Below are 118,996 nucleotides of genomic sequence, written 5' to 3'. Positions count from 1 at the left end.
AAATTTAGAAATAGGTCTGGGGCCGGGCATGATGGCGCATGCTTATAATCCCAGGATTTGGGAGGCAGAGACCAGAGGATCACAGTTTGTGGACAGCCTCAGCTACTTAGCGAGGCCCTTAGCAACTCAGTGAGAACCTGTTTCAAAAAATATAAAGGCTGGCCGGGCGTGGTGGCGCACGCTTGTAATCCCCGCGCTTGGGAGGCAGAGACAGGAGGATCGCGCAGGTTCGAAGCCAGCTGCGCCTACTGGCTTAGGAGACCCTGTTTCCAAATAAAAAATGTAAAAATAGGTCTGGGATAGGTCTGGGAGTGTAGCCCAGAGGTAGAAGGGCTTCCAGGAACCCCAGTACCACACACACACAAAAAATTATATATATATGCTAAAAAATAGGACCGGGGGTGTAACTCGGAGGTAGAATCCCCCTGAGTTCCATCCCAGTACCTAAAAAATAAAAATATGTCTGGCTGTGTAGCCCAGAGGCAGAAGGCCCCTGGATTTAATCCCCAGCACCACAAAAAAAAGAAAAAAGAAAAACCCCTAATGGCACCCTAACCTCTCCAGTCAGCAGCCACTATCATATGAACTGGCTTAGTACGAAGTCCAACCACCTGTCACCAAAAAAGCCCAGGGTAGAAAGCCAATGAAAGTGCTCACCTTGGCAAGCGCGTCCTCTAAGGCTCTGGTCACATCCTGTGCCAGGGCCACTGGGCAGCAGAGACGCAGATCATTGAAAGCGACCAGAATATTGTTGAGGAAGCAGGCGAGGGGCGGGCAGTCCAGGAGCACCATGGGCGGCTGTAGCGTGCCCGGCTGAGTGGCAGGCACGGCAGCAGCTGTATTACTGCTGCCCAGGACCGCGGGGGCCGAGATGAGAGTGTACGAGTTCATTTCATCCTGGAATTTCTCCACTGCTTCCTGAAGTGCTTTCTGGAAGGTGCTGATGGCCACCCGCTGGAAAACAGGAGCCAACTGGCCCCGGAAATCAGCCCCTACCCGGCTGAAGGAAAGCCCGAAGTACATGCACTGGCCCAGCAGAGAGTCCAGGCGGCTGCCTATCCCGCGGTAAAGGTCGGTCTCCAGCACCTGCAGGAACTGGGAGACTTTCTGCAGTACCCAGCCATGGAAGATGGCACCCTCATTCACAGTGTGCTCGCCTGTGGCAGGGGGCAGCAGGGGGTCCTCATCTGAGAAGATGGCACGGTACTGGGTGATGATATCAAAGAGGTGGACCCGGCAGGCCTCGATGGTTTTTGTGATGTGGAAATAGGGATCATCATTAGGGATGGCAGTCAGGATGGAGCGGAGCCAAGCATCTCGGGCCTGAAGAAACTTCACCCTCAGCTCGGCCTCAGTGAAGACATCCATGCGCCGCAGGTAGCCAATGACACGGAGGCAGGCGGGCAGCTGGATGTTGGTCCTCAGTTGCTGGATCAGCTGGCTCAGCATCAGCTGCATGGATTGGCGCACCTCCCTCACGATGCCCTGACAACACAGGAGTGGGTCACAGCACCCTGGGAAGACGCAGCGGAACCCGCTACGCTAACCCTGAGCACTGCAGACCACCATTCCCACACTGCAGATTTCTAAAGCTGACGTGTGCAATGAAGATCCTGCATACTTCTTGTTTAAAGTTCTTACAACTTGCTGGGCTTGTAATCCCAGCTTTCAGGAGCGACTGGAGGATCGTGGTTTGCAGACAGCCTCGGCTATGTAGCAAGGCCCTTCAAAACTCAGTAAACCCTGTTTCAAAAAGAGACTAAAAAACTAGGGCTGGGGGTGTAGCTCAGAGGTAGAAGGCCCCTGGGTTCCATCCCCAGTACCGCAAAAAAAAAAAAAAATCTTAAAATTTCCCATTAAAACTTTCCATTGCAAGCTGGACATGGTAGCGCACACTTGTAATCCCAGTACTTGGGAGGCTGAGACAGGAGGATCTGGGTTCATGGGCAGCCTCAGCTATTTAGTAAGGCCCTCTGCTACTTAGTGAGACCCTGTTTCAAACTAAAGAATTAAAAGGGCTGGGAAAGTCAGGCGTGGTGGCGCACACTTGTAATCCCAGCATTTGGGAGGCTTGAGACAGGAGAATCACGGTTTGCAGACAGCCTCAGCTACTTAGTGAGGCCCTTTGCAACTCAGTGAGACCCTGTTTCAAAATAATGAATAAAAAATAGGGCTGGGTGTAGCTCGGAGGTCGAATGCTCCTGGGTTCAATCTCCAGGAGCGCGAGCGCGCGCGCGCACACACACACACACACACACACACACACCCCAAAAAAAAGAACTTCCCACTGCAATCAATAAAATTCCAACTATCTCAGAGCCTCCAGGCCCTGCCTGGTTCTCAAGCTCTAACTGCTTCCTGATGCCCCACCTCTGCTCAGCACAGCCAGGAAACGGGCCATCTCTGATCCCGGAACACTCCGATCTTCCCACTTGAGGCCTCTACTTGTCCTTCCTACTTTTGCTTTCTCCCCAAATCTCGTGGCTGCTCTTTCTCATCAGTTAGGTCTCGGCTAAATGTTACCTCACTGGAAAGAGTACTGGTGGCCGCTGTCACCCACCCTTGCCTCCCTCTTCCCCATTCCCTGGCTTATTTTCTTCAGACACTTCCCACTGTCTGAAATGATCGTGCTATTTATTTGTCAACGATCGCACCTCCACTAGAACGTAAGAGAGCCTCAGCCTAACTGCTCTGCTCAGTCACATGCCAGCAGCTAGGATCGGTGCCTGGCACAAGCTGGACACATATCTTTGAATGGCTGGACCCATGTTTCCTATCAAGCCTGCTTGGCTGGTAGACACTGATGTGCACTATCTAACCACTGAGTCACAACCACAGAATGAATGATTCCAAGAAAGCCAGCACGAGTGACCTGAGTACGCGGGTACCTGGATGACGGGGATGGAGGAGTACTTCCTTTCCAGTCGGCGTACGTAGGCTGCAAGTTCCAGGGCTTCCTCGTAATAGCTATTCCGAACACAGGTGTCCATGAGCTGAGGAATCTCCAGAATTTCCAGGATTTCTGTGTGCCGGTTTAGAGTCAGGGTGTTCATCCGGCGGTTGGAGCTGATCTCTTCAGCTTCCTTCACAAAGGTCCTAGAAACGAGGACAGTGCAGATCCCTTACTGCTCTGTACCACACTTTAGCCAGTGACCAAGCACTTACTGTGATCTGCCGGGCTGGATGCCTTACCTGATTTAATACTCACACCAAGCCGGGCGTGGTGGCACACACTTGTAATCCCAGCCTTTGGGAGGCTGAGACAGGGCCTCAAGCTGAGGCCCTTTGTAACTCAGTGAGACCCTGTTTCAAAATAAAGAATAAAAAATAGGGCTAGGGGTAGGTCGGAGGTAAAATGCCCCTGGGTTCCATTGCCAGTACTGAAAAAAAAACCTCACACCAAACCACTTGACAGATGTGTGTGTGTGTGTGTGTGTGTGTGTGTGTGTGTGTTTTTGCAGTGAGTGGTACTGGGAATTGAACCAGGGGCATTCTACCTCCAAGCTACATCTCGAGTCCTATTTATTTTGAAACAGGATCTTAGGTTCAAGGCTAACTGGGGCAATTTAGTAATGCCCCAGGGCTTCACTAAATTTTTGAGACTGGCCTTGAACCTATAATTCTCCTCTATCAGCCTCTCTAAAATAGGTATTACAGACATTTGCCACCTAGCCTGGCTTCTTGTGGGATTTCTTTTATTTTTATTCTTATTTTTTGCAGTACTGGGGTTGGAATGCAGGAGCGTTCTACCTCTGAGCTACACCCCCAGCCCTATTTTTTACTCTTTATTTTGAAAAAGGATCTCACTGAGTTGCAAAGGGCCTCAATAAGTAGTAGCTGAGGCTGTCCTTGAACTGCAATCCTCCTATCTCACCCTCCCTAATGCTGGGATTACAAGTGTGTGCCGCCATGCCCAGCTATTGTGTGTGTGTGTGTATGTGTACTGGGGATAAAACTCAGGGGTATTCTACCTCTGAGATCAACTCCAGTCCTATTAAAAACAAACAAAAAAGTTTCACTAAGTTGCTACGGGCTTTTACTAAGTTACTGAGGCTGGTCATAAACCTGCGATCCTCCTGTCTCAGCCTCTTCCCAAGTAATGGGATTGTAGGCATGCACCACCATGCCCAGCTTAAGGGAATTTTTTTTGTTTTTTCAGTACTGGGGATTGAACCCAGGGGAATTTTATCTCTCTTCTACACTCCAACATTATGTATTTTTTGTTTTGAAACAGGGAAACGGTCTAAGTTGTGGAGGGCCTCACAAAGTACCTGAGGCTGGCCTTGAACCTGTGATCCTCCTGTCTCAGCCCCCATCCCCCAAGTACTAGGATTACAGGAGTGCCTCACCATGCCTGGGCTATTGAGAAAAAATTTTTCCCCCCTGAGTACTTGGAATAGAACCCAGGGGCATTCAGCAGCATTCTATCTCCAAGCTATACCCCACACACACCCTATTTCCCATTCTTTTTTTTTTTTTTTGGTGTGTGTGTGTGTATGTGTGTGTGTGTGTGTATGTGTGTGTGTGTGTGTGTGTGTGTGTGTGTGTGTGGTGCTGGTGATGGAACCAGGGGCATTCTACCTCTGAGTTACACCCCTACCCCTATTTTTTTTTTTTATTCCTTATTTTCAATTAAGGTCTCATTAGGTTGCAGAGGGTATCACTAAGTAACTGTGGCTGGCCACAAACCTGTGATCCTCTTGTCTCAGCCTCCCACATACTGGGATTACAAGCATGTGCCACCATACCCTGCTTGGTTTTGAATGGCATTACTAAATTGCCCCAGTTAGCCTCGAACCTATGATCCTTCTGTCTCAGCCTCCTAAGTACTGGGATTATAAGCAACTACCACCATGCTTGGCTAATTACTTTATTTTTTGTACCAGTATTGAATCCAGGGGCAATCTACCTCTGAGATACACCTCACACCGTGTGTGTGTGTGTGTGTGTGTGTAATGGAGATGGAACTCAGGAGCATTCTACCTCGGAGCTACACCCCCCAGCCCTATTTCTTATTCTTTATTTTGAAACAGGGTCTCACTGGGATTATAAGCAACTACTACCATGCTTGGCTAATTATTTTTTGTACCAGTATTGAATCCAGGGGCAATCTACCTCTGAGATACACCTCACGCCTTCTTTGTGTGTGTGTGTGTGTGTGTGTGTGTGTGTGTGTGTGTGTGTGTGTGTAATGGGGATGGAACCGAGGAGCATTCTACCTCGGAGCTACACCCCCAGCCCTATTTCTTATTCTTTATTTTGAAACAGGGTCTCACTGAGTTGCAAAGAGCCTCACTAAATTGCTGCAGCTGTCCACGAACCGCCATACTTTGTTCTCAGCCTCCAGAATGCTGGGATTACAAGCCTGCACCATCATGCCCGGCTAAACCCTTTTTATTTATTTATTTATTTATTTATTTATTTATTTAGAGGTACCAGGGATGGAACCCAGAGGCTTTCTACCTCTGGGCTATACCCCCAGACCTGTTTTATATTATTTGGACACAAGGTCTCACTAAGTTGCTGAGAACCTCACTAAGTAGCTGAGGGTGGCTTTGAACCTGTGCAATTCTCCTGTCTCAGCCTCCCAAGCGCTGGGATTACAAGCGTGTGCCACCACACCTGGCTTATTTTTATTTTGAAACAGGGTCTCATTAGGTTGTTGCTTGCTAAAATGCTGAGGCTGGACTCAAATCTGTGATCCTCCTGTCCCAGCCTCCCAAGTACTGAGATTACAGGTTATGTACCCAGCTAGTTATGATTTTCATAATAAAGCACAAACTAGCCAAAAGTCACAGTTCTACACCAAGTCCCGTCAGATTTTAATCTCCTTAGTTACTTGGTCAACCTTTGTCCCCACCAGTCTACCTTCTCTGTTTCTTGCCTATAGCAATTACAGAGACCTGCAATCTCTCATCTATTTTGAGGCACAGAAGGTAACAAAAGTTGCTGTCAGGAGAAAAACTTGAATCATGAAAAGCACGAGAAAAATTTGAATCATGAAAAGCTGGACTGCAGAAGGAGGGATACTGGACTGAGGATCTAGATACAATATGGCTCAAAATGGAAGGACTTCTGATCATCTTTAGTGTCCCCAAATAGGAGGATTTCCTTGTCAGCTTCCTAGCAATGAGCAGATGACCTCCGATCCAAGCTGTTGTGTGTATATAATTACATAAACGAACACATCTATTAAGCTGACAGTTATAGTGTATGTCAGATCCAGTGATAAATACTTCGCAGGGGTCCATTTTATCTAGTACTCACAACTCTGACTTGAAAACGTTCTAGCTGTGTTCTTGGAGATCTCCCTAACCTCTGGGTCTCGACTGCCGCACTTGTAAAATGAGAATCACAGTACCTACCTCGAAGGCGGTTTGTGCGGTTTAAACACTAATACAGTGCTCAGCGGAGAGCCTGGCACATGGTGTGTGCACTGGGTGTTAACTATTTCTACCAGCCTAGTTGTCAGCTCTTACAGCTAAGAGCCCCGGGACGCCGCACCTGCAGCTCTGCTGGAAGCTGGGCAAGCGGTCGAGCAGGCGGCCCAGGGACGCCTCCACGTCGCCGAAGAGGCGGTGGATACGCTCCGTGCACTCGGCGCCGCGGATGAAGGTCTTGTAGTTGGCGAAGGCCAAGTCGCGCGTCTGCTGCAGCAGCTGCGCCCGCTCCTCGGCCAGGCGCTCGGGCTCGCGCCGCAGCCGCTCCAGCCCGGAGCCGCTCAATTCCCGGAGGTAGCGGCCCACGTCGGGCCGCTCCCGCCACTGGGCCTCGGGGAAGCGGTCGCGGAATAGCGACGCCAGGAGCCCTTCATCCTCCACCTCCCCGAGAGCCGCCGCCGTGGCAGTGGCAGTGGCCGAGGCCGAGGACGTGGCTGAGGAGGGGACAGCAGCCGCCGCCACCGCCATCTTTCCGACCGAAGCGCCGCTTCCCCTACGAACCACAGAGGGCGCTGGCCCCGCTCCTACGACCGGAAGCAACGGAGGCGCACTTCCTGTCTCTATGGTTGCTTCGGAGGACCTGCAGGCGGGGGCTAGAGAGGCCGGATAGGCCGTTGCCAGGGAACAGCTGGTGTCCGGCTTCCGCTTCCGGTTAGTGGAGCACGTGGTTCCGGTGCTCCAGCCCAGAGGGAAAATGCGGCCTTTGACTGAAGAGGAGACCCGAGTGATGTTTGAGAAGATCGCAAAATAGTAGGAGCAGGAGGGCGGGCGCGGGGACGTGTGTGTGGTGGGCCCTGGGTGGCGTGGGGACGCGGTGCCGGGACGCTTCCGTTCTGGGCGGCTTCCAGTCCCCTTTTTACCCTCAGCATCGGGGAGAATCTTCAGCTGCTGGTGGACAGGCCCGACGGCACCTACTGTTTCAGGCTGCATAACGACCGGGTGTACTACGTGAGGTGAGGCCGGGCCGGCCGAACGTGCGGGTCTGGGTGGAGGCCGGGTCCCCGCAGCCTCCTTCACTCGAAACCTTCCTCCCCATGACCCCCCTCAGCGAGAAGATCTTAAAGCTGGCCGCCAATATCTCCGGGGACAAGCTGGTGTCGCTGGGGACCTGCTTCGGAAAATTCACCAAGACCCACAAGTTCCGGTTGCACGTTACAGCTCTGGATTACCTCGCTCCCTATGCCAAGGTTTGTGGGTTTGCTTTCCATTTTGCCACCGGGGATGGTCAAAAATGAGGGCCACGTCAGAGGGCATATAATTGGGCAGCTTCTTTTCCATAGAGTCCTGAACAGTGCTTGGTTTAGTGCCAGTACGTGGAGATGTTCGTAGGTGTCCTTGTTCGGATGGGGTTAGGGATCTGACAGAGGGCCTTGCAACTGCTTAGCGTTGTTATCTCCAGCAAAGTGCAGACCCAATTCAAGGTTAGAAATCAGATGAGTGACCCCCGGGTGGGATGGTTTACACCCGTGACCCCAGTACTTGAGATGGGAGGATTACAGGTTTGAGGACAGCCGGAGCAAGTACTAAGACTTTCAGCAACCCAGAAAGACCCTGTTTCAAAACAAAAACTAAAATTGGACTGGAGATTGCAGTTTTGAGGTATAATGCCCGAGTCCAATCCCCGTTAACACTCAAACACACAAAGAGAGTTGGGGGAGAGGGAGAGGGGAGAAAAGGGAAGGCAGATAAATTGCTGTGATGAGGCTGAGACAGAAGGATTGCAGCATCAGGGCCAGCCTCAGCAACTTGTGAGGCTCTTTGCAACTCAGTGAGACCCTGTTTCAAGATAAAGAATAAAAAATAAAAAAATATAGGACTGGGGGTGTAGCTCAGAGGTAGAATGTCTCTGGGTTCAATCCCTGGGCGGGGGGGGGGGGGGGGGGCTGTCTATGGGAGGTTTTTTGTACTGGAGGTTGAACCCAGGAGCACTCTACCTCTGAGCTATACCCCAGCCCTATTTTATTTTTTATTTTGAAACAGTTGCTAAGACTATCCTCAAACTTTCTCATGTCCTGTCTAAGACCCCCAAATATTGGGATTATAGGCATGCACCACCACACCCAGCTGGGAGAAATTCTTTGTAGAGCTGAGGAAACTTCATGCCAGCTCTGTTCATGGAATGAACAATTTGAGAGAAACTTGCATCACCCCCTCCCCTTAAATTCTTTCTAAGCCGGGCGTGGTGGCGCACCCTTGAAATCCTAACGCTTGGGAGGCTGAGACAGGAGGATCCCACAGGTTCAAAGCCACCCTCAGATACTCAGTGAGGCTCTCAGCAACTTAGTGAGACCCTGTTTCCAAATAAATTATAAAATAGGTCTGGGAGTATAGCCCGGAGGTAGAAAAGCCCCTGGGTTCCACCCCCAGTACCACACACACACACACAAAAAAATTCTTTCTAGAAATTAATTACAGAGCCAGGCATGATGGTGCACACTTACAATCCCAGTATTTCAGAGGCAAAGACAAGAAGATCACAGGTTTGTGACCAGCCTCAGCCAGCTTAGTGAGGCCCTCTGCAACTTAGTAAGATCCTGTTTCAAAATAAAAAGTAAGCCAGATGTGGTGGCGCACGCTTGTAATCCCAGTGCTTGGGAGGCTAAGACAGGAGTAATGCAGGTTCAAAGCCTGCCATCCCCAACGTGGTGAGGCCCTGTTTCCAAATAAGAAATAAAATTGGGCTGGGGATTTAGCTCAGAGGTAAAATGCCCCTGTGTTCAACTCCCAGCACCCCCCAAAAAAAAAAAAAAATCACAGAACCAGTAGCTAACTCATCTGCAACATTCCCCCCTTTCCTACAGTATAAAGTATGGGTAAAGCCTGGAGCAGAGCAGTCCTTCCTGTATGGAAATCATGTTTTGAAATCTGGTCTCGGTCGAATCACTGAAAACACTTCTCAGTACCAGGGAGTGGTGGTATACTCCATGGCAGACATCCCTTTGGTGAGTAGAAGTACTAACTGTTACAAGAAGCAAGTGCCATCTATTCTATTTATTTATTTTGTGGGTCTGGGGATGGAACCCAGGGACATTCAACCTTCCGAGCTATACCCCTTCTACTTATTTTTTTTATTCTTTATTTTGAAACAAAGCCGGGCGTGGTGGTGCACACTTGTAGTCCCAGCATTCGGGAGGCTGAGACCAGAGGATCGCCGTACGCGGACAGCCTCAGCTACTTAGGCCCTCTGCAACTCAGTGTGACCCTGTTTCAAAATAAAGAATAAAAAAGAAGGCAGGGGGTGTAACTCGGAGGTCAAATGCCCCTGGGTTCCATCCCCAAACCCGCAAAAAAAGAAAATTATTTTGAAACAGGGTCTCACTAAGTAAAGAATAAAAATAGGGCTGGGGGTGTATCTCAGAGGTACAATGCCCCTGGGTTCCATCCTCAGTACCCCGCCAAAAAATAAATGAATGAGTAAATGAATAAATAAATGGGCAAAAGACAAGAACTGTGGTTTTCATCTTTGTGAATCATGTCTGTTCTTTTAAATCCCAGGGTTTTGGAGTGGCAGCAAAGTCTACACAAGAGTGCAGGAAAGTTGACCCCATGGCGATTGTGGTGTTCCATCAGGCGGACATTGGGGAATACGTACGACACGAAGAGACGCTGACTTAAAGGGACGTCATCGCCAGGACTCGGCCCGTGGAAGGGCCTCGCTTCCATCCTGTCCGCAGACGCCGTGCCCTGCTGGATTTTGTCAGCACTCTGGGACCTCTCCAGGCCTTGCCGGCTTTAACGTTCTCTCTGACGAATGCAGGCTGGATCTTACGATACAGAAACAGCTCGAGAATGGAATTTCAGACCCGTGTATTTGTAACTAAATAGAATATTCTTATATTTGGGTCATCCTCATATTTTGATCAGAGGGCTTCTTGTTCTAAGTAACAAGTTCTAAATCCTTGGGACTGAGGACAAGAGTAGCTTATTGTTATCTGTGATAACACTTTGTTTTCCAGACTCATGGTAACACAGTGAACCTGTTCTGCTGTTTATTAATATCATGAAAGATATGCTATTTAAGTGGATAGACCAGCCGGGTATGGGGCACACGCCTGTAATCCCAGAACTCGGGAGGCTGAGGCCTAGGAGGATCACAGGTTTAAGGCCAGCCTCAGCAACTCAGACCCTGTTTCAAACTAAAAAATAAGAACTAGGGGTGTCGCTCAGAGGTACAATACCCCTAGGTCCAATCCCCAGTATCTCATACACAAGAAAAATTGTGGGCCATGTCTGAGATTGTACGAATGAATTTAGCTAAGATATTGGGGGCAGTTTATTCTGCCATTTGTCTATACAGTAACACTGTATGGTGTGGAAGAAAAACTTGGTTTCAAACCCCAATCCTGCCACCTACTAGCTATGTGGCCTTGAATGAGTCAGCCAGCATTTAGTTTTAATAAGCTTAATTTTCAAACCCACAAAACTAAAAAATAGCTATAACCATCAGCCTAAAAGTGGTTTTTAGAATTAGAGATCACGATTGTAAAGCATGTAGCCCGGTGCCTGGCAAGCGACGGGTTTTAGTAAATGGTTATAATTGCATGACTGTAAGCCCAGAGCTTGGAGGCTGACAGGAGGAGCATTTATATTATGTCTTTCTACTACAGAGCATAGGGTCTTATGAGTGTCCTTTGATTGTGTGTTTGTTTGTTTGTTTAACATGCTATATTTTGAGTCTTTCTTGGATTGGATGATGCCAGGCTCAATTTTTTTATTTTTACAACTTTAATTTCATAAAACTTTTTGTGGGGGGTTACTGGGGATGGAACCTAGAGGCATTCTATCTTTGAGCCACACACCCCCCAGCCCTATTTTTTATTCTTTATTTTGAAATAGGGTCTCACTGAGTCGCAAAGGGCCTCACTAAGTAGTGGATTGACTCCCCCAGATCTATTTTATATTTTGTTTGAAACAGTGTCTCACCAAATAGCTAAGGCTGGCTTCAAACTTGCATGATCCTCCTGTCTCAGCCTCTCATGTACGGGGAATACAAGCGTGTGCCACCACACCAGGCATCATAAAACTTTTTTTTTTTTTTTTTTTGTGAGTATGGGGATGAAACCCAGGGGCATTTAACCTCTGAGCTACACCCCTTGCCCTATTTTTTATTCTTTAAGTTGAAACCGGGTCTCACTGAGTTGCAGAGGGCCTCACTAAGTAGCTGAGACTGTCCACGAACCGCAATCCTCCGGTCTCAGCCTCCCGAATGCTAGGATTACAAGCGTGTGCCACCACGCCTGGCTAAAACATTTTTTAATGAACCTTTACTAACCTGGAAAAACTAAGCAAAAGTCACTAATTCAGCCCCTTGATCTTTACCCATACATTCCAAAATTATTTGTAGAATTATAAAAATATAGCCTGGTGTGATGGCACAAGCCTGTAATCCCAATACGTGAGAGGCTGAGACTGGAGGATCATAGGTTTGAGGTCATCCTCAGCCAGTATTGAAACTCATCAACCTAGCAAGACCCTGTTTCAAAATAAATAAAATTACCTGGGGGTGTAGCACGAAGGTAGAATGCCTCTGGGTTCAATCCCCGGTACCACACACACAAAAGAATTATAAAAGTATGCTGAGCATGGTGTGTAATCCCGATCATAGGTTAAAGGCCAACCTCAGCAATGAAGTGAAACTCATTATTGTAGCAAAACCTGGTCTCAAAATAGAAAGCTGAGGGTGTAGCTTGGTGGTGGCCTACCCCTGGGTCCAGTCCCCCATACTACCAAAAAAAAAAAAAAAAATAGAACCGGGCGTGGTGGCACACCGGGAGGCCAAGACAGAAGGATTGCTGTTCATGGCCAGCCTCAGCTACTTGGGCCCTCCTCAACTCAGACTTGTTTAAAAATAAAGAATAAAAAATTGGGCAGGGGGTGTAGCTCGGAGGTTAAATGCCTCTGGGTTCCATCCTTAGACCTGCAAAAAAAAAAAAAAAAAAATAGGGCTGGGGAAGCTGGGCGTGGTGATTCATGCTTGTAATCCCAGCTTTCGGGAGGCTGAGACGAGGATCACGATTCGTGGCCAGCCTCAGCTAACTAGGCCCTCCACAATTTAGTGAGACCCTGTTTCAAGATAAAGAATAAAAAGTAGGGCAGGTGGTGTAGCTTGGAGGTCGAATGCCCCTGGGTTCCATCCCCAGACCTGGGGGGGGGGGGAATAGGGCTAGGAGTGTAGCTCAGAGGTCGAATGCCCCTGGGTTCCATCCCCAGACCTGCAAAATAAGTAGGAGAGCTGGGCTCTTGCTCTGAATATCTCCTACTCACACTTGCTTTCTCCTCTTCAGATGGCCCATGTCCTCCCTTGAATGAGTATCCCTCACTTCTTGAATAAACCTGTCTTTGTCTCTGGAAAAAATATATATAGAATAGTGGGGCACAGTGTTGTCCACTTATAATTTCAGTACTTGGGAGGCTGATACAGGATGATTGCAGGTTCTATGCTGGCCTCAGCAATCTAGCAAGACCCTGTTTAAAAAGGTCCCCCCTGCCCCCCGCTGGGCATGGTGGCTCATGCTTGTAATCTCAGCTTTAGGGAGGTTGAGACCAGAGGATCACAGTTCACGGACAGCTTCAGCTACTCAGTGAGACCCTGTTTCAAAATAAAGAATAAAAAAAATAGGGCTGGGGGTGTCACTCAGAGGTAGAATGCTTCTGGGTTCCATCCCCAGTACCACAAAAAACTAAGTAAATAAAAATAGGGCTGTGGGTATAACTTGGAGGTAGAATGCTTCTGGGTTCCATCCCCAGTACCACAAAAAAAAAAAAAAAAAAAAAAAATTTTTTAAGGGGCCTGGGGATATTCTTTCCAAAAGTAGAATACCCCTGGGTTTGATTCTCAGTATTGTGAAAAGAAAAAAAAAAAATTTAAGATGCCTTCATAGCAAAAAGATTAAGCTAACCTGTATTACTGTATTATAATTTTTTTTTTTTTTTTTTTTGCAGTACTGGGTATGGAACCCAGAGGCATTCTACTTCCAAACTACACCCCAGCCCTATTTTTTTTTTTTTATTCTGTATTTTGAAACCATCTCACTGAGTTGCAAAGGGCCTCACTAAGAAGCTGAGATTGTCTTCAAACCATACTCCTGTGTCAGCCTCCTCAATGTTGAGATTATACGCATGGGCCACTACACCCAATTACCTGTACTATAATCTTAAGTAAACATACTGCTTATTTTTAATTCCAAAGATAACATCTCTAAAAATAAAACTCTTCAATTTCAGTGTTCTATGGCTGCGGTTCCTCTGTGGGCAAATGTGATTGTCCTGTCTTTCTTGACTCCTCCCTTCTCGGATTTTCTGCTCACAACTAAGTAGAACATGAAGGATAGGGACTGCTCTATGATAAGCATTTTTTTTTTTTTTTTTTTTAGCATTTAATACTTATTAAAAGCCTGACGTGGTGGTGCACACCTGTAATCCCAGCATTTGGGAGGCTGAGACCGGAAGATCATGGTTCGTGGACAGCCTCAGCTACTTAGTGAGACCCTCTGCAATTTAGTGAGACCGTTTCAAAATAAAGAATAAAAAATAGGGCAGGCGGTGTAGCTTGGAGGTTGAATGCCCCTGGATTCCATCCCCGGAACCCCCCCACACACACACACAGAAAAAAAACTATTATAGAAAGAGCTAACTTAAGAACTTTTACATTTTAATTTTATTGCCATTTAGCTTTTGTTGATGAGTACAAATGACTAACAGACTAAATTGATTTTTTTTTTTCCCTTAACTTTACCAAGCTGATTTGGACAAAGTTTTGACAAAGTTGCTTCTGAAGAAAAGCTGGACCCGGGCGTGGTGGCGCACGCTTGTCATCCCAGCATTCGGGAGGCTGAGACCGGAGGATTGCGGTTCGCGGACAGCCTCAGCTCTTAGTGAGGCCCTCTGCAACTCAGTGAGACCCGGCTTCAAAATAAAGAAGAAAAAATAGGGCAGGGGGTGTAGCTCGGAGATCGAATGCCCCTGGGCTCCATCCCCAGACCTGCCAAAAAAAAGAAAAAGAAAAGCTGGATGCTCTGGTCAGCTTAGCATCTTGGCTTCTTCGAGTCAGTAGTTGTTGGGACATTGAAGAGACGCTTCAAGAAATACAGCTGCAGAATCCCAGAAAGAACAATAACAAGGCTCTGGGCTGTGGACCACCAGTTGACATAGGTATAGTTTGATTGAAGAAGAAAGAAGTCGGCCATCTTCCTCATCCGGGCAAAATTATAAAATCGCCACATGTGGAAGACGTTGTTCTGTACCTTTCGTGTGCTCACCTGTGGGAGAAAAAATGAAGGGATCTACCCCGATCTAGGCTCGTGGTGCCGCCAGCGCTGACCTAAGTCACTGGGAAGGGAAAGAATGTACCATGTCATTTTAAGGTACTCTGTATTTATTCAGCTGTGCTAATACTCAAGCCAGCATTTTCTTTCTTTTTTCTTTTTTTATTTTATTTTTTTTGGTGGTACTGGGGGTGGAACCCAGGGGCTTTCTACCTCTGGGCTACACTCCCAGACCTATTTTATATTTTATTTGGAAACAGGGTCTCACTAAGTTGTTGACAGCCTCACTAAGTAGCCGAGGCTGACTTCAAACCTGTGCGATCCTCCTGTCTCAGCCTCCCAAGCGCGGGGATTACAAGCGTGTGCCATCACGCCCAGCTTCTTTATTTTTAAGTTTGCTTTTTATTTTTTTGTTTGTTTGTTTTAGTACTGTGGGTGGAACCCAGGGGCTTTTCTACCTCCATGCTATACTCCTAGACCTATTTTATACTTTATTTGGAAACAGGGTCTCACTAAGTTGTTGAGAGCCTCACTCAGTAGCTGAGGCTGGCTTTGAACCTGTGTGATCCTCCTGTCTCAGCCTCCCAAGTGCTTACGATTACAAGTATGTGCCACCACACCCAGCATTTTTTTTTTTTTTTTTGCATCCTGGAGACTGAACCCTAGGCGCATTCTACCTCAATCTACACCCCAGCACGCACGCGCGCGCGCTCTCTCTCTCTCTCTCTCTCTCTCTCTCTCTCTCTCTCTATATATATATATATATATATATATATATTTTTTTTTTTTTTTTTTTTTTTTTTTTTTTTGGTGCTAGGGATAGAACCCAAGGACATTCTACCTCCCATCTACACCCTCAGCCCTATTTCTTCTTTCCTATTCTTTATTTTGAATCACGTGCTCACTGAGTTGCAAAGGGCCTAAGTAGTAGCTAAGGCTGCTCATGAACCATGATCCTCTTGTCTCAGCCTCCCAAATGCTGGGATTAAAAGCATGTGCCACCAATCCTGGCTCCAATCTATTTTTTATTCTTTATATTTTGAAACAGGATCTCACAAAGTAGCTGAGGTTGGCCGCGAACCTGTGATCTTCCTGTCTCTGCCTCCCTTAGTACTGGGACTACAAGTGTGCACCACACCTGGCTTAAGCAAGCATTTTCTAGGTTGATAGTATCACTAAGCTAAACCCCTACCCCCATTATACCATTTATTTATTTATTTTGTGGTATTGGGGATGGAATCCAGGGCATTCTACCTCCAAGATACACCTCCAGACCTATATTTTATTCTTTTTTTATTTTTTTGGTACTGGTTATTGAACCCAGGGGAATTCACCTCTGAGCTATCCCCCAGTCCTATTTTTATTCTTTATTTTGAAACAGTCTCACTGAGTTGCAAAGGGCCTCAATAATTAATAGCTGTCTTCAAACTGTCTTCAAACTGTGATCCTCCTGTCTCAGCCTCCCAAATACTGGAAATACAAAAGTATGCCACTCTGCCAGGCCCATAGTACTATTACACTTGATAAATACTTGTTTTGCTGTACGTGAGAGTTGATCTGGCTGAGCGTGTTGGCACATACCTGTCATCCCAGAACACTGGAGGCTGAGAAAGGAAAGTCATAGGTTCAAGGCTTCAGCGAGCAACCTAGTGAAACCCTGATTAAAAACAGGACTATGAGGGGCGGGCGTGGTGGCGCACGCTTGTGATCCCCGCGCTTGGGAGGCTGAGACAGGAGGATCGCACAGGTTTGAAGCCAGCCTCAGCTACTTAGTGAGGCTCTCAACAACTTAGTGAGACCCTGTTTCCAAATAAAATATAAAATAGGTCTGGGAGTGTAGCCCAGAGGTAGAAAGCCTCTGGGTTCCACCCCCAGTGCCACCAAAAAAAAAAAAAAAAAAATAGGACTATGAGCCAGGCATGGTGGCGCACGCTTGTAATCCCAGCATTTGGGAGGCTGAGACTGAGGATCGTGGTTCACAGACAGCCTCAACTACTTAGTGAGACCTCTGCAACTCAGTGAGACCCTGTTTAAAAATAAAGAATAGAAGCCGGGCGTGGTGGTACACACTTGTAATCCCCACACTTGGGAGGCAGAGACAGGAGGATCGCGCCGGTTCTAAGCCAGCAGCGCTGGCTTAAGAGACCCTCTTTCCAAATTAAAAAAATATATAAAATAGGTCTGGGAGTGTAGCCCTAAGGTAGAAGGGTTTCCAGGAACCCCAGTACCACCAAAAAATAATAAAATAAAGAATAGAGCTGGACTTGGTGATGCATGCTTTTTTTTTTTTTTTTTTTCTTTTTTTTCTGGTGGTACTGGGGGTGGAACCCAGAGGCTTTCTACTTCCGGACTATACTCCCAGACCCATTTTATATTTTATTTGGAAACAGGGTCTCACTAAGTTGTTGAGAGCCTCACTAAGTAGCTGAGGCTGGCTTCGAACCTGCATGGTCCTCCTGTCTCAGACTCCCAAGCACGGGGATTACAAGTGTGCACCACCACACCCGGCTTTGACACATGCTTTTAATCCCAGCATTTAGGAGGCTGAGACCAGAGGATTATGGTTCACAGATAGCCTCAGCTACTCAGTGAGGCACTTTGCAACTTAGTGAGACTCTATTTTGTAATAAAGAATAAAAAATAAGGCAGGGAGTGTGGCTCAGAAGTCGAATGCCCTGGGTTCCATCCCCAGACCTGCAAAAAATGAATGAATGAATGAATGAATAAAAGAATAAATAATAAAGCCGGGTGTTGTGGCACACGCTTGTAATCCCAGCGCTTGGGAGGCTGAGATCAGAGGATCACACAAATTCAAAGCCAGCCTCAGCTACTTGGTGAGGCTCTCAGCAACTTAGTGAGACCCTGTTTCCAAATAAAATATAAAATAGGTCTGGGATATAGCTCGGAGGTAGAAAGCCCCTGGGTTCTACCCCCAGTACCACAAAAAAAAAAAAAAAAAAAGAAAGAAAGAATAGGGCAGGGGTTGTAGCTTGGTGGTAGAATGCCCGAGTTTCATTCTCAGTACCACAAAAGAAGAAACAAAAAGGACTATGGCTAGGCATCATGGCGCAAACTTGTAATCCCAGTACTTGGGAGGTAGAGACAGAAGAACCATGCAGGTTCGAAGCCTGCCTCAGCAACTTAGTGAGGCCCTGTTGCCAAATAAAATATAACATAGGCTTGGGAGTATAGCCCAGAGGTAGAAGGCCTCTAGGTTCCATCCTCAGTACCACAAAAAAAAAAAAAAAAGGACTGTGATCAGATGTGGTGGTGCATGCTTGTAATCCGAGCTACCACCCCCAGTTCTATATTTTAGTCTTTTTTTTTTTTTAATTTGCAGTACTAGGGATGGAACTAAGGAGCATTCTACATCCAAGTGACACCTCCAGCCCTATTTTTTATTCTTTATTTTGTAACAGGGTCTCATCATGTTGCAAAGGGCCTCACTAAGTAGCAGAGGCCGTCTGAACTGCGATCCTCCTGTCTCAGCCTCCCAAATGCCGGGATTACAAGTGTGCACCACCATGCCCAGTTTACCTTTTTTTTGTGTGGTACCAGGGATGAACCCAGGGGCATTCTACCTCCAAGCTAAGCCCCCAGTCCTATTTATTATTATTATTATTATTATTATTAATTATCGTTATTATTGGGGTTTTATGCGGCACTGGGGATGGAACCCAGGGGCATTCTACCTCTGAGCTATACCCTCAGCCCTATTTTTTATTCTTTATTTTGAAACAGGGTCTCACTGAGTTGCAGATGGCCTCACTAAGTAGCTGAGGCTGTTCGCGAACTGCAATCCTTCTGTCTCAACCTTCCGAATGCTGGGATTACAAGCGTGCAACACCACGCCCGGCTTTTTTTATTCTTTTTGGAACAGGGTCTCACTGAGTTGCGGAGGGCCTCACTAAGTACCTGAGGCAGGCCATGAACCACAATCTTCTGGTCTCAGCCTCCCAAATGCTGGGATTACAAGTGTGTGCCGTCATGCTTGGCCTTTGGCTATAGTTTTAAGTTTCTTTGACTGGGGATGTGACTTAGTGTCTTCCTAGCATGCGCAAGGCCTGGGCTCAATCCCCCCACTTCCCCCACACGTGCATAAAAACCAGGGCCTCTCACATGCTAGGCAAGCACCATACCACTCAGCTACACCCCCAGCCTAGAAGGGTTTCTTTAATAATGAAAAATCAAGCCAGGCCTGGTGGTGCAAGCTTGCAATCCCAGCATTTGAGAGGCTGAGGCAGGAAGATCACAGTTCGTGGACAGCCTCAGCTACTTAGGCCCTTTGCAACTCAGTGAAGCCTTGTTACAAAATAAAAAAAATAGGGCTGGGGGTGTAGCTTGGAGGTAGAATGGCCCTGGGTTCCATCCCCACTACCACGAAAGAAAGAAAGAAAGAAAGAAAGAAAGAAAGAAAGAAAGAAAGAAAGGAGGGAGGGAGGGAGGGAGGGAGGGAGGGAGACCAGTGCTTTATCCAGAGCTCGCTTTCCACTGGAGCTCTAGCTTTCGAAAGCTTTAGCCCTCTATTGCCTTCTAGATCATCTCTACTGCCCGCGGATCCTTTATTAATGAGCCACATCATAAATACCTTAGGTGTCGCAGGAAATACTGTCATTTGGAATTACCAAACTGCCATTGCAGGACAAACCAGCCATGGACGTTGTGTAATTGTTAAACGCCCTTGGCGTTTTCAAGTAAAACTTCCATTTCTAAGGCAGGCAGTGAGCTTTTGTGCACCAAGGAGACCTTGAAAAGTAAAAATACCAGGCGCACTGGGACATGCCTGACAGCTCAACTACATGGGAGGCCAAAGTTGAGGCAGCCTTGCAGCTTAGCGGACACCACAGTGTGTGTGTGTGTGTGTGTGTGTGTGTGTGTGTGTGTGTGTGTGTGTACACGTGCACATGTGAGAGAGAGATACCAGGGATGGAACCCAGGTGCATTCTACCTCTAAGCTACATTCTCAGTCCTATTTTATTTTGTGATCTTGGGGATGGAATCCAGGTGCCTCTACCTTCGGGCTACACCTCGAGACCTATTTTCTATTTTATTTGGAAACAGGGTCTCACTAAGTAGCTGAGGCTGGCTTCGAACCTGTGCGATCCTCCTGTCTCAGCCTCCCAAGCGCAGGGATTATAAGGGTGCGCCACCACACCCTGCAACTTCAATTTTTTTTTTTTTTTTTTTTTTTGTGGTACTGGGGGTGGAACCCAGGGGCTTTCTACCTCCGGGCTATAACCCCAGACCTATTTTATATTTTATTTGGAAACAGGGTCTCACTAAGTTGCTGAGAGCCTCACTAAGTAGCCGAGGCTGGCTTCGAACCTGCGTGATCCTCCTGTCTTGGCCTCCCAAGCGGGGGGATTACAAGCGTGCGCCACCACACCTGGCAACTTTAAATTTTTGAAAAGGAGTAGGGCATGGTGGTCAAGCCTGTCATCCCAGTATTTGGAAGACTGAGACAGAAGGATTGCAGGTTTAAGGCCTGCTTCAGCAACTGAATGAGGCCCTCAACAACTCAAGAGATCCTGTTTGGTAGCAAAAGCATAAGAAGATTGGAGGCACCCAGGCGTGGTGGCAGAAGCCTGTAATCCTAGTACTTTGGAGGCTGAGAAAGGAGTATCACAAGTCTGATGGCAGCCTCAGCAAGTAGTGAGACCCATCAACCTAGTGAGATTTTGTTTAAAAAATAAAAATAAGCTGGGCGTGGTGGCACACGTTTGTAATCCTTGCTTTCGGGAGGCTGAGACAGGAGGATCACGGTTCGCAGACAGCCTCAGCTACTTAGTGAGGCCCTCCACAACTTAGTGAGACCCTGTTTCAAAATAAAGAATAAAAAAATAGGGCAGGGGGTGGAGCTCAGAGGTCAAAAGCCCCTGGGTTCTGTACCAGTATTGGGAAGAGGATTCAAAACGTATTAATGTACCAGTATTGGGAAAGATTTTCAATTTTCAAAATATGTATTTGGTAGTAAAAAAAAAAAAAAAAAAAGCCAGGAGCTTCAAGAAAAGGGCTGCGGATTCCTAGGCACCAAGGGTAATTAGTGAGAGAATAGAAGGAGCCCAAAAGCCTAGAGTCTTTTTTTTTTTTTTTTGGTGGTACTGGGGTTCCTGGAAGCCCTTCTTCCTCCGGGCTACACTCCCAGACCTATTTTATATTTTTGAAACAGGGTCTCTTATGCCAGCACGGCTGGCTTCGAACCTGCGCGATCCTCCTGTCTCCGCCTCCCAAGCACAGGGATTACAAGCGTGCGCCACCACGCCCGGCAGCCTAGAGTCTTTTTATATTTCTAGGAGAAGCCAACTTCCTCAAGGATGTGGAGGAATCCCAGACTCCCTCCAAATAAGCAACTTAACACATTTTGGAGTGTAAAAAGGCATGGGGGTCTGTGCCAGAGACAGAGCTGGTCTATCAAAAGACCTGCCCTCCTGCCCTGGAGAAAGGGCGGATCTAGCTGACTCAGAAGGCTGGTTATAAAAATACTCTGTGTCCAGGAATCTTCGGTGACTTCGTTTTGGTTCATCCCACTATGTCACTCTGTGGCGTAGTGCATTAAGCTCTAACCTCTTTCTAAGGGTGTCATAACACTTACAACCGTAATAGAATTGTCAGTGACTTTATTTCGGGTCATGCCCCTATACTATCCCAGGAATAGTATAAGGCTGTAAACTTTTTCCTATATTTCTATCTTTATAATAATAAACTCATTTAAGTTTTTGGCAAGAATTCGGACTAGTGTATATTGATCCTGGTTCAGAATAAGAACCCGCAGCTACGGGAAGTTTCTGGGAGCCTAACAGAGGTCCCCGGGAACAGTTCCCCCAAACTATAACAGGTTCCATCCTCAGACCCGCAAAATAAATAAATAAACAAATAAATAAATTAATTAAATAAAATAGGTCTGGAGGTCAGAGGTAGAATGTCCCCGGGTTTAATCTCCAGTACCAAACGCAGTAAAAAAGAGGGATAACTGGGGGTATAGCCCAAAGGTAGAATGCTGCAGGGTTAAATCTCCTTTACTACATACACACAAGAAAAACCAGTTCCCATGAATATTTCTCCCACAAATACTTCATTACCTCAATTGCATCCAGAGTATCATTCAGCTGTTTTCTTTGATTCTCTTTGTGGTCCATCTCATGCCCTTCATAGAAGACTCCAAAGTTGAGGTACACTTGCACTGAACCAAATCGATTTTGCTGGTTTGTTAGACAAAGCTGATAAAAACCTGTTGGAATTCCATTTTTTTTTTCTTCTGGTGGTACTGGGATTGGTATCCAGGGACATTCTATCTCTGAGCTACATCTCAAGCCCTATTTTTATTATTTATTTATTTATTTATTGTGCGGGTCTGGGGATGGAACCCAGGGGCATTAGACCTCTGAGCTACACCTCCTGCCCTATTTTTCATTCTTCTTTTTTTTTTTTTTTTTTTGGTGGTACTGGGGTTCCTGGAAGCCCTTCTACCTCCGGGCTACACTCCCAGACCTATTTTTACATTTTTATTTGGAAACAGGGTCTCCTAAGCCAGCGCGCATGGCTGGCTTCGAACCTGAGTGATCCTTCTGTCTCTGTCTCCCAAGCGTGGGGATTACAAGCGTGCGCCACCACGCCTGGCTTATTCTTTATTTTGAAACTGGGTCTCACTGAGTTGCAGAGGGCCTCACCAAGTAGCTGAGGCTGTCCGTGAACCGGATCCTCCGGTCTCAGCCCCCCGAATGCTGGGATTACAAGGGTGCGCCACCAAGCCCAGCTCAAGCCCTATTTTTTATTCCCTATCTTGAACAGGATCTCACTAAATTTCAGAGGGCCTCACTAAGTAGCTGGGGCTGGCCACGAACCCGAGACGCTATCTCAGCCTCCCAAGTAGTGGGGTTACAAGCATGCACCACCATACCAGCTGGGAATGCCTTTCAAAGTTCTTTGCTGTAAGAGGTCTCTAGAAACACTGGATTTTGGTGTTGTTTTCTTTTTGGTTTTTTTTTTGGGGGGGTTAGTGGTACTGGGGTTCCTGGAAACCCTTCTACCTCCGGGCTACACTCCCAGACCTATTTTTATACTTTTTAATTTGGAAACAGGGTCTCTTAAACCAGCAAGGCTGGCTTCGCACCTGAGCGATCCTCCTGTCTCTGCCTCCCAAGCGCGGGGATTACAAGCGTGCGCCACCACGCCCGGCTGGATTTTGGTGTTGAAGGCCAAATTTTCTTCCTACCATTTCGCCATCTCTAGGTACTTCCTCTTTATTTTCTGTTTCATTGAACCCAGTGGTTATAAAAGGTAGCCATGGGGATAAAAACATACCTGACTCTTGGGTAGAGAAGTTAATCTGGCCCCGGACATCCTGGGAGGTGCCGAGGTGGGAGCCCTGGGGCGTGTGTGCAGTGGCTGTGACCTGCCGTTCACGTGACATGCCGACTGTCCGCTGAACCTGCCAAGACAGAAAGAAGAGAGGAGAGGCCCCGCTATGTTAGCAAGAAGCCATTCAGGTGGTAAGATGGACATCCCACATAGCCGGGCATGGTGGCACACACCTGTAATCCCAGTACTTAGGAGGCCGAGACAGGAGGATCACAGGTTTGAGTTAGCCATAGCAACTTAACCCTGTTTCAAAAGAAAAATTAAAAAGCCGGACATGGTGGTGAATGTCCGTAATCCCAGCATTCGGGAGGCTGAGACAGGAGAATCGTGGTTCGCAGACAGCCTCAGCTCCTTAGGGAGGGCCTTTGCAAGTTTGTGAGACCCTGTTTCAAAATAAAGAATAAAAAATTAGGGCTGGGAAGCCGAGCGTGGTGGCGTACACTTGTAACCCCAGCATTTGGAAGGGTGAGACAAGAGGATTGCAGTTTACGGACAGCCCTCAGCTACATAGTGAGGCCCTTTGCAACTCAGAGAGACCCTGTTTCAAAATCAAGAATAAAAATAGGGCTGGGGTGTAGCTCAGAGTAGAATGCCCCTAGGTTCCATCCCCACTACCGCAAACAGATTAAAAATTTTAAATTAAAATTAAAATAGGAGCTGGGCATGGTGGCACACACGTGTAATCCCAGCAGTTGGGAGGCTGAGACATGAGGATCGTGGTTCACAGCCAGCCTCAGCTACTTAGTGAGGCCCTATGCAACTCAGAGAGACCCTGTTTCAAAGTAAAGATTAAAAATAGGGCTGGGAGTGTAACTCAGAGTAGAATGACTCTGGGTTCCATCCCCAGTACCGCAAAAAAAAAAAAAAAAAAAAAAAAAAAAATTTAAAATAGGGCTGGGGTGTAGCTCAGAATTATAATGTTCCTGGGTTCAATCTCTAGAAACCCATAGTACTGTAGGACAAATAAATATTCCAAACGCCAACAGCTCCTGCTAAGGAAGCCACACCTCTACCACAAGGCTGGTGTGGCTGGGATGATGGCTAGAATTCTGCCTGTAGTTCTCCTGAACTTGCTTGGTCAGTGAGCCCCCTGGTGGGCATTTGCTGCTTGGCAGCTCACAGCCCATACCTATGGCAGACACTCCATGGTGAGCTCACTAGTAGGTACTGTTCAGAGATTAAACAAAGAAAAAAAAAAAAAAAGCTCTGGCCAGGCATAGTGGCACAGGCTTGTAATCCCAGCATTTGGGAGGCTGAGACAGGAGGATTGTGGTTCAAGGACAGCCTCAACTACATAGTGAGGCCCTTTGCAACTCAGCGAGACCCTGTTTCAAAATAAAGAATAAAAAAGAAGGCTGGAGGTGTACCTTGGAGGTAGAAAGCCCTGGGTTCCATCCCCAGTACCGCAAAAAAAAAAAAAAAAAAAAAAAAATATATATATATATATATATATATATATATATAATAAAAATAATTTTTACTGGGAATTAAATTCAGAGGCATTCACCCTCCAAGTTGTACCTCCAGCCTGATTTATTTATTTATTTTTTGCAGGTCTGGGGATGGAACCCAGAGGCATTGCTCCGAGCTAAACCCCCTGCTCTAATTTTTTTTTTGTGTGTGTGTGTGGTACTGGGGTGGAACCCAGGGGCTTTTCTACCTCCAGGCTACACTCCCAGACCTATTTTATATTTTTTTATTTGGAAACTGGGTCTCTTAAGCCAGGGAAGCTGGCTTCGAACCTGCATGATCCTCTTGTCTCCGCCTCCCAAACGCGGGGATTACAAGCATGCGCCACCACACCTGGCTAAAAATCATTTTTTTAAGTTAGAGTGGAATGAAGTAAAATCAACCTAGTCTGTTACTATGTAAACAAATATTGGAAAGTTTAAAAGGTTTTTAAGATAAGCAACAAAGGAAAGAAACAGCCTTGCTGGACGTGTTGGCACATGTATATAAAACTCAGGTATTTAGAAGACTAAGACGGATCAGTGTCCAGGACTGCCTCAGCAACGTAGTGAAACCCTGAAATAAAAGAATAAAAATTGCTGGGCATGGTGGCACACTTGGGAGGCTGAGACAGAAGGATTGCAAAGGATCGAAGCCAGCCTCTGGCCAGGTGTGGTAGCGCATGGTTGTAATCCCAGTACTTGGGAGGCTGAGACAGGAGGATCACACAGGTTCGAAGCCAGCTTCAGCTACTTAGTGAGGCTCTCAGCAACCTAGTGAGACCCTGTTTACAAATAAAATATAAGTCTGGGAGTGTAGCCTGGAGGTAAAAAGCCCCTGGGTTCCATCCCTAGTACCACACACACACACACACACACACACACAAACTCAGTCTCTGACTTTATTAGTTTTTGTGGTACTAGGGATTGAAGCCAGGGGGATTCAAACCAAGGACATTCTATCTTTGAGCTACACCCCCAGCCCTATTATTTATTCTTTATTTTGAAACAGTGTCTCACTAAGAGGGCTTCACTAAGTAGCTGAGGCTGCCCAAGAACGTGTGATCCTCCTGTCTCAGCCTCCCAAGTACAGGGATTACAAGTGTGCGTCAACTTGCCCGGCAGTCTCTAACTTTACTGCTGAATTCACCATCCTTTGCAGTGTGGTATAAGACCACAGTATGTGAGGAAGTACTTGATCCATGGACATATTACCAGAACACATTTCCTTTGCTAAAAGAAATACGTTTAAGCCAGACGTGGTGGCTCACGTTTGTAATCCCCGCGCTTGGGAGGCTGAGACAGGAGGATCGCACAGGTTCGAAGGCAACCTCAGCAATTTAGTGAGACCCTGTTTCCAAATAAAGTATAAAATAGATCTGGGAGTATATCCCGGAGGTAGAAAAGCCCCTGGGTTCCACCCCCAGCACCACACATACACACAAAAAAGAATAATAAATAACTATAAAAAATAAAAGAAATGGTTTATCTGGATGCATAAAGAAACCTTTCCAGCCATTCTCCAATCTGCCAGAATTACCTATGAAGACAGTTGAGTAGATGCTACTCCTCGACCTCATTAACTAGAGCAGCTTTTTTTTAAATGTTTGGGCCAGTCTCCAAAGCTCATGTGATTTTTTCTTTCATCTTTGTCAAATGTATCCATGTTTTATTTTATTTATTTATTTATTTATTTATTTATTTATTTATGGTGGTACTGGGGTTCCTGGAAGCCCTTCTATCTCCGGGCTACTCTCCCAGACCTATTTTTACATTTTTTATTTGGAAACAGGGTCTCCTAAGCCAGCGCGCGTGGCTGGCTTCGAACCTGCGCGATCCTCCTGTCTCTGCCTCCCAAGCGCGGGGATTACAAGCATGCGCCACCACGCCCGGCCATGTTTTATTTTTTATTTATTTATTTTTTTGGTGGTACTGGGGGTGGAACCCAGAGGCTTTTTTCCTCCGGGCTATACTTCCAGGCCTATTTTATAATTTATTTGAAAACAGGGTCTCACTAAGTTGCTGAGAGCCTCACTAAGTAGCTGAGGCTGGCTTTTGAACCTGTGCGATCCTCCTGTCTCAGCCTCCCAATCACGGGGGTTATAAGCGTGCGCCACCACGCCCGGCTCTGTATCCATGTTTTAAAAAAATATTTTAGGCCAGGCGTGGTGGCACACGCTTGTAATCCCAGCATTTGGGAGGCTGAGACAGAAGGATCAAGGTTTGCAGACAGCCTCAGCTACCTCTTAGGCCCTTTGCAACTCAGTGAGACCCTGTTTCAAAATAAAGACTAAAAAATAGGGCTGGGGTGTAGCTCTGAGGTATTTGGAATGTCATCCCCAGTACTGCAAAAATAAATAAGTAAATAAAAAGGTTGGGCATAGTGGTGGCACACACCTGTAATCTCAGAACTTGGGAGGCTGAGACAGGAGGATCACAGGTTTGAGGCCAGTATCAATAACATAGCAAGATCCTTATCAACTTAGCAACTCAGTGAGACCCTGTTTCAAAAAATCAAATAGGACTGGGGGTGTAGCTCAGAGGTAGAATGCCCCTCGGTTCAGTTCCCAGTACCATAAAAATAAATATTTACAAAATTAAGCTGCACCCTCTTTCCTCTGATCCCTACCTCAGATTAATGTGCTGGTGACCTCTCCAGGAAGAGGTATATCATGTTTGTCCCAGGGCTCTGAGCGTTTCTATAGCCACTGGCTGGAGGGACTAAGCCATATGTTTCGGCTCTCCTTGGTGATTCCTTGGCTTGGTCTCACCAAGAGTTTCCAACTCACTGCAGGAATCACAGCATACTAGACAAACTTTGAGTCTAAACCTGACTTACAAAAGGAGGAAAAATCCCCAGCACGACCAGAGGAACCCACTTACCTCGTAACTGAAAAAGAAGTATCCATTCTGGTGGGCAAACTGCCAAAAGCATTCTGTGTCTCCTGGAGCGATCATGATGGCAAAATCGTGCCGGTCCGCTCCAGGCAAGAGTGGCGGCGCCTCTGAGCTGCTGAGGGCTTCTGTCTGCTGGCTCCAAACTGAAGTTGCGAGGTTCAGAGCTGCCAGCACAGCCCCGAGGAAGAGACGTGACATGATGCTTCCCGGCTCCCCTCTCCGCAGGTGCACTGCATGGAGCCTGCGGAACCGGGCTGTGCAGGCAGCCCCGAGGCTAATCATTAACTCAAGTTAAACAGGCCGGTTTCTTTCTTTCTTTCTTTCTTTCTTTCTTTCTTTCTTTCTTTCTTTCTTTCTTTCTTTTCTTTTCTTTCTCTTTCTTCCTTTCCTTCCTTCCTTCCTTCCCTCCCTCCCTCCCTCCCTTCTCCCTTCCTTCCTTTTGCGGGCCTGGGGATGGAACCCAGGGGCATTTGACCTCCGAGCTACACCCCCTGCCTTGTTTTTTATGCCTTTTTTTTTTTTTTTTTGTGGTCCTGTGGGTGGAACCCAGAGGCTTTCTACCTCCGGGCTATACTCCCAGACCTTTTTTATATTTTATTTGGAAACAGGGTCTCGGTAAGTTGCTGAGAGCCTCACTAAGTAGCTGAGGCTGGCTTCGAACCCGTGCGATCCTTCTGTCTCAGCCTCCCAAGCGCGGGGATTACAAGCGTGCGCCACTATGCCTGGTTTATATTTTTTTAACGGTACTGAGGATGAAACCCAGGGGCATTCTACCTCCGGGATACACCCCCAGCCCTATTTATTTTTTATTCTTTATTTTGAATAAGGGTCTCACTGAGTTGTGGAGGTCCTAAGTAGCTGAAGCTGGCTGCAAATTGCGATCCTCCTGTCTCAGTCTCCCAAATGCTGGGATTACAAGCATGTGCCACCACGCCCGACTCCTATTTTTTATTCTTGATTTTATAATAGGGTGTCAAAATCAAGCAGAAGTACTACTGTTTCAATGGAGGACGGCGAGGAGGAAGTGGTAGATCCCCTCCACTGAGTCTGCTAACTCAACCTGACACATTCACCTGGTGCTACCCACGACCCCCTTCCAGAGGATACTGTTCCAGCTCTCCAGCTTCTCTTTTGTTCATGACTTCCTCAGCACCCGCAGCAGGGATCAAAGCCATCTCAAACCCATGTCATCCTTCGGAAACCCATGTCATCCTTCCAGGTTCTAAGTCATCCATGGCTTCAGATGCCATGGACTGCATGGCAAGGAGAGCCAGGAAGTTCCCAGGGTCTGATTTTACTCCGTCTCCGCCCTGGGAGGGAGGTACCGTGTCAGAGGCCACCGATGTTCAGGTCCCAGCGGCTGGCTTGGTCTCGTGGGCAGGGCTGGTGCTCATGGGGGCTCACTGCCAACCTCTAGGGTAGTGTTCCTAGGCTCTCAGCCTCCGCGTCCTGACAGCACTATTCCAGCTGGTCTCTGACACCAGTGCAGTAGTGTCTTCTATCAGGAACCTTAACTGGGAGTGTCACAGGTAATAGAGAACACACTGTCTTTCCTTTGCTCACTCAAAGTGAGGAAGAAACCAGGTGTGGTGGCGCACGCTTGTAATCCCAGTACTTGGGAGGCTGAGACAGGAGGATCGCAGGTTTGCAGCCACCCTTAGCTACTTAGTAAGACCCTGTTTCAAAATAAAGAATAAAAATAGAGCCGGGCGTGGTGGTGCACGCTTGTAATCCCAGCGCTTGGGAGACTGAGACAGGAGGATCGCGCAGGTTCAAAGCCAGCCTCAGCTACTTAGTGAGGCTCTCAGCAACTTAGTGAGACCCTGTTTCCAAAAAAAAAAAAAAAAAAAAAAAAAAATTAGGGCAGGGGGTGTAGCTGGGAGGTCAAATGTCCCTGGGTTCCATCCCCAGACCCGCTAAATAAATAAATAAATAAATAAATAATAGGACTGAGCATGTAGTTTGGATGCAGAACACCCCTGGGTCCACTTTCCAGCGCCACAGTAAACAAGCAAACAATAAAAAGTATGTTGGATAAAGAAATGGGCAAATTAAGAGGAAACTTCCACATTGTCCAACGGCTTCCAATGACGGACAGAACATAAAAGTGCACTCGACCCGGCGTTTTGTACTTGCACTGGTTCTGGGACCGAGTGCAGCGGTGCTCTACCACTGATCTATGCCCTCAGCCCTATTTATATTTTGAGACAAGGTCTTGCTAAGCTGCTGAAACTGACCTCCAAGTTGTGATTCTCCCACCTCACCGTCCTGAGTCGCTGTGTTTACAAGCATTTACCAGCATGGCTGGCTGACTTTTTTTGGTGTTCCTGGGGTTTGAATCCAGGCGCATGCTACCTCTGAGCCACACCCCTAACCTTATCTGTATTTTGAAGCGGTTGTGCAGGATCCCACTACGTTGCTGGCCTTGAACCTGCAATCCTCCTGTCTTAGCCTCTCAGGTACTGGGATTGCAGGCGTGCAGCACAGCTGGCTCCAGACAGCAGCCTCCTGACCAATACAGTTCAGCCAGGTTTGTTCAAAATAGTTGGGCATGGTGGTGAATGCCTGTAATCCTAGTACTTGGGAGGCTGAGGCAGGAGGATTGCAAGTTCAAGGCTAGCCTCAACAACTTAACAAAACCCTATTAAAAAAAAAAAAAAAAAGTCCAGGGGTGCAGCTTGGCAGTAGAATGGCCTTGGGCTCAATCCCCAGCACCACAGTCTGCCCAACACTTTGCTACCTGCATCTGTGAACACATGCTGAACAGCACTGAACAGCTCTTGAGAGAAGCAAGACTTTAATGAAGAGAGCTACAAGTATGGACAATAATTAATCCTCATTTTAAAAAAAGATTACAGAAAACACTTTACTGAAATTTTCTGCTAAAAAGACAGTCCTTCAGGGTGTCTGAGAGGCAGCAAGCACAACACAGTACAAAAGGGAAGGGATGGAGTTCCAGCGCAGGGCTCTGGCACAGCACGGTCGGGGCGGGCTCGGCTTTGTCAGTCGGGAGGACTTTCTAAGCGTTAAGTCCAGCACTAGGAAGGAAATGAGAAGGGAGACGGGGGACAGGGAGGCTAAGCATATCTACAATCACCGTTTCACCGAGAGAACACACTGTTTGAAGCACGAGAAGCGGAGACGAGCCTGGCCCCGGCCGCGCACGAGGGCGGGCGGCGGCGGCTGCAGCTCGAGGCGGCTCCGCGCTGTCCACTCGGCTCGCGCGATGGCGGCGGCGGCCCCACGGGGCCCACCGTTCCCTGGAAGGCTGAGACCACTGGGCGCAGGGCTAAGCGGGCCACTAACGGGAAACACGACTGTGTCCGGCGCCGTCACCGCTGCCGAGGGCGTGGAGCGGCTCCCTCCGCTTCTCGGTCTCAGCTCCAGGATCCTGGGCAGTGGCGCAGTGGCGCTGGGGCCTCCCCACACCGGGGGGGGGGGGGGGGGGGGGGCCCAAGGTCTCATCGCAGCCCCGCTTCGGAAAGACAGACCATCGGGGACCATCTTGGGAGGCGTGCTCCGGCGTCCCGCGAGTGGGGCCGCTTCAGTTCATGCCAAGTTTTTTCATGGTCCGCCAGCGATCTTTAATCATCACAGCTGTTCGGTTAACAAATGGGTAATTTTTTGAAATGGCGGCCCAGTTTCCTTCCCCGTACTTCTGCACTCCAGCCTTGACCCACTCACTTTCTTCTACTGTCCATTTCTGGAAGGAAATAAAAAAGACTTATCAACACCCGCCCCACTCACATGTTGTCCAAAATAGCACTGAGCTAGAGGAGGGCGCGGGCTCAGCAGAGTCGCCTGGCCTGCGGGAGGCACGCACGGGCTCCACCCCTGACAATGCGCTGAACCTAAGGCGGGCGGCAAGGGCAGTGCCAGCAGGCTGTGGATCCAGACACTGGGTAATTTTCTTTTCTTTTTTTACGGGTCTGGGGATGGAGCCCAGGGGCATTTGACCTCCGAGCCACACCCCCTGCCCCATTTTTTATTCTTTATTTTGAAACCGGGTCTCACTGAGTTGCAAGAGGCCTCACTAAGTAGCTGAGGCTGTCTGCGAACTGTGATCCTCCAGGTCTCAGCCTCCCGAATGCTGGGATTACAAGCATGCGCCACCACGCCCAGCTCACTGGGTAATTTTCAATGGCCATCCATTTCTGTTTTTCGTACTGGGGATGGAACCCAGGGATGTTCTACCTCTAAGCTATATCCTCAGTCCTATTTTATTTTTGTGGTGTGGGGGAATTCAGCCCCAAAACATTCTACCTCTGAGCTATACCCCAGCCCTATTTTACTTTACTTGCAGTATTAGGGATTGAACCCAGGGGCATTCTACCTCTGAGCTACACCCCCCAGCCTATTTTTTCTTCTTTATTTTGAAAAAGGGTCTTACTAAATTGTGGAGGCCTCACTACGTAGCTGAGGCTGTCCGCGAATATGCGATCCTCCTGTCTCAGCCTCTCAATGTTATTGTTTGTGTGTGTGTGTGTGTGTGTTGCTGGGGATTAAACCAGCCCTAATAGCCGGGCGTGGTGGCGCACGCTTGTAATCCCCGCGCTTGGGAGGCTGAGGCAGGAGGATCGCACAGGTTCGAAGCCAGCCTCAGCTACTTAGTGAGGCTCTCAGCAACTTAGTGAGACCCTATTTCTAAATAAAATATAAAAAAAGGTCTGGAGTATAACCTGGAGGTAGAAAGCCTCTGTGTTCCACCCCCAGTACCACCAAAAAAAAAAAAAAAAAAAAAAAAAAAAGTAAACCAGCCCTATTTTTTAAACACTCAGCCTTATTTATTTTTTGGTGGTACTGGTGGTGGAACCCAGAGGCTTTATACTTCCAGGTTATACTCCCAGACCCATTTTATATTTTATTTGGAAACAGGGTCTCACTAAGTTGCTGAAGCCTAAGTAGCTGAGGCTGGCTTCGAACCTAGGTGATCCTCCTGTCTCAGCCTCCCAAGCACGGGGATTACAAGTGTGCGCCACCATGCCCGGGTTTCTTTTCTTTTCTTTCTTTTTTTTTTGGGGGGGGGCGGGGTCTGGGGATGGAACCCAGGGGCATTCTACCTATGAGCTACACCCCCTGCCCTATTTCTTTATTCTTTATTTTGAAACCGGGTCTCACTGAGTTGCAGAGGGCCTCACTAAGTAGCTGAGGCTGTCCATGAACCATGATCCTCTGATCTCAGCCTCCCAAATGCTGGGATTACAAGCGTGTGCCACCATGCCCGGCTCACCCAGGTTTCTGTTTTACTTTTATTTGGAAACATGGTCTAAGTTGTTTAGGCTGGCCTCATACCCGCCATCCCCTGTATTGGCCTCCCAAGCCTGAAGATTACAGTTGTGTGCCACCATTCCCAGCTCTCCATTTATGAATTACCTCAAAAAACACTTTTACCGAGTGCAGGGGAAAACTATGCCACTGAGGAGGAAACATTTTTACCTCTGTCCTAATTACAAAACTCATATGAAAAGAGAGAATTTAAATTACCTGTTTTTTGCCTAGACTGATTGTACTGTCTTCACCTGGTCCTGTTAGAAAACATAAAAAGTAGGCTTAGAGTTCACCTCTCTTGACATAGACCACAAGAAAGCACAGGATGTCCCCAAAGAAAAAACTTGACCCGAATTTCACAAACTTAAGAGCTAGACATCACTAAAGGGCAATTGTTGTCCTTTGCAAACACTGTTCATTTTAATCCATAGCACTTTCTGTGAAAATCAAGTGCTTTACAAATAGGCTTTTTTTTTTGTGTGTGTATGTGGTGCTGGGGACTGAAACTAGGGGCATTCTGCCTCCGAGCTACACCTCCAGTCCGTTTTTTTTTTTTTTTGTGTGTGTGTGTGTGTGTGTGGTACTGGGGTTCCTGGAAACCCTTCTCCGGGCTACACTCCCAGACCTATTTTTTTATTTGAAAACAGGGTCTCTTAAGCCAGCGAGGGGCTTCGAACCTGCGCGATCCTCCTGTCTCCGCGATCCTCCTGTCTCCGCCTCCTGGTGTTCCGTTTTTTTTTTTTTTTAAACAGGGTCTCCCTAAGTTGCGGAGAGCAAGTAGCTGAGGCTGGCCACAACCCTGGATCCTCTGTCTCAGCCTCCCAAGTACTGGGATTACAAGCGTGCGCCACCACGCCCGGCTACAAACAGGCCTTTAATAAGGACTAGTAAATGGTGGATCCAGGCCTTTTAGTGAAATCATCATTTTCAAAAATTACTGAGAAATATAAGTGATACCTTCATATTTATGTGTTTTATGTCCAGAGTATTTGTATAATTTTTTTCCTCACTGCTTTGAAATAGCAGAGTTTTACTGCATTATGCCAGAATTTTCAAATCCTTGATTATTTTTTTTGAGGCGGGAGTACTAGGGACTGAACCAGGGGCAGTCTACCTCTGAGTAATACTCCTAGACCATGGAACCCAGGGGAACTCTATCTCGCAGCTATAACAATAGCTCTACTTATTTGTGTGTGTGTGGGTCTGGGGATGGAACCCAGGGGCATTCTGCTTCTGAGCTCCACTCCCTGCCCTATTTTTTATTCTTTATTTTGAAAAAGGGTCTCACTAAATTGCAGAGGACCTCACTAAGTAGCTGAGGCTGTCTGCAAACCTCGATCCTCCTGTCTCAGCCTCCCAAATGCTGGATTACAAGTGTGTGACATACACCGGCTCCCAGCCCTATTTTTTTTTTTTTTTTTTTTGCGGGTTTGGGAATGGAACCCAGGCGCTTTTTACCTCTGAGCTACACCCCCTGCCTGGGATTACAAGCATGTGCCACCATGCCCCAACTTCTTATTTTTAAATTCTTTATTCTAAAACAGGGTCTCACTAAGTTGCAGAGGACCTCACTAAGTAGCTGAGGCTGTCCACGAACCATGATCCTCTGGTCTCAGCCTCCCAAATCCTGGGATTACAAGCGTGCGCCACCACGCCACGGTTTCTTATTTTCTAATTCTTTATTCTGAAACAGGGTCTCACTGAGTTACAAAGGGCCTCACTAAGTAGCTGAGGCTGGCCAAGAAATTGTGTTCTGTCTCAGCCTCCCAAGTACTGGAAGTACTGGGATTATAGGTATGCAACATCAGGCCACACACCCAGCCCTATTTTTATGTTTTTGATTTTTGCAGTACTGGGGATGGAACCCAGGGGTATTCTACCTCCAAGCAACACCCCCAGCCCTATTTTTTATTCTTTATTTGGAAACAGGGTCTCACTGAGTTGCTGAGGGCCTCACTAAATAGCTGAGGCTGTCCGCGAACCACGATCCTCCAGTCTCAGCCTCCTGAATGCTGGGATTATAAGTGTGTGCCTCCATGCCTAGCTTTATTCTTCTTCTTCTTCTTTTTTTTTTTTTTTGCGGGTCTGGAAATGGAACCCAGAGGCATTTGACCTCTGAGCTATACCCCCTGCCCTATTTTGTATTCTTTATTTTGAAAAAGAGTCTCACTAAGTTGCAGAGGGCCTCTCACTAAGTAGCTGAGGCTGTCCGCGAACCAGGATCCTCTGGTCTCAGCCTCCCGAATGCTGGGATTACAAACGTGCGCCACCACACCCGGCTTTTTATTCTTCTTTTTGAAACAGGGTCTCACTAAACTGCAGAGGGCCTCACTAAATAGCTGAGGCTGGTCACAAACCTGTAATCTCCCCATTTCAGCCTCCCAAGTACTGAAATTAAAAGAATGTGTCACATGCCTGGCTTAAGGATTTATTAAAAGAAAACCAGGAATTTTCTTTAAACAAAGTGTGCTTTGAAGTCTCCATTGTTTATGAGAAAGAAGGTAAAACTTTATTTAATATATGAATTAAACCAGGCGTGGTGGTGCATGCTTGTAATCCAGGTACTTGGGAGGCTGGGACGAGAGGATTGCAGGTTCACGGCCTGTCTCAGCCAGTTAAGTGAGGCTCTCTGCATCTGAGTGAGACCCTGTTTAAAAAAAAAAAAAAAAGAATAAAAAAATAGGGCTGTTGGTGTAGCTCAGAGGTAGAGTGATCCTAGGTTCAATCCCCAGTACCGCCCCCCCCCCAAAAAAAGAAAAAGAATTAAAGTGAGGCCAGGAAGCCTGGTGTAGTGGTACACACCTACAGTCCCAGTACTTGGGAGGCTGAGACAGGAGGACTGCAGGTTTGCTGTCAGCCTCAGGTACACAGTGAAGTTCTCCACTACTTACTGAGACCCTGTTTCAAAATAATGAATAAAAAATAGATCTGGGGGTATAGCTCAGGTAGAACCCCTTGGTTTCTTTTTTCTTTTTTTTTGGTGGTACTGGGGGGAGGAACCCAGAGGCTTTCTACCTCCAGGGTATACTTCCAGACCTATTTTATATTTTATTTGGAAAGAGGGTCTCACTAAGTTGCTGAAAGCCTCACTAAGTAGCTGAGGCTGGCTTCGAACCTGCGTGATCCTCCTGTCTCAGCCTCCCAAGCGCGGGGATTACAAGCGTGCGTGCGCTACCACGCCTGGCTAGAACACCCTGGTTTCAATCCCAGATACTATAATACAAAAGAGAAAGTCAGTCGGGTGTGGTGGCACACGCTTGTAATCCCCGCGCTTGGGAGGCGGAGACAGGAGGAACGTGTAGGTTCGAAGTCAGCCTTGCTGGCTTAAGAGACCCTGTTTCCAAATAAAAAAATATAAAAATAGGTCTGGGAGTATAGCCCAGTGGTAAAAGGGTTTCCAGGAACGCCAGTACCACCAAAAAAAAAAAAAAAAAAAAAAGAGAGAGAGAAAGCGAGGCGAGGCAGGAACTTAAGCTGTTCCAGCCTGGAGACAGCGGCTTCTGGAACGGTGCGAAGCCGGCCGCGCTCCTGCACTCCGCGAGCATCAGGATGGCCGAGAGAACATGCTGCTTACCCTGAACTTGGAAGAGCTCGTCCTCTTCCGCCCAGGTCTCTTTTTCTTCAACCCCATTCGAGCTGCTCCACTTGCCTTTGGACAGTCTGGGGAAAGCAAGGAGGAAGCGTGAGGCCGACGCGCACGCCGCCTTGCCTGCCCCGGCTCCTGCACGGCCGTCTACACAGGGCAGGAATCTCCACATGAACGTCCCCCTGGCTGCAGGAGCATCCCTGGACCACGCCGAGCACACCGCCAGGCCCCACGACTCTGCCATGTTCCTGGGTTTGGTTGGCTGGCCTTGACTCTTTTTGTGTGTGGCACTAGGGATCAAACCCAGAGGCTTCTACCTCTAAGCTGTGGTCTCAGACCTTTACATATTTTGTTTGAGACAGGGTCTCACTAGGTTGCTAAGAGTCTAGCTAAGTTGAAGCTGGTCTCAAACCTGCGCTCCTCCCGTCTCAGCCTCTCAAGTACTAGGATTACAGATATGCGCGCCATCACGCCTGGCCAGGCTTGAACTCTTGTATAGGTCCCAGTGTTCTTCTATCCCAGAAGCTGCAACTCCGACCGCTTTGATAGACACATTGTACTCCCATCTCTGGGCTGACTTCCTTTCCCCTCTCCATTCCTCTGCTCAAGCCCAAGGTGCCTTGCACCAGTACTCTACCAGACGACCTCAAATTACCATATCCCTCTTCCTGTCCAAGATGGAGTGGTCTTACCGAGGGCCTCACTGCAGCATGGCAGCCTGCTCTGCTGGAGCTCTGCATGTTTCTGTCTCCTACCTCCCTGCCCAGTTAATTCTTAGGCATCTTTCTCTCTTTTTTTTGCTGGTACTGGGGATGGAACCCTTCTACCTCTGGGCTTTGTCTAAACCTCTGCGGAGCAGACTCAGCAATCCTGCCCTTGAACTTCCAGGGCCACTCATTCGTATTTCAGGGATCACTGGATTACCTTTTCGTTGTTGTCGGGTTTTTTCCCCCAGTACTGAGGGTTGAGCAGAGGGGCAACCTCCGAACTATATCCCTAGCCCTATTTTTATTCTTTATTTTTGAAACAGGGTCTAAGTTGCAGAGGGCCTCACTAAGCAGCTCAGGCTGGCCATGAACCTGCAATCCTCCTGTCTCAGCCTCCCAAGAACTGGGATTATAAGCACAAACCACACCTGGTTTTGGACCTACTTTCTTTCTTTTTTTTTTTTTGTGCAGTACTGGGGATGGAACCACCCACAGGCATTCTACCTCCGAGCTACATCCCCAGCCCTATTTTTTATTCTTTATTTTGAAACAGGGTCTCAATGAGTTGCAGAGGCCTCACTAAGTAGTAGCTGAGGTTGTCCTCGAATTTCAATCCTTCAGTCTAAGCCTCTCCAATTGTGAGATTACAGGCATGCGCCACCACGCCGGCTTTTGGACCTCCTTTCTTATACTGGGCCAGACAGTTATTTTCATCTCATAGTAAGAGCACTGTGATCAGCCACAGAACATCTGTAAGCAATGGCTATGCTATGCTCGACTAAAACTATTCACAGGGCTGGGCATGGTGGCCACGCTTGTGATCCCAGCATTCGGGAGGCTGAGACCGAAGGATCACAGTTCGCGGACAGTCTCAGCTACTTAGTGAGGCCCTCTGCAACTTAGTAAGACCATGCTTCAAAATAAAGAATATAAGCCAGGCGTGGTGGCGCACGCCTGTAATCCCCGTGCTTGGGAGGCTGAGACAGGAGGATCGCGTAGGTTTGAAGCCAGTTGCACTGGTTTAAGAGACCCTGTTTCCAAATAAAAAAGTTTAAGCCGGGCGTGGTGGCACACGTTTGTAATCCCCAAACTTGGGAGGCTGAGACAGGAGGATTGCATAGGTTTGAAGCCAGCCTCAGCTACTTAGTGAGGCTCTCAGCAACTTAGTGAGAACCTGTTTCCAAATAAAATATAAAAAAGGTCTGGGAGTATAGCCCGGAGGTAGGAAGCCTCTGGGTTCCACCCCCAGTACCACCAAAAAAAATAAAAATAAAAATAAAAATAAAAATAAATAAAAAAGTATAAAAAATAGATCTGGGAGTATAGCCCGGAGGTAGAAGGGTAGAAGGGCTTCCACCAAAAAAAAAAAAGAATACAAAATAGGGCAGGGGGTGTAGCTTGGAGGTAAAACCCCCTGGGTTCCATCCCCAAACCCACAAAAAAATAAAATAAAATAAAATAAAATAAAATAAAAAGACTAAAAACTAGGGCTAGGGGAATACCTTGGAGGTACACGGCCCCTGTGTTCCGTCCTTGGTACTAAAAAAAAAAAAAAAAAAAAAAAAAAAAAATACATATCTATAATCCCGGTATTTGGGAGGGTGCAACAAAAGGATCACAGGTTCATGGCCATCCTCCACCACCTGTTTCAAAATAAAAAACTAATGGGGCTATGGCTGGGCCTATAATCCCAATACTAGGAAGCTGAGATGGAGGATCACAGGTTCAAGGCCAGCTTCATCAGCTTAGTGAGGCTCTCAGCAACCTAGCAAGATCCTGATTCCAAATAAAAAATAAAATAGGGCTGGGGGACATAGGCTGGAGGTAGACTGCCACTGGGTTCAATCTCTGGTACCCAAAATAAATACAAATAAAAATGAGTTGGGGCAGGGCGTGGTGGCACACGCTTGTAATCCCTGCGCTTGTGAGGCTGAGACAGGAGGATCGCACAGGTTCGAAGCCAGCCTCGGCTACTTAGTGAGACCCTGTTTCCAAATAAAAAAATATAAAAATAGGTCTGGGAGTATAGCCCAGAGGTAAAAAGCCTCTGGGTTCCACCCCTAGTACCACGAAAAAAAATAAATATAAAAATGAGTTGGGGTTATAGCTTGGAGGTAGAATGCATGTCTTTAATTAGGTTCAACCTCTAGTAAAAAAAAAAAAAAAACAAGTGTGGTGTAGCTCAGTAGTAAAGAACCCCTGGGTTCGTTCAATCCCCAGGACCACAAAAAATATAGTAATTAAAATTGCTGGGTGTGGTGGCACATGCTTCCAATCCCAGTACGTGGGAGACTGAGACAGAAAGATTCAGGTTCTTGGCCAGCCTGAGCAACTTAGTGAGACCGTGTTCCAAAATAAAAATATAAAATAGGCCTGGAGGTATAGCTCAGAGGTAGAACACCCTTGGGCTCAATCCCCAGTATTAAAAAAAAAACTATCAACAAAAAAAAGTAGCAAGTAAATTTACCTAATCAAAGGCCAGTTTGCCTGTGCGCACATGCACGCGCAGGTTCTCTCTTGATAAATTGTTAAAATTGGCTTAACATTTATCCTCCCCAGTTTACCAAAAACTGAGATTACAGATGTGCACCACATCTGGTTCAACCCCTGCTTTAGAATACCCACCATGCAGGGCGTGGTGGTGTACGCTCGCAATCCTAGTACTTGGGAGGCTAAGACAGGAGGATTACAGGTTCCAGGACAGTCTCATCAAGTAATGAGACTCTCATCGACCTAGTGAGATTGTTTCCAAATAAAAATAAAATAGCTGGAGGTGTGGACTGGAGGTAGAATGACTCTGGGTTCAATCCTCAGTGCCCCCAAAATATTAAGAGTACACATCATACTTTATACCTCTGACATGAAAGAGGAACACGTGCCTGAAACCTTCACAAATCCTCCATTTACAAACCCCTATACTCCTACACTCGCTCCAGTTTCCTCTTCTATTCCTGGGGGCAATACCTACACACCACACGACTTCTGTGAGAAACACAAGAATCTTATACCAAATGAGAGCAGAGCCAGGCCTGGTGGTGAAGGCCTGTAATCCCAGTACTTGGAAGGCTGAGATAAGAGAACTGCAGGTTTGAGGCCAGCCTGGGCAACTTAGTGAGTCTTTATCTCAAGATAAGAAATAAAGAGGGCTGGAGGAGCTGAGTGGCAGAGCACTTGTGGGTTCAATTCCCAGTACCACCAACAAAACACCTAAAAAGGAGTGTACATATGTGTGTGTATGCAGAGCTGTCGTCTGAGATGGGCGCCTGCCAGCCAGTGCCTCACTTCCAGTGCAATCGGTGCAAATGTGTGACTGAGCACAAATCACGAATCGGGAGCTGCAGCTCTCTGGGCACCTGGGGCAACACAGCCAGGGCAAGAGCCCGCCCACAACTCAGAGCAGTGGTAGAGACGGCAGTGCTGTGGGGGCCAGCAAGGCAGATCACTTCCGACAGGAGTGACCAGGGAAGAGCTCATGGCGGAGCTAGTGTTGAGAGAGGCAAGCCGGGCGTGGTGGCGCACGCTTGTAATCCCAGCATTTAGGAGGCTGAGACAGGAGGATTGCGGTTCGAAGCCAGCCTCAGCTATTTAGTGAGGCTCTTTGTAACTCAGTGAGACCCTATTTCAAAATAAAGAATAAAAAATAGGGCTGGGTGTGTAGCTCGGACATAGAAAGCCCCTGGGTTCCATCCCCGAGGCAGCATGGTGTATGTGGCAAACTGAACCCGAGCATTTGCGTCAAGACTGACCTCACTTAAAAAAAACCCAGGCAGCCAGGCGTGGTGGTACATGTCAGTGATCCCAGGACTTGGGATGCTGAGAAAGGAGGATTGTGTGTTTGAGGCCAGCCTTGGCAAGCAAGACCCTGTTACAAAAATAAAGTAAAATAGGACTAGGGGTGTAGCTTGGTGGTACAATGGCCTCCGAGTTCAATTGCCAGTACCAAAAAAACAAAACAAATTCCCCAAAACCACTCCCTAAGTCCATCTTTACCACTTTGAGCTCTGTAACTTCAAGCATCAAGCAAGCTCAAAATTTTTCTGAGCCTTCCTCGTCTAGCCAAAAGGGCTAATATTACCTCACAGAGTGAGGACTATAGATTCAGTAAGAAAAAGCACGCCAACAACAGCAGCGTCTCTTCCCTGCGCAGATGAATGGGACTCTAACAAGCAATGACAGAGGGACACAGTCACTGCGGGGAATGACAGGAAGCAAAGGACGGCAACGGAATCAAGCAGGAATGGTTCAGAGAGAAGCAGGAGCTGGCCTGCAGGCTGGATCCAAAACAGGGCCCAGATGGCAGCAAACACCAGGTCAGGAGTCATGATGGGCAGCAGAGTTAAAGTATGACAACCACTGCCCCACAGTACCTAGCAGGAAGTGGCAGACTGGCAAGTATTTACCAAATGTGCCAAGTTTCAAATGCTCATATAAGGTGCAAAATTGCAAGTATTCAATTATCTCCTTTAAGGATCCAAGTATAAGGTGGCCCAATCTAAATGTCTTTTTTTTTGTGGGGGGGTGATACTGGGGATAGAACCCTTCTACCTCCGGGCTACACTCCCAGACCTGTTTATATATTTTTTTATTTGGAAACAGGGTCTCTTAAGCCAGCAAGGCTGGCTTTCGAACCTGCAAGATCCTCCTGTCTCCGCCTCCCAAGCGCAGGGATTGTAAGTGTGCGCCACCACGCCCGGCTAAACGTCTTTTAACAAACAAGACTAATTTGTGGTAGGGAGGCCACTCAGATGTTTGCTAACAACGGCAGAAGTGGTGCTGGAAGGCGCAGAGAATGCCACCCTCACTCTCACCCTAGGGAGCGCTGGGCTGCCTATGGCTGGAGCTTCACGGCGGGCAGGGACTGCTACCTCGTCACTCCCCACTTCCGAGTCACATCCTAGCAGTCTGAGCAAGGCTTGGTGGCGAATAACTTAGTTGAAAGTTACTCCATTCATGGAAATAATACCAGGCCCAACCAGCCCCAAAACTGCCACAAAGGTCTTCATACTTGGGATTCTTCTCCTCCGAGCGGTGCTGGCTGGGAGCGGCGGGCCGGGCTGGCGCCACAGGGATGTTCTCCCGGGAGGAGTTGAGGCTTGAGTTGGGCTCAGCGCTCTGGCTGTCCTCCTCCTGAACCAATCTGCTGATGGTCATGCGTTTGCTCCTGGGCTGGAGTTCCGAGCTGCCCTCGCCCACAGCAGGAGCTGAGCCTTCGCTTTCATCTTTGCGGGATCTCTTGGTTTTGAGGGCTGGTGATGGTGGGGATGTTGGGTTAGGAAGTACCAGATCTTTCTGGTCCAGTTTTGAGAAGGCTGCCTCTGAGTCCTCTGTATCCGACAGAGCCTTGAAAGCTGCCTTCAGAGTCGTAATTCCAAAGGCGGTTGTAGTATTCCTCAGCTGCCTGCAAATAAACATGTGAAGGTCAGCTGCACTGTTAACGCTCCTTCAAATGGGCAATGCTTTCTGAATAAACCCAGGAGTGTTCTACCTCTGAGCCCCAGCCCAAGCCCTACTTTTATTTCTTCCTTAGTACTGGGGATGAAACCCAGGGGCATTCTACCTTATTATTATCTTTTTAAATTTTTTTTTTTTTTTTTTTTTGCAAGTCTGGGGATGGAACCCAGGGGAATTCGAACTCTGAGCTATACTCCCTGCCCTATTTTTTATTCTTTATTTTGAAACAGGGTCTCACTAAGTTGCGGAGGGCCTCACTAAGTAGCTGAGGCTGTCTGTGAACTGCAGTCCTCCCGGATGCTGGGATTACAAGCATGTGCCACAACACCTGGCTTCCTAGCCCTATTTTTTTGTTGTTGTTTGATGATACTGGAGTGGAACCCAGGGGCTTTTCTACCTCTGGGCTACACTATACTATTTTATACCAACCTATTTTATACTTTATTTGGAAACAGGGTCTCACTAAGTTGCTGAGAGCCTCACTAAGTAGCTGAGGCTGGCTTTGAACCTGTGCGATCCTCCTGTCTCAGCCTCCCAAGCGCTGGGATTACAAGCATGCACCACCACACCCGGCTTCCTAGCCCTATTTTTATTCTTTATTTTGAAACAGGGGCTCACTGAGTTGCAAAGGGCCTCACGAAGTAGCTGAGGCTGTCTGCCAACCGCAATCCTCCTGTCTCAGTCTCCCAAATACTGGGATTATAAGCATGTACCACCATGCATAGCCCCAGCCCTATTTTTACTTTGAAACAGGGTCTAAGTTGTAGAGGCACTCCTTAAGTTGCTGAGGCTGCCCTGAACCAATGAGCCTCCTGTCTCAGCCTCCCAAGTACTATGTGCACCACCACACCTAGCTTAAGAACAGGATCTTGAGACTTCTCAGAAGAAGTGTGCTACACAGTCTTGGAACAATGACAGACTATCTACTGCAAAAAGTTAATCTAGGATTTTTTTTGGCAGGTCTGGGGATGGAACCCAGGGGCATTCTACCTCCAAGCTACACCCCCTGCCCTATTTTGTATTCTTCTTGAGACTTCTCAGAAGAAGTGTGCTACACAGTCTTGGAACAATGACAGACTATCTACTGCAAAAAGTTAATCTAGGATTTTTTTTTGGCAGGTCTGGGGATGGAACCCAGGGGCATTCTACCTCCAAGCTACACCCCCTGCCCTATTTTGTATTCTTTATTTTGAAACTGGGTCTCACTGAGTTGCAGAGGGCCTTACTAAGTAGCTGAGGCTGTCCGTGAACCATGATCCTCCAGGTCTCAGCCTCCTGCATGCTGGGATTACAAACGTGTATCACCACGCCCGGCTTCATCTAGGATTTGAAAAAGGTTGTGAATAAAGTAAAAACTAAGCCGGGAGTGGTGGCACACGCTTGTAATCTCAGCATGCGGGAGGCTGAGACCAGAGGATCATGATTCGCGGACAGCCTCAGCTATTTGGTGCGGCCCTTTGCAACTTAGTGAGAACCTGTTTCAAAATAAAAAATAAAAAATAGACTCCCTAATATGTGAAAGCTAAGGAGGAACTCTAGATGAAAAAGGAAATCCTATAGAGGAGCAAACAAGGCAACCTAAATGAGGGAATGGGGGGAGGGGGTAAGAAGGAAATTCTCTAAAACACACAATGTACTTAAACATATCGAAGTTAACCAGTAAGCCAAGCAAGGGAAGGAGGAATGGGGAGGGAATGGGGTGGGAATTGGGTAGGGGCTAAATGGGTAATGTGCACATGTATGTCCACACAAGTTTTTTTACCCCAATATGATGTATGAATATAATGCACCCCCCCAAAAAAAAAATAGAGCCGGGCATGGTGGCGCACGCTTGTAATCCCAGCATTTGGGAGGCTGAGACTGGAGGATTGAGGTTCGTGGACAGCCTCAGCTACTTAGTGAGGCCCTCCGCAACTCAGTGAGACCCGGTTTCAAAATAAAGAATTAGCTGGGCATGGTGGCGCACGCTTGTAATCCCTGTGCTTGGGAGGCAGAGACAGGAGGATCGTGCAGTTTCGAAGCCAGCCTCAGCTGGCTTAAGAGACCCTGTTTCCAAACAAAATATATATATATAAAAAAATAGGTCTGGGAGTATAGCCCGGAGGTAGAAGGCCCCTAGGTTTCATTTCCTGTACCACCAAAACCAAAACAAAACAAACAAAAGAACAACAACAAAAAAAAAAAAAGAAAAAACAAACAAACAAAAAAACTTGGGAGAGCCAGGCGTCGTCGTGCATGCTTTTGATTCCAGCATTTGGAAGGCCAAGACAGGAGGATCATGATTCTCGGACAGTCTCAGCTACTTAGGGAGGCCTCTGCAACTCTGTGTGATGTTATTTCCTCAAAAGACAAATAGGGCTAGGGGTGAAACTTGGGAGGTAGAGTGCCTTTGGGTTCCATTCCCAGTACCACACACACACACACACAAACACACACACAATAAATAAATAAATGGGGCATCTTAGCCAGGTACAGTGGTACCTGCTTGTAATGCCAGTAATTGGAAGGCAGAAACAGAAGGGTCACAGGTTAAGGCCAGAACATGCTAAGGTAGCAAGACCCAGTTTAAACATTAAAAAAAAAAATGTTATTTTTTGGTGGTACTAGGTTTGGAACCCAGGAGCATTTTACCTCTAAGCTACAGCCCCAGCCCTATTTTTTATTCTTTATTTTGAAACAGGGTCTTACTGAGTTGTGGAAGGCCTCACTAAGTAGCTGAGGCTGGCTGTGAACCACAATCCTCAAGTCTCAGCCTCCCAGGTGTTGGGATTACAAGCATGCGCCACCATGCCTGGCTTAGTATACATCTTAAAAGGAAAAATAAATAAATAAAAGCCAGGCGTGGTGGCTCACACTTGTAATCCCAGCATTTGGGAGGATCATGGTTCACGGACAGCCTCAGCTACCTAGTGAGGCCCTCTGCAACTTAGTGAGTCCTGTTTCAAAATAAAGAATAAAAAATAGGGCAGGAAATGTAACTTGGAGGTTAAATGCCCCTGGGTTCCATCCCCAGACCCGCAAAAAAAAAAAAAGAAACAAAAACAAAAACAAAATAAAAAGCCAAAACAAACATCTCACACATGTCCTTCTAGGCTGCTATGGGTTGGATATGGTTCTAGCACCAGGGTGGAGCCCCTGTGATTGAATGCTGATAGTCTTCTAAGAAAGAAGAGAGAGAAGATGAGGACACACTTCCCAGTTTCTAGCCATGTGATGCCCTGCACCATCTTAGGATAAAATCCATCACCGGATGTGGGAGCTCGAACCTCCAGAACTATGAGATACATGAATCTCTTTTCTTTATAAAGTCACCCAGCCTCAGGCATTTAGTTAGAGCAACACAAAAACCACTAACCACTAATACACAGATCCTGGAAGTATATAAATTTGTGATCTCTGCTTCAGCTGTTGGATTTCAACTCTCATATCTAAACAGTGCTTCCTGAATTTAAGTATGAGGGATTAGGAATACACATAAGAAGACAGCAAAGCAGGAAAGGTAGAGGCAGGACTGTGGAGGAAGAGCCAGTCGGGAACTTCTGGGTGCAATCCCTTGACATCCATCTTCATGCATTTTTCTAGAGTGTACTCTTCCTCCCAGAGTGCCAGGTGCAGGGGGCAGTCAAGTCACCAAGGGCAGCTGGCGGCTCTCGCCATCTTTCCCCGTTGCAGGGGCGCCCTCGCTCACCTCTCAGGCTCCCTCAGCGGCTTGTCCACAGGCTCTGGGGCTGGCTGTTTACTTGCCTTCACTGTGCTTGGTGCAGCAGACTCAGATCTCAAAGCCTTTTTGGCCATCTGGGAAAGAAAGGATGTCGTCAGGAAAAGAAAGCCACAGCGTGTCACAAACTTTTTTGTTACTGGGGAGTGGTGCTATCCTGCTGACATTGCAAGAACTCTTTAATCCAGCTGCTGACTCCCAAGAAGTCATGTACAGAAGGGGTCACGCAGAGAAGTCAAATTTCTTTCAAACTTCGGATAAGTAATAAATGTTTACACTAATGATTACCAGTACATAAGTTTTGTTGTTCTTTTTGGGGATTTTCTTGGTACTGGGGATTGAACCTAGGGGATTTTACCTCCAAGCTATACCCCTAAACCTATTTCCTATTCTATATTTTAAAATAAGGTCTCACTAAGTTGTAGAAAACCTCACCAAGTAGCTGAGGCTGGCCACAAACCCAGATCCTCCTGTCTCAGCCTCCAAAGTACTGGGATTACAAGCATGTACCACCATGCTTGGCTCTCAGCCCTATTTTAGTGTGTGTGTGTGTGTGTGTGTGTGTGTGTGTGTGTGTGTGTAAGCCAGGGGCTTTTCTACCTCTGGGCTATCCTCAGACCTATTTTATACTTTTATTTCGAAACAGGGTCTCACTAAGTTGCTGAGAGCCTCACTAAGTAGCTGAGGCTGGCTTCGAACCTGTCTCAGCCTCCCAAGCACTGGATTACAAGCGTGGGCCACCACGCCCGGCCCAGCCCTATTTTTTTTAACATCTTATTTGGGAACAAGGTCTCACTAAGTTGCTAAGACCCTTGCTAAATTGTCAAGGCTGGCTTTGAAATTGTGATCCTCCTGTTTCAACCTTCCCAGGACTGGATCACAAGCACACACTACCATACCCAGACTAGGGGCATTCTACCTCTGAGCTGTGCCCTCAATCATTCTATTTTGCACCAAGGTCTCCACACTTCTCCATAAACTAAGGTCAAATTTAAAAACCAGTACTTGGAGACTGAGACAGGAGGACTGCAGGTTTGTGAACAGCCTCAGCAATGGAGTGAGACTACAAATAGTTGGGGTGCACCTCAGGAAGTAGAATGCCCCTGGGTCTTCAGTACCACACACAAAAAAGTGAATTTTCTACTTTAAACACAACACCTTAGCTGGGCGTGGTGGTGCACGCTTGTTATCCCAGCATTTGGGAGGCTGAGACAGGAGGATCCAGGTTTGTGGCCAGCCTCAACTACTTAGTGAGGCCCTTTCCAACTCAGTGAGACCCTGTTTCAAAATAAAGAATAAAAAACAGGGCTGGATGTGCAGCTTGGAGGTAGAATGCCCCCGGGTTCTATCTCCGGTACTGCAAAAATAAATAAATAAAACCAGTTTAATTGTAGGTAAAGGAAGTTACAATAGGAGATAAGGAAGACATGATGTATCCATTTGTCTGTCAGTACTTCTACTTTGGTAAATTAGAGGCAATTAATAAAGAAAAATAATGCACACAATTCAATGTCTTTTTTTTTTTTTTTTTTTTTTGTGGTGCTGGGGATTGAACCCAGGGGCATTCTACCTCTGGGCTACATCCCTAGCCCTACTTTTATTCTTTATTTTGAAACAAATTGTAAGTTGCAGAGGGCCTCACTAAGTAGGGATTACAAGCATACATCACCACACCCGGCCAATTCAGTGTCTTTTCTACACCTTACTATTTTCTACTTTTTCATTTCTGTGTGTGTGTGTGTGTGTGTGTGTGTGTGTGTGTGTGTGTACGCGCATGTGTGTAACTCAGATTGAACCTATATGCCCAGACCTATTTTTATACTTTATTTGGAAACAAGTCTCACTAAGTTGCTGAGAGCCCCACTAAGTAGCTGAGGCTGGCTTCGAACCAGTGTGACCCTCTTGTCTCAGCCTCCCAAGTGCTGGGATTACAGGCATGTGCCACCACGCCTGGCCATTTTTTAATTTTGTACCAGCATCTTGCTAAGTTGCCAAGGGTCTCAGTTGCGGAGGCTGTCCTTGAACCTGTGATCTTCCTATCACAGCTTCCCAAGTAATAGAACTACAGGCATGCGCCACCATGCCTGGCTCTCTCTTTGGTAGTACTGAACTCAGGGACTCTCTTAACACTGAGCTACACCCCAACCCTTTTTATATATTATTATTATTATTATTATTATTATTATTATTTATTTATTTATTTTTTTGGTGATACTGGGGTTCCTGGAAGCCCTTCTACCTCCGGGCTACACTCCCAGACCTATTTTTACATTTGTATTTGGAAACAGGGTCTCCTAAGCCAGCGCGTGGGGCTGGCTTCGAACCTGCGCGATCCTCCTGTCTCTGCCTCCCAAGCGCGGGGATTACAAGCGTGCGCCACCACGCCCGGCTATATATTATTTTGAGACAGGGTTTTACTAATTTGACCTCAGCCTCCAGATCATGCTGGAATGATTACAGGAGTGCACTAGGGCACCAAGCTCACTTGTACTTTCCCAATTCCCTGCACGTCCTGCAGAGCACAAGGCGGTTTACGGGAAGAGAAGAAGTGAAGGCACACCGTGAGGAGGTAGGGCTCTGCGTCATCCAGGTGGCTCTCCAGGAAGCGCAGCATCTTCTGCTGGAAGGTCTCGTAGGAAAAGTTCTGGATAACAGGGTGGGCCACGTTCTTTTCTCGGATTATGTTCAAGAGGTCATTTCTCAACTTCTACACAAGGGACCGATGTTTGCAACGTGAGAGAGGAAAAGGAGAATACCAGCAACAATTCAACTGTGAGCTAAGATACAACCTGTCAACGCTGTCAATGAAAGTCACCCAGGCACATATAGGAAAGGAGCAAAAAATGTTTTAGCCACAGTGGGTTACTATGCAACTGTAGGGAAAAAAGTGACAAGGAAGCTCCTTAAGGCCAGGTACAGTGACACATGCCTGTAATCCCGGGACTTGGGAAGCTGAGACAAAAGGACCACAGGTCCGAGATCAGCCATGCCAACTTAGTGAGACGCTGTTTTCAAAATAAAAAATAAAGATGTGGTGGCACATGCCTGTCATTCCAGTACTTGGGAGGCTGAGACAGGAGGACCACAGGTTCCAGGACCGCCTCAGCAAGTAATGAGACCATCATCAACCTAGTTAGACTCTGTTTCAAAATAAAAATAACCTGGAGCCGGGCATGGCGGTGCACACTTGTAATCCAGTACTTGGGAGGACTGTGGGTTCACAGTCAGCCTGGCTCTCTGCAACTTAGTGAGACCGTTTCAAAACTAAAGAATAAAAAATAAGGGGGATGTAACTCAACGGTAAAATGCCCCTGGGGTTCAATCCCCAGTACAGCAAAATAAATAAATAAATAAGCAAGCAAGCAAGCAAGCTGGGTGTGGTGGCCCATACCTATAATCCCAGTCCTTGGAAGGCTGAGACAGGAGGATGGCACAGGTTCGAAGCCAGCCTCAGCTACTTAGTGAGACTCTCAACAACTTAGTGAGACCCTGTTTCCAAATAAAATATAAAATAGGTCTGGGAATTATAGCCCGGAGGTTGAAAGTTTTTAGGTTCCACCTCCAGTACCACCACCAAAAAAAAAAAATCCTCTAAGCAGAGACAGGAGGATCATGCAGGTTCAAAGCCAGCCTCGCTGGCTTAAGAGACTGTTTCCAAATAAAATATAAAATAGGTCTGGGAGTATAGCCCGGAGGTAAAAGGGTTCCACCCTCAGTACCACCAAAAAATAAAAAATAAAAAATAAAAATAAAAAATAAAAATAAAAAAATAAATAAAATAATGTTGGGGGTATAGCTTAGAGGCAAAACACCCTTGGATTCAATCCCTAGTTACACACACACACACAAAAAAAAAAAAAAAAAAAAAAAAATAGGCTGAGGATATAGGCCCTGGGCCTGAGTTTAATATCCCAGTACCATAAAAATAAATACATAAAATAAAAATTAAAGACATAAAATCAAAAGGGCTGAGAGTATAGCTCAGAGGTAGAATGCCCAAATTCAATCCCCAGTACCAAAAAAGAAAAGAAGTTAAGAAGTTCTTTCTGTGCTAGTAAAGAATTCCAACATATTATTAAGTGAAAAAAGCAAATAAAAAAGCGTTGCACTGGGCGTGGTGGCGCACACTTGTAATCCCAGAAGTTGGAAGGCTGAGACAGGAGGATTGCGCAGGTTCGAAGCCAGCCTCAGAATAGTGAGGCCCTTTGCAACTCAGTGAGACCCTATTTCAAAATAACGAATAAAAAATAAGGTTGGGGGTGTAGCTTGGAAGTAGAATGCCCTTGGGTTCAATCCCCAGTACCAAAAAAAAAAAAAAAAAAAAAAAAAAAAGAGAGAGAAAAAGAAAAAGTCATATATAAATGAGAATAGGCAAAATAGATATATGTGTACATATGTACATGCACATACAAACTTGCTCACATATGTATATTTTTAAGGATAAAGAAATAAGACTGTGCCAGGCATGATGGCAACTGACTATAATCCGAATACTTGGGAGGCTGAGACAGGAGGATCACAGTTCAAGGCTAGCCTCAGCAACTTAATGAGAGTCATGGCAAGCTAAGAACCTGTTTCTAAACAAAAAATAATTTGAAAAAAGGGGGGAAAAAAAAGAGAGAGAAAGAGAAAGAAAAAGGGCTAAGTCCCAGGGTTCAAATCTCAGTAACACCACCACTACAACAGCAATAACAACAACAAAAAAAAAGAGAGAAAAATTATAAAAAATAAAATTTAAATTTATAAAAAAAAAAAGAAAAACAAGCTGGGTGTGGTGACACACGCTTGTAATCCCAGCATTTGACAGGCTGAGACAGGAGTATCACGGTTCGCAGACAGCCTTAGCTACTTAGTGAGGCCTTTTGCAACTCTGTGAGAGCCTGTTTCAAAATAAAGATTAAAGAACAGGGCTGGGTAGCCGGGCGTGGTGGTGCACGCTTGTAATTCCAGCGCTTGGGAGGCTGAGACAGGAGGATCGCACAGGTTCGAAGCCAGCCTCAGCTACTTAGTGAGGCTCTCAGCAACTTAGTGAGACCCTGTTTCCAAATAAAATGCAAAATAGGTCTGGGAGTATAGCCTAGAGGTAGAAAGCCTCTGGGTTCCACCCCCAGTACCACAAAAAAAAAAAAAAAAAAAAGAACAGGGCTGGGTGTGTAACTTGGAGGTAGAATGCCCCTGGGTTCCATCCTCACAGCTTTTAAACACCAGGATGTGTTAAATTCTCACCAAGTCAGGCGTGGTGGCATATGCCTTTAATCCCAGTATTTGAGAGAATGAGACAGAAGGATCACAGGTTCGAGGCTAGCCTCAGGTACTTTGTGAGACCCTGCTTCAAAATAAAGGATAAAGAATAGGGCTTGGGAGTGTACCTCTCAGAGGTAGAATGCTGCTGGAGTCAAACCTCAGTACCGAGGGGGGAAAAAAAAAGTCCTCACCAAAGCAGTCTCCTTCATTCTGTAGGGTTAGCATTTATGGAAGGTCAGCAATGGCGGAAGAGAGCCACCCGTGGTGGCGCACGCTTATAATCCCAGCATTCGAGAGGCTGAGACAGGAGGATCGCAGTTTGAGGACACCTCAGCTACTTAGTGAGGCTCTTTCCAACTCAGTGACACCCTGTTTCAAATTAAAGAATAAAAAATAGGGCAGGGGGTGTAGCTCGGAGGTAGAATGCTCCTGGGTTCCATCCCCAGTACCGCAAAAAAAAAAAAAAAAAAAAAGAGAGAGAGAGAAATAATACAAGACTTGTCAGTTCAATGCCTGGTGCTGATCAATTAAACTGACAGAGTTCTGCCATAAATCAGGCAGAAATCAGAAAAGTAAATGAATTAGATATATTTTTCTAATGAAAAATAAATGCTAAAAAGCCAAGCCGGGCGTGGTGACGCACGCTTGTAATCCCAGCATTCGGGAGGCTGAGACCGAAGGATCCTGGTTCGCGGACAGTCTCAGTTACTTAGTGAGGCCCTCTGCAACTCAGTGAGACCCGGTTTCAAAATAAATAAAAAATAGGACAGGGGATGTAGCTCAGAGGCCGAATGCCTCCTGGGTTCCATCCCCAGACCCGGAAAAAAAAAAAAAAAAAAAAAAAAAAAAAAAAAAAAAAAAAAAAAAAAAAAAAGCCAATTTCAGAGGCTGAAGTTATTTTGGATACAAAGACGATACGCTAAGGCCGGCGCACACTACGGGGAAATGTCCAGTAATATCCCTAAGAAAGAGTCAGTTCCCTGCTGTTGCATAAGAAGCAATGAGATGAATTTAAGCCATGAGAGCAAAAATATATTAATTTACCTGAGTAGTTGGGTCCTTGGACATATGTTTTTTCAAAATTTTTGAAGCCTTTTCAAATTCTTTGTTTTTGATACAAATAATAACAGCCTACAAAAAGGGGGAAAATGTTTTTTTTTTACTTTGCAATGACAGGAGTTATCAGAATATCACATATCATAAATAGTAAAGCTGACTACATACCCAAGAAAATTTTCAGATTCTATCAAATTCCTGTACTTAAAAATCAAGCTATTATTCAATCATTGTGACTACCATAAACTGTCTCTTTTGGCTTGTAAGGTATCTATCAGCTTTTGATGTTATATGGCTTCTTTTCTTTGAAGTCCTAGGGATAGAACCCAGGGTATTCTACCTTTGAACTACATCCTAAAACCTTTTTACTTTTTTGTTTTGAAACAAGGTCTAAGTTGCTGAGGCCTCAAACCTATACTCTTCCTGTCTCAGCCTCCCAAGTATTGAGATTACATGCACGTGTCACCACGCCCAGCTTACAATGGATTTTTGTGTGTGTGAGTGGTACTGGGGATTGAACTCAGGGGCATTCTACCTTGAAGCTACATCCCCAGCCCTATATTATTATTATTATTATTATTATTATTATTATTATTATTATTATTATTATTATTGGTAGTACTGGGGATGGAACCCAGGGGCCTTCTACCTCTTGGTTACACTCCCAGACCTATTTTATATTTTATTTGAAAACGGTCTCCTAAGTCAGCGCGCATGGCTGGCTGGCTTCGAACCTGCGCGATCCTCCTGTCTCAGCCTCCCAAGCGTGGGGATTACAAGCGTGCGCCACCACGCCTAGCTTTATTATTTTTATTTTGAAACAGGGAATTGCTAGGTTGATGAAAGTCTCACCTCTTGCTGAGGCTGTCCTCAAACCTCTGATCCTTTTGTCTCAGCCTCCTAAGTACTGGGATTACAGGCAAGAGCCACCATACCCAGGCAACAGTAGTTTTTTTTTAATGACTGACAGAAAGCTGAGTGCAGTGGTGCATGCCTGTTCTTGGGAAGCTAAGACAGGAGGATTGTGGGTTAGAGATCAGCCTCAGCAACTTAGCAAGACCCCATTTCAAAATTAAAAATAAGCTGGGCATGGTGGCCCATACTTGTAATCCTAGTACTTGGGAGGCTGAGATAGGAGGATGGCAGGTTTGTGGCCAGCCTCAGCTACTTAGTGAGGCGTTTTGCAATTTGGTGAGACTGTTTCAAAATAAAGAATAAAAAATAGGGCAGGGAGTGTAGCTTGAAGGTTGAATGCCCCTGGGTTCCAACCCCAGACCCGAAAAAAGAAAAAAAAAAAAAAAAAAAAAAGGAAATTTAGCGAGGCATGGTGGTGCACCTGGGAAGATGAGACAGGAGCATCAAAGGTTTGATGCCAGTCTCAACAACTTAAGATTGTCAGCAATTTAGTGAGACCCTGTTTCAAAATGAAAAATAAAATAGGGCTTGGTAGGTATAGCTCAGATTTAGTTCAGTCCCAGGATAAAAAGGGGGGAGGGAGACTTATCTATAGATTTTTCCAATCCTCACAGCCTCATAGGAAAAAAAATGTATCAAGAGAAGGGCTAAGAACAAAGAAATCTATTAAGTATTAGCATATAGCTGTGTATGGTGGAATGCACCTGTAATCCCAATACTTGAAAGGCAGAGATGGGATTGCTGGTTCAAAGACAGCCTCAGCAATTTTGCAAGATGTTGTATCAAAATTAAAAAGCCAGGCCTGTTGGCACTCACTTGTAATCTAAGAACTTTGGGAGGCTAAAACAGGAGGATCGCAGGTTCATAGACAGCCTCAGCAAACATTGAGACTCTTGATAACCTAGCAAGACCTCGTTTCAAAATAAAAATAAAATAGGGCTAGGGGGTGCAGTTCAGAGGTAGACTACTCCTGGGTTCAATGCCACACACACACAGAAAAATAAGTAAAATCAAATGAAAAATAAAAAGAACTAGCCGGGCCTGGTGGCGCACGCTTGTAATCCCAGCATTCAGGAAGCTGAGACCGGAGGATTGTAGTTCACGGACAACCTCAGCTACTTAGTGAGGCCCTTTGCAACTCAGTGAGACCCAGTTTCAAAATAAAAAATAAAAGCCGGACATGGTGGCGCACATTTGTAATCCCCGTGCTTGGGAGGCTGAGACAGGAGGATCACACAGGTTCTAAGCCAGCCTCAGCTACTTAGTGAGGCTTTCAGCAACTTAGTGTGACCCTGTTTCCAAATAAAATATAAAAAAGGTCTGGGAGTATAGCCCGGAGGTAGAAAGCCTCTGGGTTCCACCACCAGTACCACCGAAAAAATAAAAATAAAAATAAAAAAATAAAAAAAATAGGGCATGGTATGTGGCTCAGAGGTCAAATCCCCCTGGTTCCATCCCCAACCCGCATCAATAAATAAACAAACAAATAAGTAAATAAATATAAGTGGGGATGTAGCTCAGAGGTAAAATGCCTCTGGGCTCAACCCCCAGAACCACAAACAACAAAAAAGTACTCCTGTCTGCTCGCTGTCTTCAACACTCGAGTGCAGACATCCAGAGCAGAAGGAAATGCTGTCAATGGTAAGAAGGCACAACCAGAAATCCCTACTGCCCAAGGACAGAAATAAAAAAATCTTGTGTGTGTGTATGTGTTGGGGGGGGGTACTGAAGATTGAATACAGGGGCAATCTATCTCTGAGCTACACTATTTTTTTTTTTCTTTTTAGTGGTGCTAGGGATTGAACCCACTGAGCCACATCTCAGCAGTTTTTATATTTGTTCACTGGGGCTGAACTCAGGGGCATTCTATCTCTAACCTACATCCCCAGCCCTATTTTTATTCTTTATTCTTTGAAATAGGGTCTCACTAAATTACAGAGCCGCGACCGCAATCCTCCAGTCTTAGTCTCCTGAATGCTAGGATTACAAGCGTGCGCCACCACGCCCGGCTCCTATTTTATTTTTTGAAACAAGGTTTTGCCAAATTGCTGACCGCTTCACTTAAGTTGCCAATACTGGCATCAAACCTTGTGATCCTCCTGTCTCAGCCTCCCAAGTACTGGGAATACAAGTATACGCCACCATGCCCAGCTAGCCATTGTTATTTTTATTTTTTTGTGGTACTGGGGATTGAACCCAGAAGCATTCTACCTCCAAGCCACACCCCCAGCCCTATTTTTTATTCTTTTTTTTTGGTGGCACTGGGGATGGAACCCAGGGGCATTCTATCTCCAACCTATATCCCCAGCCCTATTTTGTTTTTTGTGGGTCTGGGGAAGGAACCCAGGGTCATTCGACCTCCAACCTACATCCTCAGCCCGATTTTTATTCTTTATTCTTTGAAATAGGGTCTCACTAAGTTACAGAGAGCCTCACTAAATAGCTGAGGCTGTCCGATCCTCCAGTCTTAGCCTCCCAAATGCTGGGATTACAAGCATGCGCCACCACGCCCGGCTCCTATTTTATTTTTTGAAACAAGGTTTCGCCAAATTGCTGACCGCTTCACTTAAATTGCCAATGCTGGCATCAAACCTTGTGATCCTCCTGTCTCAGCCTTCCAAGTACTGGAATGATAAACATGCACCACCATTCCTGACTCCTATTTTTTATTCTTAATTTTGAAACAGGGTCTCACTGAGTAGCTGAGGCTGGCCCAAAACTTGCAATCATCCTGTCTCAACCTCCCAAGTACTGGGATTACAAGTGTGCACCACCACACCAAGCTACTTTTTATTTTAAAAGTGTTTTGCTCTCACTAGGTTGATGAGATTATCACTACTTGCTGAGCCTGTAGTAGTGAGAACTACTCACTAGTTGCTTGAATTTGCAATCCTCCTGCCTCAGCCTCCCAAGTACTGGGATTATAAACATGGGCCACCACACCTGGTTTCAAAGCTTTTACTTTTTAAAAACCACAAGGGTTTCATTATGTTTCTTAAATGTACTGAACTTGTGCACAGAGCAAAATTGTTTTAGGTGTACAGTTCTGAATGTTAACACATGTAGACTCCTGTAAACACCGTGTGAGGTTCCTCTATAGTCACACCTGCTTTCTCCTAACCTCAGAACTTCTTGATGTCTTATCTCTTTAAGGTCATATAAGCCAGGCCTGGAGGCACATGTCTATAATCCCAGTATTTGGGAGGCTGAGACAAGACATTATTATTATTATTATTATTATTATTATTATTATTATTAGTTTTGGTGGTACTGGGGGTGGAACCCAGAGGCTTTCTACCTCTGGGCTATACTTCCAGACCTATTTTATACTTTATTTGGAAACAGTGTCTAAGTTGCTGAGAGCCTCACTAAGTAGCTGAGGCTGGCTTTGAACCTGCGCGATCCTCCTGAGACAGGATTTTAAGTTTGAGAACAGCCTCAGCAATTTAGCAAGACCCTGTTTCAACATAAAAAATAAAAATGGGCCGGGCGTGGTGGCGCACGCTTGTAATCCCCGCGCTTGGGAGGCAGAGACAGGAGGATCGCGCAGGTTCGAAGCCAGCCGCACGCACTGGCTTAGGAGACCCTGTTTCCAAATAAAAATGTAAAAATAGGTCTAGGAGTGTAGCCCGGAGGTAGAAGGGCTTCCAGGAACCCCAGTACCACCAAAAATAAAAAATAAAAAAAATAAAAAATAAATAAAAATGGGCTCAAGGTGTAGCTTGGAGATAGAAAACCCCCAAGTTCAATTCCAAGTACCAAAAAAGAAAAAAAAGTCATATAAGTTATACTCCATTTAATATTTATCTTTTTTGTATGTGTGGTACTGGGGATTGGGTCTTGGTATATTCTAATTCCAATCTATTCCCCCAGCCCTGTTTTATTTTTATTAGAAACAGGGTCTCGCTAGGCTGATGACAGTCTCACTACTTGCTAAGGCTGGCCTCTACCCACATCCTCCTGTCTCAGCCTCCCAAGTACTAGGATTACAAACAGACACCACATCCTGCTAGTACCTATTGTTCTCAAAGATGGAGCAAGGAGCTGGGTTCTTTCATTCAGTGTAATGGCTTCAAGGTTACAGCCACACTGTGGCAGTATCAAGAGGTAATTTTGGTTTGTTTTTGTTTTTTTGGTGGTACTGGGGTTCCTGGAAGCCCTTCTACCTCCGGGATACACTCCCAGACCTATTTTTACATTTTTATTTGGAAACAGGGTCTCCTAAGCCAGCGTGCGGGTCTGGCTTTGAACCTGCGCGATCCTCCTGTCTCTGCCTCCCAAGCGTGGGGAATTACAAGCGTGTGCCACCACGCCCGGCTAAGAGGTAATTTTTAAACTGTTAAACAGTATTCCATTTTATAAACATACTATGGTTTATCCATTCATCCACTGAAGGGCATTTGGATTGGTTGCAATTTTCAGTTATTAGGGTGAGCCCAGAGGCATTCTACCACTTAAGCTACAAGCCCAGCCCATATATTTTTTTTTAAATTTGGAAACGGTTCCACTAAAACTGCTGAGCCCAGCTTCAAACTTCTGATCCTCCTATAACAGCCTCCCAAGTTCTGCAATTACAGGTATGTGCTACCATGCCCTGCTGAGAGGTTTTTTTTTTTTGGTGGTACTGGAGGTGGAACCCAGAGGCTTTCTACCTCCGGGCTATACTCCCAGACCTATTTCATATTTTATTTGGAAACAGGGTCTCACTAAGTTGCTGAGAGCCTCACTAGGTAGCTGAGGCTGGCTTCGAACCTGTGCGATCCTCCTGTCTCAGCCTCCCAAGCGCGGGGATTACAAGCGTTCGCCACCACACCCAGCTCTGCTGAGAGTTTATATATTGTGAATGTATTCCATTATCAGACATATGATTTGCAAATATTTTCTCCTAATCTCTAGCCTGTTTTTCCTTCTCTTAACAGGTTTGTCAGAGCAAAAGCTTTAAATTTTGATGAAGCCAACAACTGTATCAATTTTTCCTTTTTTTTTTTTTTTAAGGTACTGGGGATAGAACCCAGGGGCATTTTACCTCCGAGCTACACCCCCTGCCCTATTTTTTATTCTTTATCTTGAAACAGGGTCTCACTGAGTTGCAGAGGTTCTCACTAAGTAGCTGAGGCTGTCCGCGAACCTTGATCCTCTGGCCAGCCTCCTGAATGCTGGGATTACAAAGTGTGCGCCACCACGGCCGGCTAGTTAACTTTTAAATAACAAGTGTTTGTAGTTCAATTCTTATGTGGAAATTCTGTTGTTTCAATATCTGTTGAAAAGACTATCCTTTTTTCACTGAAAAGCCTTCACATCCTTATCAAAAGTCAATTAATTAGATTTGTGTGAACCTGTTTCTGGACTCTTCCTCCTGTCCTACATAATTTCTATCTCTAAAACATCTGTGACAGCTGGGCGTGGTGGCGCACCCTTGTAATCCCCACACTTGGGGAGGCTGAGACAAGAGGATCGCACAGGTTTGAAGCCAGCCTCGGCTGAGTGAAGCTCTCAGCTACTTAGTGCGACTCTGTTTCCAAATAAAATATAAAATAGATCTGGGAGTATAGCCCGGAGGTAGAAGGCCCCTGGGTTCCACCCCCAGTACCACCAAAATCAATCAATCAATCAGTCTGTGAGTGCTGTTACTCTCCTGCGTTCCACTACGTAGCTTAATATAGTAATTCTTCCAAATGAGTAGTACGAGTCCTCCAGCTTTTTCTTTCACAAAATTTTGGTGACTCTCTCGTTCTTTTACCCTTTCATGTACATTTTAGAATTGGCTCGTCTGAATCTACAGAAACTCCTTCTGAGACTATGATTTGAATTACAACAACTTTGAATCATTTAAAGAACTGACACAATCTTCCATAAGCCTTCAATTCTTCCAACGTTTCTACTTTTCCACATATAGTACCTTTGTTTTGCCGGGCGTGGTGGCGCACGCTTGTAATCCCAGCATTCGGGAGGCTGAGACCTGAGGATTGCGGTTCACAGATAGCCTCAGCTACTTAGTGAGGCCCTCTGCAACCCAGTGAGACCCGGTTTCAAAAAAAAGAATAAAAAACAGGGCAGCGGGTGTAGCTCGGAGGTCGAATGCCCCTGGGTTCCACCCCCAGACCCGTTAAAAAAAAAAAAAGAGTACCTTTGTTTTGCTAGACTTTAAGTATTTCTTTTTTGCAGCTATTTTAAGTGGCATTATTTTGATAATTCCACTTCAAATTGTTCACAGCATTACTAGTAATACAGAAATATGATTGAGTTTACTGTTGACCTGCAACATGCTAAACTTATTATAATAAGAGCTTTATTTGGGTATATCCCATGAGGTTTTGTGGTTCATTTTTTTGCGGTACTAGGGATGGAACCTAGGCGCATTCTAACTCCAAGCTACACCCCAACCCAATTTTTTTTTTTTTTGGTGGTACTGGAGGTGGAACCCAGAGCCTTTCTACCTCCAGGCTATACTCCCAGACCTATTTTATATTTTATTTGGAAACAGGGTCTCACTAAGTTCCTGAGAGCCTCACTAAGTAGCTGAGGCTGGCTTCGAGCCTGTGCGATCCTCCTGTCTCAGCCTCCCAAGTGCGGGGATTACAAGCGTGCGCCACCATGCCTGGCCCCCAACCTGATTTTTTTATTCTTTACTTTGAAACACGGTTTAAGTTGCAAAGGGCCTAAGTAGTGGAGACTATCCGTGAAATGTGATCCTCCAAATCTCAGCCTCCCAAATGCTGGGATTACAAGCATGTGCCGCCACGCCCGTCTCCCATGAGGTTTTCTACAGAGCCATGTCATGTGCAAAGGAGACGATGCAATCTATGTCTTCTTATTGCCTCAAAGCATTGGCTGGCCCTTCCAATATGATGGTCAATAGAAGTGCTCAGAATGGACGTCCTTGCCTTGTTTCAGAGCTCAGGGAAAATGCACTGCTTTCTACCATCAGGTATAACACTAGCTGTGAATTTTCTTGTAGATCTCTTTAATTAGGCTGAAGGAGTTTTCTTCTTTTTTACTTTGCTGAGTGTTCTTATCACGAATTAGTATTGAATTCTGCCAAATCTTTCTCTGCACCAACTGATAGATCATATGGTTTTTCTTCTTTAGAAAGTAAAGTGAATTACACTGATTTATTTTCATTCTTGAGGTTTAATTTCCCAATTTTGTCACTGCATCTGGATACAGGCCAAAGCAGCAGCTTACACAATAATAATTTATGGAATTTTATCTCAAGTTCTGGGGAATCAATGCTTCTCTGGTAAGAGAAAGGGTTCCCCCTTTAGGTACCCTGCTGCCAATGTCACTGTGAGGTACTCCTGTTGCCAAGTTGTACCACCTTGGAGAGAAGGGAAAAAGAGAAATAGAAGGAAAAAGCCGGGCACAGTGGTGTATTCCTATAATCTCAGCACTCAGGAGCCTTACAAAGGAAAATGGCAGGTTCAAGGCTAGACCACAGTAGCAAAATCCTCTTTCAAAGTAAAAAAATAAAAAGAGCTGAGGGTCCATCTCAGAGAAAGAATGTCCCTGGGGTCAGTTGTCAGTGTCTGTCTGTCTATCTGTCTGTCTCTCTCTCTCTCTCTCTCTCACACACACACACACACACACACACACACACACACACACACACAACCAACCAACCAAGTGTAGTGATACATGCCTACTATTCAGCTACTCAGAAGAATAAAGCAGGAGGATCCAAAATTCAAGGCTGGTCTGGGCAACTTAGACTGTCTCAAAATAAAATAAAAGGGCTAGGGATAGAGCTCCCAGGCAGAGTGCATTCTAGCATACAGAAGGCCCTGGTTTAATCCACAATACCACATAATAAAAAGTACATTTTTCCCATCTCTGACCCTTTAAAGATTCATTCTGCTGGGCATAGTGGCACATGCTTGTAATCCCAGTACTTGGGAGGATGAGACAAGAGGATCACAGGTTCAAGGACAGCCTCAGCAAGTAGTGAGGCTCATCAAATAGAAGCTGTTTTATTTTAATTTTAAATATTTTCTTTTTTACAAAAATTTTTAAATATATTTTTATTGGTGCATTGTAGTCAAACATCTCAATGGAATACAAGACTTGTGAGGATATACAAGCACACATCACCCAATTAGCCTTTATCCAATCCCCATCCCATACCCTCCCCCCCTCGATCCCATGTTTGATTTAGTGATTGACTTTGATATATTTAAGTACATCATGTGCGTTAGAGATTCCATCTTTCCCCTTCCCATCCCCTCTGATACGTCACCTTAATTGCTCCTCCATAGGGCCCTTTCTTCAACTAGATTTCCTCCTATTACCCATTTCTTCCTAGTTTTTGCATATTAGGGAAAGCATCTGATTTTTTATTTTCTGTGATATTTCTCTGTGGATGCCACATTGCAGGCTCCAATCCCACTCTCGAAGGCCCCAGTACTGGCCTCACCACATGGCAGGCTCCGATCCCAGCCTCGGAGGTCCCAGCACCGGCCTTGCCTCATGGCAGGCTCTGATCTCGGCCTCACTGACCCTGGCACCGGCCTCACCCCTCGGCAGGCTTCGATCCCAGCCTCGGAGGCCCTAGCACAAGACTTGCCTCATGGCAGGCTCCAATCCCGGCCTGGCTGGCCCCATCCCAGGCCTTACCCCTCAGCAGATAGAGACTGTTTTTTTTTTTTTAATAAGCATTTTGTTCTATTTTTTAATTTGGAAACAGGGTCTCTTAAGCCAAAAGGCTGGCTTCGAAACAGCGCAATCCTCCTGTCTCCGCCTCCTAAGAGCAGGGATTACAAGCGTGCGCCACCATGCCTGGCTAGAGACTGTTTTAAAATAAAAATAAAGCCGGGTGTGGTGGCACATGCTTGTGATCCCAGCTTTTGGGAGGCAAAGACTGGAGGATCACGGTTTGGGGACAACTTCAGCTACTTAGCAAGGCCCTTTGTAACTCAGTGAGACTCTGTTTCAAAAAATAAAAAGAGACAGCCGGGCGTGGTGGCGCACGCTTGTAATCCCTGCGCTTGGGAGGCTGAGACAGGAGGATTGCACAGGTTCGAAGCCAGCCTCAGCTACTTAGTGAGGTTCTCAGCAACTTAGTGAGACCCTGTTTCCAAGTAAAATATATAAAGGTTTGGGAGTATAGCCCAGAGGTAGAAAGCCCCTGGGTTCCACCCCCAGTACCACCAAAATAAATAAATAAATAAATAAAAAGACTATGGCCGGGAGTGGTGGCACACGCTTGTAATCCCAGCATTCGGGAAGCTGAGACTGGAGGATCACTGTCACAGACAACCTCAGCTACTTAGTGAGGTCCTCTGAAATCAGTGAGACCCAGTTTCAAAATAAAGAATATAAATAAATGGGGCTGAGGGTGAGCTTGGGGGTAGAATGCCCTTGGGTTCCACCTCCAGCACAGTAATAATAATAATAATAATAATAATAAAAAATTAAAAATGGCAACCGGGCATGGTGGTGCACGCTTGTAATCCCAGCATTTGGGAGACCTGAGGATCGCGGTTCATGGACAGTCTCAGCTACTTAGTGAGGCCCTATACAACTCATTGAGACCCTGTTTCAAAATAAAGAATAAAAAAATGGGGCAGGGGGTGTAGCTTGGAGGTCAAATGCCTCTGGGTTCCACCCCCAGATCCACAAAAAAAGAAAAAAAGTAAAAAGGGCTAGGGGTATAACTAAAGCCGGATGTGGTGGTGTACACTTGTAATCCCAGCATTCGGGAGGCTGAGACCGGAGGATGGCGGTTCGCGGAAAGCCTCAGCTACTTAGAGAGGCCCTCTGCAACTCAGCAAGACCCTGTTTCAAAATAAAGAATAAAAAATAGGGCTGGGGTGTAGAATGTCCCTGGGTTCCATCCCCAGTACTGCAAAAACAAAAACAAAAAAGATAAAACTCAAGAGAGATGCTTCATGCATTTTATTTAAGACTAAAGGTTTCATGAAGATGGAGAAAGAGAATAAAGAAGGTGTTTGCTCCACTAGTTCATCCATTCAGCCACCATGGAGATCAGTGTGCAGATTCCTTAGAAAACTGGGGATGGAGCCACCGTACGAACCGGCTACACCACTCCTGGGTACTTTCCAAAGGGGTTGAAATCAGAGAACTACAGTAACATATGCATACCCATGTTCATAGCAGCACAATTCCTAATAGCCAAAATATGGAACCAACCTAGGTCTCCTTCAACAGGTGAATGGATTGCAAAATTATGCGAAATACACACAATGGAATTCTACTCAGCAATAAAAAAGAACAAAATCATGTCATTCGCAAGAAGATGGAAAGACCTGGAGATCATAATTATGTTAAGTGAGATCAGCCGAGCACAGAAAGAGAAGAAATGTATGTTTTTTCTAATATGTCCAAACTAGGGAGTATTAGGGATACCAGAGGGACTCCAGATAATGGAGGGGAAACCTCAGCAAAGCTAAAATGGAAAGGAAGGAAACGAAGGCTGAGGTGAATTAACGGAGGAGCTACATTTGAAGATGTGTATAAGTGTGAATGGAGCATGGTCAACCCGGACACTCACTGTTGGGAGGGAGGAGAGGAAGGGGTGCCAAGCACTCACTGTGTGAATGTTCGCCGTTTTTGTTTTTTACCCCCTCTTTCACCTTACCCCTGGCCTAGAGGAAAACTTTGATCTGCTTTCACTGTATTTTTCCCTTTACTCCAATGTCATACAAATTCAAACAGTATTTAATAGGTGTTTGTTTTGTTTCTTTGTTGGTCTGGGTTGTTTTATCTGGCAGAATATTCTTGAGATTTAGCTATATCGCGATATCAGTTGTGTAGATCAGTAATTCATTTACATTTTGCTGAGTAATATTCCATTGTATGGATATACCACAATGCCATTTTCAATAGGATCCACATTAAAAAAAAAAAAAAGTGTTTGTTCTACCTTCCCTAGAACTGGAACACAGGTCCTCCAAGTGACACCTCCAGCCCCTATTTTTTATTCTTTATTTGAAAACAGGGACTCACTGAGTTCCAAGGGCCTAAGTAGCTGAGGCTGTCCTCGAATGTCAATCGTCCTGTCTCAGCCTCCAGATGCTGGGATTACAAGTGTGCGCCACCACACTAGCCTTCTCCTATATTTTAATTTATAAAGCAAAGAGGAAATGCTTTCAAAACTAAAAATAAAGCCAGGTATGGTGGTGCATGCCTGTAATCCCAGTACTTGGGGAGGCTGAGAAAGGAAGACAGTAGGTTCAAGGACAGCCTCAGCAACATAGTAAGACTATCAACAACCTAGTAAGACCCTATTTCAAAACAAAAAAATAAAAGAGCTAAGGATGTAGCTTGGAGGTGGAAGGCCCCCAGGTTGAACCCCCAGTACAAAAACAAACAAGCAAAAAAAAAAAAAAAAAAAAAAAAAATCACAAAATTGAAAATGAACCAGGCACAGTAGTTTACCCCTATAATCTCAGCTACTCAGGAGGTTGAGGCAGGAAGATCACAAGTTCAAGGTTACCCTGGGCTTAGAAAGACCCTGTCTTAAAATTTAAAAATAGCTTTAATCCCAGCATTTGGGAGGCTGAGACAGGAGGACTGCACTTCATGGACAGCCTCAGCTACTCAGTGAGGCCCTTTGCAATTCAGTGAGACCCTATTTCAAAATAAAGAATAAAAAATAGGGCTGGGTGTGTAGCTCAGAGGTAGAATGCCCCTGGGTTCCACCCTCAGTATCACAAAAATAAGTAAATAAATAAATAAATAAATAAATATAAAAAGGGTACCAGGTATGGTGGCACATGCTTGAAATCCCAGCATTTGGGAGGCTGAGACAGGAGGCTCCGGGTTTGCAGACCGCCTCAGCTACTTAGTGAGGACGTTTGCAATTCAGTGAGTCCCTGTTTCAATATGGAATAAAAAATAGGGCTGAAGGTGTTGCTCAGAGGTAGAATGCCCCTGAGTTCCATCCCCAGTACTGCAAAAATAAATAAATAAAAAGGGAGCTGGGTGTAATGGCATGAGCTTGTAATACTAGTGCTTGTGAGGCTGAGACTGGAGGACTGCAGGTTCAAGGATGGCCTTAGTAATTTAGTGGAGGCTCTCAGCAACCTAGTAAGACCCTGGTTCCAAATTAGAAATAAAATCAGTCTGGGAAGCCAGGTGTGGTGGGGCACACTTATAATCCCAGCATTTGGAAGGTTGAGACATGAGGATCGAGGTTCGCTGATAGCCTCAGCTACTTAGTGAGGTCCTTTGCAATGCAGTGAGACTCTGTTTCAAAATAAAGAATAAAAAATAATAGGGATGGGAGTGGTGTAACTCGGAGGTAGAATGCCACTGGGTTCAATTCCCAGGACTACATAAGAAATAAATAAAAAATAAAAAATGGTTAGGTACCTAGCTCAAGTGATAGAGCACCTGATACTGGATTCAATTTCTAGTATCAAAAACAACAACAACAACAACAACAAAAAACACCACAAAAATTGGCCTCTACCTGGTCATGGTGGCACAGATTTTTAGTCCCTGTATTTGGGATATTGACAGGAGGATCAAGAGTTCAAAGCCAGGCTCAGCAACCTAGCAAGACCCTGTTTCAAAATAAATAAAGACTGGGGGTGTGGGAGCTCAGAGGTAGAATGGCCCTGGGTTCAATCCACTCTACCAAAAAAAAAAAAAAAAAAAGAGGGGGCTCGGGTATATATAGATGATACATATAGATGAGATTTAAATGCTAATGTGGCCGGGTGTGGTGACACACGCTTGTAATCCCAGTACTTGGGAGGCTGAGATAGGAGGATAGTACAGGTTCGATGCCAGTCTCAGCTACTTAGTGAGGCTCTCAGCAACTTAGTGAGATCCTGTTTCCAAACAAAAAATAAATAAATAAATAAAACCTGTTTCCAAGTAAAATATAAAGTAGGTCTGGGAGTATAGCCTGGAGACAGAAAAGCCCCTTGGTTTCACCTCCAGTACCACACACCCACACACAAAATGCTACGGTCTTTAGCCAGGCATAGTGGCACACTTATAATACCAGTACTTGAGAGGCTAGGACAGGAGGATTCCACAGGTTCACAGCCAGCCTCAGCTATTTATTTATTTATTTATTTATTTATTTATTTATTTATTTATTTATGTGGTACTGGGGGTGGAACCCAGAGGCTTTCTACCTCCGGGCTATACTCCCAGACCTTTTTTTATATTTTATTTGGAAACAGGGTCTCACTAAGTTGCTGAAAGCCTCACTAAGTAGCTGAGGCTGGCTTCGAACCCATGCGATCCTCCTGTCTCAGCCTCCCAAGCGCAAGGATTACAAGCGTGCGCCACCACGCCCGGCTTTAGCCTCAGCAATTTATATAGTGAGGCTCTCAGCAACTTAGTGAGACCCTGTTTCCAGTACCACCAAAAAAAAAAAAAAATTTATGAAGAATTATTGAAGTGACACCTTAGTATCTGGTTCAATAGTAGACGACTAGATTCTCAATCTGTTATGTTATTTTGGTTAAGGTAAATTTAAAAATCTGGCTTTATACAGGTATAACATTGGAAAGAGTACTTTCACAGCGTTTTCAGGAAACTATGGATAGAATTCTTTGACTCTCTACCAATTTTTTTTTTTTTTTTTTTTTTTTGCAGTACTGTGGATGGAACCTAGGGGCATTCTACCTCCGAGCTACACACCCAGCCCTATTTTTTATTCTATGTATGTATGTATGTATGTATGTATATATGTATGCCATGCTGAGGATGGGACCCAGGGGCCTTCTACCTCTGGGCTACACTCCCAGACCTATTTTATATATTATTTGGAAACAGGGTCTAAGTTGCTGAGAGCCTCCCTAAGCAGCTGAGTCTGGCTTTGAACCTGCAGGATCCTCCTGTCTCAGCCTCCTAAGTACTAAGATTATAAGCACGCACCACCATACCCAGCTCTTTATTTTTGAAACAGGGTCTCACTGAGTTACATAGGGCCTCACTAAGTAGCTGAGGCTGTCCATAAACCACAATCCTCCCATCTCAGCCTCCCAAATGCTGGGATTACAAGCATGTGTCACCACACCCAGCTCTCTATACCGAATTTTAACAAGCAAACTTTTCTCGTCTGTCACATTAAAATCCATCCGTCTTGCATTTTTTTTTTTTTTTTTGGTGGTACTGGGGATGGAACCCAGGGTCCTTCTACCTCCAGGCTACACTCCCAGACCTATTTTCTATTTTTTATTTGTTTGCTTGTTTGTTTTTTTAGTGGTACTGTGAGTGGAACCCAGAGGCTTTCTACCTCTGGGCTATATTCCAAGACCCATTTTATATTTTATTTGGAAACAGGGTCTCACTAAGTTGCTGAGAGCCTCACTAAGTAGCTGAGGCTGGCTTCGAACCTGTGCGATCCTCCTGTCTCAGCCTCCCAAGTGCGGGTTATATTTTTTATTTGGAAACAGGGTCTCTTAAACCAGCTGAGGTTAGCTTCGAACCTGCTTGATCAATCCTCCTGTCTCAGAGATGACAAGGGTGCACCACCACGCCCGGCTCCGCCTTGCACTTTATTTATTTATTTTTTTTTGTGTGTGGTACTGGGGTTCCTGGAAGCCCTTCTACCTCCAGGCTACACTCCCAGACCTATTTTTTTTACATTTTTATTTGGAATCAGGGTCTCCTAAGCCAGCGCACGTGGCTGGCTTCGAACCTGCGGGATCCTCCTGTCTCCGCCTCCCAAGCGCGGGGATTACAAGCGTGCGCCACCATGCCCGGCCCCGCCTTGCACTTTAAATAAACCTCTTGTCCATGTGATTTTGAAATGCCATACACTAATCACTTGGGAAACACTGGTTTTAATGTGTTACACAGACCTCCAAAATGTTAAAAATATTTTGAAAATCACAGTTGTTACTGTCAATAATCTTCAGAAAAGCCTAAGTATTGGGAAGCTATCAAGCACATGAACACAAGTTATCCAAAATTCTTTTTTTTTAAGTTTTTATTTTATTTTTTATTTTTATTTTCTTATTTATTTATTTATTTATTTATTTATTTTTGTGGGTCTGGGGATGGAACCCAGGGGCATTTGACCTCCCAGCTACACCCCCTGCCCTATTTTTTTATTCTTTATTTTGAAACCGGGTCTCACTGAGTTGCAGAGCCCTCACTAAGTAACTGAGGCTATCTGCGAACCTCGATCCTCCAGGTCTCAGCCTCCTGAATGCGTGCGCCACCACGCCCGGCTTATCCAAAATTCTAATTTTCATTTGAAAGCTCAAACGTTGCCACTGGCAACAAACATCGTCAACTGTTTTAATAAACGACAGGTTCACTGTGCTCCTGCTTCAGAAAATGACACCAAATACCCAGGTCTGAACAACCCTCGTCTGTCAGTGTTCTTTCAGGTAAAAACGGGCCAGCTAGTTCTGCATGCAACTCAATCCCACAAGTGCTTTACCTGAAAACAATCGTCATGTTTGGTATGCAGCAGAAATGGTGCAGACACTCTCTATGTCATCACACAAAATACCAAAAACATGTTTCTTTACTCATGAGTTTAAATTTAATAAAATTAGAAAAATTTTTACTGCTTGAACAAAAACAACATTCTTAATTGAAACTGGTGGTTTTTAAAAAAAATCACATTTGGCAACAGAGAAGAGAATGACTGCTAGTATAATTTAGCACTCTGCCTTGACTATGTCAGGGAACCAATGTTACCCTTCATTGCTTCTGCACTGGAAAAGCCAGCCTTTGGTATTATTATGAAAACAGTTTTGACCTCATACACTCTCTGGAAGAGTCTCAAGAGACCTCTAGACACCCCAGACCACTTGATAAATTGTTTGTGTGTGTGTGTGTGTGTGTTAGTAGGGATTAAACCCAGGGGCATTCTATCTCTGACCTACACACTCAGCCCTATTTTTTTTTTTTTTTTTGGTGGTACTGGCAGGGCTACCTCCGGGCTATACTCCCAAACCTTTTTTTTATATTTTATTTGGAAACAGGGTCTCACTAAGTTGCTGAGAACCTCACTAAGTAGCTGAGGCTGGCTTCAAAACTGTGCGATCCTCCTATCTCAGCCTCCCAAGCGTAGGGATTACAAGCGTGCACCACCACACCCAGCCTCTCAGCCCTATTTTAATATTTTATTTTGAAATAGGGTCTCACCAACTTGCAGAGGGCCTCATTTAAGTTGCCGAGGCTGGCCACAAACCTGCAATCCTCCTGTCTTAGCCTCCCAAGCACTGGGATTACAGGTGTGTGCCAGCATACCCGGCACTTTACTAAACTTTTTTTTTTGCGGGTCTGAGAATGGAACCCAGGAGCAATCGACCTCTGAGCTACACCCCCTGCCCTATTTTTTTTCTTTCTTTATTTTGAAACTGGGTCTCACTGAGTTGCAGAGGGCCTCACTTAGTAGCCGAGGCTGTCCGTGGGCCACGATCCTCCAGTCTCAGCCTCCCGAATGCTGGGATTACAAGGATGCGCCACCATGCCTGGCATGATAAACTTTTAAAATAAATTATTATGACACTTTACAAGCATCGGTGCATCAAAAAACCTCACTAAGAGCTGGGCATGGTGGTGCACACTTGTAATCCCAGCATTTGGGAGGCTGAGACCAGAGGAGCATGGTTCCTGGCCAGCCTCAGCTACTTGGTAACATCCTTTGCAACTCATGAGACCCTGTTTCAAAAAAAATAAAGAACAAGCCGGGCGTGGTGGCGCACGCTTGTAATCCCCGCACTTGGGAGGCGGAGACAGGAGGATCACGCAGGTTCGAAGCCAGGGCTGGCTTAAGAAACCCTGTTTCCAAATTTAAAAAATATATAAAAATAGGTCTGGGAGTGTAGCCCGGAGGTAGAAGGGCTTCCAGGAACCCCAGTACCACAAAAAATAAATAAAGAAAGAAATAAAGAGCCGGGCGTGGTGGCGCACGCTTGTAATCCCCGCGCTTGGGAGGCAGAGACAGGAGGATCGCGCAGGTTCGAAGCCAGCCACGCGTGCTGGCTTAGGAGACCCTGTTTCCAAATAAAAAAATGTAAAAATAGGTCTGGGAGTGTAGCCCGGAGATAGAAGGGCTCCCAGGAACCCCAGTACCACCAAAAAAAAAAAAAAAAAAGAAATAAAGAAAGAAAGAACAAAAAATAGGGCTGAGGCGTAGCTCGGAGGTAGATGTCCCTGGGTTGCATCTCCAGTACCAAAAAAACAAAAAAACAAAAAAACAAAAACAAAAACAAAAAAAACAAAACCCAACAACAAAAACAAACAAAAACACCTCACTAAGCCTTGGCATCCCTGGTATCTCCCCAAAGATGATCATTATCAGATTCTAGGACTCTCGATGAGAAACTTTAAAAAACCAAATTCAAGCTGGGCGCAGTGGCGCACGCTTGTAATCCCTGTACTTGGGAGGCAGAGACAGGAGGATCACACTGGTTTGAAGCCTGCCTCACTGGCTTAAGAGACCCTGTTTCCAAATAAAAAATATAAAAATAGGTCTGGAAGGTTTTCCAGAAACCCCAGTACCACCAAAAAAAAAAAAAAAAAAAAAAAAAGAAAGAAAAGAAAAGAAAAAAGAAAGAAAGAAAAGAAAAGGAATAAAAAATAGAGCTGGGGGTGTAAGTCAAAGGTAGAGTGCCCCTGGGTTCAATCCCCGGTACCGCAAAACAAAAAACAAACAAACAAAAAAAAAACTGAAAACACAAATGACACCGTGTAATTTAGTAACAAGAGAATCAAAGGAAATGTGGTCGCCAGCCTCTAAAGTGCTCCCCCACCTCGCACACTGTCCCATTCACAGGCTACCACAGTTGGCTGGCGTGTGTGAGTCCCGTCAGCAACCATGTAGCACGGAAGAAGATCCTTCCACTCAGCTAAGTCCTGAAATGACTGTAACTGTAGCTGACAGCTTGCCTCCAGCCTCAGGGGAAACTCTGAGCCAGAACCACTCACCTAGACCACTACCACCCGTTCGGGACTGTGGAAACTGAGATACTATGTATTTGTTTTAAGCTGCTAAACCTTGAAGTGATCAGTTACACTGCAGCAACAGTAATATAGTAGGTACAACAAGAGATCTGGAACAGAGAACTAAAAAGCAAGCAAGTCAACATAAGAAAAATATGGACTTGTTTCTTGAAAGTACTAGGGACTGAATCCAGGAACTCAAACATGCTGAGCAAGAACTGAGCTACATCCCTAGGTCTTGAGAGACTGCCCAAACCGAACTCAACCTTGTGATCTTCCTACCTCAGTCTCCTAAGTAGCCAAGATTATAGGCATGTCCCACCACAATAGGCAACAGATGACTATCTTAGACTATTTTAAGAGAGTTTAGATTTCGCTGATTGTTGGCTGTCTAAATAGTCCTCGTCCAGGATCTCGGTTCAGGGACAGACTAAGCTACTTAGTGAAGCCCTTTACAACTCAGTGAGACCCTGTTTCAAAATAAAGAATAAAACATAGCTCAGAGGTAGAATGCCCCTGGGTTCCACCCCCAGTACCTCAAAAATAAATAAATGAAATAAAAATAAATAAATAGTCCTCCTCCAGCATGATCTCATGGCCAGACTTCACAGTGCCGATGCTGACCCACTGTCCTAATGGATTCCCTAAAGAAGAAATCTCTGAGGTTTAATAAAATTATATAGGTCAACATACATGTATACATCTAGAAGAGGAGCCAGATGACTAATCTACAGCCATTGTGTTTTAACACAATTGCATGAACCAGACATGGTGGCGCACACCTGTAATCCTAGTACTTGGGAAACTGAGACAGGAGGTAGTTCAAGGCCAATCTCAGCAATTTATCAAGTCCCTCAGCAACCTCGTGGGACCTTGTCTCAAAATAAAAACTAGCCAGGGATGGTGGTACACATCTGCAATCCCAGTAATTGGAAGGCGAGACAAGAGGATTGCAAGTTTGTGGCCAGCCTCAGCTACTTAGTGAGGTCCTCTACAACTTAGTGAGATCTTGTTTCAAAATAAAAAGTAAAAAATAGGGCTTAGTGTTTAGCTTAGAGGTATAATGTCCCTGCATTCAATTCCTAGCAATGCAAAAAAAGAAAAAGAAAAGATAAAAAAATTAAAAAGTAAGCCGGGCGTGGTGGCGCAGGCTATTAATCCCCGCGCTTGGGAGGCAGAGACAGAAGGATCGCACAGGTTCGAAGCCAGCCTCAGCTACTTAGTGAGGCTTTCAGCAACTTAGTGAGACCCTGTTTCCAAATAAAATATAAAAAAGGTCTGGGAGTATAGCCTGGAGGTAGGAAGCCTCTAGGTTCCACGCCCCCCATACCACCAAAAAAAAATTAAAATTAATTAAAAAATAAAAACTTAAAAAAGAAACTAGGGATGTAGCTCAGAGGTAGAATGCCTCTGGGTTAATTCCCCAGTACAAAAAAGCTGGGTGACACACATTTATAATCCCAGCATTTGAGAGGCTGAGACAGGAAAATTGCATTGTGACCAGCCTCAACTACTTAATGAGGCCTTTTGCAACTCAGTGAGACTGTTTAAAAATAAAGAAAAATAGAACTGGGGGTATAACTCAGAAGTAGAATGCCCCTAGGTTCCATTCCCAGTACCACACACACACAAAAAGAAATTATATGAATTTATATAAATTACTCTGAACGGGTACCATTTCTTTCCATTTAAGAGTTTAGCTGCTGGGTGTGGTAGCACACGCCTGTAATCCCAGTATTTAAGAGGCTGAGACTGGAGAATGGCAGATTCCAGGCAGGCCTCAGCAACTTAGTGAGACCTTGTTTCTAAATGAAAAATAAAAGCTCAGTGTGGTTGGTAGTGCACACTTGTAATTCCAACATTTGGAAAGCTGCGACAGAAGGATCACAGGTTAATCTCATCATTTGGGAGGCTAAGCAGGAGGATTGCAGGTTCGCAGACAGCCTCAGCTACTTAGTGAGTCCCTGTGCAACTCTGTGAGACCCTGTTTCAAAAATAAAAAATAGCCGGCGTGGTGGCACATGCTTGTAATCCCAGTACTTGGGAAGCTGAGACAGAAGGATTGCGCAGGGTCAAAGCCAGCCTCAGCTACTTAGTGAGGCTCTCAGCAACTTAGTGAGACTGTTTCAAAATAAAATATAAAATATGTCAGGAATATAACCCGGAGATGGAGGCCCCTGGGTTCCATCCCCAGGACCACAATAAAATAAAATAAATAAATGAATGAATAAAATAAAAAATAAAGCCTGGCGTTGTGGTACACGCTTGTAATCCCACCATTTAGGAGTCTGAAACAGGAGGATCTGGGTTTGCGGCCAGCCTTAGCTAGTGAGGCCCTCCACAACTTATTGAGACCCTGTTTCAAAATAAAGAATAAGAGTCAGGCATGGTGGCCCCCAGTACCGCAAAAAATAAAAAATAAAAAATAAAGAGCTGTGGGGGTATGTACCAGTTAGAATGCCCTAGGTTAAATCACAGAGCTAAAAAAAGAAGGAAAAAAAAAAAAAAAAAAAGAAAAGCTTAGCTATTCTCAAAGTATGTATGGCTTTATCCTTCTCTCTCGTTCTTTCTCTTTTTTTTTTTTTTTTGTGTGGCAGTGGGGATGGAACCCAGAGGCTTTCTACCTCCAGAATACACTCCCAGACCTATTTTATATTTTATTGGGAAATAAGGTCTCACTAAGTAGCTGAGGCTGGCTTCGAACCTGCGGAATCCTCCTGTCTCAGCCTCCAAATACTGGGATGCAAGCGTGCGCCACCACGCCTCCCTTATAAAGACTTTCCTGGTACACTCCACCTAACACAAACCAAACTTACCTATACTCAAAATTTTCTCTTGGTAGTAAATAGTAATTATATAAGCATTCTTCACATGACCAAATTAGCTCCTGCCCAAAGTCCTTAACTGAGTAATTGAAATATCTGCACCCCATGAACACAGTTTTTTTTTTTTTGGGGGGGGGGTTCTAGGAATGGAACCCAGGGGCATTCTACCTACGAGTTACACCCCTACCGTTATTTTTTATCCTTTTTGTTTGTTTTTCTTTTTGGTGGTACTGGGGATGGAACCCTTCTACCTCCGGGCTACAATCCCAGACCTATTTTATATTTTATTATTTGGAAACAGGGTCTCTTAAGCCAGAGAGGCTGGCTTTTAACCTGCGAGATCCTCCTGTCTCTGCCTCCCAAGCGCAGGTATTACAAGCGTGCACCACCACACAAGGCTATTCTTTATTTTGAAATAGGGCCTCACTGAGTTGCAAAGGGCCTCACTAAGTAACTAAATCTGTCCACGAACCATAATCTTCCCGTCTCAGCCCCCCAATGCTGGGATTACAAGCGTGCGCCACCACGCCCGGCTTAGGTTGCTTTGTTAACAGGTTCTTCCAGCACCCCGTCCACAGCCAATGTCTTCCTTACTAAGCGGCCTTTCTCCTTCTATTCCACTGCCACCTCTGGGACCCACCCTTGTAAGGGGCACTCTTCCTCTAGCTTCCTCACATTCCCCAACCAAGACAGTGCTGAATTAGCCTTCAATTCCCACATCTGCATCAGCTTCCACACCCCCAGGCTTAGATACTAAGGAAAGAAAATCCTCTTCTTTTTTTTTTTGCGGGTCTGGGGAGTGGAACCCATGGGCATTCGACCTCCAAGCTACACCTCCTGCCCTATTTTTATTTTTTATTTTGAAACCGGTCTCACTGAGTTGCAGAGGGCCTCACTAAGTAGCTGAAACTGTCCGCAAACTGCGATCCTCCGGTCTCAGCCTCCCGAATGCTGGGATTACAAGCATGCGCCACCATGCCCAGTTTATATTTTCAATAAAAGTAAGTTCCAATACTTGTAGCTACCTGCAGCATTAGGCTGCCCTTGAACCTGTGATCCTCTTGTCTCAGGCTGGCAAATACTGGGATTACAGGCATACACCACAACACCCAGCTCCTGTTACTTACTGTTTCTTGGTTTCAAAAATACTGCCGGGCATGGTGGTGCATGCCTATGATCACAGCATTGGGGAGGATGAGACAGGAGGATCGCAGTTCTTAGAAAGCCTCAGAGCTTGGCATGGTGGCGCACACTTGTAATCCCAGCATTAGGGAGGCTAAGACCTGAGGATCGCGGTTCGGGGACAGGCTCAGCTACTTAGTAAGGCCCTTTGCAACTCAGTGAGACCCGGTTTCAAAATAAATAAGGCCGGGTGAGGTGGCGCACGCTTGTAATCCCAGCATTAGGGAGGTTGAGACCAGAGGATCGCGGTTCGCGGACAGCCTCAGCTACTTAGTGAGGCCCTCTGCAACTCAGTGAGACCCGGTTTCAAAATAAAAGAATAAAAATTAGGGCAGGGGGTGTAGCTCGGAGGTCAAATGCCTCTGGGTTCCATCCCCAGACCTGCACAAGAAAAAAAAAAAGATCTTGCTCCAAAATAAAGAATAAAGCCAGGTGTGGTGGTGCATTCTTGTAATCCCAGCATTTGGGAGGTTGAGACAAGAGGATTGTGGTTTCCAGACAGCCTAAGCTACTTAGTGAGGCCTTCTGCAACTTAGTGAGACCTTGTTTCAAAACAAAGAATAAAAAAAAAAAAATAGGGCTGGGAATATAGCTCTGAAATAGAATGCCCCTGGGTTCCATCCCCAGTACGAGGGGGGGGGGCGGGGGGGGAGCAGGCGTGGTGGCGCACGCTTGTAATCCCCGCGCTTGGGAGGTGGAGACAGGAGGATCACGCAGGTTCAAAGCCAGCCTCGCTGACTTAAGAGACCCTGTTTCCAAATAAAAATATAAAATAGGTTTGGGAGTGTAGCTCGGACGTGGAAGGGCCTCCAGGAACCCCAGTACCACCAATAAATAAATAAATAAATAAATAAATAAATAAATAAATAAATAAAATAAAATACTGCCTACAGCAGCCTTCTAACCGTTCCTCTAGTATTGTTTTTCTAGCTGGCTCATTTCTCTGAACAGCTCTAACTCTAGTCTACTCAAAGGTTATGTCCTCTATGGCTCTCTCTCTTTCTCTCTAGACAGCTGCATGAAATTGAGTCAATTCATTTCTAAGGCCTTAGCTATTACTATTTACTTATCTATTATTTATTTATTCATTCTTGATACTGGGGATTGAACCCAAGGGCATTCTATCACCAAGCTTTACTCCCAGTCCTATTTTATTTTTTTAATTAATTTATTTTTTTTGGTGGTACTGAGGGTGGAACCCCGAGGCTTTCTACCTCCGGGCTATACTCCCAGACCTATTTTATATTTTATTTGGAAACAGGGTCTCACTAAGTTCCTGAGAGCCTCACTCACTAAGTAGCTGAGGCTGGCTTTGAACCTGTGTGATCCTCCTGTCTCAGCCTCCCAAGTGCAGGGATTACAAGCGTGCGCCACCACGCCCGGTTCTATTTTATTTTCTAACAGTTTCACTAGGTTGCTGAGTGACATTACTTGCTGAGGCTGTCCTTGAACCCATGGTCCTCTTTTTTTCTTTTGCAGTACTGGGGATGGAACCCAGGGGCATTCTACCTCTGAGCCCTATTTTTTATTTTTTAATTTGAAACCGGGTCTCACTGAGTTGCAAAGGGCCTCACTAAGTAGCTGAGGCTGTCTGCGAACCGCGATCCTCTTGTCTCAGCCTCCCAAATGCTGGAATTACAAGCGTGCGCCACCACATCCGTTACCTACAATCCTCTCCTCTTGTCTCAGCCTACTAATTAATGGAATTACAGGAGTGCATCATCATGCTCAGCTCTCCCTTTTTTGTGGTATTGGAGACTGAACCCAAAATAAGTTGCAGAGGGCCTCAATATGCTACTGAGGCTGGCCCCAAACCTGTGATCCTCCTTTCTCAGCTTCCCCAGTACTAGGTTTACAAGTGTGTGCTACCACGCCTGGCTCCCAGCCCTTTATTTTGAGACAGGGTCTCACTACATTGCCTCATCTGGCCTAGAACTTGCGGTCCTCCTACCTCCTACTCCTGAGTAGCTGAGATTACAGGACATGCCACCAGGCCCAGTTTCTCCTCGGTTCTTTATTCATAGGGTGACCAAATCCTAGACCAGACATAATTGTGGCCTTTTCACAGCTCTCCTGAATGGTGCAGTCATTTCAAAACATCAGTCTTTAATGCCCACATACTTCCTGCGTACTGTGACTCCTCCTACCAGGGCCACAAGGAAAACCAAGACCACCAAATCACAGAAGCAGAGGGCACCTGAAGATAGAACATGTATGTGGATGTGCTTGTTTCCACTCCATCCTGGTTTTTCCTCTAACTCACACAGCAAATATTAAGCATTGTGTCCTCCAAAGCCCATGATTTTTGTTAAAAGAAAAAATAAAAATAAAAATAAAGCCTTACAGCCTCCTTGACCAGTTTTCTACTGGATTCCATCACTGCCTCTGTCAGTGTGAATTCCGTTTTAATCATCTCCAGCACATTGATAGCCGATTCCAATGGCGTGAGTTCAGCCTCCATGTCAAAGGAACAGTCTACAACAAAGCAGAGTTTTCACTTTAGGCTTTTTCCCCCTCTTTTGGTGGTACCGGGGATTGATCTTTGAACCCAAGGGCATTCTACCTCCCAGCTACACCACAGCCTTTTTTTTTTTTTTTAACTTTGAAACAGGGACTCAGGAAGTTGCAGAAAGCCTCAACAAAATTGCTAAGGTTGGCTGCAAACCTGCAATCCTCCTGTCTCAGCCTTCCAAGTACTGAGATAACAAGTGCACCATGCCTGGCTCTTCATACTTGCTTTTCCATGTTTTAAGGAGTCAAATCCAAAGAAGTGAATTTCATGTGTGTGTGTGTGTGTGTGGTACTGGGGGTGGAACCCAGGGGCATTCTACCTCTGAGCTACACCGCCAGCCCTCACTAAGTTGGGAAGAGCCTAAGTAGCTGAGGCTGACCTCGAACCCGGATCCTCCTGTCTCAGCCTCCCAAGTTCTGGGATTACAAGTATGTGCCACCACACCTGGTTTTTAAATTGTTATTATTAAATTTTTTTTTTCTTTTTGCATACTGGGGATGGTACCCAGGAGCATTCTACCTCCGAGCTATACTCCCAGCCCTATTTTTTTATTCTTTATTTGGAAAATAAATCCTCCTGTCTCAGCCTCCCAAATGCTGGGATTACAAGCCTGGGCCACCACGCCCGGCTTATTTTTAACACATGCATTTGCCTGTCAAATTCAGAATAATACAACCTCCTCAGATACAAGTGGTCAGAGATTGAAGAGCGCTTGCTAAACAGCTGCCAAGTTCAGCTGGGGGGGGGGGCAAATACAAATACTCTGAAAAATACTATCATGGGGCAAAAATATATCCATATTAACATAGCTCACTGTCAACAGCAACAAAGTTGGATGAACAATTAACAGGTGGTAGAACAGAAGAAAAAAAAATACAGAAAAACCGCCAAAAAAAAAAAAAAAACCACCTAAAACCTTAACCGGCAATTAACTGAAGGCAGGGAAAACGCCATAGCATGGAGAAGGAAAAAAAAAAAAAAAAGAAAAGAAAAATAAAAGACCGCCGTGCTGCAAAGAGTAGCGCGCCTGAACCCAGAATCTTGCAGTTTCCCGATGCAAGTTTGAAAACAACATACCCCTAGGTGAAGGAAGCCCAGAGAGGTACACGAAAATAGCATTACCTAAATTTTCCCCTTCTTCAATGCGCGACAGACACTGCATAACCCGCAGCAACCGGGACACCGTATGCTCCTTTCCCAGGGGCCTGACAAGCAGAGCTGCGAGAGAAGACACGTTGGCTCCCGCGACCCCCCAGCCGGCCCCGCAGCCCCCGCCTCCGTCCCCGGGCCCTCACCCTGCATGATGTCCCGGATCTGCCTGAAGTCCCCGTACCGGCTACCGCGAAAGGCCCGCAGCGCCTCGTGGAAGTAGAACTTGAGCACCCAGCGGTTGACCGCCTCCTCCAGCCGCGCCTCCCCCGAGCCCCGCTCCGCCGCGCCCCCCGGCCCCGGCTCCGGGCGCCCTCGCCGAGCCCGCCCGCCGCTGCGGGACGCCCGCCGGCCCGCCGCCCGCCCGCCGCCGTCGCTGCTCCCGCCTCCTCCCGCCATCGCGTCCGACCGCCGCGCGCCCTCCCCGCCCTCCCGGCCCGGGCGCTTCTTGGGCTGTGACGCCGCCGGGCCACGCACGACGCCCGAACCGGAAGCGGGGCCCGCCGTCCCGGCTCCAGCAGCCATGATGCAGACGGGATTCCGAGCCGCCCGCGGGTTTCTGGGAGTGAGAGGACCGCGGGGCTGCTCGGGCCCCTCCCGGACGCCGTAGTTCCCCAGGCGCCTCCCGCAAGGCCTGCTGGGGCTTGTAGTCCACGGCGCCGGCCTGGCCCCGGAGCCTAGAGATGGGCAGTCAGCTGTCTGCGCTGTTGGCTTGGAACTGAGAGGACTGTGCTGGGAGATGCGGGACTTCGTAGAGACGCTGACCAGTGAGGATAGGCAGTGCATTAGACACTTTGAAAATCGGGGAAAGAAGCACAACAGAGGAAAGTTTAATGAACACATATGGATTTTAACAAATATTTATAAGGACAATGTGATTTCAAAGAAAGTACTAAGCCGGCGGGCATGGTGGTGCACGCTTGGAATCCCAGTTCCGGGGAGGATGAGACAGAAGAACAGCAGGTTCGCGACAAGCCTCAGCAATTTAGTGAGGCCCTCCAAAACTTAGACCTTGTTTCAAAATAAAGAATAAAAAAATAGGGCTGGAGGTGTATCTTGGAGGTAGAATGTCCCTGGGTTCCATCCCCAGTACCGCAAAACAGAAAGAAATGAAGAAAAGAAAGAAAGAAGTGCTAGAGTTGTAGCTCGAAGGTAAAAATGCCCCTCTGTTTAATCCCAATAACACACACACACACACACACACACACACACACACACACACACACACACCTAGAATATGGATCTAGTCGTGGTGGCACACATTTATATTCCCAGTACTTGGGAGGCTGAGACAAGTGGATCACAGGTTTGTGGCCTGTCTAAGCAACATAGTAAGACCTTCTGCAACGTAGACCCTGTTTCAAGCCAAAAAATAAAATAAGGCTGAGCCGGGCGTGGTGGCGCACGCTTGTAATCCCAGCACTTGGGAGGCTGAGACAGGAGGATCACACAGGTTCAAAGTCAGCCTCAGTTACATAGTGAGGCTCTCAGCAACTTAGTGAAACCCTGTTTCCAAATAAAATATAAAAAAAGGTCTGAGAATGTAGCCCGGAGGTAGAAAGCCCCTGGATTTCATCTCCAGTAACACACACACACACACACACACACACACACACACACACACACGGATAAAAAATAGGGCAGGGGGTATAGCATGGAGGTAAAATTCCCTTGGGTTCTATTTTTTTATTCTTTATTTTGAAACAGGGTCTCATTGAGTTGCAAAGAATCTCATTAAGTAGCTGAAGCTGTCCAAGAACCACGATCCTCCTGTCTCAGCCTCAAATGCTGGGATTACAAGTGTGCACCACCATGCCTGGCTTAGGTTATTATTTTGAAAAAGAGTCTCACTGAGTTGCTGAGGCTGGCCTCAAACCTGTGATCCTCTTGTCACAGCCTCCTAAGTACTGTAGGATTACAGGCTTCACCACATACCCTGCTTCCTCCTCCTCCCCCTCCTCCTCCTCCTCCTCCTCCTCCTCCTCCTCCTCCTCCTCCTTTTTCTTCTTGTGTGCTGAGGATTGAACCCAGGGACATCCGACCTCTGAGCTCACCACCAGGTCTCACTAATTTGCTGAAGCTGGCCATGAACCTGTGATGCTACAAGCCGCCACCAACAGTCTGTGGAAGGAAACTGCTTTGTGAAATTTAGGTGCTTCCTGCCTTTCCTGTGAGCTCCAGCAGATGGCAGTGTGGTGCAGTGAAAAAGAACACAGCCCATTAAGACCAGACGGACCCTTGCCCTCCAATTTACTGGTTTGGGTAATAATTAAAACTCAGGGAGCTTGGTTTTTCCCATCTGTTCAAAAGGGCAGACAACCAAATAGACAATTAATAAGGCTGTAATGAAGACGAAATGAGAAAAGGTCTGTAAATAGTGTCTGACATGGCAGTCAAGTAAGCAACAGCTGGGCATGGTGGCACAGGCCTATAATCCTCTTGGGAGGCTGAGACAGGAAGATCACAGGCCAAGAACTTACTCATCAACATGCAAAACCCTCTTTCTTTCCTTCATTCTTCCTTTCTTTCTTTCTCTTTTCTTTCTTTTTCTTTTTTTATTGTTACTGGGGATGGAACCCAGGGACATTCTACCTCCAAGCTACACCCTCATCCCTATTTTTTAATTCTTTATTTTGAAACAGGGTCTCACTGAGTTGCAAAGGGCCTCACTAAGTAGCTGAGGCTGTCTTCAAGCCACAATCCTCTTGTCTTCAGCCTCCCAAATGCTGAGTGCACCACTACATCTGGCTCTGTCCCTGTTTCAAAATTAAAAAATATAATAGGGCTGGGGGTATAGCTCAGAGGTCTGAGTTCAGTTGTCTCTGAGTTCAATCCCCAGGACAGAAAGAAAGAAAGAAAGAAAGAAAGAAAGAGCCAGACATGGTGGCGCACGCTTGTAATCCCCGCGCTTGGGAGCCTGAGACAGGAGGATCACACAGGTTCAAAGCCAGCTTCAGCTACTTAGTGAGGCTCTCAGCAACTTAGTGAGACCCTGTTTCCAAATGAAATATAAAATAGGAGTATAGCCCAGAGGTAGAAAGCCTCTGGGTTCCACCCCCAGTACCACCAAAAAAGAAAAGAAAAAAAAAAAGAAAGAAAGAAAGAAAGAAAGAAGGAAAGAAAGAAAGAAAACCCGGGCGTGGTGGCACACACTTGTAATCCCAGTGCTTGGGAGGCTGAGAAAAGAGGATCACACAGGTTCGAAGCCAGCTTCAGCTACTTAGTGAGACCCTGTTTCCAAATAAAGCATTAAAAAAAAGTAGGTCTGGGAGTATAGCCCAGAGATAGAAAAGCCCCTGAGGTCCACCCCCAGTTCCACAAAAAAACAACAAAAAAAAAAAAAAAAAAAAGAAAGAAAGAAATTTAAGCCGGCGTGGTGACGCAGGCTTATAAACCCAGCGTTGGAGAGGCTGAGATGGGAGGGTCATGGTTTGCTGACAGCCTCATTTACTTAGTGAGGTCCTCTGCAACTTAGCGAGACCTTGTTTATAAAGAATAAAAAATAGGACAGGGGGTGGAACTCGGAGGTAGAATGCCCCTGGGTTTCATCCCCAAACCCCCCCCCACACAAAAAAAGAATAAGTTTATCTTGTGGGGAAAAAAAATAAATAAGCAGGTTTGAGGACAGTCTCAGGAAGTAGTGAGACTTCCTGAGCCAGGCATGATGGCTCATGCTTTTAATCCTAGTACTTAGGAGGCTGAGACAGAAGGATCACAGGTTTGCAGCCAGCCTCAGCAATTTGTGAGGCTCTGTTTCAAAATAAAAAATAGAAATTAAAACTGGGTGTGTATCTCTGAGTTAGAATGCCCTTAGGTTCCATCCCCAGTAACACACACACACACACACACACACACACACACACACACAAGTGAGACTTTTTTTTTTTTTGTAGGACTGGGGAGTACTGGGGATTGAACCCAGAGGCATTCTACCTCCAAGCTACATCTCCAGCCCTATTTTTAATTCTTTTTTATTTTTGAAATAAGGTCTCAGTTGTGGAGAGCCTCACTAAGTAACTGAGGCTGGCTGTGACCCTGTGATCCCTGTCTCAGCCTCCCAAGTACTGAGATTACAAGTGTGTGTCACCATGCCCAGCACTAGTGAGACTCTCTCTGTCCTTGAACCTGTGATCCTTCTATCTCAGCCTCTGATTACAGGCATATGCCACCATTTCAAGAGGCTGTTTCAGCCTCCTGATTTTTTATTTCACGCACTAATATATCATGCATCAAGAGGCTGTTTCAGCCTCTCAAGTAGTGTGACCAGGCTATTGTGTCTGTTTTTTTTGTTGTTGTTGTTTGTTTTTTGGTTTTTTTTGTAGTTTTTACAGGTCTGGGATGGAACCCCAGAGGCATTCGATCTCTGAGCTACACACCCTCACCTATGTTTTATTCTTTATTTTGAAACAGGGTCTCACTAAGTTGCAGAGGGCCTCACTATGTAGCTGAGGCTGGCTTCGATCCTGTGTGATCCTTCTGTCTCAGCCTCCCAAGCGCTGGGATTACAAGCATGCACCACCACGCCCAGCTAGTCTTTTTATTTTTATTTTTTATTTCTCTAGTCTTTTTATTTTTGAAACAGGGTCTCACTGAGTTGAAAAGGTCCTTGCTAAGTGGCTGAGGCTGTCTGGGAACCTACTGCAATCCTCTGGTCTCAGCCTCCTGAATGCTGAGATTACAAGCATGCACCACCACACCCAACCTCTATTTTATTTTAATTTGAAAACCTGCTTTCACTGAATTTCTGAGGCTGGCCTTGAATCCTCCTGTCTCAGCTTCCTAAGTACTGGGATTTTTGAGCAAGCTCCAAACTTGGCTTTTGGGGTATAGCCTTGAGATAGAATGCCCCTGGGTTCAGGTCACAGTACCACATACACATCCCCCCAAATGAAGACCATTCCCTCTACTAATGAACTTGTGGGTCTTTAGTCATTTCACTTTTGTGAGTTTCTTGCAGTTTTTTTTTTTTTTTTTTTTTTTTTTTTTTTGTGGTACTGAGGGTAGAACCCAGGGGCTTTCTACCTCTGGGCTATATTCCCAGCCCTATTTTATATTTTATTTGAAAACAGGGACTCACTAAGTTGCTGAGGGCCTCACTAAGTAGCTGAGGCTGGCTTCAAACCTGTGCAATCCTCCTGTCTCAGCCTCCCAAGTGCAGAGATTACAAACACGCTCCACCACGCCCGGCTCTCCTTGCAGTTTTAGAAGAATCAAGTACGATGATAGGCAGGAACGGGGCGTGGTGGCCACACTTGTAATTTGGAAGGCTGAGAAGATTTCATTTGGGGTTGGAGTAGCTGAGGCCCTTTGCAACTCAGTGAGACTCTGTTTCAAAATAAAGACTAAAGATCAGGCTGGGGATGTAGCTCAGAGGTAGAGTGCCCCTGGGTTCCATCCCCAGTAGGACAGGGTCAAGTGGCTGGGAGTTCTGACATAGGAAGCTTCAGGGGCAGCAGTAGTATTTTTTTCTCTTGTTCCCTTTCAGCTGAGAACAAAAACCTGTACGTGAAATCAACACCCACTCTCTGAAAGAACCAGCCGGGAAAGGAGCCCAGAGGACGGCCACATCTGTCATCTCTTTTCATGACTGCAATCTCTTGGCTTGTCTCTGGCATATTTCCTACCTGAGTTTCATCTGCATTATATTTTATCTGATTTAGAAGGATCCAAAAAGAAAGGACGGTGCCCGCTCAACCTTCTGGCTCGCAGGGACCCCTGGTAGCAGTCACTTAAGAACACCAAGTAGAGCCGGGCGTGGTGGCGTATGCCTGTAATCCCAGCGCTTGGGAGGCGGAGACAGGAGGATCTCACAGGTTCGAAGCCAGCCTCAGCTGGTTTAAGAGACCCTGTTTCCAAATAAAATATAAAATAGGTCTGGGAGTGTAGCCCGGAGGTAGAAGGCCCCTGGGTTCCATTCCCAGGACCACCAAAAAAAAAAAAAAAAAAAAAAAAGAAAACCAAGTAGTATGTTTATTAGACATACTACTTGGTATGTTTATTAGACACAGATATATGTCACCGAGGACAGGGTTGGGCCTTAAAAAAAAATGTCTGCCACTGTAGTGCTGCAGGATTCCCGAGTTTCACCCACGCACAACGCCTCCCCGAGCCCCGGCGCCCAACAGGTGCACCAACAGGTGATCTGCTTCTTATACCAGCCCCACCACCCTTGAGAGTGGTGAAACCCACACCACACCCCCAGGACAGCCTTGCCTCTTAGAGACAGAAAGGCTTCTGCACTCAGAAGACACTTGATAAGCAGCTGGTGAATAGCTAGTGAGTAACCATTTTAAGATTAGGATGGAGCTGGGCGTGGTGGCACACACTTGCCATCCCAGCATTCAGGAGGCTGAGACAGGAGGATTTGGGTTCATAGACAGCCTCAGCTACTGAGTGAGGCCCTTTGCAACTCAGTGAGACCCTGTCTCAAACATAAAGAATAGCCGGGCGTGGTGACCACCCTTGTAATCCCAGCATTTGAGAGGCTGATACAAGAAGATCGTGGTTTGAAGACAGCCTCATGTAAGGCCCTTTGTAACTCAATGAGATCCTGCTTTAAAATAAAGAATAAAAATAGGCTGGGGCTGAGGCTCAGAGGTAGAATATCCCTGGGTTCCATCCCCATTACTCCCCCCCCAAAAAAGCTGGGTGAGGTGGTATAAACTTGTAATCCCAGCATTTGGGAAGCTGAGACTGGAGGATCGCGGTTCACAGACAACATCAGCTACTTAGTGAGGCCCTCTCCAACTCAGTGAGACCCTGTTTCAAAATAAAAAGAATAAAGCCGGACGTGGTGGCGCACGCTTGTAATCCCCGCGCTTGGGAGGCTGAGACAGGAGGATCGCACGGCTTCGAAGCCAGCCTCAGCTACTCAGTGAGGCTCTCAGCAACTTAGTGAGACCCTGTTTCCAAACAAAATATTAAAAAGGTCTGGGAGTATAGCCCAGAGGTAGAAAGCCTCTGGGTTCCACCCCCAGTACCACCAAAAAAGAAATAATAATAATAATAATGATAAATAAATAAAAATAAAAAGAATAAAAAAAATAAGGCTGGGGATGTAGCTCAGATGGAGAATGTCCCTGGGTTCCATCTCTAGTACTAAAAAATACTTAAAAAATATTAGGATGCAGGAGTTCCTGTGTTTACTGTGTAGCAAGAATGGAAAACTCAGTGGCTGGACCTCATCCTGAATGTGCACAGGAACTGCTGGGGCAGCCGTTCAAAATACCAATTCCTGGCTCCTTCCTGGCCTTTGGAATTAGAATGGAAAAGGGGGTACAGGCCAAACTAAAAAAGGGAAGAAAGAAAAGAAATAACCAGCCTACATATTTGTTTATACATATTTATATGTATATATATTTGTTTATACATATTTATATGTTTATACATATATATTTATTTATTTACTTATTTCATGGTACTGGAGAATGAACCAAGAAACATTCTACCTCTGAGCTACAACCTGGCCCTATATTTTTTTTTTTCTGATCTGGGGATGGAACCCAGGGGCTTTTGACCTCCAAGCCACATCCCCTGCCCTATTTTATTCTTTATTTTGAAACAGGGTCTCACTGAGTTGCGGAGGGCCTCACTAAGTAGCTGAGGCTGTGTACGAACCGCAATCCTCCAGTCTCAGCCTCCCGAATGCTGGGATTACATGCGTGCGCCACCACGCCCGGCTTCTGAATTATTTTTCCAGTTTTTAAACTTTGACAAAATTTCTATTTAACTTTGAAAGCCTGTGATATTTCAAACTTCCAGCAGGGGGCAGAAGTGATTCTCAAATATCTTTGACATTCATGCAAAGCGGAGGGTTAGTGTCCACAGGTTTCCAACGGAAGGATCATCAAAGCAAAAAGCACTAATAACCACAGAAAACTTAAAATGCTGGAAGAATTGTGGTAACAAAACATTTTCTGAGTTGGGTGCGGTGGCTCAAGCTTGAAATACCAGTACTTAGGAGACTGAGACAGGAGGATCACAGGTTCAAGGACAGCGTCAGCAAGTAGTGAGACTCTCAACAAGCTGGGGAAACCCTGTTTCAAAATAAGAATAATCCACCAGGCGCGGTGGCGCACGCTTGTAATCCCCGCGCTTGGGAGGCGGAGACAGGAGGATCGCGCAGGTTCAAAGTCAGCCTCTCTGGCTTAAGAGACCCTGTTTCCAAATAAAAATATTTAAAAAATAGGTCTGGGAGTGTAGCCCGGAGGTAGAAGGGTTTCAGGAACCCCAGTACCACCTAAATAAATAAATAAATAAATAAATAAGAATAATACCAGAGCTTGGGAGGTTGAGACAGGAGGATCGCACAGGTTCGAAGCCAGCACTCAGCTACTTAGTGAGGCTTTCAGCAACTTAGACTTTATTTTCCAAATAAACTATAAAATAGGTCTGGGAGTCTAGCCCGGAGGTAGAAAGCCCCTGGGTTCCACACCCTGTACCACAAAAAATAAAATAAAATAAAATAAAATAAAATAAAATAAAATAAAAATAAGAATAAAAAGCTGGTGTGAGCCGGGAGTGGTGGCGTGCAAGCTTGTAATCTCTGCGCTTGGGAGGCGGAGACTCAAAGTCAGTCTTGCTGGCTTAAGCCACCATGTTTCCAAATAAAAATATAAAATAGGTCTAGGAGTGTAGTCCGGAGGTAGAAGGAGGATCACAGGTTCAAGGACGACAAATGGTGAAACTTTCATCAACCTTGCCAGGTTGTGTTTCAAAATGAAAATAAAATAGGGATTAAGATGTAGCTCAGAGGTAGAAGCCCCTAGTTTTAATCCCTAGTGACATAAAAAATAAAATAAAAATAAATAAATTACTTAATTAAATATAATAGGGCTGGGAGAATAGCATGAAGTTAAAATGCCCTGGGTTCAATCCCCAGTACCACAAAAAATATTTTTGCTGAGTGGAGTGGCAAATGCCTAGAATCTGGTTCTTGGGAGGATGAGACAAGGGGATTGAATTTTTTTTTCTTTTTTTCTCTTTTTTGCGGATATGGGGATGAACGCAGGGGCATTCTACCTCCAAGCTACATTCCCAGCCCTGTTTTTTATTCTTTATTTTGAAACAGGGTCTCACTGAGTTGCAGAGGGCCTCACTAAGTAGCTGAGGCTGCCCGCGAACCGCGATCTTACGGTCTCAGCCTCCCGAATGCTGGGATTACAAGCGTGAGCCACCACGCCTGGCATCCCCCAGCCCCATTTTATTCTTTATTTTGAAACAGGGTCTCACTAAATTGTAGAGGACCTTACTAAATTGTTGACACACACACAAAATAATTAATCAATTAATTAATTAAAAATTAGCATCAGAAAGAATCAGTGCTTTCTGAAATTAATTGGCTTTATCAAATGAATCTTTTTTTTTTTTTTTACAACCCTTAGCTGATCAGGATGAGTTATTACTGGTTATCTTTAGTGTACATCAAGGAATACTTCCCCACCCCCCTCCCGAGGTGGGGCTGTTGGTATTTATTCAACTCACTGATGAAGAAAAAGAACTCTTCTGCTCTATGAATGTTTAGCATGTGTGTAAAGGTCATAAGTCTGGCGTTCAGAAACTACACACGGGCTTACTGAAAGAATCTTCGTGGGACTGGCCAAATCAAACAGCAGGTGGTTGTAGAGAAACAAACACGCATTAATATTTAACCACAAGTATCTGTTCTCACTGCCCCCTCCTTCTCAACAGGAGGGGCCTTCAGAGGTGAGTGCCCTGGCTACTCCAGCAAGAAGCTGGAACTCACCCATCCATCACTTTTAAAAAACATATATAGAGCCGGGCATGGTGACGCACGCTCGTAATCCCCGCGCTTGGGAGGCTGAGACAGGAGGATCGCACGGGTTCAAAGTCAGCCTCAGCTACTGAGTGAGGCTTTCAGCAACTTAGTGAGACCCTGTTTCCAAATAAAATATAAAATTGGTCTGGGAGTGTAGCCCGGAGGTAGAAAGCTTCTGGGTTCCACCCCCAGGACCACCAAAATCAATCAATCAATCAATAAATAAAATATATAGGCCAAGTGCAGTGGCACATACCTGTAATCCCAGTGCTGGGGAGGCTGAGACAGGAGGATCACAGGTATGAGAGCAGCCTCAGCTACTTAACAAGACCCTGTTTCCAAATAAAAAAATAAAATAAAGCCGGGCATGGTGGCGCACACTTGTAATCCCAGCATTCCGGAGGCTGAAACAGTAGGATCACGGTTCGCAGACAGCCTCAGCTACTTAGTGAGGCCCTTGGAAACTTAGTGAGACCCTGTTTCAAAATAAAGAATAAAAAATAGGGCAGGGGTGTGGCTCAGAGGTCGAATGCCCCTGAATTTCATCCCCAGACCCACAAAGAAAATAAAAAGGAAGGAAGGAAGGAAGGAAGGAAGGAAGGAAGGAAGGAAGAAAATAGAGCTGAAGGTGTAGCTCAGAGGTAGATGCCCCTGGATTCCATCCCCAACACCACAAAAAGAAAATATATATTGTACATATACGTGTGTGTATGTGTGTGTATGTATATTACTGGGATTCATCCAGCGGCAGTCTACCTTTGAGCTATACCTCCAGCCCTACTTTATTGTTTAGTCTAAAAAAGAATCTTGCTAAATTGCTGAGTCTGGCCTGGAACCTGCGATCCTCTTGCCTCAGCCTCCCACCTACTGGGATGACAGGCACGCTCATATGCCACTATGCCTGGCTACTGTATGTATTTTTATTTTATTTATTTATTTTGTTTTGTTTTTGTTACTGGGTATGGAACCCAGGGCCATTCTACCTACAAGTGACACCCCCAGCCCTATTTACAGGGTCTCACTGAGTTGCGAAGAGCCTCACTAAGTAGCTGAAGCTGTCTGTGAACTGCAGTCCTCCTGTCTCAGCCTCCCGAATGCTGTGATTATAAGTGTACATCGTCACGCCCGGCTTGTTTTATTTATTAATTTATTTTTTTAACTTTCTTTTTGCACATCTGGGGATGGAACCCAGGGGCATTTTACCTCCAAGCTACACCCCCTGCCTGCCCTGTTTTAAATTATTTATTTTGAAACAGGGTCTCACTAAGTTGCAGAGTGCCTCACTAAGTAGCTGAGGCTGTCCACGAACTGCAATCCTCTAGTCTCAGCCTCCCAAATGGTGGAATTACAAGCGTGTGCCACCACACCCAATTTATTTATTTTTGAGGTGCTGGGATGGAACTCAGCGACATTCTACCTCTGAGCTACATACCCCAGTCCTTTTTTTTTTTTTTTTTGCGGGTCTGGGATGGAAACCAGGGGCATTCGATCCTCCAAGCTCCAGCCCCTGCCCTATTTTTATTCTTTATTTTTTGAAACAGGGTCTCAGTGAGTTATGGAGGGCCTCACTAAGAAGCTGAGGCTGTTTGCAAACCGCAATCCTCCGGTCTCAGCCTCCCAAATGCTGGGATTACAAGCGAGCGCCACCATGCCTGGCCAACATCAGTGCTTTTTTAATTTTTTTTATTTTTAAAATTTATTTATTTATTAATTTGCTGTAATGGGGATGGAACCCAGGGGCATTCTACCTCTAAGTTACACCCCCACCCATAATTTTAGTCTTTTAGTTTTTGAAATGGGGTCTCACCGAGTTGCAAAGGGTCTTGCTAAATAGCTGAGGCTGTCCTCAAACCGTGATTCTCCAGTCTCTCCCTCCCGAATGCTGGGATCAAAAGTGCACGCCACGCTTGTAATCCCAGCATTTGGGAGGCTGAGACCTGGAGGATCGCAGTTCGCCGACAGCTTCAGCTACTTAGTGAGGCCCTCTGCAACTCAGTGAGACCTGGTTTCAAAATAAAGAATAAAAAAAAAATATGGCAGGGGGTGTAGCTTGGAGGTCAAATGCCCCTGGGTTCCATCCCCAGACCCGCCAAAAAAAAAAAAAGAAAGAAAAAGAAAAGAAAGAAAAAGAAAAGAAAGAAAAAAAAAGAAAAAAAAGAAAGAATAAAAAAATAGGGCTAGGGTGTAGCTCGGAGGTAGAATGCCCCTGGGTTCCAACCCCAGTACCACAAAAAAATATAAATAAATAAATAAATAAAAATAAAAGCATAAAACTTTAACACAGCAAGGGAGTCATATGATCTTATTCTGAAATGAATTCCCTTCCCCCGCAGTTTGTTTATGGCTCTCTCCCGCATAGTGACGCTCACAATCTCCCAATGGCAGTCAAGGACATTGTCTTGCAATGCTACAGTGGCCACCAGGTTCAACTTCTGCGCCCTGGCATGGGGTGTGTGAATTCTTTCACCTGAAACCCTCTGCCTTCTCACAGCCACATGCCCATGACAGGTCATACTTTACCTCTCGTCTAAAACCAACGGAAGCCGGGCATGGTGGCGCACGCTTGTAATCCCCGGGCTTGGGAGGCAGAGACAGGAGGATCGCGCTGGTTCGAAGCCAGCCTCTCTGGCTTAAGAGACCCTGTTTCCAAAAAAATATTTATTTATTTTTTTGGTGGTACTGGGGATGGAACCCAGAGGCTTTCTACCTCCGGATTATACTCCCAGACCCATTTTATACTTTATTTGGAAACAGGGTCTCACTAAGTTGCTGAGAGCCTCACTGAGTAGCTGAGGCTGGCTTCGAACCTGCGGGATCCTCCTGTCTCAGCCTCCCAAGCGCGGGGATTACAAGCGTGCGCCACCACGCCTGGCTCCTCCAAAAAAATATTTAAAATAGGTCTGGGAGTGTAGCCCGGAGGTAGAAGGGTTTCCAGGAACCCCAGTACCACCAAAAATAAAAAAAATAAAATAAAATAAAACCAACCGAAAGCTCACCTCCCCCTGGACCACCCTGGATGGGGTTCTAAGGTTGCCCTGTGCTCTGTGCCACAGGGCAGTGGGGTTGGGGAATGTAACTCAGAAGAGTCCCCAGGTCTCTTTGCTGAGTATGTAGCTTCTGGCTCTTCCCAGTGGGGGCAGCATGGCTGTAGGGAGCCGGCAGGACTCTGGAATTTCTCTGGCATGACTGGAGTTCTCAAATTCACCCTGTCCCTTGTCACCTTGGAACTGATACTTCTTTTTTGTGGGCTGTAGTCTTTCACCATGACTTCTCCAGACAGCTGTTCCTTCTCCTCTTTATTTCTTTCTCTAAAAGGGCCTTCTTGGCCGGGCGTGGTGGCGCACGCTTGTAATCCCAGCATTGGGGAGGCCGAGACAGAAGGGTCACAAATTTGCGGACAGCCTCAGCTACTCAGTGAGACCCTCCTCAATTTAGTGAGACTCTGTTTCAAAATAAAAAATAAAAAAATAAGCCGGGCGTGGTGGCGCACGCTTATAATCCCAGCCTTCGGGAGGCTGAGACTGGAGGATCGCGGTTCGCGCACAGCCTCAGCTACTTAGTGAGGCCCTCTGCAACTCAGTGAGACCCAGTTTCGAAATAAAGTATAAAAAAATAGGGCAGGGGCTGTAGCTCAGAGGTCGAATGCCCCTGGATTCCAGCCCCAGACCCCCCCCCCCCCAAATAGGCTAGGGGTGTCGCTTGGATGTAGAATACCCCTAGGTTCATCTTAAGTACCGCAAAAATAATATAAATAAATAAATAAATAAATAAATAAATAAATAGATAGATAGATAAATGGACCTTCTTAGCCGGGCATGGTGGTACATGCTTATAATCCCAGTATTTGGGAGGCTGTGACAGGATGATGATGATGATGATGATGATGATGATGATGATGATTAATATTATTATTTTGAATCTGGGGATGGAACCCAGGGGCATTTGGCCTCCAAGCTACAACCCCTGCCCTACTTTTTATTCTTTATTTTGAAACAGGGTCTCACTAAGTTGCGGAAGGCCTCACTAAATAGCTGAGGCTGTCTGCAAACCGCGATCCTCCGGTCTCAGCCTCCCAAATGCTGGGATTACAAGCATGTACTACCACGCCTGGCTCGTGACAGGATTATTGCAGGTTTGCAGCCAGCCTCAGCAACTTAGTGAGGACCTGTTTCACAATAAAGAATAAAAAAATAGGAAGCTGAGACAGGTTCACACAGGTTTGAAGCCAGCCTCAGCTACTTAGTGAAGCTCTCAACAACTTAGTGAGACCTGTTTCCAAATAAAATATAAAAAATACAGCTGGGTATGGTGGCACACATTTTAATCCCAGCATTTGGGAGACTGAGACCAGAGGATCTCGGTTCACAGACAGCCTCAGCTACTTAGTGAGGCCCTCCGCAACTCTGTGAGACCCTGTTTCAAAATAAAGAATAAAAAATAGGGCAGGGGGTATAGTTCAGAGGTCGAATGCCTCTGGGTTCCATCCCCAGACAAAAAAAAAAAAAAAAAAAGAATAAAAAATATGGTGGCTGGGGGTGTAGTTCAGAGGTAGAATGCTCCTGGGTTTAATTCTCAGTACCAAAAAAAAAAAAAAAAAAAAAAAGAAGGAAGGAAGAAAGAAAGAAAGAAAGAAATAATAAAATAGAGCCGGGCGTGGTGTAGCACGCTTGTAATCCCAGCATTTGGGAGGCTGAGACTGGAGGATAGTGGTTCGCGGACAGCCTCGGCTACTTAGTGAGGCCCTCTGCAACTCAGTGAGACGCTGTTTCAAAATAAAGAATAAAAAAATATCTCAGAGGTCAAATGCCCCTGGTTTCCATCCCCAGACCAGCACAAAAAAAAAAAAAAAGAAAGAAAGAAAAGTAATAATAAAATAGGACTAGGGATATAGCTGAGGGCGAGGGAAGAAAAAGAAAAACCACATAAGAAGATCTGAAAGTGTAGCTTAGAGGTAAAATGCCTCTAGGTTCACTCCCTGGCAATGCACGCACACACACACACACACACACACACACACACACACAGCCCTATTTTATTTTATTTTTTGGTCCCATACACCACTTTCACATCACATGAGTAAATCCGAATAATCAATCATAAAGGTTTCACAGCGCTTCCTTCCCAAATAACCAACCAAATGGGCAACGCAAAGGAAGCTAGGAAAAGCGACGAGGTGTCCGAGTTCAGTTCCAGGCGACCTTTTCATCCTCCAGCTCTTCCTCACACACAGATGTTCTGCATAATGGAGCTGGGCTCCGGGCCATTCGGGCCCTACCAGAATGGGATGGTCCAAAGTAGTTTGAAGAGAGGAACTCAGGCTTCCTGAAGTGACTCTCTCTTGACACTGATTCAAATCTAGGAAGGAGCTGTCTGAGCCTTTTATGAATCCCCCACATGCATATGTACCTCAAGACTGATTTCCTCCTGTCCCCTTGATGCCTCTTGCAATGTTGAGTTCAGGACTGTAAAGAGTGACAGCTGGGTGCTGGCCCTTTCCTCCCGCCCCACCCAAACACAGCAGGGTGTTCCCCAAAACACCCGGCCCAGGTGCCTGGAAATACTGCCAAATGCTTCTTCCAGCTTAAAAAAAAAAAAAAAAAATTGTAATTGTATCCACTAATCCTAGACTAGGTCATGCATTCACATAATTCAAAAATTCAGGAGATATAAAAAGCAGAAAGTGAAATGTGTTTCCACATTCCGTGGCCCAGCTTTCCAGTTCGCTTCGCCAGTTCTACCAGTTTCTAGGATGTCTTTTCCAAGATAGATATTTTATTCATATTTAAAGTAACACTTGAAAGCCCGGCATGGTGAGCATGCTTGTAATCCCAGCATTTGGGAGGCTAAGACAGGAGGATCACAGTTCAAGGACAGCCTCAGCTACTTAGTGAGGCCTTTTGCAACTCCTGGAGACCCTGTTTCAAAATAAAGCATAAAAAAAATAGGGCTGGGGAAGCCAGGCATGGTGGCCCAGATTTTGGGAGGCTGAGACCAGAGGATCACGGTTGCTGGACAGCCTCAGCTACTTACTGAGGCCCTCTGCAACTTAGTGAGACCCTGTTTCAAAATAAAAGAATAAAAAATAGGGTTAGGGGTATAGCTTGGAGGTAAAATGCCCCTGGGTTCCATTCCAAACCCACAAAAAAAAATTAGGGCTGGGGGAGTAGCTCACATAGAATGCCCTTGGGTTTCATCCCCAGTACTACAAAACATAAAATAAAGTAATACTTGAAAGCCAGGTGTGGTGGCAGATGCTTGTAATCCCAGCATTTGGGAGGCTAAGACAGGAGGATCACGGTTTGTGGACAGCCTTAGCTATTTAGTGAGGCCCTCTGCAACTCAGTGAGACCCTGTTTCAAAAATAAAGAATAAGCCGGCGTGGTGGCGCACGCTTGTAATCCCTGTGCTTGAGAGGTTGAGACAGGAGGATCATACAGGTTCGAAGCCAGCCTCAGCTACTCAGTGAGGCTCTCAGCAACTTAGTGAGACCCTGTTTCCTAATAAAGTATAAAATAGGTCTGGAGTATAGCCTGGAGGTAGAAAGCCTCTGGGTTCCACCCCCAATACCACCAAAAAATAAAAAAGAAAGAAAGAAAGAAAAAAGAAAGAAAGAAAGAGAGAGAGAGAGAGAAAGAAAAAGCCGGGCGTGGTGGCACACGCTTATAATCCCAGCGCTTGAAAGATTGATCACACAGGTTCGAAGCCAGCCTCAGCTACTCAATGAGGGAGGCTCTCAGAAACTTAATGAGACCCTGTTTCCTAATAAAGTATAAAATAGTGAGGAGATAAAAAGGAAATAGGCAGATAGGGAAGAGGCCTCGGTAGAAAAAGCTAATTTCCTGAGTTTCCTGAGTTTCCTGAGGGGCGAGGAATATCTGAAATTCCAAAGGCTCAGAGATAAGAAGGACCAAAGCTTCACAAAGCCGTTGGTTTACTAATCAACAAACCCAGGAACAAGTCTGGCACTCCTGAAAGGAGATTCTTCAAGGACTTGCAAATACCCTATGCAAATCCTGAGAGCTGCTTCCCAGAATTCCCAAAGTCACCCTAACCAAAAAGAGGACTCGCAAACATTGGGCAAAGGCCCTAGCTGACCAGCAAATTGGGGTTATCCTTCTCAGGATCCCCTCCCCTTTTGGGGAGCTGTTCTCTCTCTTACAGGTCATGTTAGCCCTGAGAGAAGGCAGAGTGTGACTGAGGGCAAGTGGTTCGGGATGCTCTCAGGTAGTGACCTGAAGGCCTCTGCTGGACATCAAGGCTTACCAGGGCCCCTAGGGGTGACCTTCTCCTCTTTTCTGGCAGATCGCATGGACTCTGGGAGAAAGTAGTTTGCAACTGACGGCATTTGGCTTGGGCAACACTCGGGTAGTGACCTAAAGGCAGCTACTGGACATCAGAGACCCGACAGCCCAAGTGGTGTTCTGTCTCTTTCCCTATTCCCTTCTGGCAGATCGCCTGGACTCTGGAAGAAAGCCACCTGTAATTGAAGGCATTAGGCTTGGGTTACTCCCAAGTAATGTCCTGAAGGCAGCAGCTGGACATCAGAGACCCGACAGCCCCTTTAGGGTGTTCAGCCATCTTCCTTATTCCCTACTGCTTCCAATAAACCTTTTACTCCCCTTCCTGAGGTCTGCGGGTGTCATTCTTCGCTCACCATAGACAAGAACCCTGTAAGGAAATGCCGAGTTTCTTCTCAAGAAACTCCGTTTCATCTTTGATGAAACACCAGGTTTCTTCTCAGGAAACCCCCCGTTTCATCTTGGGGGGCTCAGAAGAAACCCCTGTTTCAATAGGTCTGGGAGTATAGCCCAGAGGTAGAAAGCCTCTAGGTTCCACCACCAGTACCACACACACACACACACACACACACACACACACACACACACAGAATAAAAAATAGGGCTGGGGGTATAGCCCAGAGGTAGAATGCTCCTGGGTTCCATCCCCAGTACCGCAAAAAATAAAATAAAATAAAGTAGCACTTAAGTTGTAGGTATGATGGCACAGGCTTGTAATCCCAATACTTGGGAGGCTGAGATAGGAAGATCACAGATTCATGGCCAGCAGGAGAGATTCATATGCAGCAGCATAGCTGAGATCCTGTTTCAAAACAAAAAACAAACAAACAAAAAAATAGGGCTGGGGGTGTAACTTGGAAGTAGAATATCCCTGGATTCAATCCCCAGAACCAAACTAAGTAAATAAATAAATTTAACTGATACATAAAAATTGTATGTAATACATACATATTGGTGGTGTACCATGTAATGTTTTAATACATCTATACATTGTATATATATATATATATATATATATATATATATATATATATATATATAATTTCTCCCTAGAATGGGAGCTCCATAGGGAAAGAGAGAGAGAGAGAGAAAGAGAGAGAGAGAGAGAGAGAGAGAGAGAGAGAGAGAGAGAGAGAGAGAGAGTGTGTTACTAAGAATTGAACCCTGGGGCATTCTACCTTCAAGCCTCACCTCCAGCCCAATTTTATTTTTATTTGGAAACAGGGTCTCACTAGGTTGATGACTCTCACTACTTTTTGAGGCTGTTCTCGAACCTGTGATCCTCCTCTTTCAGCCTCCCAAGTACTGGAATTACAACCATGCATCACCACACCTGGCTCAAGAGATTTTCTTTTACTTTTTATACTTTTATTGGCACATTATAGTGTCTCATGCAGGTCATGGTGATGCTGACGTCATGCACGCAGCACTTGGTGGGCCTTCCTCTGGTTCCTGTTCCCTCCCTCTTCCCCACACAGGTACTGAGATTGACACTGGCATTCTCACTTCCTTCTCCCCCACCCTTCCCCTAGACCACCGCCTTGCCTACCCTGCAGTTTCTCCTCCATTTTCTTTTTTTTTTAATTTAATTTTTATTGGTGCAATGTATTTATACATCATAATGGTATAAAGAAAATACTTTTGTAGACATACATGCACACATCGCCCAGTTAGCCCCTACCCGATCCCCACCCTGTTCCCTCCCCATCCCTCCTTCCCATGCTTGGCTTAGTGGTTGACATCTAGTTTTATAGCAATTTATCCAATATTAATGATGATAATCTCACATAAAAGTTTCATTTGTCTGATACCAAGCTTTTGATGACTTAAAGATAACATTTCAATATTTCTTTTTGCTTTCTTTCTTACCAGAGAATATTTTTTTCTTTTTTTTTTTTTAGGTGAAACCATCATACATTTATTTATTTATTTTTCAGAAAAAATCTATCCTGATATGGAATATGGACTCTAGATACCCAAAACAATCTCGAAGAAGAACAAAGCTAGAAGATGTATATTTTCTGATTTCAAACCATATAAAGCTACAATAATTGAAACAGTGTAGTACTGTTCTAAAGGCAGATATATAAACCATTGGAGTTAAATAAAAGCCTAGAGATAAATTCTTCCATATATTGTCAAGTTATTTTTGACAAGGTTTCCACGAACATTTGGTGGAGGAAATACTAATCTTTTAACTAAATATTGTTGAAAAATAATAATTACATAAAAAAAAAATTGGACCCTTACCTAACACATATACAAATATTAACTCAAAATAGATAAAAGACCTAAATATATATCTTAATACTATAAACTTTTAGAAGAAAATCTGGGTCATAAAACCTCACAACATTGAAATTGGCAGTGATTTCTTGGATATGATTTCAATGGCACAGGCAACAAAAGGGTAAATAAACTCCCTAAAAAAAAAATATTGTATATCCAAAGACAATGTAAACAGAGTTAAAAGTTACTGATAGATTGGGATAAAATATTTCCAAATGCTATATCTGAAGGTATATTAATATTCCAACTAGAAATCCTAAAAATTAGCAACAATAAAAGCAAACAATACAATTTAGAGATAGGTATAAGACTAGCATAAATAATGAATCTCCACAGATAACCAATCTTAGTTGTCTGTTGGATGGAAAATCTTGTTTCTCCGGTTCTGGTGTGTGTTACCTATTTCTTCTTTGTAGTTAATCTCTTTGAGTATTTTCCTAGTGCTGGTTTTTTTTTTTTTTTTTTTTTTTTTTTGCGGGTCTGGGGATGGAACCCAGGGGCATTCAACCTCCAAGCTACACCCCCTGCCCTATTTTTTATTCTTTATTTTGAAACCAGGTCTCACTGAGTTGCAGAGGGCCTCACTAAGTAGCTGAGGCTGTCCGCGAACCGCGATCCTCCAGGTCTCAGCCTCCCAAATGCTGGGATTACAAGTGTGCGCCACCACGCCCGGCTTCTAGTGCTGGTTTTGAAGACATAAATTCCTTCAGTTTCTGTTTGTCATGGAAGCTTCTTATTTCTCCATCTAATTTGATAGAAAGTTTTGCTGGGTAGGAAATTTTTGGCTGGAAGTTGTTTTCTTTCAGAGTTTGGAATATGTTACTCCAAGCCCTTCTGGCTCTCATGACTTGGTTTGGGAAGTCTGGAGTGATTCTAATTGGTTTGCCTCTGAATGTCACTTGGCCCTTTGTTTTTGTTGCCTTTAAGATTCTCTGCTTGGCTTCCACATTGGTCATTTTGACAATTACGTGGCGTGGAGATCCTCTTCTCCGGTCCTGTCTAAAGGGAGTTCTATAAGTTTCCTGGACCTTTGTATCAACCTCTTGCTCTACGTTTGGAAAATTTTCTGCTATTACTTCCTTGAAGATATTGTCGATTCCTTTGGTTTCACCTTCTTTTCTCTCCTCTATTCCAATTATTCTTAGGTTAGCTCTCTTAAAATGGGCCCATATTTCTTCAATGTTAGATTCCTGCTGTCGGATTTTTATTTCTAAATTAGAAACTATGCGTTCATTTTTTGAATGATCATCTTCTAGGAGCGAGATTCTATTCTCCATGTGGTCTAATTGGTTGTTTGTACTTTGAATTGAGGCCTTTACTTCATTAATTGCATCCTTTATCTCTCTTTGGCTCTCTCTGAATTCTTTTTGAAATACCTCTATTATTTCTACAGTTATTTTCCTGATTTGATCTTCTAGAAATCTCTGAATTTCTGTTTTATCAGGTTCTGATGTTGTGGGGTTGTGGGCATTCATTGCTCCATTGTTATTCCTCTTTCCCATGATTTCGGAAGTTTGTGCCTTCTCTGGGTTCTTCCCTGGGTCACGACGACTTCACTTAAGGTGCTCTGGATCTCAAGTCTGTGGTATCTCAGTCACCACTACTCCTTTACTGGGTTGTATCGCAGAGTCTCAGACCCTGGGAGTCAATCGAGGCTGCTTTAGACCATGGGGGGTTGCCAGATTGGGCATTCTCCTATGTTGTGATATCTCTGCCACCGCCACTCCCCGACTGGGTCAAGTCCCTGGGAGTACAGTACTGGGATTTCTCCTCCAGGGGCGCAATTTGACTCACTGTTGTTGAGTGCACAGATGGAGCTGTCGTGGACTTGGTGAATTCGCTGCTGCTGCTGCCAGTAGCAATATGGTGCCGCTGCCATGCCCTCGGCTGTGAGGCTTGCGTATTTCTTTTCTGTTTTTGAGCTCCACTCTGAGTCCCTGCAGGGTGTGCTGAGCCCAGCCTCTGGGAGCTTTAGATGCTCCCTGCACCGAGAAATCTGTCGAATTCCTCCCGGGTGCTCCACAGCGGCTCACCTCAGCTCGCTGTCCGCCACTCCTCTCTGGAGCCTGGTGGGCTGTTGAGTGCGTTGGTCTGGTGCTGTCCGGTGAACTCGCTGCTGTCGCTGGCAGTAAGGCACTGCTGCCGCGTCCTCGGGCGTGAGGCCAGCGTATCTCCTCTGTGGCTCTGAGCTCCGTTCTGAGTTCCCTTCCTCTCTGGAACCTGGTGCTGCAAGGGAAAATGGCGCCCGCCACTTCGTGCCGCGGCTCCAGCTGTAGCACTGTGGTCTGGTTTCTGATGTCTCGTTTTTCCAGCCCTCTTTTTCTCTATCCCTCGAAATTACATTTTTTGTTTCTCTGCTGATGGTGTTTTCTGGCTATGAAAGGCACTGATTTTGTGGTAATAGAGATTGGTTGTTAGCGGGGCTCGTAAGCCCCGCTTTTCTCCATCGCCATCTTCCCGGAAGTCCTCTCCTCCATTTTCTGAAGCCCCTCTGATATTTAGATTACTCCCTAGGTCCTACATATGACAGAAAACATATGAACTTTTATTTATCTATTTTTATTTGCTTATTTATTTTTGCGGTACTGGGGATAGAACCCAGGGGCATTCTACTTCTGAGCTATAACCCCAGCCCTATTTTTTTTTTTTTTATTCTTTATTTTGAAACAGGGTCTCACTGAGCTGCAAAGGGCCTCACTAAGTAACAGCTGAGGCTGTCCTCAAACTGCAATCCTCCTGTCTAGGCCTCCCAAATGCTGGGATTACAAGTGTGTGCCACCACACCCGACTTTTATTCTTTCTTTCTTTATTTTTTGATGGTACTGGGGTTCCTGGAAGCCCTTATACCTCCGGGATAAACTCGCACGGGCTACGCTCCCAGACCTATTTTTTTAACTTTTTTTAAATGTGGAAACAGGGTCTCTTAAACCAGCGAGGCTGGCTCCGAACCCGCACGATCCTCCTGTCTCCGCCTCCCAAGTGCGGGGATTACAAGCGTGTGCCACCACGCCCGGCCCTTATTCTTTATTTTGAAACAGAGTCTCAGTAAGTTGTGGAGGGCCTCACTGGGTAGCTGAGGCTGTCGGCGAACTGTGATCCTACTGTCTCAGCCTCCCAAATGCTGGGATTACAAGCGTACGCCACCACGCTCGGCTATTTATGTATTTTTTGTGCTAATTGGGATGGAACCAAGGAGTTTTTCTACCTCCAGGCCACACTCCCCGGCTTTATTTTATTTTTTATTTGGAAACAGGTTCTCACTAAGTTACAGAGGGCCTCACTAAGTTCCTAAAGCTGAACTCAAACCTGCAATCAATCCTCCTGTCTCAGCGTCCCAAGTACTGGAATTACAAGTGTGTACCATGCCCACTTGACCCTTCACTTTCATGACTGGCTAATCTTATTTAACACGATGTTCTCAGGTCCATCCATTTTCCTTCAAATGACATTGTTTGGTTCTAAGAATGTTATTTTGTTCACACCCGGCTTTTGCACAAGCATTTCTGTGATTGGGCGTGGTGGCCCGTGCTTGTAATCCCCGCACTTGGGAGGCTGAGACAGGAGGATTGCACAGTTCAGAAGCCAGCCTCAGCTACTTAGTGAGATGAGACCCTGTGTCCAAATAAAATAGAAAATAGGTCTGGGAGTGTAGCCCGAAGGTAGAAAGTCTCTGGGTTCCATCCCCAGCATCGCAAAATAAAATAAAGAATTAAAAATAGGGCTGGGGGTAGAGCTCGGAGGTAGAATGCTTCTGGGTTCAATCCTTAGTACTGAAAAGAACTAAAGAAACAAAGAAAAGAAAGACAAACAACAAAAATGAAGCTGTGATGTAGCTCAGAGGTAGAACGCACCTGGGTTCAATTCCTAGCCCCACAAAATTAATAACAACAATAACAAACATAATATGAAAGAATTATATTCTTTCTGGAGGGGGAAGGCAAGAGAAATGGACTTTTTTCCAAGCTTCTAAGAGAGTTTTGCAAACAATTGGAGTCATTAAAAGTTCTCAGAAGCAGCCGCGGGTGCCCTTTTCACCGAGGGATTGCGGGCCAAGCATGATATATTGAAAGAGCGGGAGTTGCTCTATTGAAGTTAAAAATACTCTGTGTCACATGGCTAATTTGTTGGAATGCAGAGAGGGCTGGGAGGCCCGGGAGAGCTGGAAGCAGCTGCAAGTCTACAGGGGAGTGCACGCCCTGGGGTGTAGAACAGGGCCGGGGCAGGGGGGCACCTTATCAGAAAACCCAGCAGAGAGCCAGGAAGAAGAGAAAGTGGCTTCTGATTCAGAGCTGTGACCTTTGGGTTTATCAGAGGGTGGAGGGATGGGTCAGGACTTGTCACCTGGGTCCCTGGGAACTGATTCACTCAGCAAGAAAGAAGGCTTTTCACTTCATTCCCCTTTGGATGCCTTTCAAAGGAATACATAACTCCAGGAAGTCCTTTGATCCTAAACCCTTGGGAAAACCAATCTATAGGGTTTTGAAGGAAAAAAAAAAACAGCTCAAAAATACAAATTTAGCTGAGTATGGTGGTACATACCTGTAATTCTAGTACTTGGGAGGCTGAGACAGGAGGATCTCAAGTCTGAGGACAGTTTTCAGTAACATAGTGAGACATAGTCATTTAGTGAGACCCCATTTCTAAACAAAAAATAAAAAGGGCTGGGGTGTAGCTTGGAGGTAGAATGTGCCCGGGTTAAATCCTTAGTACCACAAAAAGAAAGAAAGAAAGAAAGAAAGAAAGAAAGAAAGAAAGAAAGAAAGAAAGAAAGAAAGAGAAAAAGAGAAAGAAAAGCCAGGTATGGTGGCACAGGTTTGTAATCTCAGTACTTGGTAAACTGAATACTTGGTAAACTGAGTACTTGGTAAACTGAGTACTTGGTAAACTGAGGCAGAAGTAGGTTCAAGAAGTCTCAGCAAATAGTGAGACTCTCCTCAAGCTAGCAAGACCTGCGGGAGTAGCTTGGAGGTAAAATGCCCTTGGGTGCAATCCCCAGTACCACAAAGAAAAGAAAAGAAAACATTACAAATCCTAGTTGGGGGCATTGGAAATCTTTAAAATTTTCAAAATGTAGCCGGGCGTGCTGGCGCGCGCTTGTAATCCCCGTGCTTGGGAGGCTGACACATGAGGATCGTGCAGGTTCGAAGCCAGCCTCAGCTACTTAGTGAGGCTCTCAGCAACTTAGTGAGACCCTGTTTCCAAATAAAATATAAAATGGGTCTGGGAGTGTAGCCTGGAGGTAGAAACCTCTGGGTTCCACCCCTAGTACCACAAAAAAAATAATAAAAATAAAATAAATAAATAAATAAATAAAATGTTAGAGTTGGAAGGGAGGAGAAAAATCTGATTGAGGATAATCCCTGAAATTTCAACTTGAGATGAAACTCTAAGCAAAGCTTCCTGGTTCAAAGTCACTCAGCCAGCTAGGAACAGAGGTAGAGTTCAACCCAAGACTTGGACATGGTGGTTAGGAAATGCGGGCTTCGGATGCCCACGTGTCATTTCCTGGCCGCACCAACTGGAGGAGTGTCTTTGGGCAACTCTCTATGTTCTCAGTTTTAGTTTTATCATCTGCTTTTTTTTTTTTTTTTTGTACTGGAGATTGAACTCAGGGGCATTCTTCCTCTGAGCTACACTCCAGCCCTATTTTATTTTTTTATTTTGGAACAGGGTCTCACTAAATTGCTGAAGGCCTCATTAATTTGCTGGGGGCTGTCCTCAAACCTTTGATCCTCCTGCCTCAGCCTCCCACATACTGGGATTCCAAGTGTGCCCCGGCCAGGCCTGGCTTTTGTTTTATCATCTGTAAAATGGTCATAACAATAGGGCTCACCTCCTAAAATTGCTGTAATGCATGTAAATCGCTTGGTGTCACATCCAGCCTAAAAGAAATGCTTAAGAGTAAACCGGGCGTGGTGGCGCACGCTTGTAATTCCAGCATTCGGGAGGCTGAGACCGGGGGATCGCAGTTCGCAGACAGTTTTCGGCTACTTAGTGAGGCCCTTTGCAACTCAGAGAGACCCTGTTTCAAAATAAAGAGTAAAATATAGGGCTGGAGGTGTAGCTTGGAGGTGGAATGCCCCTGGTTCCATCCCCAGTACTGCACACACACAAAAAGCCGGGCATGGTGGCACACACTTGTAATCTCAGCATTTAGTAGGCTGCGACCAGAGGATCACTGTTCGCGGGGAGCCTCAGTTACTTGGTGAGGGAGGCCCTTTGCAATTCAGTGAGACCCTGTTTCAAAATAAAGAAGAAAAAATAGTGCTATGGGTACAGCTTGGAGGTAGAATGCCCCTGGGTTCCATCCCCAGTATCACACACACACACACACACACACACACACACACACACCCCACACAGGTTTAAGTTTTGTTGTGGTGGTACTGGAGATGGAACCCGGGGACATTCTACCTCCAAGATACACCTCAGCCATATTTTAAGGGCAGAATGGCTGAATTTTAAGATAATCTCCCCATTATCAATCATCCTCAGATGAAGAACTAAAAGAACTCATCACCAAAGACACTAACTAGCTTAGTTCTCTTCTCCTGATTGGCTGCCTTAAATCATGTGCATAGTCCTGAAACAAGGCCCAGAAAATAGGGCTCTCTGATTGGCCAGATGGGATCACATGATACACTCTGTCGCCAAGGGAGGCGGGGCCTGCAGGTGGGCAGCCTTTGAGCATCTCATAGGTTAGAACTGGAACAGTTCTATCAGACCTGGGGCTGCTGACACCAGAAGAAAGGGAGAGCTGGCAGAGCTCCCGGGAGCGTTTCCTGCGGGCTAACACACCCCGGTGACTTGTTTTCTCTTAAGCCTTATGCTCTCTGGCCTGTATTTCCATAATGCGTTCCAAGTTGCTGGCAAGCAGAAACAAGGCCATCGTGAAGAATCGAGTACTGCTGCTTTAAAGGCAGCGGCCAAGTCTGTTTGAATCTTTCAGAATACTTGACCAGGTTTCAAATTCAGAATGGGCACCACTCCTAACAGTAGGGCTGTGTGTGTGTGTGTGGGGGGTGGGGGGGGTGGGATGGAACGCAGGGGAATTCTACCTCTGAGATAACACCTCCAGCCCTATTTTATTTTTTTATTTGGAAACAGGGTCTCACTAAGTTGCTGTGGACTTCTCTAAAGTTGCTGAGGTTGATCCAGAATCTTCGATCCTCCCTTCTCAGCCTCCCAAGTACTGGGATTACCAGCGTGGACATCATGCTCGGCAGAAAGAGGCCCTAACCTCCGGTGGAGATTCAGGCTCGCAGTCTGAACACCTCTGGGAAATGGAGCCTATCTCCCGGCCTCCCAGCCCAGTGTGGTGGCACCCACCTGTAGACACAGTACATGGGAGGCAGAGACTGGAGGATAGCAGGTTCGAGGACAGCCTCAGCAACCTAGTGAGACCCTGTTTCAAACAAACAAGCCGGGCGAGGTGGCGCACGCTTGTAATCCCAGCATTCAGGAGGCTGAGACCAGAGGATCCCGATTCACCGAAGTCTCAGCTGCTTAGTGAGGCCCTCTGCAACTCAGTGAGACCCGGTATTCAAAATAAAGAATAAAAAATAGGGCTGGGGGTATAGCTCAGAGGTCAAATGCCCCTGGGTTTCATCCCCAGACCCACAAAAACAAACAAGCAAATAAACAACAACAACAACAACAAAAGGCTGGGGTTAACACACACACACACACACACACACACACTCACACACACACTCCTTCATGGTAGCTTATGTGGGCGGTAGAGAATTAACTGGCCTATAGTAGGAGACCAGATTTCACTGATGACTGGACTCCAGTGTCCAGTAATGTCCTTAAGGCACCTTTCTGTTTTGCTGGGCTCCATTCTTCAGACTGACTTTTTCCACTTGGCAGACAAAACAGCTGTGGAGAGCTCCCGCTTGACTTTTTGTTTTTTAATTTAGTTTTTAGTTTTTTCTTTTCTTTTTTTCCTTCCTTCCTTCCTTCCTTCCTTCCTTTTTTTTTTTTTTTTTTTTTCAGTACTGTACTGAGGATGGAACCCAGGGGCATTATACATCTGAGCTATACCCCGAGCCCTTTCTTAATTCTTCTTTTTTTTTTTTTTCAGTACTGCGGATGGAACACACGGGCCTTCTACCTTAGGGCTATACTCCCAGCCCTATTATATATTTATATTTTTGGAAACAGGGTCTCACTAAGCTGCTGAGAGCCTCACTAAGTAACTGAGGCTGGACTTGAATCTGCCTGATCCTCCTGTCTCAGCCTCCCAAGTACTAGGATTACAAGCGCTCACCACTACGCCCGGCTTTTATTCTTTATTTTGAAACAGGGTCTCACTGAGCTACAAAGGGCCTCGCTAAGTAGCTGAAGCTGGCTACGAATCACGATCCTCCTGTCTCAGCCTCACAAATGCTGGAATTATAAGTGTGTGCTACCATGCCTGGATTTTTCTTTTTTTTTCCTTTGTTTTTGGTGGTGGTGCAGGGACTGAGCTCAGGGGCAGTCCACCTCTGAGCTATACCCTCAGAACTTTTTTATTTTGAAACAGGGTCTCACTAGGTGGCTGAAAGTCTTGCTAAGTTGCTGAGGCTTTCCTTGAACCTGTGATCCTCCTGTTTCAGTCTCCCAAGTACTGGAATTATAGGCATGTGCTACCATGCTTGGTCTTTCTATTCCTTTTATAAAACTTAATTTGTGTGTATATATGGTACTGGGGATTAAACCCAAGGGCATCCTACCTCCTAGCTACATCCCCAACCAGATTTTATTATATTATATATATTTTTTATTATTATTATTTTTTGCAGGTCTGGGGATGGAACCCAGGGGCATTCGACCTCCGAGCTACACCCCCTGCCCTATTTTTTATTCTTTATTTTGAAACCGGTCTCACTGAGTTGCAGAGGGCCTCACTAAGTGTCCTTGAAACACGATCCTCCAGGTCTCAGCCTCCCAAATGCTGGGATTACAAGCATGCGCCATCACTCCCGGCTTTTATCCCTTATTTTGAAACAGGGTCTCAGTAAATTGTGGAAGGCCTCACTCAGTAGCTGAGGCTGGCTTCAAACCTGTGCGATCCTCCTGTCTCAGCCTCCCAAGTATGGAATTATAAGCATGCACTACCATGCTTGGCATTTATTTATTTATTTACTTACTTACTTACTTATTTTGTGGTACTGGGCATTGAACCCACAGGCATCCTACCTTTGAGTTACACCCTGAGCCCGATTTCATTTTTATTTGGAAACACAATTTTGCTAGGTTGATGAAAGTCTCAACATTTGCTAAAGTGGGTATCGATCCTGTGATCCTCCTCTCAGCCTTCCAAGTACTGGGATTACAGGCAGGGCCACAGTGCACAGCTCCTTATTTTCTATTTTGAAACAGCGTCTCAGTAAGTTGCTGAGGGTCTTCCTAAATTGCTGAGACTGTCCTTAAATTCCTAGTCTTCCTGTCTCAGCCTCCCTGGTGCCAGGATTACAGGTATGCATTCCCACATCCCCACACGCTACCCAATTTAGTTTTCTTAAAGTATTGGTGACACAACCTGAGATCCCAGTACTCGGAAGGCTGAGACAGGAGGATCGCAGGTTGGAGGATGCCTCAGTAATTTACCGAGGTCTTTAGCAATTTAATAAATAAAAGGCTGAGCGCGGTGACGCATGCTTGTAATCTCAGCTTTTGAGAGGCTGATTGCAGCCTCAGCTACTTGGTGAGGACCTTTGCAGCTCAGTGAGACCCTGTTTCAAAATAGAGAATAAAAAAAAGGTCTGAGGGTGTAGCTCAGAGGTCGAATGCCCCTGTGTCCCATCCCCAGCACCATGAGCTGGAAGTGGTGGTGCACGCTTGTAATCCCAGCATTATGCTGAGACCGGAGGATCTAGGTTTGCAGACAGCCTCAGCTACTTAGTGAGGACTTCAGCAACTTAGTGAGACCTTGTTTCAAAATAAAGAATAAAAAATAGGGCAGGGTGTATAGCTTGGAGGTTGAATGCTTCTGGGTTTCATTCCCAGACCCGCAAAACAAAAACAAAAATAAATCAATCCCCAGCACCACACACAAAAATTATTTATTTATTTATTTTATTTTTATTTTTTTTGCAGTGCTGGGAATGGAACCCAGCAGCATTCGACCTCTGAGCTACATCCCCTGCCCTATCTTTTATTCTTTTTTTTGAAACAGGGTCTCACTAAGTTGCAGAGGGCCTCACTAAGTAGCTGAGGCTGTCCACAAACCAAGATTCTCCAGTCTCAGCTTCCTGAATGCTGGGATTATAGCATGTGCCACCATGCCCAGCTACCACCAAAAACAAACAAAAAAAAACCAGACTGGTGGCTCATGCCTGCTATACCAGTACTTGAAACACTGAGACAGGAGGGATCACATGTTCCAAGCCAGCCTCAGCAACTTAGGCTCTCACCAATTTAGTGAGACTCTGTTTCCAAATAAGATTAAAATACAGCTGGGGATGTAGCTCAGAGATAGAATGTCCCTGGGTTCAATCCGGGCGGTACCAATATAAATAAATACATAAGTAAGGAAGGAGAGAAGGAAGGAAGGAAGGAAGCAAGGAAGGAAGGAAGGAAGGAAAGAAGGAAGGAATAAATAGTGTGAAGCCGAGTGTGGTGGTGCATGCTTGTAATCCCAGTACTTGGGAGGCTGAGACAGGAGGATCCCAAACTCAAGGACAGTCTCAGCAATGTAGCAAGACTCAGCAACCTATTGAGACTTGGTTTCAAACTAAAAAAAAAAAAAAAAAAAAAGATAGGGCTGGGCATGGTGGTGCACACCTGTAATCCCAGCATTTGAGAGGCTGAGACAGGAGGATCACAGTTCGAGGACAGCCTCACCTATTTAGTGAGGCCCTCTGCAACTCAGTGAGACCCTGTTTCCAAATAAAGAATATAGGGGGTATAGCTTGGAGGTAGCATGCCCCTGGGTTCTATTCCCAGTAGTGCAAAAAAATAAAATAGGGATGTGGGTGTAGCTTGAAGGTAGAATGCCCCTAAGCTCCATCCCTAGTACTGCAAAATAAATAAATAAATAAATAAATAAATAAATAAATAAATAAATAAATAAATAATAGGGTTGGGGTATGGCTCAGAGGTGGAACTCCCCTAGGTTCCATCCTTAGTACCAAAAAATAAATAAATTAAAATAGGGCTATCGGAGATGTAACTCAGAGAAAGAATTTCCCTCGGTTTGATCCCTAGTACCAAAAGGAAAAAAAATGTTGTTCTTTCCCAAAGCCCCCTCATCACTTACTGTCTTTCTGTAACAGAGGCCTGCTTCTGACCCTGGCAGCTCACAGGTGGCCTGTTTCAAAGCTGGCATTTTAATGGGGTAAGGTGGCACATGCCTATAAATCTAGTACTTGAGAGGCTGAGATAGGAGGATTGCAGGATTGAGGACAGTTTCAGCAACCTAGGGACACTCTGTTTCAAAACAAAAGCAAGAAGCCAGGCCTGGTGTCACATGCCTGTAATCCCAAGAGGCTGAGACAGGAGGATTGCAGGTTTGAGGCCAGCCTTGGCTACTCTGCTACTTAGTGAGGTCCTCCGCAGCTTTAGTGAGATCCTGTTTCAAAAAATAGGGCTGGGAAGCCGGGCGTGGTGACACACACTTGTTATCCCAGCATTTGGGAGGCTGAGACAGGAGAATCCAGGTTTTCGGCCAGCTCCAGCTACTTAGTGAAACCCTTTGCAACTCAGTGAGACCCTGTTTTTAAGTAAAGAATAAAAATAGGGCTGGGGGTGTAGCTCGGAGGCAGAATGCCCCTGGGTTCAATTTCCATTTCCGCAAAAATAAAAAATAAAAAGATAGGGCTGGAGTATAGCTTCGAGGTAGAATGCCCTGGGTTCAACCCTCAGCCCTCCAAAATGGGAGGACACTGGAGGTATAGCTGGGAGGTACAATGCCTCTGGGTTCAGTTCCGAAAGCGAGGAAGCCGGGTATAAGAGCAGACCTGGGTTACTTCATGGGGAGGGGGACAAAAACAGTGGGAGGCCATTTAACCTGGCCCGGGGCTGAGCTCAGTGGTAGAGTGCTTGCCTAGCCCACGTGAGATGCTGGGTTCTGTTCCCAGTACCAGGAGAAGAAATTTTTTTTTTGGTGGTCCTGGGGATGGAACCCAGGGACATTCTACCTCCAAGCTCTACCCCCAGCACTTATTTAGTTTTATATGGAAACAGGTTCTCACTAGTTTGATGAGAAGAGTCTCACTACTTTCTAAGGCTGTCCTCAAACCTGCAATCCTCCTGTCTCATCCTCCCAAGTACTGGGATTACAGGCGGAAGCCACCAGAATGGATTTTTTTCCCAGCAGAATCACGTGAAGGGTGTGGCATTTCTGGTATTTTTCCACAGCCTTAGTTGGTGAGGGAGCGTTGTCACATCTGTCCTCCACTTCTCCTGTCCCACTTTGATTCTTCTATACCCACTTCTTTGTGTGTATATGTGTGTGGGTGTCCTGGGGATGGAACCCAGGGGCAGTCTACCTTCAAGCTACACCCCCAGCCCTATTTTAGTTTTATATGAAAACAGGGTCTCGCTAGGTTGATGAGAGCCTCGCTACTTGCAAAGGCTGTCCTCAAACCTGCAATCCTGTCTCAGCCTCCCAAGAGCTAGGATTACAAGTGCACACCACCGCACCCAGCTCCCCCAGCCCATTTAAATTTTTTTCTGTTTTCAAACCAGGTCTCTCTAGATTGCTAAGAGTCTCACTAAGTTGCTGAGGCTGTCCTCGAGAACCTATGATCCTCCTATCTCAGCCTCCCAAGTACTAGGATTACAGTTATGTGCCACCGGACCCAGGCTCCTCTGCCTCTTCAGTTCCAAGAATCCAGTGCTGGGAAGCACACAGCTGGAAGCAAACTGAGAGCCAAGGAAAGCTCCCTATCAGCACAACTGTTTTATTCCATGTGTTTCCTTGTGTGAACTGGGACAATAAGAGGAAAGAATGAGAAGCCATGAAAGGCCAGTTCCTTAGGCCACTCTTAATGAATCACCCCCCAGTGTCATTACCCATCCCGAGTTTAGAAAACCTTGAGGTTTTCCCAAGCCAAAAAAAACAGAGGGCAGGAAGAAACAAATTATGACCTTGTTTGTGTTTTGCATCTTAACTATTTGATTTATAGGCCTCGATCCAGTGATTGTGGATGAAAGAAAATTATTTCAGTATCCCAAACCTAACCCGAACTTAACCGGGGGTGAGTCTCACGTCCACAGCTCAAAGTGAGTACTGGGATGAGAAGGAAGGGCTGGGGCTGCCACAAGGGATTTTCAGCGGCAAGGCCAAATTTCTTTCCCACACGCCAATTAAAAACAAACACATAAACAAAAACAGAAAAACAAAAACAAAAACTCAACTCTGAGCCGGGCGTGGTGGCTCAGGTTTGTAATCCCAGCATTCGGGAGGCTGAGACCTGGAGGATCGCGGTTCACGGACAGCCTCAGCTACTTAGTGAGGCCTCTGCAACTCAGTGAGACCCAGTTTCAAAAAAAAGAATAAAAAATTGGGCAGGGGGTGTAGCTCGGACGTAGAATGCCCCTGGGTTCCATCCCCAGACCCGCGAAAAATAAAAAAAATAAAAAATTCAACTCTGTTTAAGCTGGGCATAGTGGTGCATGCACGCCTGTAATCCTAGTACTTGGAAGGCTAAGAGAGGAGGATCACGGGTTCTCCGCCAGCCTCAACTATTTAGGGAGGCCCTCCACAACTTAGGAGACCCTGTTTCAAAGTAAAAAATAAAGTATGGCTGAGGGTATAGATCAGAGGTGGAATGCTCCTGGGTTCAATTCTCAATACGCTGTGTTTGTGTATATACACTTATAATCCCACTATTCGGGAGGCTGAGACAGGAGGATCACAGGTTGGCAGACAGCCTCAGCTACTTAGTGAAGCCCTTTGCAACTGAGTGAGACCCTGTTTCAAAATAAAGAATACAAAATAGGGCTGGGTGAAGCCGGGCATGGTGGCGCACGCTTGTAATCCCCGCGTTTGGGAGGCTGAGACAGGAGGATTCGCACAGGTTCGAAGCCAGCGTCAGCTACTTAGTGAGGCTCTCAGCAACTTAGTGAGACCCTGTTTCCAAATAAAATAGAAAAAGGTCTGAGAGTATAGCCTGGAGGTAGAAAGCCTCTAAGTTCCACCCCTAGTACCACCAAAATAAATAAATAAATAAAAATAAAAATAGGGCTGGGTGTAGCTCTAAAGCAGAATGCTACTGGTTCAATTCCCAGTACTACCAAAAAAAAAAAAATTACCTTTTCCCTCTTCCAGAATTGGACATCTATCTACTCAACACATGCTTATTCAGTACCTACTGTGTGCCAAGCACCACATCACACAGGGAGGCGTTGAAGATACAACGGTGAGGGTGCAGCTCACTTGACACGTGTGTCAGAAAATTCCAAGTTGCCATGAGTTCTATGGAGAGAAAGAAAATAGGGTGATGTGCTGGGGGAGGGATTGGCTAGCCTCAGCCTCACTTAGGTGCTGATGCTTATTATTTTAATTTTAATTTTTTGTGTAATGAGGATTGAACCCAGGGTGCTTCTACTTCTGGGCTAAAACTCCAACCCTCTTTTAATTTTTTGTTTTGGAATAGGGCCTTACTAGTGTAAGATTGTAGAAATGTGGTGTGCCCCATTAGCATAGAGACACGCCGAGATCCATAATAAGTTATGAGAGGCTTTATTCGTGGGGGATCAACCTCCAGCGGGTGGGAGCATGCCTCCCTCCCTCTCCGGGTCCTCTCTGAACCCTGCTCTTCCGGACCGGGAGGCCTGGTCCCCTCCCGGAATCGCAGAGCTCCGCCTCCTAGCTTCCGGCCCTGCCCCAACCTTACAACTAGGTTGCTCAGAGTCGCACTAAATTGCCAAGGCTGGTTTCAAGTCATATTTGTTTCTATGTATATACCTATATACTCTTCTCCCTTAAATGTTTAGATCCCAACTACAAAAATGGTATAACGACAAAAGCCTAAACAAGGAGGTATGCCCCCAATTATGAAGGAACTCGTCTTTCTTGTAGCCATCTTCAGATCCAAGTCATATTTGTTTCTAGAGGCTGGTTTCAAAACTGTGATCCTCCTTTCTCAGTTTCCCAGGCACTGGGATTATAGGTGCGTGCCACCTGATCCAGATATATATATATATATATATATATATATATATATATATAATTATTGTGGTACTTTTGAGCTATATATATATATATATATATATATATATATATATATATATTATTGTGGTACTTTTGAGCTATACCATCTATCTCTGAGCTACATCCCCAAACCTATTTTATTTATTTATTTATTTTTTTTGTGGTACTGGTGTGGAACCCAGGGGCTTTCTACTTCCGGGTTATACTTCCAGACCTATTTTCTATTTTATTTGGAAACAGGGCCTCACTAAGTTGCTGAGAGCCTCATTAAGTAGCTGAAGCTGGCTTTGAACCTGTACGATCCTCCTGTCTCAGCCTCCCAAGCGCTGGGATTACAAGTGTGCACCATTATGCCTGGCTCTCAACCCTATTTTTATTTATTTATTTATTTGTTTGTTTATTTATTTATTTATTTATTTTTTTGCGGTACTGGGGATGGAACCCAGGGGTATTCTACATCCGAGCTACACCCCCAGCCCTTTTTTTTGTGGGTGTGGGGATGGAACCCAGAGGCATTTGATCTCAGAGCTACACACCCTGCCCGTTTTTTTTTTTTTTTTTTTTTTTTTTTTTGTGGTAGTGGGGATGAAACCCTTCTACCTCTGGGCTACACTCCCAGACATATATTTTATTTGGAAACAGGGTCTCTTAAGCCAGTGAGGCTGGCTTCGAACCTGCACGATCTTCCTGTCTCCACCTCGTAAGTGGGGGATTACAAGCGTGCGCCACCACGCCCAGCCCCTGCTCAATTTTTTATTCTTTATTTTGAAACAGGGTCTCACTGAGTTGCAAAGGGCCTCACTAAGTAGCTGAGGCTGTCCGTGAACTCGGATCCTCCTGTCTCAGCCTCCCAAATGCTGGGATTACAAATACATGCCACCACGCCCAGCGAGCTTTGGGATTATAACTGGTTCCTTCCCACTGGCTCGTTTTATTGCTTCCAGCCTCCATAATGTGAAGAACACAGCTCATGTGCTCTCTCTCTAACCACCTCCTGCCACCATGCCCTGGGATCCACGGTCTCCAGCCTTACATGAACTGAACCAAAAATGGTAAGAAAATAAGGCCGGGTGTGGTGGCGCACGCATGTAATCCCCGCGCTTGGGAGGCTGAGACAGGAGGATCGCACAGGTTCAAAGCCAGCCTCAGCTACTTGGTGAGGCTCTCAGCAACTTAGTGAGACCCTGTCTCCAAATAAAGTATAAAATAGGTCTGAGTATAGCCTGGAGGTAGAAAGCCTCTGGGTTCCACCTCCAGTACCACCAAAAATAAAAAATAAAAAAAGGTAAGAAAATAAATCTTCCTTCCTGTAAGCTACATGGTCAGGTCTGTAGATTATAGCTGTAGGAACACTGACCAGAACATCCTGTTTTAAAAATAAAATAAATCAGGCGTGAGTGGTGGCTTACGCTTGTAATCCCAGCATTTGGGAGGCTGACACAGGAGGATTGTGGTTTATGGACAGCCTCAGCTACTTAGTGAGGTCCTTTGCAGTCACTGCCAGGCGTGGTAGCACACACTTTTTTTTTTTTTTGGCAATACTGGGCTTCCTGGAAGCCCTTCTGCCTTCTACCTCTGGGCTACTCTCCCAGACCTATTTTATATTTTTATTTGGAAACAGGGTCTCTTAAACCAAGGAGATTGGCATCGAACCTGCGCGATCCTCCTGTCTCCTCCTCCCAAGCCGGGGGATTACAAGCATGCGCCACCACGTCCGGCCACACACTTGTTTTTTTTTTTTTGTTGTTGTTGTTTACTTGTTTTTTTGCGGGGTCTGGGGATGGAACCCGGGGTCATTCGACCTCTGAGCTATACCCCCTGCCCTATTTTTTATTCTTCATTTTGAAACTGGGTCTCACTGAGTTGCAAAGGGCCTCACTAAGTAGCTGAGGCTGTCCGTGAACCGGGATCCTCCAGTCTCAGCCTCCTAAATGCTGGGATTACAAGCATGTGCTACCATGCCAGGCTTTTTTATCTTGTTTCAAAATAAAGAATAAAAAAATAGGGCTGGTTTGTAATCCTAGCATTTGGGAGGCTGAGACCGGAGGATCGCGGTTCCCGGACAGCCTCAGCTATTTAGTGAGGCCCTTTTCAACTCAATGAGACCCAGTTTCAAAATAAAGAATAAAAAATATGGCAGGGGGTGTAGCTCGGAGGTCCAATGCCCCTGGGTTCCATCCCCAGACTGGCAAAAAAAAAAACAACAAAAAAAAACAAAGGGCTTGTCGTGTAGCTTGGAGGTAGAATGCCCTTGGGTGCCATCCTCGATGCTAAAAAATAAATAAGTAAGTAAATAAATAAATAAATAAATAAATAAATAAAATAAGCCGGGCATGTTGTGCATGTTTGTAATCTAAGTATTTGGGAGGCTGAGACAGGAAGGACTGCAGTTCCCGGACAGCTTCAGCTACTATGTAAAGAGACCCTTTGCAACTAGGTGAGACCCTGTTTTATTTATTTATTTATTTATTTATTTATTTATTTATTTATTTATTGTAGGCCTGGGGATGGAACCCAGGGGCCTCTTCAACAAATGATGTTGGCAAAACTGGTTAACCATATGCAGAAAATTGGAAATTAATCCCACTTTCTCACCCTGCACAAGAGTCAATTCAAGATGGATTAAAGACTTGGAAGTTAGACCAGAGATCTTAAGGCTCCTCGAAGAGGGCATAGGTCCAACACTGCAACACATAGGCACAGATACAAACTTTCTCAACAAGACCCCAAAGGCACAACAAACCAAAACGTGAATCAATGTGTGGGATTGCATGAAACTGAAGAACTTCTATTCAGCAAAGGAAACTGTCAAGAATCTCAACTAAGAGCCAACAGAATGGGAGAAGATTTTTGCTACCTACCCCTCCGACAGAGGACTACTATCTAGAATATACAGAGAACTCAAGAACTCAACACTAAAGAAACAAATCATCCAATCAAAAAATGGGCACGAAAGAAGAAATTCAAATGGCCAATAAATGCATGAAAAAATGCTCAACATCACTGGCAAATCAAAACTACCCTGGGATTTCACCTAACTCCAACTAGAATGGCAATCATTCAAAACACAAACAATAACAAATGCTGGTGAGGATGTGGAGAAGTGGGAACTCTAAATCATTGTTGGGGGATTGCAAATTAGTGCAACCACTTGGGAAAACAGTATGGAGAATCCTCAGAAGAATGGGAACAAATCTACCATTCGATCCAGCAATAGATACCCAGAAGTGGTATCACTGGATCTATCCAAAAGATACCCACTTTAGCCGGGCGTGGTGGCGCACGCTTGTAATCCCAGCATTCGGGAGGCTGGGACCTGGAGGACTGTGGTTTGCGGACAGCCTCAGCTACTTAGTGAGGCCCTCTGCAACTCAGTGAGACACGGTTTCAAAATAAAGAATAAAAAATAAGGCAGGGGGTGTAGCTCGGAGGTAAAATGCCCCTGGGTTCCATCCCCAGACCCGCAAAAAAAAAAAAAGAAAAAAAAAAAGAACAAAAGATACCCATTTTATTTTTTGCAGTACTGGGGATGGAAACCAGGGGCATTCTACCTCTGAGCTAAACTCCTAGCCCTATTTATTTATTTATTTATTTATTTATTTATTTATTTATTTATTTGTTTTGTGGTACTGGGGGTGGAACCCAGGGACCCAGGGTCCCCTACCTCTGGGCTATACTCTCATCTATTTCATATATATATATAATTTTTTTGGGGGGTACTAGGGGTGGAACCCAGAGGCTTTCTACCTTAGGGCTATACTCCTAGACCTATTTTATATTTTATTTGGAAACAGGGTCTCACTAAGTAGCTGAGGCTGGCTTCGAACCTGTGCGATCCTCCTGTCTCAGCCTCCCAAGTGCAGAGATTACAAGCGTGAGCCACCACACCCGGCTATATTATATATTTTGTTTGGAAACAGGGTCTAATTTGCTGAGTCTCACAAGTAGCTGAGGCTGGCTTCGAACCTGTACAAGCCTCCTGTCTCAGCCTCCCAAGTACTGGGATTACAAACGTGCACCACCACACCTGGCTGTCAGTCCTATTTTTTTTCTTTTCTTTTTTTTTTTTTTTGTGGTATTGGGGGTGGAACCCAGGGGCTTTCTACCTCCGGGCTATACTCCCAGACCTATTTTATACTTTATTTGGAAACAGGGTCTCACTAAGTAGCTGAGAGCCTCACTAAGTACCTGCGGCTGGCTTTGAACCTGTGCAATCCTCCTGTCTCAGCCTCCTAAATTCAGGGATTACAAGCGTGCTCCACCACACCCGGCTCAGCCCTATGTTTAATCTTTATTTTGAAACAGGGTCCCACTGAGTTGCAAAGGGCCTCACTAAGTAGCTGAATCTGGCTGCAAACTGGGATCCTCTGTCTCAGCCTCCCAAATGCTGAGATTATAAATGTGCAGCACCACAGCCGGCTTATTCTTTTTTATTTTTGAAACAGGGTCTCTATAAGTAGCTAAGGCGGGTCATGAACCTGTGATCTGCCTGTCTCAGCCTCCCAAGTACTGAGATTACTAGCTGTGGCTCCACACTGGCTCCTAGTATTAAAAAAAAAAAAAATTGGGGGGGGGGTCTGGGGATGGAACCCAGGGGCATTCGACCTCTGAGCTACACTCCCTGCCCTATTTTTTTATTCTTTACTTAAAAACAGGGTCTCACTAAGTTGCTGAAAACCTAAGTAGTGAAGCTGGCTTCCATCCTTTGCGATCCTCCTGTTTCAGCCTCCTAAGTGCTGGAATTACAAGCGTGCACCACCATGCCAGGCACCTATTTTCTATTCTTTATTTTGAAACAGGGTCTCACTGAGTTGGAAAGGGCCTCACTGAGTAGATGAGGCTGCCCGCGAACTGCGATCCTTGAGTCTTAGCCTCCGGAATGCTGGGATTACAAGTGTGCGCCACCATGCCCGACTTCCCAGGATCAAAATAATTATTTATTTAATTAATTTAAAATTTTAATTTTTTTGCGTTACTGGGATGGAACCGAGGGACTTTATACCCCCGGGCTACACTCTCAGACCTATTGTTTTATTTTTTATTTGGAAACAGGGTCTCACTAAGTTGCTGAGAGCCTCACTAGCTGAGGCTGGCTTTGAACTTGTGCAATCCTCCTGTCTCAGCCTCCCAAGCGCGGGAATTTACTCAAGAGTGCGCCACCATGCCCGGTTTAATTTATTTTTAAAGTGTTTTATTTATTTTTGTGGTACTGGGGATGAAACCCAGGGCCCTTCTACTTCCAGGCTACACTCTCAGACCTATTTTCTATTTTATTTGGAAACAGGGTCTCACTAAGTTGCTGAGAGCCTCACTAGCTGAGGCTGGCTTTGAACCTGTGCGATCCTCCTGTCTCAGCCTCCCAAGCGCGGGGATTACAAGCGTGCGCCACCTCCCCTGGCTACCCAGTATCAAATTTAAATGAATGAATGAATGCATGAATGAATGAATGAATGAAAGAAAAGGGCTGGGGATGTATCTTGGAGGTAGTAGCCCCTGTGTTTGAGACTCGGTATCAAAAAAAAAAAAAAAGATAAAAAAAGAAAAAGAAAAAAGAAAAGGAAGGAAGAAAGAAAGAAGGA

At 45.5% G+C, this 118,996-nt stretch overlaps 4 protein-coding genes across 5 annotated transcripts in view; 1 reads left to right on the top strand and 3 right to left on the bottom strand.

Moving 5' to 3' along the window:
- Positions 1-6,908, bottom strand: part of COG8 (component of oligomeric golgi complex 8) — a gene marked incomplete at both ends in the record, with an annotated part of 12,553 nt that extends 5,645 nt beyond the window's left edge. The window contains 3 exons of the mRNA XM_080703481.1: positions 658-1,485; positions 2,889-3,096; positions 6,505-6,908. Of these exons, the coding sequence (XP_080559607.1) occupies positions 658-1,485; positions 2,889-3,096; positions 6,505-6,908 (1,440 nt within the window). The remainder of the gene's footprint in view (positions 1-657; positions 1,486-2,888; positions 3,097-6,504) is intronic.
- A 226-nt stretch (positions 6,909-7,134) lies between these two features.
- On the top strand, positions 7,135-10,055 carry NIP7 (nucleolar pre-rRNA processing protein NIP7; the record flags this gene model as incomplete). Of its 2 annotated transcripts, XM_080704376.1 has the most annotated exons (5): positions 7,135-7,190; positions 7,307-7,393; positions 7,489-7,627; positions 9,242-9,382; positions 9,936-10,055. In XM_080704376.1, the coding sequence occupies 5 exons, from the start codon at positions 7,135-7,137 to the stop codon at positions 10,053-10,055; spliced, it is 543 nt and encodes a 180-aa protein (XP_080560502.1). The 2 variants fall into 2 exon arrangements, with proteins under 2 accessions (XP_080560502.1, XP_080560503.1); XM_080704377.1 differs by lacking the exon at positions 9,242-9,382.
- A 4,409-nt stretch (positions 10,056-14,464) lies between these two features.
- TMED6 (transmembrane p24 trafficking protein 6) lies at positions 14,465-27,606 on the bottom strand (the record flags this gene model as incomplete). The annotated part of the gene is made up of 4 exons (XM_080704051.1): positions 14,465-14,698; positions 21,784-21,932; positions 23,006-23,132; positions 27,394-27,606. 4 exons carry the CDS (start codon positions 27,604-27,606, stop codon positions 14,465-14,467), a joined length of 723 nt encoding a protein of 240 aa, XP_080560177.1.
- A 3,346-nt stretch (positions 27,607-30,952) lies between these two features.
- Positions 30,953-79,432, bottom strand: TERF2 (telomeric repeat binding factor 2; the record flags this gene model as incomplete). The annotated part of the gene is made up of 10 exons (XM_080702713.1): positions 30,953-31,111; positions 32,893-32,933; positions 36,251-36,336; positions 41,975-42,367; positions 46,109-46,215; positions 48,699-48,845; positions 52,427-52,513; positions 77,591-77,721; positions 78,881-78,976; positions 79,054-79,432. 10 exons carry the CDS (start codon positions 79,430-79,432, stop codon positions 30,953-30,955), a joined length of 1,626 nt encoding a protein of 541 aa, XP_080558839.1.
- Positions 79,433-118,996: the final 39,564 nt, after the last annotated feature.

Source organism: Muscardinus avellanarius, assembly GCF_963383645.1.
Source record: "Muscardinus avellanarius genome assembly, chromosome: 10".
Taxonomy (NCBI): domain Eukaryota; kingdom Metazoa; phylum Chordata; class Mammalia; order Rodentia; family Gliridae; genus Muscardinus; species Muscardinus avellanarius.
This window is presented reverse-complemented; position numbering and strand designations above follow the sequence as displayed.